The sequence below is a fragment of the Netta rufina genome (genome assembly GCF_964035555.1).
Source record: "Netta rufina genome assembly, chromosome: 5".
Taxonomy (NCBI): domain Eukaryota; kingdom Metazoa; phylum Chordata; class Aves; order Anseriformes; family Anatidae; genus Netta; species Netta rufina.
The window spans coordinates 31,990,327-32,134,157 of NC_140128.1; the positions used below are offsets into that span (position 1 = coordinate 31,990,327).

General features: G+C 46.1%; 3 protein-coding genes across 10 annotated transcripts; all 3 read right to left on the bottom strand.

The window, feature by feature from the left end:
• Positions 1-1,392: 1,392 nt before the first annotated feature.
• MGA (MAX dimerization protein MGA) lies at positions 1,393-65,645 on the bottom strand. Of its 8 annotated transcripts, none has more exons than XM_084288528.1 (26): positions 65,486-65,645; positions 54,293-55,434; positions 47,870-48,800; positions 47,440-47,527; positions 47,202-47,297; positions 43,451-43,579; positions 42,365-42,463; positions 40,797-41,440; positions 39,940-40,297; positions 38,505-38,728; positions 37,530-37,670; positions 36,995-37,127; positions 33,923-34,443; positions 32,142-32,439; positions 29,791-30,423; positions 28,870-29,181; positions 25,746-27,418; positions 16,104-16,228; positions 14,634-14,685; positions 12,810-12,995; positions 10,839-10,950; positions 9,418-9,651; positions 8,215-8,391; positions 7,633-7,785; positions 6,063-6,578; positions 1,393-1,516 (listed from the first exon to the last, which is right to left on the bottom strand). In XM_084288528.1, exons 2-26 carry the CDS (start codon positions 55,354-55,356, stop codon positions 1,422-1,424), a joined length of 8,994 nt encoding a protein of 2,997 aa, XP_084144654.1. In that variant the 5' UTR covers positions 55,357-55,434; positions 65,486-65,645; the 3' UTR covers positions 1,393-1,421. The 8 variants fall into 8 exon arrangements, with proteins under 8 accessions (XP_084144654.1, XP_084144652.1, XP_084144651.1 ...); XM_084288526.1 differs by lacking the exon at positions 1,393-1,516 and adding an exon at positions 1,954-5,900; XM_084288525.1 differs by lacking the exon at positions 1,393-1,516 and adding an exon at positions 1,954-5,954.
• A 7,306-nt stretch (positions 65,646-72,951) lies between these two features.
• Positions 72,952-112,672, bottom strand: TYRO3 (TYRO3 protein tyrosine kinase). Its single transcript, XM_084287097.1, has 19 exons — positions 112,402-112,672; positions 109,394-109,577; positions 107,118-107,218; positions 102,764-102,934; positions 99,634-99,720; positions 95,393-95,508; positions 92,741-92,918; positions 92,116-92,258; positions 90,703-90,847; positions 86,626-86,755; positions 86,382-86,482; positions 85,413-85,508; positions 83,044-83,124; positions 81,228-81,320; positions 80,698-80,819; positions 80,284-80,393; positions 78,740-78,899; positions 77,890-78,026; positions 72,952-75,391 (listed from the first exon to the last, which is right to left on the bottom strand). The coding sequence occupies exons 1-19, from the start codon at positions 112,490-112,492 to the stop codon at positions 75,016-75,018; spliced, it is 2,622 nt and encodes an 873-aa protein (XP_084143223.1). The 5' UTR covers positions 112,493-112,672; the 3' UTR covers positions 72,952-75,015.
• Positions 112,673-118,371: 5,699 nt separating this feature from the next.
• Positions 118,372-135,805, bottom strand: LOC311209545 (transmembrane protein 151B-like; the record flags this gene model as incomplete). The annotated part of the gene is made up of 2 exons (XM_084286948.1): positions 118,372-119,802; positions 135,716-135,805. The coding sequence occupies 2 exons, from the start codon at positions 135,803-135,805 to the stop codon at positions 118,372-118,374; spliced, it is 1,521 nt and encodes a 506-aa protein (XP_084143074.1).
• Positions 135,806-143,831: the final 8,026 nt, after the last annotated feature.

Sequence of the window (143,831 nt, forward strand, 5' to 3'; positions counted from 1 at the left end):
CTCACGGAGCTATTCCAGAAGCCAGTGAGCTTTCATCACCCATCTCATCCTCCCATCTAGCTTTCATTGTAGACTGGATCTGGAACAATTTAAAGGCAAACTCTGGCCCTTCTTTATTAAAATAAGAGGTGTTTTTCTGTGTGTGGATTTTTTATTTTTAACATTTCTTCCAGCAACAGCCATACACAACAGGACCCCAGATTCCACTCCCCACCCCTGCTTGCTTCTCCTGAGCACCTTCACCACCACACAAGATATTTCAAGGTCCTTCAGCACCTCAGGGCTGCAAAGTTATTTATACCTTTGCAACGCTCAGGAGCCTCAACTGACTGGAGCCCGGTGCTAATGCAAGCCTGGCAGACCCACACCACCCAGACCTTGCCCCAAACCTTTGTGCCCACGAAGAGCTATGCACTGGGGCTGCATGTGCTGCGGTTTGCAGCCAGCAAGGATTTTGCCAGAGAGGAGTTGCTCAGGAAAATCAGATGAGCCAGGCAAGTTTCTTCATACAGCTGCTGCCTAAGGAGTTAATCGAAACGGAAAACCACTAAATATGGTGCACAGCTCGTGTTTGTGTTGCATCTTTTTTTAGCTGCTCTTTAATTGCCTGGTTTCAGCCCACAAGGCACAGCGAGCTGCACTGCTTGCAAGGGGCACCCCTCCGTGTTGGATGGGGGAACTACACGGGCCCGAGGCTAGTGGAAAGGCAGGAGCCCTGCAGTGCTGCACCCTCAGCCCCACCACCCTGGAAGTCAAAAACCACCTATAAAAGCCTGACAGGAACATCTCCCTTCTCCTCCTCCCTGGAGCTGGCCCCAGCAGGGTGACACAGTTGAGGAGCCCTCAATACACTGCAATGCAAAGGAACCAAGCATCCGTCATCACGGGACTCTCTCGGTAAGTTCTTTCCATTGCAAACATGATGGGATAATCCTTTCTGTTCCAAAAAATAGCCCTACCCCCTCCTAAAATAAAGAGCCACAGAAAGATCTTGGTGAGGATATGTGTATATACATAAATATATAACCAGTATCCATATATATATATATATATATATATATACACACACACACTATATAAATGTACATAGTATATATATGCACTATTTATATAGTGTATATATATAGTGCATAAATATACTATATTTTTTATTAATTTTCCCATGAGATCTGTTCATCTTTAAAAATAAATATAAAAGATCTGCGTCACCTTTTCCCCAGTCCATCACGTACCCTTACTTGCTTGCTTCATTGTATTTTGTATTTTCTCAGGGCTGTAAGTCAAACTTGCTCATTTGTAGGTGTTAAATATATATATATATTTATTTATTTAAAAAGCATGTATCAGTGTGTCATCTCCCATTTAACAGAATATGGAAGTTAAGCGATAGCAGCGATAGGTGCTGATTTGTAGCAGGCATTTCATCTATTTCTTCTAAAAGATCTCCTCTGACACTTCACTTGGGGACAGATCTTCGGGCTCGCTCCCATGAGGACAGCTGTGTTGTACAACATCTCTAAAGGAAACAGATACAAAAGATTAATCTGTATTTGGGGTTAGGGAGGGAACATGGAGGGTGATTTTATGGAGACAATCTTTGAGATATTTTTCTTTTATGCCATGACCATATGTTAACCCCATTGACTCCATAAGCAGGCTTCCTGCTTCCTGCTTTTCTCCTGCATTTTGGTGAAAAGTCCCTTCGTTAACTTTCCTGCATTTCGTTAAGTCAAAATCCTTCTTTACAACCACCAGCATGTCCTGCGCACTGCTGAAGGCTGAATCAAAAGACTCATCTCTTCTGAGCTGATTACTTGAACCAAGAGAAACCAGTGCTTGTGTTACCAAAATTCTGCCTCAGAGCGTACATTTGTCATGTGCTCAGGTACAGCGCTACATGCCACAAACAGCACCACCACAGAACTTCTCCTCCCTCTCCCTCCCTGTAAAAAACTTTCAAAGCCAGTTTCTAGTTCAGCTTGATTGGTTTATTTTAGTTTTACACTTTGTCCCTCACATACAGTTATTTAAGAGTCTTGTACTGTTAGATTTCTACAAAAATATCCATTTTTCAAAAGCAGAAAAGAGGGAAAGATATATTTTAATATATAAAAGGAAAAAAGCTAAATCTGACATTTCATTATATTCTTAAAAACATTCCAGTCTATTTACAGATGTGTAAAAAACCAAAGAAAATCTCCAGGTCTCTTGGTCTAGAGTGAGAATGTGCGCCTTGCAGGGGTTTCCTTCTCCTTATTCTCATATCTTTTCATTACATGTCACATTCTTGCATTATTGCCTCAAAGACAGCATACGTCATTGTTAAAAGGTTTATTTCAAACCAACAGGAACATGAGGGAAGAGTTAAAAAAAGAAAAAAGACGGGGAAGTCATCATTTAAATTCTTAGCAAAATATTAAGCTGCAGCCAAGAGATGGTGGAACAAGGAGAAGCAGAAGCTGAGAGCATTTCGAACATGCTTTGTTGCCTGGTAGAAGCCACCATCTAACCTTCTGGGAACTGCACCAGGTGCACCTTTTGCAGCCAAATTTGGGGTCTTAGTTCATTCAGTAATCACATTCAGGAACCAAAAACTTTTTACTGTCATCTTTTCACAATTCATTTTTATTGCAGTAAAAAGTCCTTACTCCCCCCTGCCAAGCAGTAAAAACATCCAAGCATTTTCCATTACACTGATAATGGACAAAACATCCGCAATAGTAGAGCAGGTATCTTAGATAACATTTGAACAGCTTTCATGCTCCAGCTTTCTGTCTTACAGAAGTGTGCAAAGCACACGCCTTTTAAAAAGTATTCAGACACTGATTAGCATGATCCTGTAATTAAAATTAGCCACTTGGGACCATTAAAGGATGAGGTGCAGAAAGGGAAGTCAGTGATTAGGGATTTGAAAGGAATCACAGCACAATTTTAGTTGCTGTTTCACACACAAGGGGCATAAAAACTCTTGGCAAAGCAAACTGCCATAGGTAAATTAAAAAAAAGCAACTGCAGCCTATTAGAAATGCTCAGAACCCAATTCCCAGGCAAATAAATTTAAGTCTAATATAGTGCTACTGAACTAATATAGTTACTCCAGACTTCCACTGATTTAAAATGAGTTAAAATCCTTTAATGATAAGCAAAATATGCATACATACATCTTCACATGCTAATTCCCTTTTCTAAGGCATTCAGTGACAACGGTAAGACCCTGCACGACTCTCAGGCTGACCTATATTCTCTCTTCCAAAGAATGAATATAGGGCTTGTATCAAATATTTAAATAGCAAATATGCAAACGGCATTAAGTTATACGTAACTGCTTTAAAACACACCAGTTAGAGTGGCAAGGTGAAGACACCTTTTACACGTAGACTCTGGAGTAACTTCCTGCATACTTAACTATAGGGGCTTCTCTCCTCTGCAGCATAATTAAAAAAAAAAATCATTAAAAAGACAAGGCAACACCCACAGAATACATATCCCTGGTGGACCTAACCTCAACACGGCTCCAGAAGTTGCAGCTCACTGAATAGGGCGTATGGTTGCACGGCGTGTACAGCAAACACTGCTACCTAACTGTGGAAGAACATCACTCAGCACCTGCACAACCTCAGTGCTGGACAGATGAAATTCCTGCATTAGTGCAGCACCAAAGATCGGGAACCCCAGCTGCAGCTGCTGGGACAGTAAGACAGGATTACATTCCTAAACATAAAGCAAAACGCACCGTCTACCTCCCGCTTTCTGTATCTGTTTCATGGCCATGGTTTTTACCCTTTAGGAGCAGTGAAGAAGCCCCTCAAGCGCACCGTAATTCCTATTTACAAACTCGATAGGAAAAGATTGTGTATACACTCATTAACAAATCATCTCTCTTAGGCTGAAAATTTCATTTGTCAAGAAAACTATGAAAACAAAAATTGTGTACAAAAATATAAATATCTTTACAGTCTGCAGGCACTTCACATCCAACAGCTGAACAGTGAAGAGCACCTACAGGTTATTGAGTAAGCAGTGGCAGAGAAGAATAAAAAATACATCTTGTGATTCAATACTGCCCTATTTCCCTGGTAATGAGCATTTTTGTTGACTTTTTTTTTTTTTTTTTTTTTTGCTATACACATCTTGTGCAAACGCAGTGAGAAACCTCTGAGTACCTTTCCTGAATTTATAAAGAAATGGAAGGTTTGGAAAGATATACACATATTTTCATATATACATTCACATATACACCTTGCTCATTTATTTTAGGCTACAACAGTCTGAAAGTGTTCTGTATTTTTATGAAACAACACTTTCTATTAACATCCTATCCACCAAATACATCTTGAGAAACAACAGGAGGAATGAGGAAGAGAACTGGGAAAACGCTCAAGCTACTTCAGCAGTGTATTTAAAGGTGTAGCAAAGGGGGTGCCCACATTTTTTTCTACTGACATTCTCCCTTACAGATGCCCTAACCATCAAAGGAGGGGTTACTTGTATAGGGCCATGAAGTGAAAGTGGGGGGGGGGCTTTTCTGTATATATTTTTTTGTTTGTTTTCTGTTTACTTGTTTTAAAGTTCACATGCTATCCTAATTGCACTGGGAAATATCGTCTCCCCCATGCAGTGAGAGTTCTAGATGTTTATGACAATATTCTGTGCATAAGCTCCTAAAAGGAGTCTCTGCCAGAGAACTATCTAGCACCAAAGAACAGAAGCTTTTCACTTCAGCCCTCTGCACAGTCTCCAGTTTCCCTTCTGCTGCTCTAGGTAACAAATTTGAGAGTAACTGCAATCTCGTTTCTGCACATTCATCATATTCTGCAAAACTTTAGAAACAGCACATGTGAAACAATCCCATTTCTGCATAGATAGTTTGCCTGGTACAAAACCAAATGAACCTTATTTTTTTCCCTCAACAACAGACAGGTGCCTCTCTACTGGGAAAAAATAAATATCTGTCAATAAGCCTAGGTTTCTCAGTCCTTTTACAAACTATTTCCACGAAGGACCCAATTTTGGAAGGATACCATGTGCCCAGCAATGGTTATAGATAGATCATCTTCCACGCTTTGTGAAGGAGAAGGAGAATACCCAGAATACAACAGTGAGGTAAAAATATGTCAACATGCTGAAAGTTTCATAGCACTTATTTCTCAATTTGGGGCCTGCCCTCGGATGAACAGAGTGCTGATGCCATACAGAAAACAAAGCGCTGCAGACAAGGGAGGTTGCCAGACTCAGACACTGGTTCAAACCAGCTCCAGATCTCCATTCCAGTCTGATAGAACACGCACACATTTATTTGCCTGCTGAGTTTGAAGGTAAGGTCCCAGTATTACTCAGCTTTGTGCCCACGGGTGCTAACGCGGGCATTACTTTGCTATCCTGTCCTTCTTGAACAGTTACTGAAGAAGTTTTTACCCCAGTGGGTGCCAGTTTTGCAACTATAGGCGCCAATAAGGGCATCACTTTAGTACTCTGCCCTTCTGTGTCCACTGGCAGACTCGCCACTTTTAAACCAAGTGGTGCCAGCTTGGGCATGGGCCTCCACAAAGTGTCAGCGTTGCTAGCTTCTGGATTCGTTTTCATTTGCAAAACCGGAGGAGTCACACTGGTGGTCTCTGCAGTTTTGCTGTTCCCACCGCTGGCTATGGACAGATTGGGAAGCTGATCCTTCATTTCAGCACCTATCACTATCTTTAGAACATCTGCTTCGGATGAAGGCTCCCCAGAGTTCTTGTCTCCATCGGCAATATCATCATCTTCCAGGTGCAGCAGGAGAGGACTTAAAGAGCCACCACCCTCTGGAACTTCGGAAAGGTCCTTAAAACTGCCTCCCAAATGGCTGAACTGGAAGGAAGAACCATCTGCAGCGGAGAGATCACTGGCTGTTCCCCGGCGAGCTTCTGCATCTCCATGGGAGAAATCTGAGTTTAGAGTGCTGGGCAGCTCCGACATACCTGAAGCATCATCATTCAATTGCTGATTGAGGAAAGCGATCTCATTGAGCAGAGAAGTGAGGGTCTCATCAGTGTCATCACTCTCCTCAATGCTGCTCAGTAACTCACCTGTATCCAGTTCTGCCTCCTCCATTGCAGAAGCTACCTTCCTCAGTTCCATTTCTATCCTCGAATCTTTGAGCTGCAGCTTACGGAATGGCAATTCTTTCATTTTTAATCTCTCTCCTCCAGGATCGCTGTCTTTCTTCCTGGCTTGGCTTCCTACAAACTCTCCAATGCAGAGCTTTTTGCCAAAGGACTCTGGGCGTTCCTTCGTACAGGACACGTTCCGGATCTGTGGAAAACCATCTTTATTTTCAAAGAAACCTTTGGCGGTACCTGTGGTACTTCTTCCATCTCCTCCACTGTCTCCAGGACACTGTTTGGCCTTTTCTTCCGAAAGGATGCTGTCACTCTTCCTACTTTCAAGAGGTGCTACTACCAAGGATTTCTCAGAAGCCTGAGTAGCTGCAGCTGTCATTGCATTAGAATTTTTGTTTCTGTTTGGGTTCAGATTCATACTTCCTTCAGCTGCCAGTGATGTTACATTAACAATCTTTGGCATCATGAATGAATCTTCACTTTCTGAAAAACCGAACAAAGCACAATCCATCAGAATCCATGCCAACTACAAGATAATTTCTAATTATATTTAACTTACTCACTTTTTACATCTTCCTCAAATAAGCCACTATTCACAATTTAAACCACTTGCACAGTTTTGGTCAAGTGAAGCCTTGAAACAATAACAGCTTAATTTTCAACTTCAAACAAACAAACAGACAAAAAAACAACTCAGCCACCACCACACTTGACCAGTCCCTTTCTTCAGCAGGCTGGCACAAATGAAAGCAACTGCAGTGCCTACAACTCTTACAGTGATTCACAAAGGAAAAAAATGGTAATTTTCTCCCTCACCGTTTTCTCAGTTTACTTCTACACTTCTATTTTGAAATAGTGTTTTTGTGCACAATACCGCAGTGGCATTTCATGGCCTACCACATGATTTACTTTTGCCTCACAGCAGTTTCTCATTTTTAACACTCAGATTTTTCCCTAGCCCCACATCTGAAGTTAACTCACCTTTTTTTGACAATTCATTATGCTGAAATGACTACAATGAAGCAGAACATGAACGGCTTTGTTCTAACACAGGGGATGACAAGCAGCAAGAGCAACACTGGCAGGAACCACTCCACACCTAGACCCAACATACAGTACTTGGTCTTGGAAAACATTTTTGATCTCAGAGGCCACCTACAACTGGCAGCAGGGGCAGCATGGTATGGGAAGAGACTGCGCCAGAGAAAGAGCCTGGATGTAACAGGCAAACATTTTTAACAGCCCCTCTACTATTCTTTTACTGCAGCTTCCCCACTGGGATGCATTAGACCATGCACACATTGCAGGCTACTCTTCCTCTTACTTTGTTGAGGGCAGGGAGGATTGGTTTTATATTCAGCCCCTCTGATCTGTTCAAAACATTGAATAGCGATTTTCTTTGAAAACCCAGACAGTGACACCTATCATTACTTCCTAATGAAAAAACAATTTAGCCTCATTTTTGCAAGGGCAACCTTCCCTATGTAAAAGCAAAAAGATCCACAAAAAAAAACAAAACAAAACACAAAGAGCCTACCTGAATGGGGCTCTGTAGCTGACACTACTGTTGAGGGCACTGGGTTTCCAGCAACAGCTGACAGTGTAATAGGAATGGTAGAGTTGGTAAGGATTCCCTTTACTTGGACAGGAACTGTTGATCCTGGCAGCTGAATCATCACAGAAGCAATACCTTATCCAAAAAAAGGGGGAGAGGGGTGGGGTGGAAACAAGATCCTTTCAGACACTCAGTCAAGCTTGGAAATAAAAGCCTTACAATTCTATGCAAGACTTGACACTGTAATACCACCTGAAAGTGGTAAAAAATAGAAATACAAAGTGGTTAGATAATTAAGAGATCTTCCCTATGTTCTTCCTCTTGCCTCGACTTTCTTCAGAGTTCCCACCTCCTTCAGTAAAAACTGAACAGATTGTACTTACCTGTTGATAAACTGGCCATTTGACTTAATCGTTTCAAGTTTCTTTTATCAATGAGGTTCTACCTCACTAGGTTTCAAAGAATGAAAAATTAAAAGAAAAACTAAAGAACAAGTTACTTTGTAAACTGTAAACATTAGTGAATAGCCCGGTATTTTCATTAGCATGTTCTCAGTGATCATACCTGGCTGTGCTGTCACGGTGGTGTTGGCAGCTCGAGGCTTTAGCTCAGCCTGCAAGAGTGTGGAAGGAACAGCTGCTACTTGCCCTGGTACCAGGGGGCTCTTCAGCGTAAGCACCTGCCCCTGTGGAGTCATCACTAGGCTTGCAGCAGTCAGTGTGAGTGAGGAGGAGGTGTCCTCTGTAAAAAAGAAACATGTAAATCAGCAATTTATTTTGGCATAGCACCCTTGATGGCAAACAACATCCCGCAATCCAGCATCAAGCACAGGTGTGCAAGATGCTCCGACTAGAAGGTTTGCGAGCCCGAGATAAGAAAGCTGCTACAGAAGCTACACAGGCTTCAGGAACCTGATCTATGCAGCTAGAACCAGTCTGTACTGCCTTTTCATGCACTATAATATAATCTTAACCTTTCAGAGTGACATCCTGATCAAATATCACAGCAGTCTTGGTGGAATTACAAGGGGACTTTGTTCAGTCAAAGAATGGAAAGAAATTCTCACACCACATCCAAATTCTGATGCCAAACTTCCCCTGGACTGGACAAAAACAAGGCTTGGGAAACCAAAACAATCAGTTGTTTATGAGAGCTGAAGACCACTTCAAGATCTATGATAACCAAAACAAATAAACATCACCAGATTGCTACAGAGTCTTACAGTGGTAATAATACGAAAGGTTGGATTTCTGCAATTCTTTTGTGCCTTCCTAGGCAAGAAAGTCTCTGTAAACATCAATTACTTCTCTGCAAATTCCCAGCACCAAAAATTTCTCAAGTGTCTGACAATTCTATCCTTTAATTTAAAAGCAAATCTTCTTCCACCTCTGTAACTAGCTAAATCTATTCCAGCAGCTGCAGTATTCTCAGGGTTGAGCTTCCGTCTTTGAGTCAGCAGTAAAGAACCACCAATTCCTACAGGATTGCAGTGAAACTCCATGAGGCTGAAGAACAACTAAACAGCAACGCATTTTTCATCATTCTGAAAGTCGTGTTCATCTGAAGACCTCAGCGGTACTAGCCTCCTATATACCGAAAGCAAATGTTTTCCATACCTCTTGGATAGACACTTTCTGGTCCTTTACTTAATTCTGCTTCAAGAAGTAAGCTGCCTGCAGAAGCAGTCTAACTGTTTTGCCCTCCCATGGGATGCTCCTGCAATGTCTGCTTTCCCTTTATATGAAAGGTACATCATTTTTAGCCCACCTGTGGCATGGCTTCCTTTTCTGGCAAGTATCAATGGCTTGCCTCTTCTATTTGTCATAGCCACTTTGCCCAGGTCTCTGGATGGAAGAGAAGATGCTTCTTGCTGTGTGGTAGCAGTTGAGGTTACAACAGATTCTGCTGGCTGAACTTGTTTCTTCTTTTTTTGTGCTTCTATGGCTTTTTGTTTGGCGTACATATATTCTAGCTTCTTTAGGACAACCTCTTCTGTCTTCCCTACATAAAAATTATCATAGAATCATAGAATATCCCGAGTTGGAAGAGACCCACAAGGATCATCACATCAGTATTAATCTATCTTCAAAGCTAAAGAGCTGAAAATCTCACATTGACACCATCCAACTACTTTACAGTAGAAAGCCCCCTCCTGTAAATAGCACACTTAAAAAAAAAAAAAAGTATTTATTCCAAGACATTTTTTTCCCTTTAGAAGCATCCATGCATTGAATAACTTAAACACAACTTTGATAAGCAAAAATCAGCTTAGAAGAGCACTTGTTCTTATTGAAAATACCCACAGCTGTGGAGAAAAATCTCACATCTTCCCTAATGCTAAGTGTTAGTAACAGACAAAACGTTACTTTCACGTTGTATGAAATTTCTTGGACTGATGAGCCCTGTTACTCCAATTACTTTTAAAGAAAACTTGCCTACAGTTTACCACTATTTAACATCACCATTTTTGTATCAAAACAAGACTTTACAAATTGTATGTTTCCTGTAGATGCTCACAATTTGTTATGACTGAAGTTGAAACAGTTGCACTGACTTGTTTCCTTCTTAGAGTTCAGGCTCTAAGATGACGGCCTATCTTTAACTAAATTTACCTTTACCTAACCTCCCAGAAAGACAAAATAAATGTCACATGGGTCTTCAAATCCCCCCATGAGCAGAAGCTCAGAATTTATCACAATTCTGTTTTGTGGACAGAGCTGCCTCCTACATCTGGACACTACTGGCCCTATTTTTCAGAAAAACACCACACACAGTTATTTGCAACGTTCATCAAAGAGTCAGAGGTTTTGAAACTGAAACATAAGAACATAACTGTACATCCTTCTGAAGCACTGAGCAGAAAAGCTGTTTAAGGAAGTGACCAATGATGTAATGAAGTTTTTTTCCTCACTAAAACGTACCCTACACACAGGAACCCAAGCCTGTGGTTTGCAGCACTGAGATCATTCTACGCTTCCTTTAGGCATACAGGAAAATAAAAGCATTTCTTATCAGCATGAGTGTATCGCTGAGTCAGAGCCTGGCAGGTCTTCATCTGGCGTCAAGAGTCTAAATTTTAAGTGAACATTAATGACTCACCCAGACCCACAGAAAATTACTCTCTCTCACCCTTCAAAGCCTTTTTATTTCATTATTCTAGCTAGTTTGTACCCAAAAAACAGTCTCACCTGAAAGCGTGGATACTTTCCGAATCAAAGTATCCTGTTTACGTGCCAGTAAATTCTTCTGTCCAGTAAGTTTATCTGCCTGATCGGTCAATCCCTGAATTTCATCAAATGCCTAAAAAAATGTCAGGGAAATAATTTATAAACCAACAAAATAATAAAATATTTTTCCTTCCAAGAAACCTTTATGAAATTTATTTTCGTTATCATGAGAAAGTAAGACTTCGAGAAAGGATGTGAAAAGCAGACCATGTAAATACAGCTTTCCCTAAACACAGGCTGAAAAGTGATAAACATCTTGGTCATCCTTCCTCCAAAGTTCTGTCGTTTTAAAGAAAAAAAGAACTTTTATGCCACAATTTTAAGGTACAGCTGATAAGCATAATTATACATCTACAACTGATGTTTTATTTCCTGTCATTTGCATCTCTACAATTAAGTATTTTATGCATGTCAGTATAATACTTAATGAAATGTTATCTTCTCCTGCATTAACCAAGATGTCTTCTGCATATTTCAAAACCGCCTGGATTTACGCAGTAAACCACTGGGGAATTAAGATGTAAACTTCCATGGATAAATTCACAAAGGATACAAGGAGAGGGCTAATCTGAACACATGCATCTGTGACACCAAGATTAAGCTTTTGAGAATACAAGTTGTTTCAGGTGTTGTTTTATTCTACAGTCCTGTAAAGGTGCCTGAAGTTCTCTGCTGAATATCACAGACTCACTCGAAGACTTCAGACCAGCTTTGACTACTGCAGGCTGCACAGCATCACAGAAGGTGAAAGGGAGATGAGAGGCTCTTCCCTGTGACAGTGACTTGAAGAGCTGAAGGAGAGAAGCTGGCAGTGTCCACCCCCAGTGTTGAGGTAATTGCTGGAGAGAGGGCAGGATGGAAGCTGGTGACTTCTCACCAGGGGGCACGAATCCAGGATACTGTGGAGCAACTGCTGAAGCTGGTCCAGCCCTCTGACTAATAGCCCCTGCTCCTAACTCCATGTGGATACACACAATGCTGCTAGGAAAAACCTGGACAGTACCAGAAGTGACCACAGAGCTCTGGGGGCAGCAGGCAAGGGTATGGGAACCCAGGTGGAGTTCTCTTCAATCCTGCCAGTAAGCAGAAAGGCTGTGAGGAGGAGAGCACTGATGGTACAAATCAGTAACTGCCTTCAGAACCGGTGCTAGCAAAAGGGTTTTGGCATCTGTGACTATGGAACCCAGCTGCTTGGAATAGACAGGATCTGCCTCACTAAGGGGCACAAATACATTTTTGCCAGCAGAATGGCTCAGCTAATAAGGAGGGTTTTAATCTGAAAACGAAGGGGTAAACAGCAAGTAACTAGCAGCCCTGTGCATCATGGACAGGGCTGCTGAACAAAGGACACAGGGGGATGTGATGGGGAGGAATCACAAAATGGGGTTTAAATGGTGTCTGCACCTCCAGCATTTGCATGTAGGTAAGGATGTTCCTACAAAGGCACCATTATGGAGAAATTCCCCAACCCCTTTCTAGGAACTCAACATGCAGCAGTGCCTCTCTTAAAGGTCTGTACACTACGGGGTAACTTCCTTCTCCAAGTGACAGAAGAGCCAACAAAGGGAGGTGCTGTGCTGGACCTCATACTCCCCAACAAGGAGCTTGTTGGGAATGTGAAGGTCAAATCAGCCTTGGCTGCCGTGACCATGAGATGGTGGTGTTCAGGATCCCGATCACAAGAGGAGTATGAAAAGCAAGTTCACAACCCTGGACTTTAGGAGAGCAGACTCTGACCTCTTTAAAGATCTGCTTGAAAGAGTCCCATAGGATAAGGCCCAGGAGGGTAGAGGAGCTCAGGAAAGCTGGTTAATATTCAAGGATCACCTCCTCCAAGCTCAAGAGCAGTCTAATAAAGAGGTAGTTGGGCAAAAAAGCCAGGATGCCTGCATGGATGAACTAGGAGCTCCTAGGCAAACTCAGAATACTTACTTGCTTGAGAATGTAGCATTTGGAGACCTTGGGAAGATTGTGCAACCCCAGAGCTCTCTTCAACTTGTCAAAGAGATCTCTCATTTCATTACGTCGCCGGCGTTCATTTGCTGTGTGTGTCTGGCGGTAATGAGCAAAGGCTTCTTCCTCTGTCTTCTGCTTTCTGCTCCAGATTTGAGGATTCTGCTGGAGAAGCAACCATATTAACCAGTTTAAAGAACAAAGGTAATCTAACAGCACACAATATTCAAACACATGCTTGATTTGCAATGTTTAAACAGACACCTGAAGATTTCATGTTGTGCTATTCAGCTATGGTCTTCATGAAAGCTTGGTGTCAGAAGCACAAGCAAGAAGCATGAAATGCTGACCCACAAGAAATGACCAACATAATCACATCAACCTTAAAAGAAAAGATCATGAGCAGCCCTTTCTATTCATGAGCTTTCAGGTTTTGCAATGCAAAGCTACTTAGTTAAGCCACAGTATTACAGCAAAATCACACATTTGAGCCCAATGTTTTTGTTTTGTAAAAAAAGTCTACTAATAAGTGAAATGATTTCATCAAATACAGGACACATATTTTTTTCCCTGGAGTTAAACTGTTTTCATTTCTATTTTGTTTCATGGGTACATATAAATAGAGGCCAACAGACATTGCAGATACAAAAGACGCCATGGATATTGATCACTACAGACATCTACCAAGAAACAGAAGTGTTGACAGACTCTGATGTCAAGTTTCTTTGTTTAAATGTCCACAAAGGTTGACAGGTAATAATTACTAATTTCTACAGGTTAGAAGATTTGTTATTTCATAATTATTCTTACAGGTTTTGTATTATTATGGTATTTATTTCATGTCAAAGTATTACTTAAAAAGTCTTAACGTGTTTTTGACATCATTCACAGGTCCAGTGATAACACTTCTGAGCCTGCTGGACTCAGGAGGGATCTCAAGGCTGACTCCTGAAGCCTGGCTCTTGACACCTACTTTGTCCTCACAGGCAGAATGAGCTCATTATGGCTCTAAGTGCATCAGCTCTTCTGTTGGGTGTCAGATTCCTTTTAAGGAAGGGTCTCATACCATAATCTCAAGAGGAGAGTACAAGGAGAAAGCAAGGCAGGCAGAGCATCCTGTAACCCATCTTCATCTCAGCCAAAAACATACGTACCGGCCCGCTCCAATGTACAAGGTGTACAACAGGCTCACACCCCACCCTCCCAGCAGGTAGCTCTGTACCTGATTTCAACTACATCACTGTTAGTTACCATGGACAGTTAGTGTAACAGGCTTCAAAGCAACCCGAAAATACAGCACAAGCCTCAGAAGGACTGCAAGGAGTTTGAGTTTGAAAGGCTTCTGCATTGTCTTTAACTTGCCTGAGAGCACATCATTTAAACTACTGTTTTCAGAAATCCTTTGCCCAGCACTGCAGTCTACATAAACCTACATACTGGCTTCTTAGGCACATAAAAGCATTTCTCACTTGTTTATTACTTCATGTGTGCTGTAGAAGTTATTTATACCAAGAACACAACACTTAAGAAAACGTAGTAGTAAGTAAGAGGTAGATGTTCCTCCTGGACATAGAGTTGAATACAAAACCCACTGATGCCAGTGGCAGTCGTTTGTTTTGTGTTTTTTTTTTAAAAAAAAAAGAGATTTGGACTGAGCCCCTTCCCCCACCTATACATACTCGTTTCTTGCATTTAATAATAAATACACAGAAGATAAATAAATTGCATTAGAGTCGCACTTGAGATGAAAGTTTATCTTTAAAATGGAGATGTGATACCAAAAGGAAAGAGGAGAGCATATACCTTCATAGGACTTTCTGATAATTTTTCATCCGAAGAATTAGGAGCATGGTATCTGGAAGAAAGGTAAAAAGTTTTTCCCAACACTACTCATCTCATGCACTCTATCCTCATTAAGTATATTCCAGCCTAGTATTGCTCATTTTTATCCCTTGAAATTAACTTTTCCTTGCAACTACATGAAAGCAGGATACTGTTGAGCTTTCTCAAGGAAGCAAACTCTAGCTTCAATGCCATCATCCTGGAAAAAAAAAAAATCAGCTGTTCTGAAAGCTATAAAATTATCCCACAGTGCAAGCAACAAACTATTTCACTACGTGTCAAACAGTAAATTCAGCCTCTGACTGTTAATTGTAGAATGCATCTCTCTTTGATTTTGGATAGTGTTCTAGCTTTTTATCATTTTAGCACGTTTAGCTAATTAAAAAAAAGACAACAAAACAAACCAACATAGATTCAGTACAGATGACAGAGCAATCCCTCCCCCACCAAGAACAACCTACCAAAATCCTCACATTTATTACTATCCTAAAACATAAAAACAGCTTCCTTGCATTATTTCTCAGCAGCTTGAAGAAAATAAAGAACAATACACATTTGAAAGAATTATTTTCACAAAACATCTAATTTTCTCACGGAAGGATCTTGACAACTTACAAAGAACAGCAAAGTAGCTCTCTAAGATAAAAGCTGAGCTGTATCTTTGGAGAAAAAAATTGAAACATCTGGGTGGGAGGTATATATTAGCACCAACCAGATTATTATTATTATTTTTTTTAAGTTTCTACCAAAAAAAGCTCTTCAAACATCAGTAACTAAGGACACAATGTTCCCCATTTTTTTTAATAGAATAGAGAAAGAGCTATGACCAACTTTACATACGTTAAGTAAACGATGCTTTTACTTTTCATTCTCTCATTATAAATGCAAGTGCAGCAGCAGCAACAACAACAACAAAAGAACAGAACCATAAAGAGCCAAGCTATCCAACCGTGGCAGACTGTATACAAATAAGAAAAGGCTTTCTTTGCTGCGGCAGTGGTCCCAAAGTCAAAGCTTTCATTTTACAGGATCAGGGATTAAGCCAATGACCACTCCTGCCTAGAAATAACAAAACTACCAGCCAGAATAAACAAAACAGAAGCTTGCAAAAATCACATTTAAGACCAATGTGACCCTGCTCGCATTCAGTTTGCAGGAAGGGAGGCAATTCACTCCAATATTTTACATTACAAGACACATATCCTTATGAACAAATTAATTAAAGGGAAAAAAAAAAAGGCTAAAACCTCAAATCTATTCTTAGTTCTGACAGCCCCATCCTCACAGACACTGGAAAGCACCAGTGCTCAGGAAGACCTGACGCAATCCGTGCTTTATCTTACCATTACATTAAACCTGTTGTTAACGGGTTCATTCAGTGTCAGGTCATCAATAAAATACAGAACTGTAGTGCTCTCCAGGGATGCTTACTTCTCTTTGGAAGGTCGGATATTAGCAGCTGTGGCCTTCAGACGGGCAATGTTAATCTTCTCTGAAAGCTCCTCCACGGTCTCAATGTCCACCTGCTCGTCATCCTCACTGTATTCACACGCATCCTGGAACAGTTTTTGTTTTGTTTTTTAAAATGAGTATCTGCTTAGCAATAGAGCTCAGGCCAAAACAGTTTCACTTCAGTCTCAAAAGAGATTATATTATAACATTAAGAATCATTACAGAAACAACCTCTCCAGCTATACTGGCCAATAAACAGTGCTAAAGCAGGTGGTTATTTAAACTGTCACCTCTAGGAATTCCTCCCACTAGCAACTGTGCAAAGCGAATTTCAGTAAAGGCAAATCTGCCATTGACGCTTTTACTATTGGTCTGATGAGAAGCTTTCACAGGGCAGAGCTTTCCTGCCTATGTTTTCAAACAAGATTTAACTCCCTTTACAATATCCTATGTACACTGGCTAACTAACATTATCTCGTCATGAGTTGAAGTAGTTACCACCTTGGCAATGGTCTCTCACACCTAAGACAGCACCAGACAGGACATCACAGAACCAGGTTTCTTTGGGTCAGACAGAAAACTGCTTACATGATAAAGACTGCCATTTCAGTTCTTTCCAAAAAGCTGACCTGTAATTATTTCAAATATTTAAGACATTTTGGAAAGTATTTTTTCCCTATGCTCTCCTGACACAGAAAACTTGCTAATCATCTGTGGAGACAGAGAACCACTGCAGTGATATGAGTTAAATATCAACCTTTTGGCCATGTGCAGTACCAGGTTATCCTCCCCCCACACAAATCAAGCCTTACCCAAGCAATTTTTAATAATTTTTTATTAAAGTTTTTTAATATCATAATGTCTACACTGCTTCACTGATTACAAAATGCAGAACTCCTTCTCCTTCCAAAGTAAGAAAATGTAATTATACCTCCATTCTGTACTCCATTTCACCCAGTTCCCTCAACTACCCCATCTTGTCCTCCTCCTATTCTTCTCTTCTGTCTTTCCTTCCTTCTCTTTGTCTTTTCTTTCTTTCTTTTGGGGAGCTGCAATCTTCTTCTCTGAACTGAATACTTACCTGAAATTGATGCAAACAGTTAATAAAAAAAAAAAAAAAAAAACACTAGAGTGCAGAACATGAAAAAAGGCAATATGCAATATTGTACCAGCAGAAGGCCTTTAGTAAATGCTTTTTGTGGTACTGATCATTATCTGCAACTCATTAGTGATACCGCACAGTAACACTGCTGTTCTAAGAAGCTCTTATTAGAAAGGAAAAAGCGTTGCACTTACTCAGCTGGCCACAGATAAGGCTAGATACAGCACTGTAACAAAAACAGTAAAAGACAAGAACAACCTAAATTACTACACAAGTATAACTAACTTGGTATTCATGATGCATCCTTCCAATTATCAGTCATGAAATTATGCCTGTGAAATCTGCAGCTATGTTAACTGAAAGGGACTCAATCTATCACCAGAAGCAACTCTTTGCTGGTCATTTCCTCTTTGACAGAGGAACAGGATCCCTAATGTCCCAGTATGTGATACAGCAAAGAACTACAAGAAAACTGCCTCCTTAGTTATTGACAACACATTAGAGTGACCACTACTGTCAATTAATGCTGCCAGAGAAAATCATCTTTTTTCCTTTTTTTTTTTAAAAAAAAAAAAAAAAATTTGAATAACACATCATCTCCCATGGCTGTGTGATAGAGGCCATAGAAAACAGCGTCAGTTTTAAAAACTAAGTTTGCCCTCCTTTACCAAAGGCTATGCTGGGGATGTAGCCTTTAGTAAAGTATATAGTGTGTGTGTATATATAAAGACTACAAATATAATGGTGTCTACAGATATGCACACATTACTGCCTGTAGAATCTTCTAGTCTTTTAAACTGAATGAAGTCACATAACATCCCCTGCCATGAAATCACTCTCAAATATTCCCAAATCTTCCATCACCTTCTACTGATGATGTCATTAGGAGTTGTACAAAGCGTTGGTAGTATAAAGCCTATGTAGAAGGAGTTATAAACTTCTAAACTACTCACTTCTGGAGAAGCTGACACCTCCTCCTGTACTGAAGAAGTATCAAGATATTACTGCTGAAAGAAAGAAAGGTGATGCTCAGTTTAGCAGCTATAGCTGTTCCAGATCTGAACAGAAAAGCATTGTTGCTTTTACATGTTGCTGTGCACACTCCCCAGTCATCAATATCTATGCTTGCAAAATACCTTACCTTTGAACCAGAGAAGCGCAAGGAGAGTGAAGGTGGGTGAGAAATGACTAGCCTTACAGAACAATCTCACACATTCTTTCAAAAATCTCTTTTCCAAAGCACTGACTGAATTTAAAGACACCATTTGTCCCTGCCTATGAAAGCACCTTTGGTACCTGGTGGGTTCAGTACTTGGAAAGAAGTTATTTTATTATTACTGCTGGGGTTTCTTGTAACCTTTTTCACAGAGCAGCTACACATCTGTACAATGCTGTGACAGTTCCTGTTATAAAGGGAGCAGCATGGAGGTAAACCAAATTCTGATCTGAATTTGGAAGCATGGTACTGGCATTGGCAGAAGCTTAAGGAATTACTGTTTCTCTCTATGCATAAAAGCCCATAAAACCCTTACTTGTTCCAGGTTTTAGGTATCCACCCACAAAACAAGACTTGTTAGTACTGGGATGAAGCAGAGCACAGAGAAAAAGAACCATCTTTACGAAGGAAGCAGTACACCACTTTGAACTTGAGAGGCCAGTCAGGAGCTGCACGTTACCACCGCTGCCTTGAGACACCGCATGCCTGGGACCTAGGGAAGCCCCACCAGACACTGCTTGTCTACATCCATTTGCAGTCTAGATCCAGAACTCATCCGTGGAAATTGTAACCAAGGTTAAAAGTCCATTGCATTTCAGCATAGGTATTTCAGCAACTTACAGACATTGGCAGTGAACAAGACACAGCTTAGTTTCATGTCTGTTGAGTGGGTCTATGTGCTTCCAGAAACTAACTTCTTCTATACAAAAATCTCACTAGGAGACTATCATTTATCCAAGCAGCCAGCAATTTTTCAGTAAGTCCTCACACTTCAATATCCAGTTTCAGTGAACAAGAACCACCATTTTAATTTTTTTTTCTTCAAAACAAGTCATTTCGTTCTTAAGGCAGACGCATCCCATTTGCCTTTAAGTCATTTCTGCAGCAAGCCAGAACTACACAGCCAGCTTCCCCACTGAAGAGCCAAGTGACTCACTTGTACAAGGTCACAGAACAGAAGAACACGAACTTGAAACTGAATATAAGGTCTATTAACTGGGAATAGGGGAGGGAAGGGCAAGCAAAGAAAAAAACACACACAAAAAAACAATTAACACGTTGGAAGATACTGAAATTACACTGTCTCCTCAGAAGTAGAGTTTCTGCGGAGCTCCAACAGGAGATGTGAACAGGCAGCATAGCTGCTTCCACAGCTTTTATTTTTATCCTCCCCAGGGCCTGATGAGAGAAGGAAAAGCTCACCATCATAAAGCCAGAGGAAAGAACTGGCTGGACAAAAATTACACAAACAAAAATGCTATTTAAATTACAGAACTACTGAACTCAGTGACATTATGTTGAAAACATTAGAAGTGTAAGAGGTTTAACTTCATTTTAACAGGCCACATTTTAAAACAACACAGTTTTATCTCATGATACATAGAGCACTTATTCTTTCTTGCTCCTTGGTCGTGCAGAAAGCTTCCCCTGTTGCTGGAAGCCTCCTGGTATCCTCTCTAGCTCTCCCATTTTATAGAGCATCACTGCTGTGATTCGACAGGCAAGAGATACAAACAGTTTCACTTAACAGGGAAGAACTCCTCTGGCTAATGTATACCTAGGCATCATTTCACTGCAGGAAGGGCATATCACAGGGTACTTCCGAAGATAGAAGAAACAGGAAATTAACTTCTGCTAGAAACACCATCCTGGTCAAGCTTTTGAGCACTGACAGGTTACACTGGGCTACCCATTATTACCCAGCTAGAGCTGTTCTCATGGTAGAACTCTCTACATGTTACCATACTAAAAAAAATGGTACCCAAAGCCTGAGGCACGGTATATTTTTTCGTAGAAGACAGGTGAAAAGACTGAGGTAAAAAGTTGAGGCAAAAAGTCACTGCCCACCCAAGAACTTCACATCTTGAAGTTTACAAATCCTGCATGTGGACAGATGTAAACCAAGAAACACTTAATTTCCCTTCTGACTTCTAACAACAAAGGGAAAATTCTTCAAGATGGCCAATCTTTCCCCTTCACCTTTTTCTGACTTCCTGATAACACAAAAACTATCACAACTGCGTAGAACCTCTGAAGTCCATTTCTTAAGATAGGCACTGAGACCTGCTATACCTACACAAATCCTACCAACCCTTCATAGGCCACCCCCCGCCCATAGCATGACTTCTTGTCACGTTTCAACTTCTGAAGTGCTTGTGGAAGCCCCACCTTTCTGATGCCGGTCCTTCCGCAGTCCTGCAGTTCGCAGACTCACGGAATGGGTTGGGTTGGAAGGGACCATGAAGACCACCCATTTCCAGCCCCCCTGCCACGGGCAGGGACACCTGGTTGCTCAAAGGCCCATCCAACCTGGCCTTGAATGCTTCCAGGGATGGGGCAACTACAACCTCTCTGTTCCTGTGCCTCACCATTCTTGTAAGTAAGGAATTTCTTTCTAATACCTGCTTTAAATCCACCCTAAGTTTAAAACTCCAATCTTGACCCCTCTTTTAAGTTCTTCTGCTTGGGTGAGCAACAAGCCCAGCAACGCATCTCTTCTAGCTGGGCTTTCTATCACCTGTACTAGGAAGCTATCCTCCACACACTCCAGTAATTACAAGACTTCTAAATGCCTTTGAGCTTACAAAATACCCTAAGGAATGAGGACACGAAAGGAACAATCCTGCACTAAAATGAAAATCCAAAGTTGCTACAGAAATGTCAGCATTTTTCCCCTCTCTGCACTTCAGTGCCTGTTTCTAAGCACTCTTCTTCATCTGTTTGTTCCTGGCAGTCTACATCCCTACTACTGGCTCCCAAAGAGCAAACTGCCTGATGGCAGAGGGTCTTCAGTGACAGAGATGAGAAAGAAGGAGGGCAGATAACAACAGATTACCCTGGGAGATGCCTCGTTTCTGGATCAGCCCTGCCCTCTGCAGTGTCTGCAGATCTCACACGTGGTCTGTATCAAAAGCTCAGAACACGTTAGAGGTTGTTAAAACTTACATCACCCACAAATACGTCACTTGAACCTTATTAAACTTACAGCGTTATAAACATTCATAATAGTTCGTCATAATTTTAACTTTCAGCTCCGAAAAAGAAGGATTGAAAACCACAGAGTTTCAACAACACTGAAAGCAAGAAACTTGCCAGACACAGCAGCTATGTTTAGACTAGCAAATTAAAGAAGGCTATAGGACTCTATTATCTGTAGCATTAAACTACAAAAACAACCCCTGACGTCGTTTTGGCTCATGCCACCAAGTACTCATGTGAACTATTCAGTTTGTGACAGCCCAGGCCAAGCAGCCATTCCCAACAGGCCCTTTGTGTGCAATTCTTATGCCTCGAAGAACAAAAGTTTAACATCACGTCCCAACCATCCACTTGAACTTGTTCTGACATCGATTAGTTTACTTACACAGATACACTAAAAAGATTTTATTCAAACCAAACCCCAGAGGATCTAGGCTTTTCTTGATGCAGTCTAAGGGAGGAAGTGCAAAAGAGCAAAGATACCATTTTAAGGACCTCTTTTTGATGAATGGAGGAGGAGTGTGCAGGAGTCTCTTAAGTACATCAAGTTAGCACCAAGTAAGAAGTTGATGCAAAGAGCATCACGTGCAATACAAGGAAGTCACCACTGCAGTGAAAACCACATGGAGTAAGGTATTTAAAATAAAATAAAACAAAACAACAACAACAAAAAAGCCAAAACCACAGTAATAACTACTATACAGGTCAGTAGCAATTATCCTGACTCAATGGAGATTTTTTTGGCTGGTTGGTTGGTTTTTTCAATGGCTATTTCCTGAGCAACTGAGACCAGTCCAGACCCCAAACCAGTGAAAGAGCTGTCACCAGTATTTCTACCAAATAAGAGTGATAGTGGCCATGCATTCACACTTCGCTTCTGTGTTGGTACCAGCCTAATGTAACAGAAAAACTTTGCTAATAATCTGTTCGTATGGACTGACTTCACCCAGTCTGACAGACAATACCAGTGCTGCCTGCCTTGTAAGCACTATGCTGATAGAAGAGTGCAAATGGTCTACAAGCAAAGCACACTCTTACCATTGCTTCAGGCACTACCTGAAGCTCTGTGATAACCTGAGGGTTCTCTCCTATTCAAAAGGCCTGGTAAACAACCTGCTTCTCTTGGGAGTTTCTAGGAAATTCCCTAAGCTTTTTCTCCCTTTCCAGCAGTGCCTCCCCAGTAAGCCTTTTTATGCAAAACAAGCTGGTATTTAATACAACTTGGAAAGAGGGGATAAGAAGCCTGAGCCAAAGAACAAGCACCTGCTACCCAACTACCCAGAGCTTCCCAACAAGCATGGGTAAACATCAGGAGGTTCGCTGCAACGATGAGAATGCTCTTGGATACCTCACCTCTTGTCAGAGGAGCACTTCAACCATTTATTTCTGAATGGCCTGAAGGTCTCCAGTTGAAGATCCTCAAGTTGATCTCCACTTTGGATAATAGTATTCTAGTGTACTTCTCCCTTGAAAGAGAAAGACCCTGGCACCTCTCTCCCAAAGGAACACTGAAGTAGTTTGAAAAGCCATCTTCTCATTAACAAGGGCTGCACTTAGGCATCTGTAGTCCTTTGTAGTGGACTGCTCCTCTGAATACAATACGGGGTCCTTGCAACCATTAGAATCAGGGTAAATGCTGCCTAACAATTGTTAGCAATTCATTGTCATGGGACTGCCTCCTCTAATTACTGTAATTTTTTGTTGAGGGAGATGTTTGCTCAGATCTGTAAAGTGCTCCTTAGAAATCTTCTCTACGCTTGCCAATCATCGAGTCATATTAATCACAAAGCTTGAGAATAACTCGTAGCGCTGAACAGCTCCAACTCTTCTGATGTCCTTCAGCCAGAGTGATCTTAGAAGCAGTGCCACAGACACAAATGAAAAAGGCTCAAAAATAATCCTCTCTCATAGTCTGTTCCTACTTTAGTTAAGTGTTTTCATACCACTAATAACAACTGCCAGGCTGTACATGCTAACAGTCTGCATCCTGATCCTATTCATATTCCACACAAACTTCTACTTCTCCATGATCATATACATTTAGTATGCTAATTCCTCCATTAATTTTGACCAGAAAAGCTCATTACTCCTTGGCTCCAACCATAATTCCCTAATTGTAAGGGCTACCATTACTTAAGGAAGGGAGTGAAAGGAAGCAGTAAGGATCACCTCAAGGTTCCAAGGGAAAAAAAACAAAGAGAACTTGCTTCGCTCCCCAGCTGACTCACCAGACAAACCTCTCAACCAAAAAATTAGAGAGTCGCTCACTAGTGATGTGTCTGCACCCCAACTATTCCAAGCAAGCAAACCATTGGGTGGTGAACTTCAGTGCTCTGCTAGTCACAGCACACGGGAGCGTTTCAGGCAGTTGGTATCTCAAGGACATAACATGAAGAGAGCAAAGATAGATACTAACACACCCACTGTTTCTTCCTCTTACATGCAATGGATCATAATAGCAATGGGCCACCCTCCTCATGAAATAACAACCAGCAGACCTTAGGAGCACAGGAAGGAGAGCAGTCAAGCAAGAAGTACTTTCCTCATTCTGTTAATCTACTGAAGAGATCTTCGTACGGAAGATCTTCAGTAAAGAACTGCTTACCTAAAATCCTCTTAAACTGAGGGCTTCCCGACTGCTTCAAGCCTTTTTGAGAAAAACATGATCTTACTAATAAGCTCCTTTTTTTCAAGTCATCTCCCAGTGAAAAAGACTAGAGACTTACATATTTAGACTGACGACTGAATTCTCTATTAGACATTTGACATGCTAACCCAACCTACAGGCAGCATACGCTAACAAACCTAGAATTCACCCAAATTCCAGATGGGTTTTAAAGTCCTCTTCAAGATCTCGTTCCTCTGCTTTGCCACTCCAGAAACAAAGGTAGCTTAGTCAAGTGTCTCTGAGCTTATAGTGAAGACATAGCCTTTACCAAACTGCATTAATCATTTCTAAAACCTACAAAGCAAATTACTTGCAAAACAAGAGCTTCTGAGAAGCTCTGATAATTAATCATCCGTTTGCAGGATAGAAGAAAAGTCTTTAAAACATCAACCCTGATAACAGGCTATTCTGTGACCAAGACCTATTATTATCTTCTGCTGGTAAACCCACAGATTCTTAAGACTACCCTGTCTGAAAAGTTTATCAGGCATCTGGCGCATACTAACTGTGGATCTCTAACCAAGACAGCAACAGCTCAGCTTTGTAATTTGCAAGAGCTTCCACAAATCACAGCCGCTTTAATTTTCCTCACCGTCATGCAGCTGCAATGTTATCATCTTGCCTGAAATTAATGAGCTGGAATATCAACTCCTTAGTCAATTTTTCTAAAAGTTAAATACAATGTATTCTCTAAAAGCCATGGGTGCTGTCTTAACTGAGTTAATCTGGACATGGTTAGAAGAGGAAGAAGGCAAATTGGGTTTCCAACCAGGAGAGAGGAATTAATAGAAAAGGACTAAAGGAATTCGCTATTTTCAAAATTCTGATGACACTAACATAATTTCTCCTATTTCAATTCATTTGCTCTTCAATTCGTCTCCAGTTTTACCCTTCTCTTTCCACTTTTATCTTATCCCAAGAAAATATTTATTATGTCCATTTGCATCACTTAGAAAATCACACCTTCAGACTGTTTTAGTAACAATGCACTGTTTCTTAAGCCACATACCAATATATCAGAAAAGTAGTCACATGCAGGATTGTTTTCTTTTAACTTCTGGGTGAAATTTGATGGAAATTCTACAAGCATTAAAGTCTAAAGACATCTTACCTATATTACCCTTTATTTTGTGACTTCTACAGCCGTTTTTTTTACTGAAGATGGAACAACAGCTTTCAACACTACCTAAATGTATTGCTAAACTTCAAGAGGAGTTTAAGGAGCAATTCAAACATTCCTTCCAAAAGCAAACACTATTAAGGGCTAAAAAAATTAGATAGAAGGAAACAGCTCTAAATAGCAGAACTACTAGACTAGCAACTACATTTTAGAATCTTATGTCATATTAGGAGGAACCAAGTTGCTTGAGTCAATACAATAGGAAGACAATATGAACAGTTCTTTAACAGCTTTTTCAATGTAACTCATGTCATCTGAGAAACAGTTTCTGAAAGGCCACTAAAATGCTACCTATATAAATATGCAAGTAAGAAGAAAGAAGAAACATTTTTGCTTGGAACCCATCTCAAGATTATTTTTTTTAAAGAAACCAAAGCCCAGAACACATCACATTGCCTCTTTGAAATCCATGAATTTAGACATGTTAGATGGACAATTAAAAAAAAATATCCCTTCATGAATAGTTAAATACTTACCACTTTTTCAACATCTATTTCCTCTTCACTTGGGAAATCAGAAGCCCCATCCAGAATCTCATCAGCAGAATCATCAGTTTTTTCATCCTCCTCATCATCTTCGTATTCTTCCTCTTCCATATAATCAGCAGGTGTATCAATAGGGGGCATTCCACCCTTTTTGTGACGCTTGGGTTCCTGTGCCCTCTGTTCTGGCGTCAGGAAGTCACCTTTATCTGATCTGTCTGCTTTGTTGTCTGCCTCACTTTTGTTTTCTAAAGCAGGTGCAATGCTGGATATTTTGCTCCAAGAACTGTTGGCATGTATTACAATGTCTTTAACCATTTTCATTTCTTCCTGAGAATCAACAACACCTTGTTCTTCGTTGTTGCTATTTTCCTGCGTGGCTGTGTTTGTTTTGCCTTCCTCAGTATTTACTGCCTTTATTTCTCCCTGCTCTTTTGCAGAACTCGTTTCAGACTTGCTTCCTTTTTTCACTCCTAAGCTTTCTGCTTCTGTAGAGCCCTTGTGCTGCTTTCTTTCCATTTCTGGCTGTACAGCATCACGCTGGCATTCTTTTTTACTGTGAGGCAGTTCAGTCCCTCTCTGTTCCTTCTTGTTCTCCAGCTGTGTATCTTGCTCTTGTTGACTCCGCGACTGCCCAGAACTTGACTTGTTGCTCTCCTTCATCTGTGCATCACCTTCCTGCTCTTTAACTGGTTTCTCTTCCTGTTCAGCAGGCATTTGTGCCTTACCATGGTTCTTCAGCTGCGCAGTCTCCTGGTTACTGAGACCCTGTGGATGTGCACTATCCAGAGGACCAACTACAGACCGATCTGATGATCCACAGATGGTTTCAGAGTTAGTTGAAGTAGTCTCCACTACAGTTTCAGAATGGACAGAACTATCTTTCTCATCAGTGACTACTTCATTTTCCTCGTCGTTTGGCTTTTCACTGATGTACGAATGGTCAGATGATATGACATCTGTGGAAACATCATGCTGAAGAGAAGATTCATCACAAGAGCTCTCAAGAGCCGTTGCATCCTTTTCCACTGTCTCTAACACGGTGGAATTTTTACCAGGTGTGACTGTGCCAGACACTGGCTCTTCAACATTATTTGGCTGGCTTACTGGCACCTCATTTTCTTCTTGTTTGCTATCTGACACTGTGACCTCAGACTCTGTAACTTCAACTTCCTCTGAGCGCAAAGGCTTCCCCGTCTCCTTCTGCTGAGCAGCACCTGAGTCATCTTTCTGGCTTATTTTCTTGGAATCCTTCTTCATCTGAAGAGATGCAAAATGGTGAAGAATGGAGTTTGGCACAGTCTTCTGTCCTGGGAGCTGAAGTAAAGCAAAGCTACCGGACTGTAAAGGGATGAGATTAGCAGTTGAAGCTGGCAGAACACCTGAGCTGCACGTTATTTTTGACTCCGAGGCTGTTTGATTTGTCACGTTGCTGGCAGCAGGAGGAGAGATCCTCAGAGTCAGAGTGCCTGCTTGTGACACAAAACTTGTTACTGAAGGAAGAACAGAGGATGCTTGAGTGACTAGATTAGACGTAGGGGATAACTTAGGTCCTGCAGTTTGTGAAGCTGGATTTGTGGCAGGAGAAGTGGAAGACACAGAGGAAGGAGATAGAGGTGACTCAGGCAGCTTAGCAGGTGCAGGCAACCGAATTCCTACAACGGATCCTGTGAAGAAAAGAAAAGAAAGTATCAACATATACTTCCCCACATCATTTTTTTCTTTCAGTTTTAGCATTTGATGCTGTACCAGAAGTAGCCAGCTTTCTCAAGGATGACAATGTAATGAGGTGTTTTAACATTTTCTCAGTACTGAATAAAAAAATATAAACTGTTGAATTTTTATGCAGAACACGCCAATAAAATACATGAGGTGGCTACTTTAGAATTAACAGACTTACTATTAAGTTTTCTCTTTTTTTTTTTTTTTTTTTTAATGAAAAAAGCACTGCATTTAGTTGAGGCTCTGTTTATTTCATTCTTTCCCATTTACTGGAAAAAAGGGAAACCATGGATTTTTCTTAAATAAGCACAGAGAATACTGCTTAATTATGTTTTTCGCTCCTAGAAAGAGACTTCTACAGAGGAAAAACTATGACAAGATTATGTGATTATACCCCTATATTTTTTCACCTTAATGAACTCCTTGGTGCATTTTATTAGATTCCCAACTGGGAATTCCATTTAAAACACAGCGGAAAAATATGACCACTGGCAGCTAGCCTCTGGTAACATCAAAAACCCCAGATCAGAAAGGATCTTCAATGCACTTTTTGGCTGGTTCTTCTTCACAACTCATGCTCAGACCTCAGCTAAGGCACAGGATTATCTTCACTCTTCCCTCCAGTTTTGTCATCTACTGCTCTTGCTCTCACATCTCTATTTCCCACACCATTTTGCCTCCTTCTCCCCCATATGCTTCTTCATAAAGGAGAACAGAGAAAGAAATCTACTATGAAGTGTATACAAAGAATCCCGTATTTATAAATGTTTTATTTGCAAAATGTATGTACAACAGTACCCTCAACAAACATCCTACCTATTCTCTGCTGGACACCTGCAATTTCTAACTCTCCCAACCCTGCCTTCAACCATGCCCTGAGAAAAATTTGAAAATCAGTTTCCTCTCGCACTCTAGAGAGGAAAAAGGCCAGTGATTTTATACTGTTACTGTAACACTTGATCTGGGTATTTATTGTGAACGCGCTAAAAAATGCAAAACCAAACAAAAAAAGGCAGCACATCTAAAAAGACATTAAATAACACCTTGTTCTCTTTAAAAGTATCTCCAGCAAGTGTGATTTTTCAATTATCGCATCCACAGAATTTCCTTTAAGTGATGACAGCTACTGTGTGTGCATCTCCTTTGCCACGTGTGGAACTTGCTCCCACACAACTCCCAAATGCTGGCAACTTAGCTGTGAAGCGTGCTTTCTGCGTCTTAGACACACGGTATTTTTGTTGCATTACATCTGAATAAATACACTTAATGTTTTTACTCACACAGAACCAAATCAGACTCTATTGGTTTTCGCAGGAGTAATGAGTATCACAGAGATGATATTACACGGTATTTCTGGGTAACACCACTCAGTTGAGAAAGAAAACAGACTTTTTACCTGGATTGCGGAACATCACTGGCTGCACACTGGGCTGGGCACTGGGCTGGGTACCTGGAGCTCGAAACTGATGCAGGGGGACAAGCTGAATTATCTGTCCGTTAGGATGTCTGAACAAGTTCACTCCACCAGGGCTCCTGAGAGGCTGAAGGATCATCCTCTGCCTCTGAGGAACCTGCACATTGTTTAATGGTCGCAGAGTAGGAGACGTCTGATGCACTGGAATCAACAGCAATCGAGGTCCTACACGTTTCTCTGTTCCAGGAGAGATCTTTGGGGGCGTCTTATTTAGAGCTTGTGGAGTAGCATCTTCTGAATGTTTTGAAAAGTTACATAAAATTGGGTTAAGAAAACATCTTACAAATCAGACATTATCTGCAAAAAAGCAAGCACAGATGTTTTGGAAGCAACTGGATCTTTGAACACGTGAAGGCACATTATACCAGTATCTTTGTATGTCTATCCACAGAACACACTCTGAACTGAACAAACCAGGCCAGAACATACTTTGTCATGCAGTTCTGTCCACCTTTCTCAACCATGAATCAGAAGACCTCCATGTAAAGATGAGAAGGTAATTCCGTACCTACTTCTTCGATTCTACACCAACAGTGACACTGTAGCAGTCATAGCGGGAAGTGCACTACACATTTCTACAGGACAAGAAATGATGCTAGGCTTCCAGCTCATTTCATAGCAGTCACTGACTACACAGCTGCATTTTTTCCTTCTCTACTGGCTTAGGCTGGAATAAAACAAGCAAGTTAAGAGATTACATTTCTCATCCTATTTTGGAAATAAGGGTGAGGCAAGTGAATCTATATTTAACGTAGGTTTTACAGTTGCAGACTGTTCCAACTATGAGCCAGGCAGGAAAAAAGCAAACATTTGCAGGAATAGGCCAAAGCACCTGAGCCTTACCTCTTTTTGGAGCCAGTGAAGGAGTTGGCTTAACTCCTGATAATATAATGGGAACAGGGCTGATGGAGGAAGTTGGCGTGGTCACCACCGATGTAGCTACTGCAGTTGTTAGCACAACTGTAGAAGTGGATGTTGTGACGACGGGACAAGTAATTGTTGGCGTTGTTACTACAGTAGCGAGTGTCACTGTTGGTACCGGTGCAGCAATGGCAGTTGCTTTTATTATATTCACAGTGGCAGTAGGAGTGGCAGGGGAGGAAGTAGTACAAGTGTTGATTCCAGGTGTTGCAGAAGCACCTGTAACTGTAATTGCAGGAGGAGAGGAGGCAGGTTCACTAGCTCTTGTCTGGCTAGGAGCAGTCACAGTAGATGCTGCCACACTGGTGCTTTCTACAGTTACAGGGGAAGTGGTGATGGCTGTAGTGACCCCGGGAGAGACAGTGCACTGAGCTGGAGACGGCCGTGAGGGAACCACAGGAGCAACAACCATTATTGGTGTCGGCTTGATATTGAACTTCTGTGACGGCCCTGATGGAGGCTGGCACGTGCTCACTGCAGGAATCTTCTGCTGCAGAGCTCCAACTTTGTTCATCACGAACTTTGTGAACACACCACCAGGTGAGGGTCGAGGAGCTGCAAATAAAAACTTGCAGGTCAAAATTTTAATAACTCCCTCTTTGCCTTTCATGAGGTGCTACAATTGTCATTTCAGCATGAATTTGGGTCTCCATTCTCCTTAAGAGTAAAATGTAATTAATTTGAAACCCTTATGGGAGTCCTGAATATGCTTTACATATTAGAAATATATTTGCTTTATTTTACTTCTACAGCATGCTGTTACATTTCCTCCTGGCCAGAACGAGGTCCTGAGGTATTACATTCTCATAAAACTAGGAACAAACAAATTGCTAGGCAAAATCATGAGCTCAAACTACTTTCTAAATGTCAAATTCCTCCCCTAACAGTTTTTATGATCTTCCTGTTCTCACCGCTTCTTGATTTTCATCCCCCTTCAACTGTATCCATGCATTACACAGCCACAGAGGAAGGGGGAAGAGAGAAGGTTTGCCACTTCCCCTTCTCATCGCAGTGACATTTGTGCGGCTGACGACTGGATGGGACAAATTCAACCAACTGGAAGTAACCACTATTGGGAAGCTCCTTCCCCACATCCCTTGCTCTCCAGGGATCAGAATACTGCATCTCCATCACACTCCAGCTGCCTACAGATGAGGAGTAGAAGCTGGATATACAGTACAACAACGCAGAAATTATCAGGCAAGCCCAACTTAAGTATTGTAGTTATTTCTGTGTAAAGATAGCATCTTTAGCTCAGGCTGTGCCAGAACATTTAAATCACACATGCAATGATCGCTTCACCCATCAATGAAATGCAGCCACCTTTCCAACACTGCATAAATACCTAACACAAGTTTTTTTTACAGGAAAAGTAAAACAACACAACCATTTACAGTGCAAGGAACATCTAGGCAGAAATAGAGTAATTCATCAAAATGAACATTTTGCCAGGACACAGGTAACATCCTTTTCTCTTGTGAAGCTTCTTCAGATCTTTAATGAAGATGTGGGAATGGGCGGATGGGCACTAGATCTTCACTTACTTTATTTTTTTTTAAACTCATGCTACACACAGTATTTAAGAGCAACTTCCTCTCCTGCCACGCTGGGTAACCATTTCAGTACCAACTCAGACACAAGTACCAGATGCTTCTTCTGATATTCCTTTTTTTTTTTTTTAAACTCAAAGTGCTGACTAAGTCCAACCCTGTTTAGCTTGTGAAATCCAATGAGATTACAGGTCAGTGTGGTTATCGGCTGCACACCTGTTCTTTTGCTAATCCAGATTTGGACCTTCTTGTCTTTCACTGTGCTGCTTCACGCATCTTTGCTGGTCACATGAATTCCAATTGTAAGTGTGACATCAAAAAAACAAACAGCGAAGAACCACAGATTAGAGTGATCCTTTTACTTTAACCTTCATTTTAAGTTCAACCAATGTTTGATGAAAGCAATTAAAAATCACAGTATGGAAACTCTCAAAACAAAAATCCAAGTTTAGCACTGTGTATCTGCATCCACTCTTCCTTGTCTCTTGAAAATACGCTCTAGTAGTATTAGTAAAATCACTGAGAGTCAACATTTGTGGTCTTATTCTGAAGTCAAAACAAAACTTTCTGCTTTAAAGAGGTTATTTATTGCAGAGGCAGTTTAGGTGGCAACTCAGCCAAAGGCAGCAGGCACTGTTGCAAAGAAATCAACAGCAACGCTGTACACTCGCTTTTTATTTCAGCTTCACGCAATTCAAAATACAGTAATAAGTTCCAACCTACCTATCTGTCTCTGTGCTGGGACATGAGCTTTCAGAGTCGTCACAGTGGGGGTTGAAGTAGTGCTGGTGGAAGATGTAGTTTTGGGAGGTGATGCTGTGGGCACCTGGACTGATGGTGTCCCAGGAGCAGCTGCTTTAGCATTGGATGCTACCTTGGAGATCACAGTACTGAGGGTTGAGATATCAAGTACTGTGGGTCGCAGCCTGCCTGTGATATAAGCAGCTAGCTGATTGGCAGGATGTAATGCCCCCATCTGTCCCAAAAGCAGTTTGGCCTGAGGATACCTTTTATCATTAACCTGAAAAAAGTGGAAAAGGGAAATTTTGTGAAAAGAATGCTAATGCACTGCCTCTGGAGAGGCGTTTCAATCCAGGGGACTTCCGAGTGTCCTTTTCAAAAAAAAAAAAAACATTGCAATTCAAAATGGGAACTCCTGAATACCTCGCTGCCCAGGGGAACTTCAAGCAACTCTGTTATTATCTCTGTACTGCAGGTTATTAGATGCTACTTGGACTCTCATAGAACCACAGAGTCCAAAGGAACATGAGAAATCACTGAAACTAAGTACAGTGAAGCTAGCACATCGTTTTCTTGTCCTTTACTTATGCTAAAGTCCTGAGTAAAAATGTTTTTCCAAATTCAAGGACAATTTTAGATAGAATTCTCCCACCTAATCAATACCTAGCTTTACAGAAGAATACTTATGTCATATACACTGGGACAAAACTCTAAAGTTTGCAAAAGTTTTGTCAGCTTTTTTTTTTCTCATCTGTACTGTCACTTGATACTGAAATTAAGGTATTCACAGTTGACTAACTTCATATCAGAGTTGTAGTTGTAACTGACTGCACAGGAAAGAAGAACCTATTTTTTCCTGGATGGCAGGCTGCAAGCCCAGTTGTCAATGGGAAGTTTCACACTGATTTGGTTGGCAGTGTTGCATTTTAGTTTCAGGTTGTTTGCTAATACCCTCTAAAAGCCAAAGGTATTTATTTAACACACTGTAATGAAAAAGGTCCTTACTCTTTTTACTGATCAACTAACAAAAAACAAAACAAACAAAACAGGAAATCTCTCCCTAAGCTTCTCTTTATTCTCATTTTCTGATTCATATGCCTCCAGTGAAAGTGGTGTTACCATAACCACAGAACATCTCTGAAAAAGAAAGGCATCCTAGCCCTACAGCTCCTACCACCAATTCGTAACAGCAAGCTGGCAGCATCAAACTGCAGAGAAATGACTCACTTTCAATTTAGGATTATGAAATCTCTTGATGACCAACATATCCTCGAAGATGAGGCAGGTTATTAGGGAAGATTAACAGTAACTGTAGCAAAAAGCAACTTACTGTTTACAGTTTCCTTTTAAAAAGTTTTGTCCCAGTGTACAAACTTCCTCTGAAAATATTATTTCTGTGGCTTCTAACAGCCACTCGTTTGGAAGAATTATCTGCCAATGCACCTGCAGGGAGTTTTCCAAAGCTCCAAGAAGATCTTGAGAAAAATTCTGTACTTGGGTCACCCAGACCCAAATGGCCAAAAGGCCTCCCTAAATCACCAAAGCTCAGACTCGCAATCAGATTTCTTGTTACTGTGCTAATCTTGAAAGGGACAAAGTTACGGAAAGGCAGAAACGCCACTGGATATGAAGAAACCTTGTTTGGGCAGGCAAAAGACTATGTAGACAAATTAAGGAGTGTTTTTTCTCTCTCCCCTTTAAGGGGTTCTAGGACACTGGAGGAAACTGAATCTAATCTCCACAGTAAAGGCAGAGGGACCCACCTGAATCAAGCCTGAGGGGCTCATATTATCTTTGCGTTTGTAGACAACCAGCCTTCCTGCAGGAGAAACCCCTGCATAAAAAGGCAAGCCTTTGCCCCCATGCAACTTCTCCCGTAGCTCGTCCACTGTGTCTGCCCGCAAGAACTTTAGATTTTCTGTTTTTTTGCTTGACGGCACTCCACTATCGGGAGTCTCCAAGACAGGTGTCTCAGGCTTTTCATCTGTGTCCTGGTAGGATGGCACTGAAATTTTCACTCTGGAGGAGTACACAGGAGGGTTGTTTTCATCCTGGGCCTTGTATTCCGAAGCCAATTCAATAATGAAGCTACCCACTTTGAGGCACTGCGGCATGTTACTGTTGATATGCTGTGATAAGATGGTCAAGATCTTATTGCAATCTTCCTCCCAGTTGCAGTCAGAGATAATCTCGATAAGTTTGGTTGGTCCACCAGGAGTGGTGTGATGAACATAGGAGGCGGAGGAAGAGTCCCCCTCACTATGGGAAGACCACCAGCTTTTCTCTGAGAAAGAATTGAAATAGGTTTCTGCAATACTATGGCATTTTAATCACCTGGATATTCAAACAGTTTTATTCTGCCCACCTCCACCCTTGTCTCAGCTGCAGGGCAACAAAAAAAAAAATGCTCAAAGCATCTCTTTCCAGATGAGAGCTTCAAAACAAGCAAAAAATGCAAAACTAAAACTATTTCTCACAGTTCATTCCCTGCAGCCACACTAGGTTGTATCCCATTGCATCTCACAAGCTAAACAAAGCTGGGTTGTTTCAACATATGGATGTAACATCTCCAAGCAACACCAACATGCAGCACAAAGCATTGCTGGTTATTCAAGAGATGGCACATTTCCGTTGGAGTAAGAAAAGGACGAGTGTCCCATAAGGGCATTAGGGGCAAACAAGCTGTGAGCAGAACTGTCTTTTGTGGAAGATGTGTAACCGAAGCATGACCTTTGGCTGTCATTAGAGATCCAATATTACTTTTTCAAAACTGTAAGGATGTTGAGCCCTGTGTCCTGGACTTTTTCATTTTGACCTACCAATTCATCAGCATTTTCAACTAGTTGCATTATTTTTCCATTCCCATCCTTAAACACAGAGTGCTGTTGCATACATTAAACAGTGAAAAAAAAACAAATCAGCTCAAAAAGGCAGCTATATTTCATTAGTGGATGACACAACGCCTGGAGTACATGCCTCATTTTAAGATTCGAAATGTGATTTGGGCTACTTCAGACCGAAAGAGGACACAGATGTCTAACCTACTTCTTTATGAACTACAAACTAAATTCAGTATAAAGAATCACAGAATCATTAAGGTTGGAAAAGCCCTCCAAGATCACCTGGTCCAACCATCCCTACCACCAATGTCACCTACTAACCCATGTCCCCAAGCACCACATCCAGCCTGTCCTTGAACACCCCTAGGGACGGTGACTCCACCACTTCCCTGGGCAACCCATTCCAGTGCCTGATTGCTCTTTCTGAGAAGAAACGTCTCCTCATTTCCAACCTGAACCCCCTAAACCTCCCCTGGCACTACTTGAGGCCATTCCTTCTAGTCCTATCATTAATTATCTGTGAGAAGAGGCCGATCCCCAGCTCCCCACACCTTCCTTTCAGATAGCTGTACAGAGCAATGAGCTCTCCCCTGAGCCTCCTCTTCTCCAGACTAAACAACCCCAGTTCCTTCAGCTGCTCCTCACAGGACTCGTGTTCCAGGCCCTTCACCAGCTTCCTAGCCCTTCACTGGAAACAGTCCAAGGCCTCGATGTCCTTCTTTTAGTGAGATGCCCAAAGCTGAGCACCGCACTCGAGGTGTGGCCTCACCAGAGCAGAGTACAGGTGGACGATCACCTCCCTAGCCCTGCTGGCTGCACTATTCCTGATACAAGCCAGGATGCTGTTGGCCTTCTTGGCTGCCTAGGCACCACTGCCAGCTCCTGTTCAGGTGAGCATCAGCCAGCACCCCCAGATCCTTTTCCTCTGCACAGCTTTTGAGCCATTCTCCCCCAGCCCTGTAGCGCTGCATGGCATTGTTGTGGCCAAAGCGCAGGACCCAGCACTCGGCCATGTTGAACCTCATGCCACTGGCCTCTGCCCATCGACCCGTCCTGTCCAGGTCCCTCTGCAGGGCTTCCCCACCCTCCGGCAGATTGACACTTCCCCCCAGCTTGGTGTCGTCTGCAAACTTACTGAGGGTGCACTCAGTTCCTTCACCCAAATCATCAATAAAGATATTAAAGAAGGTGGGCCCCAACACCGACCCCTGCAGAACACCACTGGTGACCAGACACCAGCTGGATTTTGCTCCATTCACCACCACTCTCGGGGCCTGGCTGTTCAGCCAGTTTTTAACCCAGCACAGAGTGTGCCTGTCCCAGCCACGGGCTGCCAGCTTCTCCAGGAGAATACTGGGGGAAACCGTGTCAAAGGCTTTGCTGATGTCCAAGTAGACTACATCAACAGCTTTATATAGATCACATTTAATGTACTGCAAAAATTCAATGCAAGCTTTCCGCTTGAGCTAAAAAGAATTCAACACCCAGCAACTCCAGATAAAAGTAGACACTTCCTTGTCCCATACATTTCTAGGTGGAGAACACAAAGGTCCCAGCCTCACAACACCACTTAGATATTTATTAATCTTTCAGCAACTACAAAGTAATGTAGGTGGAGGGGGGACGGGAAACAACACCCAACACCCTGCACCCTGTGGTCTCCATTCCTTCATAAGCCTCCGATTACCATTCTCGACGACAAGTCTGCTATGTAATACTCTCTTACACTGCTAAACAAGCTACTGCAATAGTGGTCATCTTAACCTCACAACAACAGCGAGTAGTGGATATTTAGCCTGCTGTATCTCCCACGTGACACACATACAACTGCTTAAGAAAACAGGAAACTACAAGCACAATGTAAGATTTTTATTGGCGACTGCTGCAGTAACTCCCCTGGGCAAATCAACTTCTGTTTCATCAATAACTAAGTTTTACTTTTTTAAAGCAAGGAACTACCAAGAGGCTGAATTATACTCAAGACTCAGCTCTTACCTCCACATTTATCTGGTTCTTTGTTTATCTCACAGGCTTCTTTCTTACAAGATTCTTTCTTAACAGATTCTTTCTTAGGTAATTCTTTCTTTGAAGACTCTTTCTTAGAAGACTGAAGTCCTTGTTCATATATCTGTGGAAGAAAAGCAATGTAAGAAAAATTCTCATCTTGTGTATCCTCTTCCACAATAAAATCACATCACAACATAAACCAGTCCATCTACTATCACCCAGAACCACAGAGCATACTTTACCTTTGACAGTAACACAACTTTCATCTTAGAATGGCTCTTTGAACAACGAGCATTTAAGCCTCACATGACAATGTGAATGCAATAATGTCAATTTGACAGACAAGACAATTTCTATCATGGTAACAAGACAAGTTTACCAGCACTGCATGGTGATTTAGATTCCACAGCTCTATCACAGTTAAATAAAAGCCAGGTCTTCATGTCATATAGGAATTCCTGAGGAAAAATTCTTCACATTTCCCCAATCTCTGCCTGTTAAATGATACACTGTGACTTTTTACCTTTATAAAAGAACTCTGTGATTCCTTTTGGTCTTTTTGTTGCCTTTTTTCATCTTTCCCATGTTCATATACTCGGACCCTTGCACAAGTCATCATACTTTCAAAATACAAGTAGACAGGATCCTTGTCCTCCTCTCGAATCTACCCAAAAAAAAAGAAAGGAAACCTCTCCATTCTGGATGCAGAAGACTTCAATAGCAAATGTCAAAAGAAAGTTCTAGCATTTAAAGCGGATTCTTCTTCCTTAGTATCATAGACCAGACTACATCATGCTCCCAAATTATATACTCTTTTATATGGGGGAAGAAAAACAGTAAAAACAAAACAACATTTAGATACTTTTCTAAACAGGGGAGATTGTCTTAACTATTACACTTTGCTTAACTAATATACATTAAATAGCAACTCTGATATATTTGTTTTTTAAACATAACTAGACTCAACCCTACTTCTATTCTTCCTCTACTGCTATTGTTGCCTTTGTTACATAAAGGTGAGGGGAGAGGCAAAAACAAACTCCTACGACACAATGAAGCTTGTGGCAAGAACAAATAAACCTCTAGAACTTCACTGAACCCTTTGTGTCTGTATCACAATTTCTTTCCCTCAATTAATTAATTAGATAACTACATTATGCAGCTAGTCACTTATACAAACATTACAGGACAAGCAATCATTTTCCCAGAATAGCATATATTGCTGCATTTAAAAAAAAATAAATGAGGTTATTAGCAAATCACAATCACCTTTTGCTACCTGTATATTGCCACACTCAATTCCCAACAGAAGATTGCTATAATTTAAGACTTAAACACGGTCAATTCATCCTAACTTATCAACACACCTACCAGCAGCAGATCTTAAGCTTCCATCTTAATTTTATCTAAAATGTACAGAAGTTTTTGGCAGCGTTTGTTTAAATTTTCAGTGTAAAAATAGAAATAAAAATCCAACAAATCTCTTTTCCCTTCTTACCACTGGGTTGGGTTTAGGAGTATATACTCTTCCTGTTTTCACTCCACTGGAAGATCTGTGTTTGGTAGAAATCAAGACTTCTGGGCTGGGCAGTACTGCAGGTTTAACTGGTTCAATAACAGATGGTGTTGGGATGTAAATTGGTTCTGGATCTATTTCGCCTTCTACTTTCACCCACAATGGACAACTCCTGATTGGCTTTTCTGGCTCTGAGTCACAGATAGCTAGAAAAACAAACAAACAAAAAATTAAGTCAAAAATAATCCAACAGGACAGTAACAGAAATTTTAGTATGAATCTAAGGCCTAACCATGTACCAATCACTAATTCATAATGTCAAAAAAACAGAGAATCACAGAATGGTTTGGGTTTGAAGGGACCTGAAAGATCACCCAGTTCCAACCCCCCTGCCCTGTGCAGAGACACCTCCCACCAGACCACGCTGCACAAAGCCCCATCCAGCCTGGCCTTGAACACTTCCAGGGATGGAGCATTCACAGCTTCCCTGGGCAACCTGTTCCACTGCCTCACCAGCCTCTGAGTAAAGAGCTTCTTCCTTATACCCAATTTAAATCTACCTTCTCAGTTTAAAGCTGTCATCCCTTGTGCTATCACTACTGGTGTATTTTCCTGTCTCAAATTCTAGTCAAAAGTGACAGGGATTTGTCCACAAATAAGAGGAAATGAAAATTAGAATTATTCTAGAGTAACCACTGTTTCTCAGGAGGACTGTGATAGCAGATAAGGAAAAACACTAAAAAATAGGTGATCCTTGTTGACAGGAAATGCTTAAAAAAGACAAACATCCAAAAAACATACCTTATAACACAGCTCTACAAAATAGTTTATTTACTCCAGTGCTAAAATAACTACTAGAAAGAAACTGAAAACGTACTTTGTCAGTTTCTAACATTTTTCTGAGCAAACCTAAGGCTAGATCTAAAACTAATATGAATTATTATATTTCCACAAGTCAGTGAAATTTGCTGCTGTGTACAGGAATCGAAAATATGGCACTATAGATGCTCATTTGGTAAGAGGGAGAGAAAGAGCACTAAGACAGTGAAGATTATCAACAGCTGTAGTATCAGCTACCTCATACCCTTAGTCTTTGAAGATGTTTGAAGAGTTGAACAAGAGTTTAAATTATCAAAAAAAAAAAGCTAGCTATAGATACAAGATAAACATTATCTTGTTTATCTTGTATAGCTACAAGATAAACACCTCAGTAGTGCCAAAAAGAGTGTAATAATAAAGGGAAAAGGTATGATTTCCTGCTAGTCAGTTATACCAAAACAGGTGTTGCAGAGGTCTCAGAGCTTGCTCCCATTTCTGTGTTTAGTAATGGGACTACTACCATGACCTAAATAAATTCCATGACAAGACAGATAATTTCAGCAAAGCAAAGAAATTGCTTTTGTCCAGCAACACTCACTGTATTCCACTTTTTTTCTCTTCTTCTTATCTTTCTGCTTCACCTCATCTTCGTCTCCTTCGCCCTCTTCTGCTGCATCTTCATCCTCTTGCTGTTCTTCTTGTGTTCCATAAAACACAAGACTTCCACGCACAGCCTTTTTCAGGATCTTCTTATGTTTTGATCCTCCCTTCACCAACAACACTTTTCTCTTCAAGCAAGTGCAACCAAACATACAGTCTGGCCTGCGGCAATGGGTAGGCTGACGTTTTTCCAGTGCTAGACTGGCACATATACAGCCCAGTCGGCAGAAATCGTTATTGCAAGGAGGTGCTCGTCGTCTTATTATTTTATGGATGGGTTTGTTTTTGAGAGAAGCCTAAAAAAGTTTTAGACAGTAAGTATACACTTGAAATTTTAGTAAGATGAAGTCAAGCATATGCAAAATTGCTATTTGAAGTTCATTCCGAGTAAGGCCTACAACTATATGATTTATCTATGAAAATTTGTCAGCTATATGGAAAAAACAGAATGGGGGGGAGTTGAGTTAGTCCTATTGAAAAAAAGTGACTAACAGTAAGAAAGTGCAGTTACTGAATAGCAGTTGCATTAACCAGATTTTTTTACGGGGAAATTTTGAGGTAATTAACAACTACTGATTCATTTCAATATGCTATTAGTACATTTAGTATTTTCACATATGTTAAGGCAACAATTTTCAGCTTTCAATGAAAAGGTCACAAGACAAAGGAACATCATGCTTTATCCCGCTTCTTACCAGCTTCGGTCTTATTTTCTGCATCTATAGGCAGCTTCATTAAGTGCAGAGCACTGGAAAAGCAACAGTACAGAAAGGAATGAAACTGCTAAGGATCTACCTGAGCTGTAAGCAGGGTTGCCAGAGAAATGTCTGCTCGTTCTTCTGTAATGTAGGTCCGTGGTTTGCCATCCCAGAGAGCACAGTCCTCTAAGTCCATTAATTTCACTTGAGATTTAGACAAACCTGGCGGACGAGCTCCTTGTTGTTGTTGTGGTGCTTGGCGAATACTTATCTGTTTTGGCAGTATATTTTCATCCAGAGCCGGCACCAGGAAACTATCTCCTTGGTTAGACGAAGTGTTATTTGAGAGAGACTTAGCACTCGTTTTCCCTGATGCTGAAAAGTTCTGTTTCTGCTTGGCAGAAAAAGGTGAAGGCAGTATGGGCTTGTAGGATGACTTTCCTCTGTTTGATGTCTGTCTGTTTTGAGTCTTTGACTTCCTGGAGGTAGATGACATAGAAACAGGCTTGAACGTGTAAGATGTGGATGGAATTATGGTGGATTGCTTCTTTAAAACACTGTCTAGTGTTCGCACATAGCTGGTGCTCTTGGTGGGAAGCTGATACACCACAGGAGAAGTGGGAGTGCTAGAAGAGAATCCCATACTTGTTTCCATCAGCTTCCCTTCGTTTTCCAGGTACTCATCCAGCTTGTCACTACAGAACGCTGAGCGATTCTTCAAGGAACCTTCTGAACTGCCACCTAAATGAACCAAGACCACATTAACTACCTCATAGGAAAGCACACTGACAGATAGGAAAGCACATAGAGCAATTAAACGATATAGAACAAGTAAATACCTGTTAAAAATGTATACAGTTCCTTTAAGAGTACAACACACAAAAACCAAATATAACTCACTCTAAAACACAGCCAACTGCGTGAACAACTGTTTTTGTAGAGATTTTGTACGTGCATTTGTTCACAGAAAGAGTCAGTCTTCAACACGCAGTGCTTCTATACAACTTACTCTGTTTGTCCTAAACATCTAGCCTAGCTACTAACACCAGAATCAATATGGAATACCCCAATACAACGTAGCATAAAAGCGCAGAGAGTACAACACAGGTATTTTATCTGAATTCCCAGTAGGAACTGGTAAATTGTCAAATACCCACTTCTCCCTAAGACAGGGCGAAGTAATTCTTTCTGTAAGACATATTTACTCTAACTGAAGTTAAAAAACCACCAATACAAATGAAGATTACTTTACGCCATCAAGGTCCCCAAGGCAGTAGAGTTCTGAAATTACCATACTTCCCCAAACAAAACCAAAACTGATGATCAAAAGCAAAACTATTACAGCTTTGATCTTCACTCAAACCTCTGTAAAACAGAATATGGTTTTGTTTAGTGGGGTTTTGTTTGCCTTTTTTTTTTTTTTTATTAAATCATACTCAGTAAGTTTCAATTTTCCCTTCATAAGCATCCATTTTTGACTACTCACAGAAGTAGTAGCAATAAATTCTTCATTCACAGCAGTTTCAAAAATACAAAAATAAATCTCTCATTAAGATACACATGATACTCGAATTGAAATATCTATCCAAGTTCAAGAAAGGGGCCACACATTGTAAATATACGCACTGATCTCACTGATTAATTTTTTCCTTTTTATATTTCTACCTTCATTTCTAGAAGCACCATGAAGTTTCCCTCGCCAGCCTTTGATCTTTGTGAAATCATTTGTCTTTCCTGTTCTGGAAACGAAAGGAAATCCAGTATCTGGAAAAGAAGAAAACTAGCCTCAGTGTGTAAATCAAGACTGATTGTAGTAAGTGTCTTAATAAACTATTCCTTTATATTATTCCAAATAAATTATTCATTTTCAGGGATAGATAAACAATAATAAATCAAGAAGGCAGAATAATGCTTTTGTTTGTTTTTACAAAGTAATTAACAAAGGCAAGCTTCCTGTACAGATCTGTCATAACAATACATTTTTCTATCTTATACAAAAGATATCCTCCCTGGTATTTTCAATTTTATTCCCCTTCCCTTACCCATGGTATAAGCAGTTGCTTTCAAAATGCAAATAGACAAATTAGCTATTTACCAGGCTTAGAACAGGACATGTAAGTTTCGAGCTCATGGGGAAAGATTTGAGTCTCTCTCCCCCCAATACAGAAATGACTTATAGGAGCTGCAGAAACTTCATTCAATACTTGCTGTTATGTCTGATTAAGCACAGTATCAGTTAGTGGTAGACACAGAGAATAATCACAAAGGTAAACACTGACAGCTGTCAAATTATCCATCAGCTCTGGGTGTTAAATTGTCACCTAGAAATACTACCAGGGTTCATTGTGGGCGTATATTGTTAGTCTAGAAATAATTGCACTTGACACTGAGCTGAGAATAGAGTCTGCCTCTTTTGCAGTGAAAGCAGTTCTGAGATACAAGGTCTGCCCCTCACCGGCTCCAAAAACAGTACAGGGAGAAAGGATAGTACAGTACAGTAATCAGAAAGAGACACAGGAATTAACCATCCCTGCACTTTGTCCAACAAACAAGTTTATTGTTAAGAACAGTTATCTACCAACAGTATTAGACTCAAAGTTGCATTATAATGAGAAATGTGTGGATACTAAGATTTTATTTTTTTTAAAGCGCAATTTCACAACACTTTTGTAACAAATAACTATCATTAAATATGAAACTAGATGTTCTTTAAAGGATTTTGGTTATGGGTTTTCTTAGCATTCTACCCACCTGGAGAATTGGGGTTTGTTCCTGGATAGCTCCACAAATTGTAATTTGAGTAGGAAAGAGGAAGTTGCACACCCAGGTATTTCAAGTCAATGCTCATTGTTGGGTCCACAGAATTCAACTTCAGTCCCACTGCAGGAGGCAATTATTAGTGTCAATGCAACAAGATATTGGGGGGGGAGAAGTGAAGATATTTATTAAAATGACATATTAAGTTATATATTGGTTTCTAGCATTCACCCATGTTTTAAGAGATACAGAAAGACCATTGGTGACTCTAGCTGTTACTTATCATGGATTTGCAGCAGGTGTGAATCAAAGAGCATTTTACAGGGATGGAAATCAAGAAAAAAAAATGAATGACTTGATATTTTTTTGATTGCTACTGAAGTTTCTGCGGAAATTTAGCAACCAGAATAACAACGTTCTATTCATTTCCAAAATAAACGTGTTTTTGTTGTTTTTGGTTTTTTTTTGTTTGCCTTTAGAAAGTTAGCACCATTTACAGCCTTGAAGGCTAGAATTACTCCCTGAACGAAACCAGTTCACTATTCGAGCTATTTTTGTGCAAAAGTACATGCCACACACCACTCACAGTTCAGTTTCAACCAGCAATGAGAGGCGAGAGTAAACCACATTTTACTTTTGAATAAATGGGTGGGGCGTGAGATGACGATATAAAAACAAAGTCATATTCAGTATTCAACTCTCTCAGGACCTCAGTAGCCCTTTTTTTTTTTTTTTTTCTCCCCCACACTATCCTTACATCCTTACAGATAAGCTTGAAATTAGGTATCCTGTCTTCTCAGCACTTTGCAATAAATCACCTTTCTTACTGGGGGGGAGGAAGCACAGGGAAAATGAAACTAAACAGTCTTGTTGATTAGCACCACAAACACCTAATTGCCTGTTGAAATCTTCCTTCATCGACTCCCCCAGAATGATTAAATTGAAAGACTTGACTTAGCCACAACAGTTATCTTTATGAATCGGTAAGGATACAGGAACACTGGACACCGAGAGGAAGAGGGAACTAGCTAGTAAAATTTGACTTAGCACCTTTTTCAAAAAATTATTACATGGTGAATTCAAGAAGTGACTGCTGTCAATCAAATTCAGCTCAGTCTGGAGTAAAGAATATTTATTTAGATTTTTAGCTAGAGAAACCTACGGAGGTTGCTTCTGTTGCCAACAAGTCTAAAATTATTGTGCTAAATATGCACTTTTTGAAATAAAAAAATGTATGACTTGACAGCGCTTAAGACACGCAGAGTGTATCTGCTGAAACCTTGTGTTGGTAGCGCACATTTATGCTCATAAGTGGCAACACAGTCACCTGATTATTGGCAGCCTGCAAACAATCAACATGGAACAAGTCTCAGATGTGGCAGTTAAAAATGAACATCTTTATCAAAGACAGTCGAGTGAGATGCACAAATCTACATAGCAAAAGAGAGCAGCAAGTCAATCTAGCGTTTTGTATAAAAACATGTCAACTGCCAAATGTCAAGATGGCATCTATTTCTATTCAGAGTGAATTTAAAATAAAAAGGCAAGAGTACACAGTTTATGTTTCTTGACATTTCATTTGAATTATTCTGTCACCTTCAGCAAGAGGCCTAGGTTTGTTTAACACTTGAACAAAAATAAAAGCATTACCCATACACAAAATGGGATTATTTCTGTTTAGGGTCATCAAATAAAAAAAAAAAAAACAAAAAACACACAAAAAGCAGAGAATGACTCCAACATGAAGCACATCATGGAGTGAACACTGACAGCCTGAAGAGAATAAATGCTAACAGTAAGTGTATGTCTGTATGGACAGCACCGAACATGACAGGTGAACTATCATTTTTATCATTTTCAAGTCATCCCCAGAGTACTGCTAAGTTTCAGCTGCTGTAGTCAAATAGTAGCAAATTAAGAACCTCCTCCTTAATAATTGTCTCCTCTCTTCATCAGTGGCAGCTGCTAACTCTGAAACATGATGCCAGACAACAGTGCCTTTGATTTTCAGGAACGTGCTAGGGGTTTCAAATTAGCTCAGAGAGAAGAGGCAACCCATCATGCTGAAGTGGCAGTACTCCAGCAGAGGCTTTCTTCCTAACGTGCTACAGTTGCCTTCCCATCTTTCAGAAGCATCTCCTCCTGCAATCCCAACGCCTGGCAAGATCTTTAGGACCACCTCTTCCAACACATGCTGCAATCCATCCTGTATCTTAATCCTAGTCCCCATGGGAAGTACTGATGGTTTCCTAGCAAACCTGGAGTACTTCTCTTTTCTCTATCTGATGACTACGTCCATCAGTTTCATTTTCAGCAAATAGAAAAAAAAAGTGACAGGGCAAGGGGCAGTGGCTTTGAACTAAGAGAAAGGAGATTTAGATTGGACGTTAGGAAGAAGTTCTTCACTGAGGGTGGTGAGGCACTGACTCAGATTGCCCAGAGAAGCTGTGGATGCCCCATCCCTGGAAGCGTTCAAGGCCAGGCTGGATATGGTTTTGAGCAACCTGATCTAGTGAGAGGTGTCCCGGCCCATGGCAGGGGGTTGGAACTGGGTGATCTTTAAGGTCCCTTCCAACCTAAACTATTCTGTGACTCTGTGATCTTGTTTCATTCACACTACATCCAGGGCAGACCTCTATGAGCTCTCTACTGCTCTTCTTGATGGCTTTGTAAAGGTAGAAGAAGGGAACATCAGCTCAACACTAACAAGAAGCAAAGGCACCCCCCTGCAAACAGTTGCAAAAATTGACGCATTTGATGTCACCACACACGTGCATGAACCATTTGAGACAATCCATAGTTCTTCAGAGTAGAAACTCTGTCAGAACCCAAAATAAATAGCATCAGAGTCAAGATCAGTATTTGGAGTCACAATTCCTACAGCATTACAATTATACATGAGAAATTCAGGACCTGATCCTCCAGAGCACGAGGTACATGCTGCTTCAATTTGGATCCGTTTCTTCACCAGCTGCTCTGATGCCTATGCCAAAGCCATCAGTCTCAGGACTGGCATCACCAAAGACTTTCAACATCATCAGTAGAGAGAATAAGTTCTGTTGTGTACATCCCTGACTTTCTCCTGTCTGACCTCAGGACAAAACAGCATAAGAGAGCCTGCAAGCTGCAAGTACCTTGTTTGGCCCTTCTATGTGACTAGTGGACCTGGATCTACAGCAACTCAAAAAAGCAGACTACAACAGCAGAAAAGTTGTCTTCGTTAAGTGTTTCTGGATTTCTAGCTCCATCTGCTCCCTACAAGGGCAAACTCCTTACAGAACAGGCATGGCCTGAAGTCTGAAGGCTCACCATCTTCTACAAGAGGCATATAATGCCATGAAGCCTCTTGCAGTATGTGTATGAGATTAAAACATCTTTTGCTTCCTCCATCTCTTCTGGTTACCAACATAAATGTGTGAAAACAAAAATATCTTTACTGGCTGGTTGAAACCACTTTTAAAGCCTCTAAGAAAAAATTCGGTCAGATATTTTAGATTTTCTGTCATTGCCACAAGCAGCAAGAGGGCAACTGACTGCAGTTTCAGACAGTTTTCCTTTTATATTCTCCTACTTGTACATACACCCACCTACATTGCTGAACAACCAGTGTTTGTAAAAAATAACCAACACCAGATGTGAATGATATTAGACATACATGGTATTATATCCAGTAGGAAACTATCAACTCTGTATGACTGAGTGTAATACACAACCAGCTGCAACAGCATCCACACTGCACACCTACCTTCCTGAAGACTAGGATGTATTACTTGCTTATGCCTTAAGGTTTTCAGCTCTTCCATCAATTCCTTTTCCAGTACTTGTATTCTTGCTTGGCAATCTGCTCAAAAAGTAAAATGAGACAATGTGTAAAAAGCATTTAATGTGCAAAAAAAAATGACTTAAATGTTTACATTTCCAGTGTGCCCTCACAAGCTCCCTTACTGTGATGAACATTCACTTGCAAAGAAAAAAAAAAGTACCTGGATCATTTGTAGTCAGCAAGGGAGCCTGAAGGTTCTGTGACTCTTCTCCTCCAGCTCTATCAACAGTGTGAATGTCAAGAGCTTCCTACACACATAAAGAGCCTTGAATAAGATGCCTCAAAAACACTGACTTAGATGCCAACTAAGCCACATGAAGTATCATTGTAATATTCCAAATTCAAGACTGTTAGACAAATAAGTATGCATTATTTTATACAGAACCCTAGATCCCAGTATTTCTCCAGAAATCATTAAGTAAGACAATGTCATAATTAGCTTAGGGACAAGATAATAGCTCTGGAAGGAGGCCATAACTCTCACAACTCATTTTAAAAGAGAACATACCTTCTGCTTCTAAGTACAAAGAGATTGAAAATGATACATTTTTAAAGAGTTTTGAATTTTACTCAAACCAGTTTGGTCTTACCTTTGATGCAAAGGACACAAAGAGGACGCCATCGACATCTTCAAGGTCTGGCTTAACATCCGGAAGGATGCTCCCAGGCCCCAGAGGGCTGTTCTTGCTCGTTATTACAGGTTTCCCTAGACCTTTAGGAGGCCGACCAGCTTTGGAGATTTTCAGTTTCCGCGGCCTTCCTCTTTTAGTTGTACCTGATGACATGGCGTTTTGATTGCTACCAGCGCCTTTCATGGACACAGGATTCTTCAGTATTCCAGGCTTTTTTCTTCCACAGATCTCTTTATCTGAAAAGTGACAGCTTACAGAGCCCCTGAGATTAAAATTAGGTGATTTAGATAGAACCCATTGGGCCTCTTTGATTGACGAGTATTTCTGCGACAGTTTACTCCCAGGAGATATTTTTTTCATAGCTATCTCCTCAGTTACAGGGGCTGCATCTGTGCAGGAATCTTTGTGATTTTCAAAACAAACAGGCAAAGAATCCAGTATTGCACTCAAAGGGGATTTATCCTTCTTGCAAGAGGACAGCATGGTCTGCGGCAGCTCAGAGATCTTCACTGTGCTCTTTGTGACTGCACACGGTTCCAAATAGACTACGGGCATCTTCCCACTATCCAATTTTAACATTTTTGCTTTGGCAACACCTGAAGGACTGGTTAGCATGCGCTTCCTAGACCTGAATTCTCCATCATTCCCATCTGTTTCACTGCGCCTCCTCAGGCGTTTTTGTAGGATGGGATCATCATCATCAGTGTTGGAATACTCATCAGTTTCTTCATCTGTGTCTTCCTGTTTCACAGTTATTCCTTGTGTGCAAATACTTGTCTCGTAGTCATAATCATCGACCGGCTCCTCTTTAATGACTACATTGAAGTGTCCATTTGGGTCCACTGGGGATGCTACTCGGGAACTGCTTTTGTAGCTGCTAGTAATGGGACTGTGCAGGGGGAAAGGGGAAAAAAAGTAAACACAGACCTGTATCAAATCTCCTCCTCCACCAAAATTCTACCATTTCCCATAACCCTCTCTTTATGTATCAAAAAAAACTTCCAAAATACTCCCAGGCATGAGTCTGCTAAAGAAGCTGTCATTTACAAGCTTTCCTTTTAAGCAGTAAGCATTCAAACAAACAAAAAACAACATAAGGCATCACTGAAAACAATACAACTTCTTATCTGAAGGCAGCAGCATGATTTCCTTCCCCAGGAATATCAGGATTAACGTTCACATTTTTCCTATTTAAGGCTCAATATGAACTCATGCTAAGTTATGATGTTTTAAATGCTTAGAAGTGGACTTAGTTTGCTGCATATCTAATTGCCACCTTAGGAAAGCCACTGTACTTGAAAAAAAAGAAGCCAAGTGAGTGTTTAATGCACTTCAATTTACACGATTTAACTGAAATTTTAGTTAATTTATCCTGAAACCTCATGCAGAAAACTCCCAAATGAAACGATTTTTTGAAAACATCTGCAGAATGTTAACCAGGTATTGAACCATGCTCCATCTTCCACACTCCATCTGAGTACTGACCGAACCAGAATTTGACACAGCATGCGCTGGACACTGCAGTCACACTCCCAAGTGCTGGGTTGCTTTGAGTGACAGCCCTATCAGTCAGAAAACTACAGTCAGCAGTTTCGTTAAGAGCATCAAAAGCTGGCTCCTCAGCATCATAAGAGAAAGCTAAGATATGAAACCAGAAATTCAAACCCAGTACGAACCTCAGAAAGTAACAGTCAGAGCACTAAACATTCCTAAAGATGTCAGATGGCATTCCAACATTCTTTCTGTGTATTACACAGCATTATGTATTAAAATTATGTTAAATTATTAAAATTGCATTAACATCATGTAGTTACTCAAGTATTATTTATGTATCAATATTTGTGTTAATGTTGACAATTTCAATAATTTAACAGTTTTAGTAATATATTATATACATTATATAAAGGGAATGTTGTGGGTTTTTTTAATAGAGTTTATACAGATTTATACATGTCCTTCCCTCCCTATGCAATGACTACCCTCAGTCGAATCCCAGACTGGGATAGAGGAAGGGGAAGAGGAGGAAGAGGCTGCTTCCGCCTCCATAGACTGAGGACATACAGGAGAAAAGCTAGGACACATAAGAGTCACAACATGGAGCTGCGAGTCTCCAGCTCAGAAAGACAGGCTGTGGTGTATGTAAAACAGGGAGCAGACAGTCAGGATGCAGCTTGATATGTTTACATATAACATTCCTAGGAACAAGACAGAACCTATCTAGAAAATCTGCCACAATTCAGAAGGTCAATGAGTAATCAGAATTAAGCTGGAAGCAAAAACCTGCCTTGAAAGGGAATGGCATGCTACAGGAGAGTTGCATACCACTCCTGTTTTGTTTACCATCTTATCTGGTCATCAAGTTCTCTATAAAGTGTTTCTAGCTTTCATTTCATTAAGGATGTCAAATATAAGATTAGTAAGACTTTCTTCTTCAAGGACTTTACCATGAGAGAAACTGCAAGATGATACGTTTAGAGGTTCTGGACAACTCCAATTTCTGTCACAGCAAATACAGAGGTTTGTTCAGCACAGCAAACCCACTGTCAAAGTGAATGGAATTAAGGAATCTCATTAATCTGCTATTCTACCTGAACATTCTCTAAAATAAAAAGACAAAAAACCTAATGAGCTTGCTGGCCAAGAATAAATTTCTCATCTGAGTTTCACTGTTTCCAATTAGAAGCCCAGTAAAGCCTGGACTTCTCCAGACATTCTTCTTTATCCCTTGCAAGATGCATTACTTTCTAGGCAAGATGCATACCTTTCTATGAGGGATCTGGACAGTACCCAAAACAAAGAAGCCCTGCTGTAAAAAAGAAATGTGTAGGCACAAATGCTATTTTAGTCTGCATATTGCAGACTGTGAGCCAAATGAAGACAAGAGTGAGCTATCATCCATGTGTGTACGTATGAGAAGATCAAACACTTGCCCGAATGCTCACCAGCACTTGTTTAGATTTGAAATTCAGAAGTTTCTTCTTAGTGGTAATTTGTTTTGGCTCTTCACCTGTGATGTGCACTATTTCCAACACGAGCAGCCACAGAAATACCCTTACATAGGCTCTTCCTACATGCTGTGGGAAAATGAGCCACACCAGTTTGTCCTCTCAAAATCCCCTGTTTAATCAGAGATCAGGTAGAAATGCTGAGATGATGTCTGAACTACCTTTTTCTTTGCCTGATGTGGGAAAATGCTCATATTTAAGCATATTTATACCCCCAAATAATATATTATTTGGTACCTCACAACTAAACAGTTAAAGCAGGGAAATAGTTGTCTTGCATTTTGCTAAATTCATCTATTTAGCTGCTCTCTTACTGGAAGTACTGACATAGATGGGTTTTTCCAAGTGGATACTTTTAAAGCACACCACAGAATACATATCTGGATTATCTGGAATTAATCCAGCAACTGTAGCAATCTGTGATTGAGCTTTGATGGGTGATCACTACAGCATTCTTCCAAAGGAAGTCAACGAGGAAAGAAAATTGAACTGTCAAACTAAACACAAGACACCTAAACTAGACAAACAAGTCTACAGGAACATTAAAAAAATAATAATCTGTATTTTTAAACCAAGAATTTCAAAAGATCTTGGAACAAGAAGGGTGAACCAGCCTGCAAGATTTGTGAACTGGTGAATTTTGCCTGGGGTTCCCTCTATAACCCCAGCATCCAAGAGGCTGCAGGCATAAACATTCATTTACAAGTGCCCACAATTCAAATTAAACATTTCTTTTCCTTACAGTGCACCTGATGAAACTGAACACACTACCACAACACAGAAGAAAATACACCAGCTAGTATAATGAGAAGAATCCTTTATTTGCAAAGTGCATTACCAACTCCAAATTATAATTATCCTCAGGTACATGCACCATCCTACACAGCTCCATTCGCAGCAAGACAAAGCCTCTGGTCAGCAAGCCTGCACACTAGGGGAACTATCACCCCCCACGGCACTAGGAACCCCACTTCCTTGGGGAGAGTTGTCTGAGAGGCTGCAGCTCCCAACTTCTAACTCTTCAACACACATGAATCAGCCCAAATCACTACCCTGCATAAAGGCAAGATAGCACCCATCAACTTATGGGTAAGAGCTTGCCTACAAAAAAAAGCACAATTATATTTGTTGTTTGATAAAGAAAAATGCCTCTTCTCAACCCCTTCCTTGAAAGGTTGTTGTATTTATGAACAGATCTCAGCTGCGTTGCATGAGAACAGCATGAAGAGGTCTGAAGGTACCAAGGAGAACCAGTGCCCCAAAAAACTCCAGCACAGAAACAGAGTTCTGCCAGTTCTGAGGTGAGATCTTTTCTTCTGTTTTCAAGTACAGAACCTGGCTTTTTCACACAGATTACAAAGCTTAAAACAAAAGGCTGGACAAAGCTTGAGGTCTGTTTTAGGAATGTGGTAACATTTATTCATCAAATGATAAATACTTCCTAGCCCAGGGCAGAGAAAAACCCTGTACAGGCTCCCTCTGTGAAGCTTTTAGCAAACTTTAGAAGTAAATTGGAGTAGATAGGTGAATTTAGAGGTAAACAGGAGTTGGACTCAGTGATCCATATGGGTCCCTTCCAACTCGGGATAGTCTATGATTCTAAATTTGTCTTAGATGAGAAACTAGAGAACGCTACTAATACACTCTGAACCAGAAGAAACGGAGCCTTCCAACTTGTGTCACCAGTTCTTCAAAAAAAGGTCCTTGAGTCCTTAAAATTATTTTATGAAGTAAGTAAAAATCGATATTAAGATAAAATTTTACTAACTTTTCAGTCATTAGTTTCAGAGATTTGCTGGTTTACTTAAAATACGTGAAGTTATCTGAACACTGTTCCATGCTGTATTTTTTAGAATTAAAGATTGCCCATCCTGTCTGAAATCAGTTTACTTTCAGTCTTCAAGATGTGTTTCTCTAAAATTTCCACTTTTTGAGAATCTAAGCATTCTTCTCTAATACAATGGCATTGGGAGGTCCTGCAGAAGAAAGGTTGGGACACCAGACCCCAAAGCAATTCCCATGGTTGTAAGAATAATTACAACGAGAAAGGCTCAAAGAATGGAGAATGTCTTTGTGATTCGGTTTTGCAGTTACTCAAGAGTCAAGAACAAGCTTTCCGCAAGAAAAAAACAATCCAGCAAACCTCTGTTCTCTCTAAAACACACTAAATGTAGTACAGCCTTTGAAACAAACTATAATTATGTCATAAGTACCACATTTTTCTTCCAAGAACTGACCTCTAATTACACCATCACCCTAATAGCCTAATTACATTGATAAAGTAGTTACCTGCAGTTAAATCATTTCTTGGCATACTGATCTACATAAAGATGCTTTTGTTACTCAATCTTCGGCAGATTAAGTCAGAGACGGACCTGAAGTGGCAGGAGAGAAACAGGCTTTTTTCTTTAAACTGTTTCTTCAGGTTTGAAGTACTTCTAACATCTCTTGACAAAAATTAATTACTCAATAAATCTGCTGTTCCATTACTTACGTTTTGAAAAGTAAGGTAAAGTGTAATAAAATTATAGGCTTGGCCAGACTTGCTTGCCAAACCTAAACGCTTGTTGTTTAGCAGAAACCCAAAGGTTCAATGCTACAGAGAGGTTCTCGGTGTACGCTGGACTGCTTTACTGCTATTTGTGAGAAGTTACAACGGCTCCAAAAGTCAAACCTGGATGAGCATGTAGCACTGAATTATCAAACAGCAATTTAAGGTCTGAGCAGTGGAACAGTCATTCAGAAATACTTTCCTAGGTGCAGATTCTCTCATTTCCCAGCACACATGAAGTAACTGACTATCCAAAGACAGGCTAACCTCATTCTTCCTCAGGGCTCGAAGAATTCACACAAGCAGTTATTGACAAAACAGTGGCATGCTGCCAGTTACAACTGCCTTGCGGAAATCCCTACACACACACACCCTAAATACCCTTACACCCCACACACCCTCACCCATCCTCTAATGGAAAGAACTGAAGAAACAGACAGCATGGTTGTAAACAACCCTAAAAAGAAAGGCAACGTTTTGACGGCTGGAATGCACTGTGTTTAAAACTTTAAAACATGATATTTACTCTACTAAAATACTATGAAGGTTAAGAGAAACCCTTCAGTATTTCTTTACAAAGGGAGTTAAAGCAACACAGGAAAAAATGCCAAACTCTTGTACTCCTCATTACTCTGCATTAGGAAATCCAGACTGATAGATGACCGTTTAAGGCAAAGAGCAGCTTTTACTAACATTAAGTGTTCCATCATTTCAGGTCAAGCAAACTTTAGCTGCAAAGATCTGTCTAATGACCATCCCATTACCTGATGTTTTACCGAGTTCCCCCGCTCCACTAGTACTTGTAAAAACAGAATGTTAACTCACCTTTCAGAGGCTTCCTGTTTTAGCTTTGGCATATCACCCGAAGCCAGGTCAGTGTCCAGGAAACCCATGAAGTCCCTTTCTGCATTAAAGGATTCTTTTTCCATATCAATGTCCGATGGGTTCTGACCAATGAATGAAGAATCTAAACTCCTCTGATGCAAACCTAAGGCATCAACTTCAGCAGGGCGACCACGAAGGCTGGCAGAGCTAAAAACATTACTTCCTTCCAGTTCTAAGTTACTGTTTTGTTTCACATCGCGCTGAGGCCGACTATTCAACCCATCATCTCTGAATCCTTTAGCAAAAGGATTGTAATCTATTTTCAGCTGGGTAATCTGGATGTTCTGGTAGGCCGTAACTGCAAAGAACTCAGTCTGCGGGAAGGTAAACGTGTGGACATCAGGGCCGTTGAGCTGAATGACTTCTGTGGCTTTGTCTGCAGGCACCAAGTGAAGTCGTGGCAGGTAGCGGTGCATCGAGTGCAGGATTATGTGACCCTCCTGGTCCAGGGTGTTGTTGGTGAGTTTCAGTTTGTAGAAGGACACTGGCTGGTGCATCCAGTAGCGGCCGGTGGAAGGTGACTGCGGGTGAATGAACACTCGCCCGAGGACGTGGGGTTCTGCCTTCCCGCTGGGCTCCCACCAGCGGCCGTTCCACTTGTACCGGTAATTGTCCACGGGGGAGATGTCCATGACCAGGATGTATTTCTGGCCGGCGTCCAGGCCTGTAATCCAGTACCGGCAGTACGGGAACATGCGCCTCCCCTGCTTCGTCAGAATCATCTCGGTGTTGCGATGGTAGAACTCGTTCCACATGCTGTTGTTATCCAGGGTGACAGTGATGCCCCCCGAGACGCAGTCAGCGGGGAGGCAGGTCTTCATTTTGGATTTGACTGGAGCTGACACGCTGCTGGCAAGAGCACAGGCATCGCGGTTGGCCACTAGGATTCCTTGGTCAGCTTTCCCGTTCCCCTGCTGTTGTTTCAGGATGACAAAGAAAGCAGGTGCTGTACCGAACACTGCCCCGCCATCCCGGTTACCCAGCACGATCTGCTGTTTCTCCATGATGAGCAGTTTTATAAGCTCTCAAATCAAAGTCAACTTCTGTGCAGTTCTGATAATCGTCTACATGTGGTCACCTTTCTGTAGAGAAAAAAAAAAAAAACAAAGCCAGTTGAAGTTATTGAAATACATTCTCTCTTCTAAAAAGGTGTAAAAGTCTCATGAGAGATCCTGTCTATGACTTTTAAGTTTTTAATGTGGAGAACTGTTAATCACTACTCTAAAATCAAGCACAATTAGGACATATCAAGTCAAGTCTGCTTGTGCATATGCACTTCAGGCCTCAGAGATGCGGGGTACAACATCCTTAAAGTGCATTTTCATGTAATGCTTTGCCACAACAGGGCTCTTTGCTTTGGTCAGTGCATCAAAGCGTTTTTTGTTCTGATACTGGCTCAACTTTTTAGGTTTGCTTAAGAAACAACATTTAGCAAACGTGCAGAAGTTTTCAGGAGAGCAAACAGCACATTTCTGACACAAAGGCAGAAGTCATTTGCTCTTGCCAGAAATAAAGAGGTCCCAGTGCTCCTCTGGGAAAGGGAGAAGAAAAAACATTGTTTTCCTCAAATTTCTTTATTGAGAAAGATAAAGTTTGTGCGGTCAGGATTTCTTCGGGATCCCTTCCCTCCCCATAAACTTGAGATCTTCTAAAAGCTTGTTCAAGACAGAAACAAAGAATGGAAGGGCCAAAACAGTTCAAATGACTAAGCTCGGGGAAAAAATAGGCCAGCTAACCTCCCAAAAGGCCATGCAGCTAAGATAAAATAGAAGAATGAAAAGCACTGGGCAACCTTAGCTACCTCTGTTTCCTAAATTATGAAAATATTTGAAGTAAAGTAAGAAAACATTGGTACTGATATGATTACCCTAATCACTGCTTAGGAAACTAAACAGTTTCCTCTACCAGCATATACATAATTCCAGTGTTTTGCGTCTAACCCACACGGGAGTGTTTTATCAATATGCTAAGACAATAAAAAACATATACTGCTTAAGCAGGTTGGCACATTTAAAGTAGTTCCAGTGCCTCACAAGACTGCCATTCCCCCACGCAGATATTTGTATTTTAAACATGATTACATACGGAACGCCACAGCAAAAAGAACAGCCCATTTTTGTATCAAATGCATAGCTGGGGGGAACCAGAAACCTGAGACAGGAGTGAATCACCAGCACCAGGAGTTAGCTGGTTGAAAGCAATCAGATTTCTGCTCAGATAATTAACTCAGGCTCACAAGTTTTAAGTGAATTAGGTCTTCAGTAAGACACGTGTGTTTTGTTAGGACCGCAGTACTGTAGGAGGAAGCACGCTGTCCAAGCCAGCAGCCACATGTATACGGGAAATGATCTCAAAACTCAGGAGATGGGCAATTTATACCCCGTGATGAACAGACTCGACACCTAGGAAATACAAGAGACCTGCTTCTACTCTTTCAACTCGATGTTTTAAAATTTCATGTAAAAGTTAAATTAGGAGGGGCAAAAAAGGCTTCTCCACAGGTTTGACCTGTGAAGTTACAAGACATGGCTTTCAGTTTTACTTTGAGGGGGAAATATTTACACACACACACACACACAATACTACTGAAAGGAACACAAAATTAATTAGCTGTGCAAAACAGGCGTCATAACTTTTGTTTTACTAATGCTGCCTTGCTTTTTCAATAGAGCATTTCCGCAGTCCCCAAAAAGGCTTCCCTACAAAAGCTCTAAACTATATAAAAAAAAAAAAAAAATAGAGAAATAAATGTCTATTAATATGACAGGTCTGGGGAGGGGAGAGAAAGCACTCACATTCTAAGCTGTATGTGATTTCCCACCGACCTACCATCTCTCTCTTCACACACAGCACGTTTGTATGTATACTGAACGTAGGATCACAAAGTGAGTTCACATTAATGCTCTGCACCGTACAGCAAAACTGTAGTAGCTTATTGAGGATATACGCTGTGTGATTTTAAATCTGGTTTAAGATGTACGGAAAGCCTTTAACTATAACCTCACTTCAGGAAGAACTTAAACATGCCAGAAATAAATTCAAGAGGTCTCAACAGCCATGCATTCAGCCAGAATTCAACACGTACAAAGAGCTACTGAGCCAGTTTTTGCTTTCCAATATTTAAAGTTCCTACATGGCACTAGAAGTTATTCCTCCCATAAGCAGCACTCACAGTTATCTAGCACGTCTGAGATGCTTGTGGTTGCAGCGTGATTAGAAGCAGTTACAGTAGCCAGGAGCTACGCTCCTTCAGCATTACCATCATCTATCACAAGAACAACTTCACACGTTTTATTACACTTGGTCAGACACAGTAGCCACTTCTATTGTAATGCGGCTTCAGTACGCCTTCTATTAGGGTGCAGAGTTTCTGCTCCGGGTCAGCGTGCGCACTTGCGAAGCCTCAAGCTCTGATCAGCATCGGCTGTTTCTCAGCCATCCCCAGACCTCAAGCTGGAGGAGAGGCAGCTCCCTAGGGAGCGAACCGGGCAAAAGCAGCGCAGGAACACAGCCGGACCCCTTCTGCCAGCCGGGCCGGCCCGGGGCGCCGCCGCGCTGCCGACGGGAGGCGGGCGCGGGCTCCAGTGGCAGCGGGCGCCGCCGTTCAACCGCGCGGCAGCGGCGCCTCCCGCCCGAGCGAGCGGCCGAGGCGGCGGGAGCCTAGCGCCCCCCCCCCCCGCGGCCGGAAGGCTCGGCCGGGGGCGGGCGGCGGGGCGGGGGCACGTGCGGGGCCCGCGGGGCCGCCCCTCGGCGGGGCAGCGCCCGGCGCCAAGGGCGGTGCGGGCAGGGCAAGCGGCGGCGGCGGCGCGGGGCGGCTCCGAGGCGGGGCCTCGCGGGGCGGCGGCGGCGGCGGGCCCGGCCGGGCGGCGCCTCGTGGCGGCGGCGGCGCCTGGTGTTAATTTTCGCAGCTGGGGCGGGAGGCGCGCGGAGGCGGCGCGGGCAGGGAGCGGGGAGGGAGGGGAGGGAGGGGAGGAGGGGGCCGCGCGGCCGCTGCCCGTAGTTACCGTGCGGCGCGGCGGGGAGCGGCGGGGCGGGGGGAGCGCGGCGCTTCCCTGCTCCTCACGCGGACCGTGTGGCCGCCAGCTGGGGACAACGTGCGTGCGCACCGCTCTGACGTCACCGCGCCGCCCCGCGCGCACGCGCGCCGCCCGCCGGGCTCCCCCCCGCCCCCCCCCCTCCCGCCTGCCCGTCACGTGCCCGCGCCGACAGCGCCGGGCTCGGCTCGCGGGGCCGCGCCGCCCCGCGCCGCGTGCGCGCGCGGAACCTTCTGGAAGCGGCGCGGGAGCGGCCCCGCCCCGCCCGCCGCCGCCTTCGAAGCCCCGCGGGGCTCCCGGCCCCGCCCCGCTCCCCACGGCCCCGCCTCGGGCCGCCCCCGGCGCTGCCCCACGACGGCCGGGCGGCGGCGCAGGCGGGCCCCCGACGGGGCCCTCCCTCGGCAGCCCCCGGCCGCAGCCCCCCCGCCGCAGCCGGGGGAGGGCCCCCGGGGGCTCGCAGCACGGCAACCACATTGCGCAGGCACCGGGGAAACGTGCAGCAAGGCGCCACGCGGGCGTGTGGGAGGCAGAGCCCGGCAGCTCCTTCCCGGTAGCCTGAAGGATGTCGAGCGAGGAACCAAAGGAAGGCTCCGTGCAGAGAAACCGACTGAAAGCACACCCCGGGCAGCACGGACAACGCAGGGCTGGGCTGGTACCCGCAGGAGAGGCAGAGGGAGGCGTTCAGCTGGGTGCGGACACGGACGGGTCACACCCAAACGCTGCCAACCGCAGATCTGGGAGCGAGGAGAGAAGAAAGGCTCAGAGGAAGGCGCAGGCAAACGCCAACCCTCGCGAGGAGGTTGTGTTCTTTCCGCTAAGGTCATGCTCAGCCCTGCTCTGAAGCAGCCTCACACGATGGTTCTCAATGAGAAGCTCCTCAAGTGCCTCAGCACGAGAAAAAGCCAAGGCTAACAGTCAAGTGCTTCTGTACGTCATGCAGCAAGTGGGAAGCCAGGGGAAGAAAGGAATCAGGAAAGCATTTCAGCTCAGTTGTACATCGAAAGCATTTATTGTAATTCAACTTGTAAACACTTCATTTAACTGCCTGGGTTAGGAATCCCCCAAGTACAATATCTGAATCCCAGATGCTGTCCACAATCCTCTCTCATGCTTTCTCCTTCCTTTCTATGTTCTCCCTTCTATCCCATTTTCTCTAAAAACACCATTTTCAAATCTCACATTTCATACTTCTGGACATTTCTCTCCTTTTGTCCTCCCTCCTCTGCCCTGGTCTCCCCATCTCCACACACCCTTCCTGTACAGACACTCGTACAACCCCCAGGAGACTCCACAGACGTTAAGGACCAACAGCACAGGCTTCCCCTGCACCGATCTTCTCGGTAGCCTCACAGGCGGGATGCACAGAGGCGCACTGTTAGAGGCAGGGCTCGGTGGTTTTACCACCAAGTTATCTGCACCTGGTTTATAACCTCATCACTGTAAGCCTCCCTGTTAAGCATGCCAAAAAAATGCTTGCTGGTTACAAAACTTGGAGCGCTTCCAGCATTCCCTACACTGCAAGGCTACAGAGGAAGTTGTGATCGTGCACTTTCCACCGCCAGAGAAAGTGGAAGGCACAAACTGCATCTTCTGGGCAAGACCCAAGCATGCCCAGGTGGGGAGCTGAAGGAACGGCTGCCGTGGTACTGCTGCACAGACCTTACTCCAAAAGAGAAGTTACTTTTGCTCAGTGATCCTGACAAAGACGTGTATTCCTTTTATTAGGTATAGCGGTCATCACATTTTGGGGCCACAGGATACACTGACACACAATTTTATGTTAAGCAACACATTTCTGAATGGTGATAGGAAGGAAGTCTGTGCCCCCGCCCACCTTTAGCAAGAGGCCATTTACAACAACCACTCACCCAGAGCAGCTGCACTACGCCGAGAGGCAGATGGGGCTACAGACACACCGCACGTGTTCCCGTGATAAGAGAAGCAACACCAGGGACTGTTGATGCTGCCAGGGATTTTGCTACCAGTGTACCTAACTCGTACAGTAAGCCTTGCCTGGAACAGAAGGAGAGCCCTGTGTTTATCGACAGAGCAGATTCACCAGTACAGGTCAGAGAAGTTCCACCAGCTCAAGTAGCCCCATTCTGAGCAGTTTACAGCTGACAAGAAACCAGAGCACTGCAATAAAGAACTGTCCCTTTTGATCAGTAGCAACAGCAGTTTTAAGCCTTGCTTGTGCTAGACACCAACTGGTAGCAGAGAAAGGAACCGGCCTGCACGAACTCCACACTGGCCTCCACAATCAGTGGAGTCACTGGATAGTAACCAATAACATAACGGTCATATCAGAAACTCTGAAGTTCACCACCCAGGAGTGCTCTCCCTGCTTCACAGAGCCTCAAAAGCATAAACTACAAACTTTTCAGGCTGCATTTCCCAACACTATTTCCCAAAACACGGTATTTTGAGCGTGTGTCATGCAAACCACATGCCTTCTTTCAGTAATGCCTGCAAGCACAGAGCACCAATTCCCAGCCTCGCCACTACAAATAACACAGCCATTGTAACTTTCAGCAACCAGCAGGCCACAGACTGCTAGCTGGAGCTGCACTGAAAACCAAAAAAAAAACAAAACAAAACAAAACAAAAAAAGATTCCATAGCAGACCACCAGCTGGAGGGTCACAAGGCCCAGGCTTTGCTAGGTGGGTATGGGGAGAGCAAGGCAGCAGGCAGACACATAGGCAGAACTTCAACGGTTGCAAACACAAAAGAGGTGCTGATGGGCTGCTGGTGTTTTTTTGCTAGCAGTCATCTCTTCCGTCTGAATACGGAGAACCCTACTGCACAAGTCGAGATACACCAGACTTGTGTCAGACGGCGTACTTTCAGATATGGTATATGAAAGGCACTACTACTGGAGCAGAACGGGGGCTTTCAGCTCTCACATTCACTAGCTAAAAGTGACAGCAGCTGAAACTACACTCGCTAGATGGAAAGGACAGCTACCAAAACAACCGTGCCAATACCCAGCACAAGTGAGTCAGCAGAATCTTAGTCTTCAAGTCTGCCAGTAACAAAGACCAGGCGGTCCTGAAACCCATACCAAGTCCCAAGTTGTGGCCACAAAAAACACTTATAAAGACCTGGAAATCCAGTGATGTTATAAATAGCAAGAAGTGTTGTGCAATGTGTACACTAGTGGGGATAAAATACAAAAATACACTTTCTTTAGCCAATGCTTTGCCACTTGGGAGAATGATTAACGCAGTAGCACGCCGCAAGAAAGTCTGTTAATTCTCAAACTCCATGTTGGATTAAACTGCTCCTCTCAACGTATACAGTCCCATTTCTGTACCATTACTTGTCCCACTGCTCTCCAACTGCTTCTCCAGAAGAGTTTTGGCCTGCCAGAGCTCAGCGTTTGCTGTACACAGATGTCACATCATATATAATGGCTCTCAACCCCTGTGCTTAGGCAACAAAATCCTACCCCAAAACTACTTAACAAAAAGAAATGGTTTACACCACTTAGTTGTGACAGAGAAGTAGTTGAAGCTCTTCCTTTAGCTACAGTGAGGAAGTATAATTTGATGTCAAGAAGATTACAGGTGTAAGTCGTGGTAGAACCTAGCTGTGGCCTAAGATTAAAAAAAAAAAAAAAAAAAAAGTTTATTTTAAGAAATGAATTGTTGCTGGGGAAAATAGTAAGAAAAAAGAAAATATAGTAAGAAAACTGTTTTTCCAGATTGTGGTTTCCTTGTTGATGCAAACATACTGAAACGCATGCCCTACCTGCACAGACAACTCACATCCCCAACGTGCAGGAATGACACAGCTTGCGATACGTCAGATTTCAGCTCAGAACATGACTTTGTAGTAAAACCCAACTCACTTCGCACCACCCAGAGCCCTGACTATTCCCAGCTGACTAGCTGGTAGCTCAGGAAGTGCTTCACAGACTGACAGCTGCACCCCTGCAAAAGCTGCTGTTTCTATTCTGCGGGCAAACACTTGGGGGAGGGAGGAAATACCTGCACTGGCCTCTCCTATAGAAAAACTGCCAAGCGTGTCACAGCTTTCAGCCCCCCTTTACGTCAGTGTTTTGTTTGACACCATTAATCCCACAACGCAGTGTGCGATATCCAGGTCTCTAAGGAGCTACTGAGCGTTGGGGATACACAGAGATCCTCCCAAATACCAAACACTACAAAATGGAAACACAACCCCTTTATACTAGTTATAAACCACTGGGGAGAAGAAAGGGAGGGACATCAGTGTTTACTGTAAATAACCAGTGTTTTACCTGTGTAGGTATTTACAATGTGCTATTATTTCAGTGTTTAAAATAAAGCCTTTTAGTTACTCCCCCTATTCTTCATAACATCATTAATAATGCTGAGTTTTTTTAATATCCTATTATTCCAACTATGGAAAGCTACAAGATAAAACAAGAAATCAAGCTTGTATGTTATCTCCCACGCAACGCTGGCCATAATCAACACCACCAATCTGATCAATTTCAGTCCCTTCACAGCCATCACAAAACTTTTACCGCATGTACAAATCTTCAGTTGAGGATCTTCTCCACATCATAGAAAAAAAAATGAGAGCCAAAAATAAGAACATTCAGCAGAGCAAGTCAGGAAATTAAGGAAGACTTCACCTCAGCTCAGGGCTATGCTACTTGTTCAGCTCTTGCTTTGTAGAGATGCTTATTACTACCGAGTTGCCAGTGGCTCTAGTGCATCAAATTGTAACCATCAAGGAAACCCTATTCCCCTGTTAAGTTACAATAAAAGGAAAGTAACTGCATTTAAAGCACCACACTGTTGGTGATGGGTTCCAAGTTTCATATCCATCTTCGTTTCTGACTTATGCTGCGGTCAGGCCAACCACACAACACTAACATTAGCAAAAAGCACTGCACGAGTCAGCAAAACAGCACAACTCCATCATCCCAAGTATCTGCGTAACCGTACTTAGGTCACGATCTTGTTGTTTTCCAAATTGGCTTTTCCTGAAGATAGAGACTGTAGCAATGAACATAAACATTTTCATTGTAGATATATTTTATCTGGCTTCCACATTCCATCTTCTTTCTTCTTTACTGTTTATATCCCTTACTGCCTTTCTATTTGGGCCTTCATTTGTTTTTTGTTAAACAGACTCTCTCCTCTGGCTACTTTCTTCTCATGACAAGCCTTCATCGTTCTTCTCACTTCATTCTTCCTTATCCAGATCAGAAAAAGATCAGAAAAAGACACATCAAGGATTTACCATAGGCACTAGAACAGCCAGAATCCATCAGAAAAGGAAAGAATATTCCATCTTATTGTGAAGACAGAATCTTTGCCATCATAATTTGATGCTGGATTCTAAAGTCACACAGTACTTAAAAACAAAACAACCAAACAAAAATCCCACCACATCCTTAATTATTGAAGAACAAGACCTCAAGAAGAAAGTCTTGCTGGTATTGCAGCTAATGGGACTGTTGCCTACTTGCATATTACGTCTCCATTTTTTTTTTGTAGATCCTCTGCTGCCTATGCAACGGCAAATGGACAAATGGCTGTTCTCAAGTGAAAGCTCTTCCTCACTCCTCTAAAGCAAAGATCTATTTCCACCGTGTCTGTAAGCATCTTGGACTTCCAAAAAAAAATATTTCTTTTATTTTTTTTCCTGGTAGAAAACCAAGCAAGTTTATTAACACGTGGGACTAACATTGGCTTCATCCAGTTGCATGTTAACCTGCCATGACAGACACAGCAGCATGTGCACCAACACTAGGTGAGTGTAATAGCTGGTGCTGCCTGACAGAATAGGTAAGTGAAATAATTCTGCCATCTCTGCCAGGAGTAAGAACTATGCTATTTTCCCACAAACACATACATAGGCACAAAAATGCTCGCTCACAGCAAGACTTTCAGGAAGAATCAATTCCCCATTCTGGTTCTCAATAGACTCACAGACAAAACAACCAGTGCCTGAGGGCACCAAAAGGGTGCTGCAGCAGCGTGCTGAGCGGCTGCGTTGGGCAGAGCGCCCTGGATCGCTATTTCCCCTAGCAGCCTGCCTTCTTCTTCACGAGACCTTCAGCGTTCAGTCTGTAGCGTCTTCAAATCTTCAGGGAGATTTGCCAAGCAAGAGAGAAGACGACCGGCGAGCTCAGCAGCAGCCACGCACCAACAGCGTCACAGCGTGAACGCACGAGCTCTGACAGCTCAAGGAACGAGGCGAACAGCCCAAACCGCGCTACTGCAAGCCTCCTGGAAGCCGCTCCGCCTGCCGGGCTGAAGCGACAACCGCAAACCCTCACGCCTCCCAGCCACAAGCGCCGCTCCCCGCTTCCCTTTTCACCCGGGGACTCCCCGCGGCGCCAGCCCGGGGCTGGCTGGCGGCGAACTCGCCCCGCACGAAGCCGCGGCGGGGCCGGGCAGCGCCCGGCGGCGGGGGCCGCCCGCAGAGGGAGCGGCGGGGCGGGAGGGGACAGGCGGAGAGGGGCGGGGGCGCTGCCCAACGGCCGCCTCACGCGACGTGCCGGGGCGCACGCGCGGCGCCGCGGGCCAACGGCCGCCCGCGAGCCGTTACGCCCCGCCTCGGCCCCCCCACAGCCCCTCAGCGGGGCCCGCTCGGCAGGGGGCGGGCGCGGCCCGCGGGGCCGGGGCGAGGCCGGGTGACGGCAGGCGCCGGGCACGGTGGAAGGAGAAGGGGATGGGGGGGGGGGGGCAAGGCCCCGGGAGGCGGCAGCTGCTGGCGGCCGGGCCGCACCGGACCCTTCCCGGGCGGCGGCGGGGGGAAGGAGGCAGCGGGCAGCCCCGCCGCCCCTCAGGGCCGGCACCCCCTCCCTCAGGACACCCGGTTCCTCAGGACACCCCCGCCCCCGGGACACCCCTCCCGCGGTGCAGGCGGCCCGTGCCGCGACCCCCGAGGGGCTGTGTGTGTGCGGAGCGCTCGCCGCCCTCCCGCCGCCTCTCCCCGGCCCGCTCGCCTCAAACGCGGCCCGGGCAGCGCGCACGTGTGATTGGGCGGCCGCGCTCACGTGACGCGCACGCCTCACGCCGCCTCCTCCTCGAGCGCCGCTCTCGGACCCGGGGACGCGGTGCTGGGGGGCACGGTCCGGCCCGGCCGCCTCCTACCTGCCTCCCGCCGCCGGCTCCGGGGGCGCCGCGCACCGCCCCGGCCCACGCGGCCCGCTCGCGGCTCCTGCGGCCTTCGCGTGCCACGCGCAGCCTCCCGCCGTCCTCATTGGCTGCGCCGGCCCATCACGTGGGCCGCTCCCGTTTTTGCCTCCCCCCCCCCCCCAGCACCTCAACCTCCTCCTCCCGCCTGCCCTCGGCCGGGGCCGCCCCCGCGGGTGCAGGGCGCCGGCTGCGGCGCCGCGCGGCCGTTACCGGGGCTCGGAGGGGGGGGGGGACGGAGCGGGAGGGGGGAGGAGCGCAGCGCGGCGGCGGCCGCGGTCAAGCTGCCTCGCGACGCCCGCCGGCAGCGCGCCGCTGATTGGCCGGCGCCGCCCGCCGACGCACTTCCGCCCTGCTGCCGCCGCCGCCGCCCTGGCCGCCCCTCCCCCGCCGTGGCGCGAGGGAAGCGCGCGCGGCCGGGCGGCGGCGGGCAGGGGGCACAAAATGGCGGCCGGGGCCGCCCTCAGGGAGCCCGCGCCGCGCCCCCTCACGCCCCGCGCGGCCGCGCCACGGAGCCGGCGGCCCGCGCCCTGGGGAGCCGAGGGGCTTGTGGAAGCCGAGGGCGTGTGCGCCCCGAAAAGCGGGCGGAAACGGGCGCTGCCTCCCCTAGTTTTAAATAAAATTAATTAGGGATAACGCGGGCTGTGAGGGGCGAGGGGTTGCCAGAGCCGTTACCGGGGGTGTGCCTGTCCAGCCCCAGCCCCCGCAAACAAACCTTCTCCCATTAATGACGCCCGTTTGTAATTAGTCGTAACACGGAAATAATTACGCATAAACAACAGTTAATTGCTTCTCACAACCACCACCACCCTCACGCCTGGAGCGCGCCGGTTACAGGCTTGGATCAATCACGCAGCCTGCGAAACGCCAGGATGCGCCTTCCTGCGCTCCCAGTGAGTCAGGGCCACCTGAACCACACAACGTGTGGATGTTTAATGAAATCAGCCTCACGCACGCGGCAGCCAGATAAAGATTGCTGAGATAATTGTGAAGCTGCCACTTGCTAAGCCTTCCCGTGTTGATTTTGCATCCCAAATAAGGGCTTCCTTGTCAGGAGGTGTGGGAGGGGTGCGCTGCTGGTGGCTGCTTCCCCAGGGTGCCGCCATGGTGCTTGAACTGGGCAAACCTTTTGAGAAGAGGATGGGTCGTCTCAGAGCCACTGCTGTTTCACATCATCATCACGATTTAAGCCTGCACGTGCTGGATGTCGCCAGAGCTGCAAACTGTGTCATGATGTGTAAATGGGCAGCAAAAATAAATACATATTTTATTTCCAAAGCTTGATGCCATTGATCAACCGCTAGGGGTAAAAAGATAAGGTTGGGCAGAAGGGCTGAGCAGATTTTCTTAAAAACAGTCCCCCAAGGAATAATGTGGGGCGATGTGGAAGGCCTGCCCCTCGCTGTTTTAGTTTCATGGCCCCAGGAAAAGCCAGCAGCTACTCACTGGGGCTCCCAGCCTGCTTCCCCAGCAGCCTCTCTTCTCTCCCCTCTGTGAGCTTCGCTCCTGTTGGTGCCCATCTTAGGTAGAAACCTCCCAGGAAAATGTCTGTGGGAACCCCTCTCAAGCTGGCCTTTTCCTTGGGGCCAGTTCCTGAGGGGCAGAAGCTGGGATCTGCCTCAGGATCAGTGCTCCCCGGGGGGGCAGCAAGCCAGAGCCCCAGCTGCTGTAGCCACTGGAGGTTTGGCATCTCCAGCTGCGACAAGTCTTGCCCAGTATTGTTTCATCCTTTTCCCATTTTGAAGGGACCACGACCTAAGAAACCCTTCCCTGCCCGGACAGGGTAGAAAACAGTTCCCGGGAGCAGATACTGTCCCTTTGTTAGGATAACGGGTGGTTCTGAGAGCAAGGGGTTAAACCTTCCTCCCACCAGCAAAACTGCAAAGGGGGGTGATGTTTGCTTGCAAGGCAGCTCCCTGAGGGCAGATCGTTATCTCAATAGAATAAATCTCAGACCTTTTAATAAATGTGGGGAGGACAACAAACCTTTCCTAAAATACCCTTTAGAGAACATTTCACAGCTCAAGGCTGGCTCAGCAGCTCTGTTTTTGCGAGGGGCCCGGCCCTGGCTGATCCCCCCTTGCCTGCTGCTCACCTCCCAAAGCGCAGACACATGCACAGAGGATGCAGCAGGATCCGAATGGGGCCTCCGTGCTGCTGCTGGCTTCCAGCCCGAGGGAGCTAGGAGCTGCCCCCGGGCCGGCTGAAAGCACCAGCCACAAAGCACCTTACCCATGTCCGTGAGCCTCTGTGCAAAAGCAGTCGGCTCGGCTCGTTGGAGTGCTCTTGGCTGGCTGTTGTTCAGTGAGTGCCCCAACTGCCGGCTGCTTCCCAGAATTATTTCCTTTCACGTTAGAAGTGCTGCTTATTACTCAGATAGGTGAAGCCTGTAGTTCTCACGCTGCAGCATCCTCATTTGCAGCAGCCCTGATCGACATTAAGAGTGTAAACGGTGCTAAAAGACAAACTGTGTCCGTGCCCTGCAGCCTCCCCATCCTGCCAGCACCAGTGCAGGGAGGCAGGCAGAAGGAAGGCTGGGACCAGGGCTCTGCCCCTCATCCGAACCAGGGCCACCTTAAGGCATCCACTCAAAGGCACCGTTTGCACACTATGCATTGCACTGAGATGCGCCCCGAGAAGCTGCAGAAATGGCAGAGACAATGCAACTAGCCAAAAGCAAAGTCATATGTAAAACGCTTTCTCCATGGATGCTACTGATAAGCAGCACAACCACATCACAAAACTGCAGAAATATCCCAGGGAACAGCACAGAAATGAGCCCGGCATGGGCTGGGGGCTGGCAGCTGCCAGAGTCTTCCTCACTGCTCTCCCAGTCTCACTGTGGGCCTTGCAGGGGCAACCCCAACTGCACACCCAGAAATCTCTTCAGATTTTGCACGCCAAATGTCAATACAAGGCAAAAGGGCTAGTCTGGGGACAAATTCTGACTTCACTTTCTTCCCATAGATTTACAAAACCAATCTAACTGAGCAGAAGTTCATGACATCCTTCCTGTAAACAGAATTTCGAGGGGGGGGGTGGAAAACACAATGTTTTCTGCAGGTTCATCCACACTGAGGCAGATATGTTGTGCCCTGCCACAACATGTGGTGAAAGCGAGCCAGTGCCCTGCTTCCAGCTGGGGGAGAGGCTCTGGGGACAGCCAGCTGTCGGGGAACCAGGGCTGAATGTCACCCTGCAAACACGTGGAAAGAAAGCAGAAAGCCCTGTCCTCTTGAGGATTTCACCTCGTTTCACTAACAGTGTGCTGAGGACATCTGTGCCTGTATTTGCAAAGCTCATGCTCAGTGATGTGCTATCGCCTGCACCCTTTGTAAGATATTTACAGAAAAAAAAATAAAGAAATCCACTATTTTTCCTAATAAAATTTTAGAGCCTTCCTGGAACGAAGGCAAGCACAGATTTTCTACAGGCACAGCCTTCTGATGCCAATAAAAAATCATCTAGAAACGGGCAGGCTGCAAAGCACGACTTTGAGCTCATGCCAGCCTTGCGAAGGCATCATCCCGTGGACTTCTGCAAGCAGCCGCCCATTGCCCCGCCACGGTACCGGTACCAGGGCTCAGCAGGGCTCAGCAGCTGCATGAGCACAAGGAGGGGAAAAAAACATCTTCACCCAGGGGTGTGGGGGCACGGCGTGAAGGCAGGCCGGGTGCAGGCTGCGCACTTGCCTCAGCTGTGTCACTGCCGTGCCAGGGAGCCGGCCTTTGTAAGTTCTGCTCTGCTGATACAGCGGCTGCCAAACGCAGGAGCATAAATCCCCAAATAAAGCCCCCGTGGGCCAGCCCTTGTCTGTGCTCCCAGCACTGCAGCTACAGCTTTGCAGGACTCAGCAGGCTGGGAACATTTTTCTGAGCGTATTAAGAAAGAAAACAGAGAAGTAATATCAAGCTAGGCTATTTTCTGCTATAAATAGGGCCAGCTCTTCTCATTTGGATTTTTGCCTGATTATGCCTGCAGGAAAAGTTGGCCCGCTGGCCGGGCAGCAGCCCTGGGCAGTGCAAGCAGTGACCCGGAGAGCCCCCATCAATAGGTTTAAAACACAGAAAGCCCATCGAGAGGTAGAAAGCAGAGAAAACCCTTCAAGCAGCCAGCCAGGTCGCTGCCCTGGGTCCCGCTTGGTGCATCAGCCTCGGTGAGATGGCGCTGGCGCAGTTGGGCGCGTTGGCAGCCGGGCTGGCGTCACTCAGGGGTGCGGAGTCACCGGCTGCTTGCTCTGCCGGAGATTTCCACCCCCGCAGCGGCGCTGCTGGAGACGTGTGCCCGTGCTTCAGCCTCCTGCCTGCAGCCTCTGCTGTCTTTCTTTCGCCTTACCGTCAGCAGCGCCGGGATCCCACGTTGCAGCACAGGGAGGGGGGAATGAGCAAATACAGGGCAGATGGGGCTTGGGCTACCCTAGCTGAGCGCTCAGTGTAAGTGCTTGTCCAAGCCTCGATGCCAGGATTTGATACTGCTCCTGTGAGCAGCTAAGCACCCGCATCAGATCCTGCTCTGTCTTGGGGTGCAATTGGGGTGCACGGTGTAGCCCCTGCATCTTCCCTTGCCTGCACACCCTGCAGCCCGGGTACCAGGTACCAAAAGGCTGTTACAGCTCGGTCCCTTCTCTTGCACCCAGCCACATGCCTGCAAAATGCTTCTGCTCCTACTCATACGTATCTTTGTGCAGGAGGAGGAATGATGCAGACAGCTAACACCGGGAAACGCATTAATTAGGCCTGGTGTTAGTGGCAGCATGCTAGCTTACGCCGTTCAGCAATTGGAACCTCGGCGGGCTTTGTGGCTTGGTTTAGTGCGATTTAATAAGGGGAAGTAGGGAGCAGCAGCAGCGAGTGACCAAGGGCTCCCTGCTGCAGCCGGCAGTGTGCAGGCACAGCAGCTGCAGCCGCGGCACGCACCGGCTGCGCAGAAGCGAGGAGGTGGCAGCAGCGCGCTCCCACGCAGCTTGGTTAATGAGAGGGCAGCTCCTGGGATCGCTGTCTCGCAGATTAACCCGCGAGGCAGCGAGCTCCCAGATTCGCCACGCTAATTGCCGTGGGCACGGCGCCGCTCTCGCCTGCCCCGCGGTTTCTCTCCACTCCCACTCTGTCACCTCTACTGACGCGTGTTCTCCAGCAGGTCGGGCAGTGTCTTGTATTCCCAACTCGATCTTTCCTGCATGCAAACCCTCCTTCCTCTTCACAAATTCCTGTCACTGCACACAGCAGGCAGCTGAGAGTCAGCTCCTATAAAGACTTTTCTGGAAGCTCCTCCAGTCCCATTAAATCCTTACCGAACTCACCACATGACAGAAACATAAAATCCCGGAATGGCTGGGGTTGGAAGGGACCTTAAAGAGCATCTGCTTCCAACCCCCTGCCACGGGCAGAGATGCCGCTTCCTGAGGTCTGACCTATCTTCCAGATCCATTTTAAGCCACCAAAAAGAAACTGGAGGAAACTGGACCTACCCGCTGGCGGCTGCCCTTGGGGCTGGGGCAGCCCTGGACAAGGAGCTACTGCTGCTGAAGTACCCAGCCCTGCATTTTGGTGCTGTCGTCAGCACAGCCAAGGGATTTTATGCTTCCCCAGCCTGCCCACATGTAGGAACGCATTGGCTCAGCATGCCTCGAGCCGGAGGATCCTCAGAGCAGTTATTAACCGAGGGCTCCATCGTCTCGGTTTTGTCACGAGACCGTCACACGGTGACAGGCGGCTGATTCATGCCGACGCCGAGCTCCTTGCTGTGACAGAGCCCATGCGATCAAACCCACGTCCGTCGGTATTTCTGCTCCTGGGCCGAGCGATCGATTCCGGTTTCCCCTGGTAACAAGGCTTCCTGATCACAGCCCGCACGTGTTGGCCCTAAAAGCTTCTGAATCCATTGCTTCATTGCAGCCAAAACGACAGCAAAGTAGAAGTCTGGAGACGATGCAGTCCTTACAAGCTTTCTGAGGGCAGGCTGTAGACACATCAGTGCCTTCCTGTCAGGCAGAAACTCGGTGATTTTGCTGGCCACCGGGCTCCTCGGGGGGCAAAGCCATGGTGAGCGCCGCAGCTGGGGAGAGCTTCTCTGGCTCTGCTCCAGGTGTCCCAACAGAGCACAAGGGGTGTTAACAAGTCCCTATAAAACTGGGACTCTGTACATGGGCCCCCCACAGAATTGCCTCGACAGAAGTTAATGGTTAAAAAGGGGGGGGGGGGGGGGGGGGGCATTTGGAAACGCTGCCAGCCAAGCATTAGAGAATGAATTCTGCCAGCAAAATGCAACATATATCAGGAAAAAAGATGCACATGAAAGTATTATTTCTTGCTGTGCTCAGACAGACTCAAACTTTTACCCAAAATTAACTGCATTTGACTCCAGCAGGTGTTTGGACTGGGTAAATCCCAGTAAAGCAAGGCTCCTGCCCAAACACAGGCCAAGAAGGAAGGTGATAGGCACGAGAACAGCCACGCATCTGGCCTCACGCACAACCTACCAAGCATGACAGCCAAACAAGGGTGGTTGTGGGGGAATTGCTTGGGTGTGTAAGGAAAACAGCCTGCCAGAAGGGTGCCTGCACCAGTGCTCCTGGTACAGAGCAGCGCTGCAACCTGTACCAGCACCCAAAGCCAGCCCCCCCCAATTGGGACCCAGCTGGGAAAACCGGGGAAATGCCTTCCCTGCTCCAGCAGCTCACAAACTGAGAGCCCCAGCCCTGCTGTCCAGCTCCCTCTGTAGCTGCCTTCACAGCTCACCCGACCTCTGCCCATCTTCCAATTTCCTTCCCTCACTGCCTCTTCCTCTGCTGTCATTTCTCCCACCCACGGCCCAGCTGCGTTTGTACCTGCTCTGACCAGGCTTGCGTGCAAAAGGATTAAATCATCCTTTGAACCAGATCCAAGGGACAGCACTGGGCACTGGAACCTTAAAATATTAACCCCAGCATCCACTTTGCACTTCGGAAGTCGTTTCTCCTGCATTGCAGATGGGGGGTGAGCACTCCCGCCGTTCACCATCGCTCGTCCTCTCGGAGCGAGCCGGCAGGCAGAGGGCGTGCAGCTGATGGAGAACAAACGCACGAGGCGAGCCTGCTCTTCTCCGTGAGCTGGAAACCCAGAGGCTCTTCTATCTTGTGTTGGGAACATTTGACTCAGCAGCCCAATTTCACCCGCTGCCTCCAAGCCTCTCCTCCCCGGGGAGCGCTGCCAGCAGGCAGCTGGGTGCAGGCAGGTTTAAGGGGGAAGGAACCGGAGCAGAGGCTGCACGTAGGGGTAGGATGCAGCAAGCTCCTTGCCTCCAAGGAGCAGATTAATCATGGCTTGGGAAGGGAGAAAGGCTTTTAGCTGAGGCTTGCTGAGCCCATTTTACCTGTGACCCCACCCAGCAAGGGAGAAGACCCCTTCAGAGCATCCTCAGCCCCTGCCACAGAGAAGAGGCCGTGACGCGGACACAGTACGTATTTTATTATTAAAAAAATGCATAAAAACTAATGACATGCTTCCCAAAGTTAGAATCTATATGTACATCTGCGCTTCCCAGGCAGCTGCAGGGAGCATAGCCTTCTGCCCTCTGCCACCGTGTGCACTGCACACGTCTGTTACCCTTTGTTAGGTGTTATCTTCTCACCTGCATTTACGAAGAGAAACCCCCGTAGTGCCTGGGCTGTAAGGTTGTGCAGTTCCTATCTGTGACCGAGGAACTGTACGGAGCTTCTGGAGACAGCTGTAGGCTGTATTGTGGTAGGAAACCTCACAGAAAGGACCCATGCCCAAGCCCCAGACTGGAATTTCCCTCCGTTACAAAGGGCTCTCTACAAGGGATCAAACTAGACCCAAACTTTGTAGCGAGCCCCTAAGCTTGCAATAACTGAGAACTTGGCATTGAACAACGGGGTGTCCCGATACTGAGCCTTGCAGTCTAACTCGACTCATTGGTCCCACCTTGGCCAACTTGGCAAGTGATGACAGCGGTGGTATTTGTTTCCAAGGAAGAGCAATGAGGAATCCTAAGTCTTGTGGTTCTGCCGAGTTTTCAGCGCATTGGAAATAAAAGAAATCAAGATCTAGCAAATATTTAGGATAATTAGAGTAAGATGTAACTGCACTTCCTTGCTGGGAACCACTGCACAAAGCAAATGCTGATTTTACATTAAAATATTAAATTATTAAAAACCACAGAAGCGCTTGCAGTTACAGTGAGTCAGACATGCTGATTGAAAAACAAAACAAAATCCAAAGAGCAAAACCATTAATTTTGCCCTGTCTGGAAGGCTGCAGTGATACAGGTCTATGATCTGATGTGGCTTTTACAGCGTGCCAAAAGACCTCCTAAACAGAATGGCCAGTGGTTCTCAAGTTTTTTTGTGATGACAACTCCCTCTCTTTAGAATGAGATCTCCCTGTTCTTCCCCCCAACACACACGTACACCTTCCCTGAATTGATTTCACACCTTCACCACAGCAGCTACAGCACTGGGTTATTGGAAAAAGTCACTGAATGGTTAAAGAGAAAGATTAAAGAAAACCCATTCTAAATCAAATACTGAATCCTGCTCCTGGTGAAAGTGATGCAAGGCTGCCACTCTGCAGCTAAACAGTCTCCTTCCTCTCCTGGAGGACAGAGCTTAGCATTAATTGGCACTGCTTCCCCTTACTGCTAGCAAGTCCTCTCTACAGTTTCCTCTCAATCCCTTTGAAGGTAGATCCTTCTCTCACCCACGCCAGCTGCTCTCCCTCCTTCCCCTTTGAATGGCAGCTGCAAGTCTGGTCAGACCTGAGCTGATGCCAAACAGAACAAAAAATACAAAAGAGGTGTGTGGGGTGAAGACGGATGCTAGATTTTCTTTTTTTTCTTTTCTTCATAATTTCACCACTCATTGAAACATCTGAATCTCCTAAGAGCCCTGGGCTGAAGGAGCAGCAAGTGTTACCGCATGAAGTGTACCAGATGTTCAAACTTAATGCTGGGTGAAAGGAGATCTGCAGATTGAGAACCACTGAGGTAGGCAACACGTCTAGGCAGCACTGCTGGGTGAACACCAGGGGAATTGTCCCTGGTGTCCTGAATGACAACGTAAATACCCACTAGTGTTTTCAGAGGTACCAGTCCCAAGTCATGCAGCCAGTACCGAAGACAACATCTACACGAGAGCGAGCGCTGACTGAACACAGAGGGTGCATTCAGCTCTGCTCCAGCTGTCAGTGAGAAGGACCAGAGCACAGACTGACCGCCCACCTCGGCTTTGACCTTCTTTCAGCGGGAGGTGATCAACCCCCCACCCTACCGCCCCCCCTCCCCAAATCCAAGGGGGTGTCAGGGTTGTGGTCCGTCCAAGCTGTCCACACCTGCAGCCCACACAGCTGGTGAAAGCTGCCACAGCTGCCCACGAGCTCCGGCCGGCGTTGTTCAAAGCCATTCCAGATCCGGCATCGGAGCCCCAAGCGACGCGGCACCGTGGCTGCACACATCCCGTCCCAGGGAAGCAGAGTGTCACTGCTATGTACAGACTAACAACTTTTCTCTCCTTCTGTCTCCAGCTCATACAGAAGGCTTTTGTCCTCCCCTTCCTGCCCATCTGGATGCCTTGCAGCCTCGGCATCATCTCCAAGGCACAAGGGGCTCATGATGTAGCGATAGTCACTCGTGACAGCAGCAGCTGCCCCAGCCACGGTCTCATCACCGTCCGTGTTTGCAAAGGAGGCGTGCAGGGCAGGGTCACTGCCGGACGCCTCTTTGTCCTTCCCAATGTTGACATAAAGAGGGTCCTGACTGGCAGAGAGCGTGGACATCCTCCCCCGAATCATTTCCAGCTGGTACCGGAGCATTGCGAAGCTCGGGCGTAGCTTGGGCTCGGGATGCCAACATCTGCACATGAGATCGTAGCTGCAATAGAGGAAGAGAAGAGCACTGAGACCCCACACAGCCACCCCAAAACATCCCAGCAGGGGCTCTGCACAGCGCAGCTCTGCCCAGCCATCAAGTGAGGGGAACGCCTGCAGAGGAGGTGAGTGGAGCCAGCTCCTCACCTGCTGCTGGAGGGCTCCGTCCCACCTCTACAACACTGGAGCTTGTGCAGTCCTGCACTGCTCCGGCATGTGCCTTGGAGAGGTACCACTACCTCAAGACATCCAAATTCCCTAACCTACAACATGGGTGAACACGTTCTGACCTCCTCCAGGCAGTGGCTTTGCTGAGCGGAGAAAATAGAGAATAGCAAGAATTTTAGCTTCAGTGTGTGTTTATTTGCACAGAATTTGCATAACTTTTGTTGTTAAATTAGACTGGGTACGTCCTCAGGGTATTAAATACATTTAGAGCGAGGCATTTATTTCTGCAGTCACAATTAAAAAGCACTGAGAGTTTTCCAAAACTCATTGGCTTTGGCTTCGCACAGGTGATGGCACATGGGCAGGTATTATGGATCTAAACTTGTTCCTTCCTATTTTCAAAAGCATTTTAATCAAAATAATTATTTAGAGAGTAATAAAAGGCCTGCCAAGGGATGCTGAACTTCAGCACCTGTTTGGTGCTGTTACTGGCTGCAGGCCCTGTCTTGCCACGCAGATGGTGTTTATCCTGCGGCCAAACGCCAGCCAAAAGCAGCAGTTGCCTGAGTGCTGGTGCGAGGAGATGGCACCAGGGGACGGGGGGTGATGGGCTCTGCCCCTCGGCTCACACCAGCCTGGCTGCAACATGGCCAGAGCCATCATCCCCCTCCTCCTCCTCACACATTGCCCCCCAAAGCAGCAGCTGTGCTCCTGTTTGCTGTCACCAGTTCTGCAGGGAGCGGGGACAAAGCACAGCGCTGGCACTGGAGAACACTGCAGACAAACAAGCCTCAGTTAAGCTTGTAAGCCGAAAAGATCTGATATGGCCCTCACTGGGAAATTAAACAATTCATGATAGCTTTTACTATGTCCCTCACTTGCCATTGGCTTTATGAGCCTCTTTTGGATCTCACACTAGGTTTGCAGAAAGCTTCAATGCCTCAGTTGCCTGAATCCTGAATTATGTCCCTCTCAAGTGGCCAAAACAACTCTAAATGCTGAGCATAAAACAGAACCTTCCTATTCTGCAACACCAAATTAAAATACATGCTTTTACCCTGCCAGGTAGACACCAGGAATTCATTCGAAAGAAAGGTAAGGAACTACTGGCTGTAGTGGATCAACCCCAAAGCCCATTTGCCTCAGGATGCTGCCGCTGACAGCAGCTGCCGCTGACAGAAGCCCAGAAAAAGCACATAAGCCAAGGATGAGCATATAATAAGGTGTTTCTGGCATATTTCCTTGGGTCTCAATCACTTGTAGTTCAAAGGCCTCTCAAAATGGAGGTTACTTTTTCAGTAGTTTTTGATGAATTGTTCTTCAGTGCCAGGCAGCTCACTGAATCTCTTCCCTACATTTGGCATCTTTAACATCCTATGGCCGTAAGCTCCACAACTGGGAACCACCGCTACTCACAGCAGTCAAGATGCAGACATAATGAATTTAAGCAGCGGCATAAGAATGTTTTCATTTAAGCTTGGGAACAGTTAAAATGAGCTGCTGAAAAGACAAAAGTGCACAGCTTCAGTAAGGAGTACAGATTATTCATTTACTTGGAAAAAAAAAAAAAAAGTCTGGGGAGAGGAAACTATGTGGAATATTGCACCATCACAGCATGAGGGACGGGGACTTCTTGCTGACCCTTTCACACACTGGGTATGGCTTGAAAAGGCCACTAAAGCCAGCGTTTGTAGATATGCCACAGGACTAAAGCAGGAGCATGGACTGCAACGTGCAGTTCTGTGCTCCCCAGCAGGCTACTTGACTCCTTCCTGCAAGTCTGGAATTGCCTGAAACCGATATCCACAAGGCTGTCCTGGTTTTGTTTTAGCCTGCAATTTAAGGTGGGACACTGAACTACAGAACCTTAAATCCTGTCTCCTGTGCCTTTCTCATCCTGATTTCTGTGCGAGTAGTAGATCCAAGTTTGAAAACTGGAGACCTAGCTTTGAAAAGCACCTGCAGTCCACTGCCTTTGCAATCTAGTTTCCTTGTAAACTTGCTAGACTGTTCTTCAAAGATGCTGGCCTGAGAAGGCAGGGAACAGTGAGCTTTGGAAATGCAGTTACGGTTTCTACAAAGCCAAGAGCTTCTAGCATTGATACTGTTCAAGCTCTTGAGCCAAAGTAGCTGCTTGTGGAGCTACCACGGGTTCCAGGGAGCTCTGCCAGCAGAGCAAATTTGATAGCTAACCCAGAGACTTTCTAGTGAATGCCTCTGTGTGCTGGTAAGTGGATGGATTCAGGTCACAGTCTCAGCCAGCTGCCCCCGTTTCCATCCCATAAGCCAAACCTCTCAAGGAAGCACAAGTCAGCAGGGAGAGGAAGTACTCACACATCTTCCAGGCACTCCGGCGGCTGCTTCAGCCTGTTCCCGCTGATGAGGTAGTTGTAGATTTCTGCGTTCTCAATGCCAGCATAAGGGGTTTGCCCTCGGGTCACAATCTCCCACATGGTCACCCCGAACGCCCACTGAAAGGGAACACCACAGAGAACTGGTGAGCTCCCCATTTGCGCGACATGGACAAATGAGAAGGCAAGTCCACAGGCCTGAAGGAGAAAACTAAGGCAAAACCCAGTCACAAGGCAGCAAGGAATACGGGAGAAGGTATCAGAAAAGAAAAACAGAACAAGCAAACAAGGGAAAAGGAAGCAAAAATCTCAGAGGAATGAGAGAAGTTATGTGGAAGAATGTCTAAGCACTGATGTATTCCTGCTACAAAGTTCCATCAGTGCTTTCTGTGGGATGGAGTATCATTGCTACACATGTACATGACTGTATGGGTTACGTGCAATTGAGATTAGGTCACCTTCAAATTTTAATGCAGAAAAGTAAGAGAAAAGAGTGAGTAAGAGACTGTCCATAGAGAAGAAAATGAGGAGGATAAGGGAAAATGTGAAGGAGACGATGGGGATAACAACTGAAGAATGAAGAAGGACCAAAGGACAACAGGAAAAGGAGAAAAGAGTTCACTTCTTCTTCTTCTTGACATGAGTCACTCATGTATTTTTAGTCCCAAGCTCTGAGAATACCCAAGGCAGAGGTGGCACTGTCCCTCCAACACAAGCTACCAAACAAAATCCCTTTTCCCACCACTAGGGAGTTTTCCCATCCTCCACGAACACAGGATTCCTCCACTTCTGCAGAAATACAAGCAGCCCCCAAACACACCAGAGCAACTCACCACATCACTGTGTGTTGTGTACAGATTATCCGCCAGACTTTCCAGAGCAAGCCACTTCACTGGCAGCTTGGAAGCACAGCCCTGACGGTAGTAGTCTCCACTGTAGATTTTCTTAGAAAGCCCGAAGTCTGCAACACTCACATTCATGTTCTCATCCAACCTACGGGAAAGTGTTAATGACTAAGAAAAGCATTTAATGGCTACCTCAGGCAAGAAAAGAGGTACGTCCAAGATTTCCTGGCCAGGAAACTGAGGTATGTAGTCATCAAGTATTACCCAGAAGGATAATGACTTCATCTATTTGATGACCAATGTGAAATAGTTGAGTGGTCTCACATCAGTTCCTTGAGACTAACAGGGTGATAATTAGGAACAAGGAAGTAAGCAAACAGCCACGCTCAGATGATCCACTCTGTCATCCAGAGTGAACTCGGATACTTTCTGCAGGCTCAAAGATCAACAAACGACACTGGCATTGCTCACTGCTGTCAGTGAGACCTGTACCCTGTGTAAGTGATCAAAAAAACACAGTGCTTGCCTAGATTGCACATTACAACTGCTTGAACTACATCTGCAAGCCATTCTGATCAGGCCAGGCTAATTTTCTGAATTGATCCGTAACCTGCTTAAACCTAGGCACTTTAGAAGGTAGTACCAGTGAAGCCCATAAAGATATTATGCTTCCCGGTTTCATAACAGACTCTCCTGCTTTCCCCAAGATGTGATGAAATAGGCATTCAGCTTCCTCTGAAGGAAGTCTGCTATTTTTTTTTATTGTTCTTTAAAAACAGGAAAACAGCATGGGTTTCTCAGAAGTGTTGGAGCAGACTAACTCCTCATTTTTCATTACAACCATCAGGCTCCTATCTGTACATCTGGACGTTTAGATGCCTTTAGAAATCAGTGTCTTCTTGTTGATTTTATTGGTTGTGGTGGTTTTGTTCAGAGGCAGAGTTCTGTCTGCCAGAATGGGTTGTTCCTTACTCCATTCTCAGGGAAGAAGCAGAGACAAAAGGACAAAAACCAGACTTTCCTTCCCTTCAAAGCAGGCAAGGCAGTTTGGGGACGTGAACAGCAATGTGGGATCATGCAGTGTGTTCACCATGCAATTATTTTTAAAGGCATTCTCCACATTAGCCATTCTTCACATGCTTTCCAGGAAATTCTACATTTCTTATATTGTGAAAATCAAGTCCTCCAAATAGATGCAAAGAATAGATATTTCAGGCTATACTTAAAGTTCCTTTCTCCTAACACAGCCAAACCCTTTTTCTCCCGTTGGTTACATCAAAGGCGGAACAAATAGCCCATGCTGACACACAGCTATTAGAATGACTAATTACAAGCACATATTGTAATCAACGCAGTGAAAATATATGCTCAAACCAATGATGGGATGGGTCCTTATAAATAGGGACAAGCTGGAAGTTGAAGGTTAAGAATTGCCCCCCACAGCATTCCTGGAGACGATCCCTCCCCACTTCTGTTGTGCATCCCTCTATTATCCCTTCTGGTCATTCTCTAAAAGCTCATGGTTCACTTACATGCAGTTCCGAGCTGCAAGGTCTCTGTGTATGAAATTTTTTGAGCTCAAGTACTCCATCCCGCTGGCAATGTCAATCATGAACTTGAGGAGTGTCTGAACAGGCAAGTTCTGAAAGAAATAATAGTTTGAGGTCTGTTCCTGGACACTTTCAATGACTTATGGCAAGACTGCAAGATTTACTGCTAGCTTACTAAGCCAGAACACGTGGATACAGGGAGGGAATGGAAAGCACAAGTTGGTCCTCAATGTGCATGGGATTAAATACTTCAACATCTTATCCCAAACACAGCTTTCTCTGGTATCAGAATCTGATCATCTATCAACACCTTTGGGAGACCAAGCCCAAACTGATCTGCACGTTCTCTGAACATCCACACCCTCCCTAAAGGAATTTTAAATAAAAAAGACTTACAAAAGGGTTTTCCCCAATCCGTGACATCAGCAGAAAAGCGTGAAGGTCTCCATGCTTCATGAAGGGCAGGATCACCATGGGAATTGGGAGACGGCCCTTGGGACGGCTCCGTAGACTGACTCCTGGAGAACACACACAAAGAAAAGAGGTTTTAGCAAACAGATCAGGACCATCTTACAGGCTGCTGGGCTTTTCTCTTACAAATCTGAAGGAAAAAGACGTGCATTTTTGGTGGATAGGTTCTAAGCTCGTTTGCATGCTCCTGTAGTATTTGCAAGAATGGGAGGAATGGCTTAAATGAGATTCTTACTGCAGGTGTACAAGGGCTGCACATTTGTTTTGAGCACTTACACCCACTCCAACCTCTTCTAGGCCTGGGCAGGAGCACATGCTCGCTCCCTACAGCGCCACAGGGGTGGCTGCACTACCACTGCTGTTGGACAGCAGCACAGGTGGGCACGTGAGGCTGAGTGGGATGGTGCAGGAGCGGGAAGTGCTCCATGACACCACAAGCAGCACTGCTGGCTTACCGATCAGTTTGGTGACATGCGGGTGGTCGAACTCCTTCATGCACGCAGCCTCTCGCAGGAACTCCTCGATGTCAGTCGAGGTAAAGATGTCCGCTAGAAAAAAAAAAATCACTGAGTTTTTTCCTCAGTGGGTGGCTCCAAGGGACGTTGCAGATAATGATTATCAGAAGCTTTTCGTAGAGGATGTTTCGCACATCCTCTCAGACCTACAGCTAGATGAGCCAGTTTACAACAAAAGCAGAGCCTAACACTTTCTCCTGGGACAGAATGCAGTAAGCATACATCAGGGACATCTGGTAAATTGCTTCTTGGCACAGGAAAGACCTGCCAATTAGCAGCTCTTTTCTCAGCAACAACTTTCCTTGGAAGCCACAGAAATCACGTGTGGATTAAAGATGTTAAGAATACATTAGCTAAAGGGACCTAAATTAGTGTCAGGGAGAGGAGATGGCACACAGAATTAAAGAAGACACTAAGACAGAGGAGATGGCCTGGAGCCCCGAGCTACAGTGGCAGAAATCAACTCATCTTTGATGAGGATGGCATGAAATATCCACACTTTCGCATCTCTTAGCACAAGTGAGTCTTCTAATGTGCTGGAGCTCAGATTTCTTAAATAGCCACAGTAGTGGAGAGCTCAGACTAAATTCAACAATGACATACATCAGCATAAATTTGAAGTAAAATATTTCTCACTTATTACCCGAGATTTATGGAATTGCATCAATATAATCAAGAATTAGTCCAGCAGTCTACCTCCCCCACTGGTGCTGCTGAATTTAGCGGGAGCCCTCCAGCACTGCTGGCAAGATCAGACTCAGACCTACACAGGAATATTCACATTATTTGCTGTAGGCAAGCATTTTAATATGATTCAGAAGACAGAAGTGGATTTCCTTTCTACGGCCAACGGAGAAAGAAAGGTGCCTCTGGAAGGTGATACAGAGTTCAAGTTAGATGGCTGAACACAGACAGTTTGACTATTCACAAAACTGCTTGCAAACTGATTTATTTTACTGTTGAAACTGGAGAAAATGATATAACTCACACTAACTGGTATCAGCACACTTAGTACAGACTGGCATTCTGTGGCAGCCAATTTTAACTTCAAAGGTAAGCAAGCGTGACTCTGCTTTCAGCCAGTCACAGTTAATTTTTGCCTTACAGGCACGAGGGCTAAAATAACATAGGTTAACATATATATAGGAATGCACACACACTGTTTCACTTATACCTGCTAATTGCTTTTGCTGTCACACATTTCTACCTGATGAACGTTAGCTGACCTTGTTATGTATACTCCTCAAACAAGGGATTGGAAGGCAGTTAGACTATTCTGTCACCTACTCCTGACGGAGGTGAGTTAGTTTGCCCCTACATTCAGTCCCAACACTCTTCTGTTTATTCTAGGACACATGCTTGGAGAAATGTGTTTTTCACTGCTGGATTGTTACTGCAAAGCAGACCTGCCTGAGCTGTCTGTGCCGCATGATGTAGTACTGTGTCGAATCAAGCAACTGAACAAGATCCTGTGCACACAAAAGCTGTAGCTATGACTTGCTTTTGGTTGCAATCACTGTTTGTTAGATGCTGTACAATCAACTAAGGTGGCAGAGGTCCTTCCTGGAAGAGTTACTACAAAGAGACTGAAATGAAAGCAGTGGGAGAAAACACTCGTAGAGGGGTTGAGTGGGAAGCTCAGAGAGGAGGAAGGAAGAACGTCAGGAGACATTTGCTGGAGAACAGGACAGACAGCATTTAATCTTTTTAAGCTCTCTTTCTCTTAAGGACTTCAGGTAGCCCTACTGCCACTTACCTTTTAGCATCTTCACTGCTACTTTCTGGAAAGAGCCATCATCTAGCTTCAGTAGTGCCTCTCGAACTGACCCAAATTCCCCTGTGAAATGACCAGAGCAGGCAGTGAGGGAACAGCTTCTACTGAAGAACGTATGATTCACAGCAGGTTCACACCAGGGGTCGCTGACAAAGGAGCTGAGCAAGCACAAGAAATGCAGCTACCAGCTTCATTTTTTCCATTCTGCAGCTCCACTCGGCAGTTTTCAGCATGTGCGTGCCTAGAAGTAGCACTAACAGCAGACAGAGGCCACTGTGCTGGCAGTCCAGAAAGCAAAGGAATGCAACAGGCAAAGAAAGCAATCCTCTACCAGGCAGACAACGCAGAGTCAGAGCATAAACTGGGATCCCAGGCAGGCATTTCTGGGGAAGACACATCATGAGAAATGCAGCTACGCAAAACTCTGGTCAGGGAAAGGACTGTTAGCTGGAGAGACGAGTGGATGAGCTGGCTGAGGAAGCTCAGTGCTGACCATTTTTGGAGGTGACAGCTGTCAGAGCTTACAGTCCAGTAATGGTGCCAGGACTCAGTCAGTTGAGACACAATCAGGCCTTATCTCTCAAAATTCAGGGAACAATTTGCATGAATCATTGCTGGCCAGACAAAACATACAATACCTACTTGTGTGTACATGGTATGTTAATTCATACGAGGAAGAGTTCAGCCTTGTGTGTTCTCAAAGGGAGGTTACAGGAAATGCAACTAGTTAAATCCCTTAAAGATTATTTTACCCTGAAATAGCTTTATACCATAGCATAACAGCCTCTTTGCATTAATTCTGGCTCTAGATTTGCTCTCCATAATTTGGTAACTAATTACCCCATCCAAGATGTGTTACTGATGAGAAGAAGGCAAGAATGGCACCATGCCACATACCCCAAAAGCATCATCTTTCCACTATCTTTTCAACAGTGTCCTTGACTACTGTCTGGCATGTGTTATTTCACAATAATCACAAGCAGTGGATCAGACCACAAAGAGGACAAAAGGTAAGGATCACAGCAATTTTATATTGCTCCTGTATTTTGGAACTGTTTCTCAGCTGCAGAGTCAGCAGAGCCCAAAATAACACAGCCATGCCCTCTTCTAACACACACACTGAGCATGAGTTTGGGGGAATGGGGCTGACAATACTGAGCAGATCCTGCCAGCTGGTATCCTTCCACCAAGGGCCCCAATACAGCCAATTCCCACTTTGTTACCTGTTACGAGGGCAGCCCAGGAGGGTTAAAGCAGGATCCCAGAAACTGGTTAAGAGCTGACACTGTTAGCATTGTTCAGCCCTCTGACCTTCTGCAGGAAGGTCATCTTCCTGCTCTGAAAGAGCCTTCAGAAACAGATTTGTTCTGGGAGGGATGGAGCGGAAGAAAGCTCCCAGTGGGCCAGGGTTAAAGCGAATTCAATAAAACTAGTCTTATAAAGAAAAAGGAAGCCAAACACTCCAGCTCCCTTTTGCTTATGACCCCTGAGTTATGATACTCTCTTAGTTATTCACTTTATCATTACACACTTTCACTTATTCCTAAGAGATTGCCCTTGGCTTGAAAAAGTAGGATGATTCAACAACTAGTACACTAACTAGCCTGCAATTTTGGAAATCTAAACTCAAAACCATCTTTTTACAGAGTTCCTGGGCCAGTCTATTAGCTAAAGATAGGTGAGAAGCACCCACTTTAACTCTGCCCATACCTCTTGACCTAAAAATTTCAGAGGAATGGCAAGAGCACCTGTATGGGAGATCCAGCTGGAAACCTACAATAAGAGTTCCCATGAACCTAACTGAGGACAAATGCCAGCAAAATTCAGAACCTGATCCAAATGTGCCTCCAAATTCCCAAACCAAAATCTGGAGCCAAACCACCTGACATGCTGAGAACACATGAAATTGAATCAATGTATTTGTGAGGCATTGTGGTGCCTGTGGTACATCATCTGTCTCTGTATTGTCTTAGTATATTTGAATGTATGCTGGTATGGAAGGAATTTTATATCATCCCGTTGTAAGGAGAAAGTAGAGAAGCTTAAGTGAACATTCCTTTGTTTAAACCTCTGAAAGAAATTCACACCCCAGTGAATCAACAGCACTTTGGAAAGCTGAACATTTTGTGACTCTGTAGAGCCGTATTATAGGTATGGCTTAGCTAATATTCCCTCAGTCACTCAAAACTTTTGAAATCTTTTACCCCAGTGGAACAAAGTGTCATTTAAATTGCCAGCTACATACAGAAGAACAGAAAACCAGTTGCTTGTAATTGCTTCTCTGTGCTCAGCAGTTAAGGCAACACACGTGGACTTTTACTGTAAATTCTTATTCAGGTTTTGGTTCTTACCCTTGCCTAACATCCTTCCCAGGGTGAACTGCTGTTCCTGGATTAGGACATCTTTGAGTTTTGTCTTCAGCTCATCACTGATCCCCACACTCTCCACTAAAAGAAAACAAAAGAAGGGTCAAATCATGGGTACTTAAATGTTCTGTCACAACATCAAGAGTCACCTGTTCTAATCTCATCTCCAATCTGATTGGAACTATTGTAAATAGCTGAGAGTACAGAATGCAATCAGAAGGGACACTGGATGGACACCAGCTCATCCAACTTCATTTAAATTGATGGAGCTGCACCTATTTTCAATAGTCTGACTGGCACACAGACTATTTTAAGAACAGTACCAGTCTCACAATACCTGGCTGAATGGGTAACAAGGTCCAACACTATGTTCACTAGACTAATGAAAAGATCTCTAAATCTTTGGGAGCAAAGTCAAAGACAGCTGGAGCATCATCCTAACCCAGCTGTTCAGAGCTGATACAGAGAGCTGTGCCCAGGCTGAATCAGAAGGCAGAAATGGATCATCTGAACTCTGGCCATTCCTGGGCTGTTTGAGAAGTTACCAGTTCCTGGCCTCCCAGGACTGATCAGTTGGTTCATGCTTATAGAAAACTGAGCTAAAGCATACTGCTAATATTGTTAAGCCATACTCATTTCACTGTTACATTATATTACAGTTAAAAGAGTCCCTGTAGTGTAAAACTGGGGCAGAAGAGTAATGCATTTGAGTGTAAGGCATTAAGTTTCAGTCATCGTGAATTTAAGTGGCAACTATATGATGCTATGTAACTGGTATGGTAACAGCAACTCTGGCCTTTCACTTTTGCTATCATCCACAGACTGCCTAAGCATCGTTGTATATTATTTCCCATATTCTTGATCCAAGAACATCAGGTTCAGGGAAAACACAGAGCACAGTATATGCATGAATGCAACTTCTCACACAGAATCAATTCAGGTCATGTTACTTACACGTTGCTTCAATGAGCTCTGGGCCCTCCCTGTTGAAAGACCTGGCAGCTCTGAAATGGACTGCTGGATCCCCTCGGCCAACCACACTGCCAAAGGCATGGCTAGAAGGCAGAAAAGGGTGTGATAGACAGTATGCATGATTGTACTCAAACCACAAATGTTTTTGCAAAATAATCAGTCTGAAAACCACACTGGAGGAAAAAGCAAAGATGTCTCTAAGCAGCACAAGGAGAACTTTCCTTACCCAAACCGTGTTTCCTTCCTTCTTTTCCGAAGCAGAATAAGAGCCAGGGCAACAGCTGTGACCAGCGCTGTGAGAATGCCCAATGCCACAGGAACCCAAGATGTCCCATAAGGAGGTTGTCTCTGGCCACCTAGATGATGCAGAAAACACCAGTCAGCAAACAGAAGAATGTCAATGGTAAACAGACCATATCAGGATATATAATCTTTGTTTTTAAATGGAAAAATCATCTTGCTGAGGTTGATATACACAGGGTAACATCGTGCACTGGAATGTGGCATAAACAACTACTCTAGCTGTTTGACGCAGCAAAGGCAGTGCAAACACATCCAGTTATCAGACCCCATTCTTAGCTTGAAGCACTTAAAAAGTAAGAGGCAATGCTCCAGATTATACTACTTTATACGACATCATGATCTGGGGCACTTTAAATTGGAGTCTCATGTTAAAACCCTTACTTAGTAAGAGGATTTTGCATACAAGTTTCACTTTGTCCTGTTGGTGGCAGCCAGCAGAGGCTTGACCAGGCTACATAGTACTGCCCGAAAGCCATCCAGATAACATTTTGAAAGACAATAGCTCCTTGTGGCTATCTGGTTAAGGCCATCTACATTTCCCCTCCCACAAAGAGAAGCACCTTGTGGGACTTGGTACTGGCTGTAATCTCCCAGTGTCGTTTTTTGGTTTTAACTTCTCAATGTCTCTCTGCCAAAGAGAAGTAGAATAATAATAAAAAAAAGTTCCCTACAAGTCAAGAAAGAAGTTACCCAGCATGCAGGTTACAATTCTGGTCCAGCATTTGCTTTCAGATTATGCATATTTTGCCTACAAACTCTCCTCCACAGAAGACATGGACATGCTGCCAATCTGAGTAAGCTACCAGTGAAGGAAGATTCTGCACCAGTATGGTTATGAAGAGAAGAATATTATCTATGCTTGGCAAACAGCAGATAAATTAATCCAATTCCCTGAGAGATTTCTTCTCCAAATACAATTGCTGAAGATTAAATGCCAATTTGAATAGGTTTATTAAAATCTCGGATAGCCGTCGTATCTTCTAATTGTTTAAGAACAAATAAGTACAGGTAACAGATCCCTAAGCACTTTTCATCTTGCTCCCTTGCACATCTTCAACAGTTGACTGTGGTTTACCAGAAGCCAACGAAGAGTCATCTAAAATGGTGTAAATAATCCTATTATGTTATATGCCATGAGAGTGTACGTAAATCTGTCCTTAAAAGAGATGGTAGGGTAATGGGCTGAGATTGGGATGAATCTCTGCACAGATGTATGTGAAAAGGCGTGAGACATTCTTACAGGCAGAGCCCTGGCAAGCAAAGGGCTTCTGCAGCTCGTTTGCTAGTTTCATTGTCAAGCCTTATCACCCAAGTTTTCAAGGAAACACTGTTAGCCTAATAAACATGCAGGGCTTAAGGAAACAGAGCTCTAGAGAATTCTCCTCTTACAAAACATTATCGGAGCTTTAGCACCCATTCATCAGCATCTTATCTTTTTCAGAGACTCTCATGTTCTCTTCCCACCCAAAAGGTTTTATGGACTCTGAGTTTTATGATGCCCCTTTTTTGCTGCTCCTTTTGACCTGGCCTTCAAAGCTGCTAATGAGGAGGGAGAGGGATCAGAAACCCAACTGCAACTAAAATACAATGCAAGGCAACTCCAACCCTCTCCACAATTCCCAAGCCAATCACTCAGACTGTTTCTGCCACACAATCAGGGGAGGAACAGGTAACAACACTGAGGTAAAAGGTCCTCTCTGACAGCTAACAATAAGGTTTCCTTGCACCCACAGTGAGACAAGTCTCTCTCTGTTTGTCTACTCTGCCTGGTCTGGCCTGGTAGAGAGCAGGACTTAGGTCACTTTAAGGGGGGTTTCTCCAGAAGGAAGACAGCTGAAAACAAAACACAAAGTGACTCCTTGTTTCTGAACTGCCAGGAGTCAGGAGCCTATCCTACAGTTTACAGCAAACATGTCAGAAAGAGATGAGAGTTGAAATTCACTGTTTCTCCTGCTCTGCCCCACAGATCTTGGCTTCCCACTCTTGCCACTGAGCTAAGGAGGATGGCTGCAGCCCAAGAGAAGATCAAGCTGCCTCTCCTCCCCCGGCTCTGCCGCTCTCAAAGCTCCTGCTCTCCCCTCTTCCGAGCAGCATATGCCTTACAACTGCACAAGGCAGACAGAAGATGCTAGTGCCAGATGAGCTTAAATGAGTGTTTAGGAGCCCTTTGATGATAAGAACGCTTTTTATTTCTGTAGTAGGTCTTTTATTGCAAAGGTGTACAAAAAAAAACAATCCAGGAGACCTCTCCTGCTTATCATCATGAAGATTACAGAGAGAAAAAATGCTATTAGACCACCCTATTCCTTGCCGCAATGAAACAGGTTTCTACAGAGGATGCTTCTGAACATATTAAAACAACCTTTGTTAATAGTGCACAAGATCTCTGCATAGGCAGGGTGGAGCTCCTACTAGCTCGCTGTGATGACAAATACGCCTTAAAGTTTATACAAGCTTAGTCATCCCTACTGCCGCACTGGGAGCTGGTCAGAAACCACCCCTGGCATTTCTCACAGAAAGCAACCAGTGCCAGGCTTGCTATTTTAGGAAAGGAAGCAACTTATATTTTCTACCAGGCCTGAAACAAAACTGCAGTCTTTCTGCAGCTCTGCCGTTTAAACGGCCTGTCAGCTTTTCCACAGTGAACCTTTATTTCCAGGCTGTTATGCTTGTGAACAAATTATGTGTTTTCAGACAGCACTTGGCCAAAACATGCACCACTCCTGACGCTACTTTTTTTTTTTTTTTTTTTGAAGTGGTTTGGTAAATAAAAACAAGCAAACATTTTGTGCTTTCAGGATTATCCCATTCCAGCCTCATGTAAAATGCAAATCCTGTACATTCCCTGGGGTTTCTTGCCGGTGCTGGCTACTTTCTGGAGGGATTTTCTAGTCCTTTCAGGTACTTTTCTCTATATTTGGCTGCCACAGAAGACAACAGCAGAAGAAACATGATGGAGCAGATGCCTAACCTCTAGTAGAGCCAGCCCTGGACCTCTGCACCCATTCATTCTTCTTTGAATAATTCAATAATCCAATTCCACAGTGAGTGTGTTCACACACACCCTTGAGTACTGCCTTCATCATGAGAACCGGGCTGCCAAGGGGCCTTTGAATAACCTGCACATTAAAGCCAGTATCAAGTGGGGCTGCAGTTCTCCTCCCCTAGCTACTCTGCCCCGCTCCCTCAGCTCTTGCCTGCCTAGGAGCCCCACTCCAGTTCCCCCTGCCATTCCTCTGCCCAGAGGGATCCATGTCCATATGATTGCCCAAAAGATACATGGGTTGGGAAGAAAGCAGCAGCACGTGGGTCAGCACCAGAGATTACAGACCGATGTCTTAGCCCGCACCAGGAGCTGGAAACAGAACACAACGTGTCTCCCCTGCACACTGTCCTGCCCTTCTCCATAGCCTGACTCCTATTTCTCACTCACTGCGAAATGCAAGTGACAAGCAAATCAGCAGTGATGTATGAGCCAACCTGCCCTTTACCACTAGGAATGCACTCTGCACTTGCATCTTGCATGCTCTTTGTTCCCAACACACCCTTTGCACAGGGCCCAGGCCATCCAGCGTGGCTGCTGTACCATTACCTCCCTCTTTTATCAGTAGCTCAGTCTTTCCATGGTAAGCACCACGCGGGTTTAACATAAACACATTCAGTAAAGTCGCCACAAAAAAGCTATGCAGCCATAGTTTAATTCAGGCTCAACTTAAACAAGTCTGGAATGGCCTCAAATTAAACCAAAGAGATTTGCACTTTTGCTATTATGACTCCCCGTGCCCTGCCTTTAAAAGAGACAGAGCAGCAGCCAGAAGCCGTTTTGCTTATTCCTGCTCCTTAAATGTTATTTAATTCCATTCTGCTTGATAAAATGTGCTGTGGTACAAAGTCACGAGGCTCAGCCAGCCATTAGTACCAAAAGGACAGGTGTCAGAGAGGTCACAGCAGTCCCAGTCACTTCTCTCCTCCCACGCAAAGGGGTGCAGAGGACACTCACCCATGACCTCCTGGGCTTCGAGCAGGAAGAAGTCACTCCATGGCCCGCAGCCGGCAGAGTTCAGCACGCACACCCTGATGATCAGGTCTTTGAGAGGGTTCCATGTTGTGAGGTTCGCTTTTGTGTCCTGCACAATCATCTCCCCCTTGAGAGTAAACAGTAACGAGCTGTAAGCTGCCTGAAAAGGGAGCTAAAACATCTAAAATGTCACCTTCAAAACAAATCACTGCTGTGCAGCACCAACGCATAAGGGTTGGGAGCTGTGATTCCTCTGTTCCAGCCTCAGTTTTGCCCCTAACTTAGGGTATCATCTTGGGTTTCTCTTCTCAAAAAATGCTAACAGCTTCTCAGGGTGTAAGAAAGACAGCAGGTTTAATGATTCTGTTCTTTGAGATCTTTCTATGAAAGTTGCCATAGAAATGTTATTTTCTCCTGTTAAAAGACAAAATTCTTTCATCTGTTTTAGACACAAAGATGCACTATCACGCTGCAAAGCATCTGACAATTTTAATTCAGAGGAGTCTTGTCTGGTTTGCCTTGTTAACCAAATTCCAAATTGCAACTAAATTTTATGGCCAGTTTTCACTTAGGAAGACAAGGCCAACATATTTGCAGCAATTTTGGGGATCTTCTTACAGATCATTTGCAGTAAAGACACAAAGACTTGGCTGCCACTGCTTACACAATGTAAATTAAATAGGGATTCACAATATTACTACTTAGAAAGTCAGTGACACTGACCTAGCATGAAATGGATCATAAAAAAGGAAATAAGTCTCTTTTCCCTCTAGCTCTCTGTTATTACAGGCTTACTCATCATTAATGATGCTGGTGAAATGCATATTAAGAAACAAGAAACCGTAAGAAATGCTGTGAACTTCAAAGGCAGATACCTGGGAAAGGTCAACGCTGAGAATCAAATGAAAGGCCTTCTACCCTGACAGGGTCCTTTCAACTCTCTACACCTTGTAAATGAAACTGCAACCTTCTTTTTGTAATTTACAGTACAACTCATCCACTTGTTAAGTACACCTCTGCTGCTAGGATTTGAAAAATCAAGTCCAGTCACAGGAGAGAGATCCTGCACTGTCTGAGCTGCTTTTGGGACAGAACTAGAAAGAGGCAGAGATGAACCAAATCCCCTCACAGTTGTTCTTGTTCTACAAGGAGCATCAGGGAAGTGATCTGTGTACATACAAGCATTCAAGCAAAGGAATTTTGCACTAACAGGTCTCAAATATTGAGGTGTTACTATTGCTACAAATCAGAATAGATCTGTTTATAGAAAAGCAATGACAGCAAACTATTCTCCTGGTCTGGATAAGGGATGAGGCACCCTAGTGTCCAGAAAATGCAATCTGACCATTCTCCAACTCTGTGCCCAATGGCTCAGCTCCCCTCTGGATCTGTTACCTGAGTGATGTTATCCTGAATCCACTCCAGCCTGTATCCCAAGACATTTTCTTTTAGCACATCTGGAGCCACACCTTCCCACTCCAAAACCAAGCCAGGATCTCTTTGGATAACATGGATATTTTGTGGGGTGCTGCTTGGAGCTGAAGGCAGAGGAGAGAATACAGTCACTGTGCAGGAAATTCAGGCACTATCCACACTGAAAAAAATCTCTGACAAGACAGCTTCACCCTCTTTCCTGAGATCAGTCAGAAGAGAGCACGTGAGGAGTGAAACCATTTCTGTAAGCCACCAAGCAGTATGGTGGCTTCAAGTGGAGAAGATAAGGTTAGTCACTGTCTCTTGTTTTTCTCTGAAACCCCAAGGACCTCAGGGAGCCAGTGGGACACATTCCCAGAATGCAGGTGCCCTGTGGCTGAATCAACTTGTTTCTCACATATCACAGCTGTTAAACACATTTGACTATGTATTACTATTTTATGTTAAGAGGCCCTTAGAGCAGAGAAGAAATCTGACGGCATAACCTCCCTTGCATTTTGGAATTAGCAAGGACTTTGGTCAAGTTTATCCTCTTCTCCTTTTCAGTTTGAGAACTATCTTCAGAACGTGGCTGCTATTTGCTTACCAAGCTCCAGGGTCTGGAAGTAAACCCTGTCTGTGAAAGGAGAGCTGCCCATCTCATTGCTGCACTGCACGCGAACGCTGTAGTTGGTGGAGTGCTTCAGACCTTGCACACCATAGGCAAAGGGAGGCACGGGGGCAACTTCAGTGGAAACCTCCTGGCCATCTGGTGACTCAGCTACCTGTGCCAAGCATGAAACAGAGCAGTCTGTTACCATAAGCATATGAAAAACAGTTCCATAGGGATACAGATATGATATCAGCAACATTCAAAATACTGGAAAGGGAGCTGTCAAATAAGAATCATGAGCCATGCCTTTATTTGGTTAAGTAACATCACTCCTAGCTGTAGCAACAGTGTTTTTCCACCAGCAATTCCACATTTTAATTCATTTCCTATGTTAAATAATAATCAACCACAGAATTTTATTTCCTTTAGAGAAAACTAAAAGCGCTTGTTGCTTTGGGTGCCAGCAGCTTGCTTCTGAGCTGTCTAAGTTTGGGCAATGAAAACTGTTAATCAACTTCCCTGTTGCCTTGTGTCACTTCTTCCTTGAGTCCTTTTTCAGAAATTTGTAGATTTTCATTCTTGTCATTGATTAGAGACATGGCAGACACTGCTGGCTTGGTTCAACTGAACTGTTTCAAATCAAACAATGAGTTTTATCACTCCTGAAGCCCCTCTCTTCCCCACTCCCCCAGGTTCAGAACTTCTAAGCAACATGGGTGTTAATTTAAATCTGGTATCAGTATGCTTTTAATGCACAGACAGGTTCAATGCTCCCACTTGCTTTTGTACTGACAATAGCAGAAATCTCTGCACAGCTCCTGGGCTCAGCCTGTCTCCTCAAGTGCATACAAAACAGCAAGCTAGGAGTAAAAGCAAGATACACTGATGAAAGCAAAACACTCATGGGGACTTTTCATTCTCTAAGATTATAGCAGTTTTTCCTCCCTGCCCTTCCACTTATTCCTAAACACACTTTTGGCCCACTGCTTTATTTGGTTGATAAAAAGAATGGTTCTCACGTTTCCTTAATAGAAAAGCATATTGTTGTCATTATCAGTGTCCTCCAAAGCACGGGAAAAACAATCAGACCTTTGTGCAAAACCCTGTCGAGCTGATGATGTGTTTCTGTTCTCTAGTCGGAAGAGCAGGGGGTCTTGCATCTGCCCCCTTTATTCCCTGGAGCACGGCTTGTGTTAACAGTGTGCGAGTACGTCAGTTTCCTGCCCCATCCCTCCAGAAGCAATCTGCCTGTCTGAACAGGGTGCTCTCAGGGCACCCGCTGCAATGTCAGAGTGCCAGAAAACCAGGGCCAAGTCTTGCCCGCCCGCCCCCTCCCCTCCCCACAAGGTTCCCAGCAGAAGGACAATCGCTCCCTCACTGGGAGCCAGGAGCGTGTGCATTTTCACATGGAAATGTGGGTCAGTGGCTCTCACAGAATCAGAGCCATGGGAGAGGGAGGGAAGATGAACTGTGGCATTTCTGCCCCCGAAGACCCTTAGAGGGATGGCAGCTCTCTGTCAGCAGAGAACGACCGCCAAGTTAACCTGCTCCCAGATCCAGATGCAGCGACTTTGTCCTCAGAAGAACAGGAAAAGTCTGCAAGGCTGAGCGGAGGGTGGGAGACTGCTGAGTGGACAGAAACCAAGCCGCTCTGATTCAGCCTCTTTTCCATATGTCCTTGTCCCCTCACACCCCTGCCAAAAGTGCGAGGAGGAACTCAAAACCCGGGGTGATTAGCACTGCTGAAGCTGATGAGCATGCAAACCAGAGGGAATAGGCTGTTCCAATTGGAGCTAGCTCAGTATTGTAAAAGAGAGGAAGAAAGCCATTTTCAGCTGTGAACAAGAACAGAAGCAGCAACAAAAACCAGAGACAGGGGCCAGCTATATTCAAGCATTCTTTCTGCCAGGGAGTTAAATCAGAAGGATGGTTTCTTTTACTTAACATCAGAGCACGAAATCTCTGGTTTCCTCTCCACCTCCCCAAATGAAAGAGGACTGACTGTAAGGAAATTAGCCAGACTGCTTCCAGCATACCTTGCGTTTGTAAATCCTTCCTCCTCTACATAGTTGGCAACACCCCACAGAAATTCCTTTCCAGCTCATATTACTGCTGCAGTCAGGTGGGGAAAGCAAAGGGGCCCACCCTTTATATTGACAGATAAACCATGGGGAACGTGCCTAGCTGTGTTTGCACACTTGCTCAAGAAACCACCGCTTCTCTCGCCCACTCGGTTACTGTTTGATCAGATTTTACAGTTACGTGCATAACTAACTTTGCCCAAAGTTAGGCTCGTACCATTGTTTCCATGAAGCTAACAGGTGTGGTCCCATTTTAAAAAGGTCTTGAGCACTCAGCACCAGCTGGAGATCTCTGATAACAGCACCCTTCACCCTTGATTTCCTTGGCAGAAGTGGTCTTTGACACCAGGCTAATCAAGAATAAGAGGTAGTGCTTAATAGTACTCTAAAACATGCCTAGCTTTGTCTAAAAAAAGCCCAGCCTGTCACCTGCCTCCCCCATCTGCCTCTTTTCCTGTACTATCCCATGCCCTGCAAGCTCCTCGGGGAGGTGGCTCCGAGGAGTCCCACTCTTCACGCAGGGCAGGGGACAAAACTCAGAGGGGACGGTGCAGAGAGGCCGTACCTGAAGAGTGCAAGAGTGGAGAGGAGCGCGGCCATCAAACCCCGGCACCCAGACCACGCTGGCGTTGCTGCTGGTGACTTGGCTCACAGTCACATTGAGAGGCGGGAGAGGCATGGCTGTGAAGGAAACAAAGGCACTTTTCAGCATACACAGAACTGAGCAGGTATTCACATGGAAATGCGCAGAGGCTTGAGGCTAGAAATTATGCAATGAAATTGCTGGCAGAAACGGTACAATATCACATCTTTAGAGCATCGCTGAGTGTTGTGAATTAATCTATTATCTTAGCGTTGAACAGGCTATTCTCATCCATTCTTTAATAGTCCAGCACCCTTGCTCGATGCACAGAAGCAGCGGTTGACCTCTTTGATGGCAGCACCAGTGGGTGATGCTCACACCTGCACTATGCGGCCCTCTCCCCTGCCCCCTCCATTGCAAAGCATGACCCAGCCCTGATTACACAACTGCCTGTGGACTTGCATTGTGAACCAAATCAGGCCTTGAAAATCCCTCCCCCAAGCTCTCAGTCCGGCCCCAAACCAGCTCTTCCAGCAGCAGCAGAAGGGTGTGTTGCTGCATGACCCCAATACCCTGCAGTCGGGGTTGCAGCAACCTGCTCGGTGCCGTGACAGTGCCGCCTCCAGGTGCCTGCCACTGAGCCTCCTGCTGCGCCCAGGGACAGGGCCTGGATGGAAAACCATGCTCCTCCAGCCTCGGAGTTAATACACTCAACGGCACTCTGTTTGACAGAGAGGCACTTCGAGGCAAAGGGAGCGCCTATCATGTGGCTGGCACCACACTACCAATTAATGGCTGAGCCAGGAACGAAATCAGGGTTCTCAGACAGGCATTTAATCAGATGTTTGTGCTCCCTACCATCACACAGCAGCACCAGAGCACGGCTCTTCTGCTCGCTCTGGCCAGACACCTCCATCAGTGCAGGGGCCTCTAGGATTTCCTTGCGTCAACAAAAGCTCATCAGCTCCCTTTTATAATGCTCAATACTTCCATTTGCCTTCTCTTTTTCTCCCAGTGTAATTTCACGCAGTTACTTCATATTCTTCCTGATATATTCCTCATCATCTCTTTTTCACTCCTGAGTCTGTTTTAATTTAAGCATCTCACTCCTGAAAAACTACCAGTTTCATAGACACCAACCTCTCCTCCGACCTTTTGAGCCTCTCTTAAAATCACAGCTGCTGTACTGAGAAATTCTTTTCTATTGCTCCTCAACAAATTGTACCTTCAGGAGCCCTCTTTCAAAAACCCAAGGGGACTCAGGACAAGGTTCTACATAAAGATCAAATTTTCCACCTCTCCTGGGTTATATTCAGTGAAAAGAAGAAGTGGAAAAGTAATTGCAAACCAGGACTCCTCCAGCTGCAGCTCCTACTCTGCCAGAGAGCTCCTACATCTCTCACCATGCTGAGAACAGCCTCAGCATCTCCTCCACATGGGGCCACCTCACAGGAGAAATGCTTAGACCCAAGCCCATTCCCAGGCTCTCCAAAGAGCCTTGAGGAGAGGATGGGGCAGGCAATAGTTGATACCACAGATTAACCCTATAAAGCCTTTGCAGACCAGTAACTAGTTACTAGGATCCAAGGGCAGGGGGCTGCCACCCAGGCAAGAACAGTGCACACATGGGTGTGCATGCACACGTGGGGTGGCAGAGCATGGGGCTGGGACACAAGATGGGCAATGAATTCTTTGCGAGTTACCTTAGATTCTTCCATGTCTTGGTTTCTCTCCCTTTTGATCTTGGACATTCAGGTTCATAAGCTCTTTGAGGAGAAAAGAAGGCTGTTTTTTGCTTGCTTGGATATCACCCAAACATTGCCCTGAAGTCTTTATTTAGCTAACGTTCCCATAACTTTTGGTTTCAGCGATGTTATTTTCAACACTGGATTGTTTACCCAAAGGAGGCATGGGCTGTAACACCAGCAAGAATAATCAGCTGCTCAGATATCCAAGCAGTGATGGAAACAGGCACGGAAGAGACCAGCACCTTCCCCTATTTCTGCAATAGGCAGGAGGGATGGATGCACTTCCCCATCACAAGCCACTCTGTTTTTTTTGGAAAAAAAAACAGAGTGGCTGTGGTTTCTGCTGTGCTGTGAAACACAGGATGTAACCCACAAAGTCTCAGCTGCACACACGAAGGAGAGGAGAGCAAAGCCAGTCTGAAAACAGCAGCTTAAGTGTTAAGATAACGTGAGTTAACTTCCTCTGTGTTTGCAGAGTGCCTGGAACAATGGGGCTTTGTACACCGCTGGGGACTGTGGGCTACAATAACAGTAATTTTCTGCTTGGAGTACACCCAGCACATTGTGGGCACTACAGAGAATAGATAATGAACAACAACAGCAGCAAAGAAGAAGAAATGCTAACAGTTTGTAAATGCCCTAGCAAAAACATTTGCCTCTGAAAACACAGAAGAAACAAATTGTTTAATAAATTGTAGAAAGACTTTAGTCTCCTCATTAGCAGATGGATCTGTGCAAGAGAGGAAGGCCCTGACCACGCACGTACAGACAACTGCTCCCAGGAGTCATTTCATTCAATTCCACGTCTATAGGATCAAGGACTAAATGAACATTATCACCGTCTGCTCCTGTTCCTGCTGATGCTCTTACTGGGAAGCTTTGCCTGAGCTTTGACAGAGGTTGTACTGGACCTTAAAGGCTTTTTTTTTTTTTTTTTTTTCTATTTAAAAGAGCCTCATCGCTTCCCTAAGCTCATAACTAATTTTTAAAACATTATCTTTGAGGTATTACAGTTCGAACCAATAGGACTACTGCTCTGGACTCGACATTTAAAAGCTGTTTTCATATCTACAGAAGATGTCACATACTGGTGAAACGTCTGCCAAATCACTTAAATTCACTTTCCTCAGCTCAAAAGCGTGTGCGCACACAGAGGCGTATGCTGGTGGTATGTCCTTCACAGACAGGTTGTGTGGATTCATTACCTGACAGATTGCCCCTGAAGCATTTGGAGGACTTTTGGCAAAATGTAATTGCTGGGAAATATGAGAACTGTGAGGCCTTTATCCTGTCATCTTATTAATGATTAAAAATGTGTTAACATCAAAAAAGAAGAAAAAAAAGCTTGTTCATGCCAAACATTATCTCAAATTATGGCTTTATGCAATTTTTAAAGCTTAATAGCTTTGCGAACTAAACTCTATCCCAGGATAAAAATATCCATACAAGATATATTCCACAATAACTAATTCACCTGCGTAGACAAGCCTTTAAGGCAACAACTCCAAATGTTTTTAAATTAAGTTGTAAATCTTACTAGTCCAGCACACTGCATTCTTGGCATAGCAGTAACCACAACATTTGTCCTGAAGAAAAACACACTGTAGGAATGGTAGATCTACAGCTGGGTTTTAAGCTATACCTTATACTAGCTAATACAATTCTGAATTTGATATAGACATAAATGTTTGCTCTTATTCAGGCTGAGCAATAAGCTACTGCTTGCAACAAATTATTTTTGTGACACGTCTCTTTCCTGGAACTGATAATTATATCATTTAATGCGCATTAAAGCACGACTAAAAATTCAAATGCAGAAGCATCCCAACATGTAGAGGAGGGGAAGAGCTGACTGCTCCGATTACCCCCCTGTTTCAGTCGCCTGGATGCACAGAAGAAATGTGGCAGCAGCTTAGGGACTCCAAACAGCAGCTGCCCATGCAAGTGCTAGGGATTGTTTTGAACAAGTTTCAAAAGGGGAAAGAACAAAAAAATAAAATCCATAAAGAACAGTGTAGATGAATAGGTTTTACTAGCCACTGGTGATTGCCTTCCTTTCCTTTTTTCAGCATCTAATGTGACGCCAACAGAAGCGAGCAGAAATAATGGGCTCTTTAGCTCTAACAAGACCCATCCATCTCCAAGCAGGAAAGATTTCCCCAGCTTTGGTTTAGATGATATCCAGCTACATCTCTCACGAACAATTTGAGTGCTCCAACTCTCTACATTTCAAGGAGAAACTGCTATTTGACATCATGTTTCCATTCCTGTATCAGATGCGTTTTATTTCCAGCAGCCTGGGATACAGCCCCGCACAGCAAGCAGGAGTTGCCAGAAGAGCACAAAGCATTATTTCAGCTGCTGGCAGCTCCAGCCAGTGCTGCTTGCTGGCAGCTTCGAGACAGCCCCTTGCATTAGGGAGCCCTTCCTTCCCTCCCCACAGAGCAAACCCATCTCCCGTGCCCATTCTCTCACCTTTAATTTGAACAGTGGCTGTCCGAGATGAAGACAATCCCTTTACGTTGTGAGCTTCGCAGGAGAACACTGTGCTTTGATTAATACCTGGAGGTTGGCCAAGAAAAGGAAAGGAAACACAAACAGCTATATAATCCAGCTCCAACCGTCGGCAGAATTTCAATTGCGTGACATCCAGCTCATGCTGCACAGGCAGTTGGAGGGCTGAGCTGGGTGCCAATCAAAGGCACGTGGATTTCAATGTAATTAATGTGCCAACCACATTTTTAATGGAGAGTGTGTGGCAATGTAGAAGAGCTTCCCTTGGAGCTTGAGAAAGCACTGAAAAAGAAGGATGAACCTGGCAGAACAGCAGATCACAGCACTCAGTTCGGAGATGTCCCTTTCTCGCATGCTGGCACGCTTCCTTGGAGCAAGGATGGTGGAGAACCACAGGTTTGTACAACCCATCAGCACCCTGCAGCTCAGCTTGCCACCTGAGCACCTCTGTAACCTGAAGCACAGCCACCTGCTAACTGGGCTGGGAGCCCAAGCAAGCAGACTTCCAACCAAATGCTGCAGACTTGGAGCTAATGCCCACCTGTCCCTCACCTTCCATCCAACTTTTGGAGACAAGCAAAGGAGATGAAAGCAAACTGCTACTGCAGCTACGCTGAGGCACTCTCCAGGGTGACTCAATACAAGGGACAGCTATGCACCCTCACTTTCACAAGCATCTGTCCCTCTGAAGGGCCTGAATATGGCATCATACTGATGCCCTGCTGCTCCAAGGTGCACATTGGCATTGTTAATCAATCGTGACTTGGACACCTTTGCAAAGCTGCCTGGAGAGGTGTAGCCAGCATCTGTTTTCACTCTGCTGCCTTATAGGGCTCTATCTGATAAAAGTTAAGGGTTGGCCCACTATGAGCATGCAGTCTAGGAGGCAAAAGGTCTCTCAGAACTGCACGAAGCAGCTTGCACAGTGTCCACCTTTGCCTTTCAATTCATCTTCCAAGAGCCTGCAATTGACTGCACTGCAAAGAAGGTGTACTGAAGGAGAGGAGGGACTGCCATAAAAAGGAAGAGTAAAATGTTTTGGCTCCATCCACTCACCCCAGTGAACCAGAGGAAAACTCTGACAGCAGGCAGCAGAGCAGAGGAGTGCCTGACACATGAGACGCTCCCAGAAGATAGAAGCAAACACAGTCCTGTCCTGAGGAAAATGTGAAGTACACCACAAACCAAGACCCCCTTGCTGTCCAGCACTATTGTCAGCACTGCTTTCCAAGCACAATAGCCCTTTTACCAAACTGACTGCTTGCTGAACAAAGGTTTGCTTTCTGGCTACTACTTTACCATTTTCTTCAGGATTTGATACTTTCTTTAGCTAGGAATGCCTGACCAACCATATTTTTTGACACGCCTTGGCAATCTGACCATGCAGCTCATGTTCTCCTACATGTTCTCTATTGCGAGACCCACCCAAGGAATATCCCAAAGAGCACTACGGAGTTAAATTTCTAAGTTATCCAGAAATGAGTTTCCATGCTAGAAAACTATTAATTTTGTGTTCTTCCCCCTGATTAAATAAAATGAAATGCCAGCACCTGAGTGCATTAAAGCTGAACACTCTCCTGCAAGACAGGGTTGAGCATCTCGGCTCCCTCAGCACCTGCTGAAGCCATGTACAAGAGAGGCACAGGTCCTCTTGTCACTAACAAACAGCTGCACACAACCCAGCTTAATTCTCAGAACAATATTATCCCTAATCAACAAGGGCTCCTGTCTATCTGGAGTGGAAGAGAAAAGGACAAACAAAGGTGCTGGTGAGGAAAATACATAATACCAGTCTATTTGTAGAGTCGCTAGGAGCAGCTGCCCTTCTTCAGGCCCCCACATCACTGCTCTACAATGACGAAAGTTTTGCGAGGCACCGTGGGATGAGTTCAGGGGAGGAGGGGAGGGAAGGGAGACTTTTTCTTGTTATCGTCTTTCCCCTCTCCATTATGCATCTTTTCAGTTTTCATTTCAACTGGCAGATTCTATCATAAGGGAGCAGTTTTCATTTCCAACTTTGAACAGCACCCAGTGGCTACGTAAGAGAGGGAGCAGACGATAAAACCATCGCAAATCACAAACCAAGTTTTGATTTACATACAAATTAGGTTTAAAGGGAAGGCTTAATAGAATTGGATAGCTTGAAGAATGGCCAGAGATTTACAGAAAGAAACTCCCCCTGGGTGTAACTGTATTAACACTGAGGAAGAGGCCCCAGAGATGAATTTGAGTCGTAAAACCTAGCTAGTTCAAGTTTGACTCACAGCTGCTGAGAATAATAGCAGCAAAGAGAAGAAATATCACAAAGCTGTTGGAGAAGTAACTAGAATTGTTACCTTTACAAGGTAACAACAGGAATAGCTACAGTCAATTCTCAGTAGGTGTATGTCATCCTTCCCTGAAAGCAGGCTGAGGAGAAGCCCAAACCCCTACTGCCTCCTGAGGTCTCCAGCTGATGGCTGGGGGGAAGGCAGTCTTACCATCACATGCTAGCACCCACTCTGGGACAAACCTCAGTCTCTGAGAATATCAATCAGCCCACTTTAGCACCAATACAAGTGGCCTAAAAGCATCAAACAATTACAAGAGGTGGTCAGGTTTTAGTGGTAAGAGCATCCAGCAAGCCTACAAGACCAGAGCAGGGGAAGAGAGCAGAAAGCAGTGTGGGATGTGGCTGTGCATGGGAGGAGGAGGTGGCATCTGTTACATGCAAATGCTTTTAGGTTTCTAAGCCAAAAGTCACCAAGAGAGTCATTTGCTGAAGCCATAAACACTCCCCATGAGGTGGAATAACAAAAGAGGGACCCAATGCATCACCTGTCCAGTAGCATCTTTGCCACGGTGCCAGCCCCACCCAAGCTCTGCGAAGCCTGCGTGCCTCAAGCCAGCGAAAAAACACACTGGGCTACAAGCACCCCTTGAGATGATCTGCCTTCATGTGTGATCATGGTCTCTCAGCTTTCAAGGTGCAGTCAAAGATTGTTCCCACACTATGTGGCTACCCAGTGTCACTAGGCACATACAGAAAAAAGCTCTCGCTCTCCACACTTCTGATGCTCAAAGTGATCCCCTGCATTGGCAGTAGCCTTACCTGACACATTTAGGATGGAGGGGGAGATGTCTGGAAGCCCCACTCTAGAGTCTCCCATCCACCAGACAATTGTCACTGGTTCAGGGGGACCAACAGCAGCACAGGCCATATGAAATGGGGCATTAGGGGACACGGATACATCCTCAGGTTCCACAGTAAAGTAGGGTACACCTAGAAAAGCAACAGACAAGTGATAATAACTTGAGAGGCTCCTCCTGTCTCTGTTTGTTACCACTAATACCAGTGCCCAACACTGGACACCCATCTGTCCTGCCCCTATACCTAATCTGACTCTGTCCAAGCCATTCACAAAATAAACTAGATTACCTCGGGATGTGAATGGCCACACGCTCTCACTACAAGTCAGTGAGAAAAGAGTGCTTTCTTCCTAAAATGCCTTTGAAAAGACTATTTCACTGAGTGTCCTTCAAAAACTCCCCTATAAAGTAGCCTAAAACAGTAGAATCTGCCCAACGTTTCAGCTGAGAAATTGGGGTTTAAAGAGGAAGCAGTCAATATCTGTAGCCGTGTCTGCCACCACTTTTAAAGGACACCTAACCCGGCTGCAGGTACTTCTTGCCATGCATTAAAAACTGAACTTTGTAAACACGCTGAACTAGCTGCTGTGACAAACCCATGAATGAGGAAAGAATTCCCCTGGTGAGAGGCAGGGATCACTTACACTCTCTCTGCACAATCTAATTGACTGGAGCAGCCGCCCAGCATGCTCGGCACCGAGAGAACCAGGCTGCCCTGAAATTAGGGGTAATTTGTTACAGAGCTAATGCGGACACAGCTCTCTCAATAAGTATTTGTCTGCTGCAGTGGCAAAATTCCTGTTTGGTGCAACAGGCCTTGGATCAGACCCACAGGGAGCTGCAGTGCTGCTACCTCAGGTCTACTCTCAACCGGTAAGAGTTAATGGAGCTCAGCACATCAAAACGTGTGGTTCCTCTTACAGGCAATGCCAAGCCTCTGGTGGTTTCAGTGCTCCCACCTAGTTGCACAAAGTTTCAGCAGCCATCAGTATCAGTGCTGATCGTGCAGACCATGCAGACCGGTTGACACCCACTTCTGGTAACTGCTGGAGGAACCAAGGCCTGGAGAAGTGTTGGGCTCCTTTTAAACTCAAGCACAGCTGCCAATGACTGTCTACGCCAAAACAAGAAATAAGATAACCTCAGCTGGAGAAAATGTTTGGGAAACTGCTGATCTACCACCTCACAGAAAGAGGAACCAGCGATACTGGGCATTCACATGCTTCAGTCACACTGCCCTTGGCCGCAGAGATGACAGGCCCGAGTGGCTCCAGCTGGCATGGCACATGCTGAGCACCCCCAAAAGCAGGCTGGTGCCGAAACATGGATTTAGGAGCCTAAAGCTTGACATTCCCCCTGCACTCTGACTGGAAACGGCATCCTCAGTCTTTTACTGAGGGGCTCGTCACTTGTTTGTATTTTTTAGGTGGCAGTTTCTCTGTGCCCTCCTCTCTTCCTTGCCTCTTGTCCCTTTAGAGTGGCAGGTAAATGAAAAAAAGCTAACATAGGTCTAGAAACAGGTCACCCAGGAATGACAGTGCCTATCTGTACAAAGGCTAACGCTCGGGACAGGTATATCCATCATGATTCACCACTGGTTTCTGCTTACATGCTTTGCTTTATTTTTTTATTGCAGTCCTACTTAAACAGTAAAAGTGAACAAACTTTCCAAATACCAGCTGTGACACCTCCACCTGCTTTGACCTCCTTTTCTAAGGAAGGCCCAAAGGGAAAATACCAGCGTCTCTTCTACCCGTGAGCTGGATCCCTGCCTGTTGTCCCTTTGCCATGGTACCCGAGGTAACCTTTCAGGAGGATCCTGCCCAGCTTGGCAGGTTTTCTCACTTTGGGAGCAACTAACCAGATCAGACAAGACCACAATTAAAAACTCTTGTAGTTCAGGGTGTGCAGCTGATTCATCCAGCTGAGGAACTTGTCAGGATGTTACCTGGACACCTTTCAGTCTGTGGCACATTTACCCTCCTAGTTCTTGGTGCAAGAGGCAAGTGCCAGCACCCACACCTCACAGATGTACCACGGAAGCAGTGAGCTGCCAACCGCCAGGAAAGCAGTGGCAAAATAGGGAAATGAGCCTGTGTATTCCCTGTTCCAAGCCCTGTTCCATATCCTTCCCACAAGGACAGCCTTTTTCTACAGCTCAGTTTTCAGACGACGTTAAGGAGACACGTCCATGTGGGTTGGGCTGGTGTGCTGACTCTGTAGCCACAAGAAGGGCCAGCCCCACAGCCAGGGGTGTAATTTCAGAGGGAAAGTTCTGTAAGAGAGATAATCCTTATTTTCAGATGGTCACACTCCACAGCATGCCTCTTGGATTACATCTCCAGGCACTGAACACACTATCATGTTCTTGGTAAGGCCAGAATCTAGTTTCTAAAACAGAAAGAGTTTCAAAGTCTATTTTTTTGGGGGGTAAATTCTGAAGAGTTCTTCATAATATCAAACATTTTAGTGGTATCACAGGCACAGTTCAAATACCATCGATACAACTTCTGCTTGTTAAGACTACCTAACTGGATCTCCAGCCACAGACACTCGATAGCAAAGAAATCCATTCTAGCTCTCTGAGTTCGATACCAATAGTCTACGCTTGCATTGTACGGCATACTTGAAGGGTGTCAACACCTCCCAGGGGCTGCAGGAGACGAAGGTAAACATCCCCTCTCAGCCAAAGAGAACAATTGCTACAAAAACAACAAATAACTTCTAGACAAAGCTGGTGTGCCCAGGGAAGAAATACATACAGAAATAACAGTGCCAGTGGGACTGATAGGCTTTTGTAGTCCCTAGTTTTCTTACACTAACTGCTGATAGCTTTTTTTTAATCCACCCCTTATCACTACTTGTTAATTTTTATTTTTTCCCCACTGAATCCCATCTCATGTGACTACACACTCAGTTCAGGTTTAACTAGCTTCTGTCATACTTGCTTTTCTCTTAAAAATGACCGGTTACATTTTTAACTTATGGTTCTTCTGTTGTAAGCTTTGGCCTTCATTCTCAAAACTCCCCCTTACCTAGCTGCAGCTGTTTTTTGTGACTTTGTTATTTTTTTGCCTGCACTACCCAGAAGGGCTCCTTTGTTTTTCAGATTGCTTAGCACACTGAGCTACCCAATCACTACCAATGCACCCAACACGCAAATGCAGCCACCTCTGGAGTGGGCCATGGTATTGGAATAGAAATAGAAACCTGCACAAAAGAAAATTTTAAGCTGTAAACAGTGGTCTCCAGATGAAACTGCACCTGAAATTTTAGGTGGATGAAACCCTGGAACTCATGGAAGACAGAAGGTAAGCATTCCTCCTTCCACGAGGACTGCTACAAATATTTCCATGGCTCTGGATGAGTGACACCTGTGCTATAAAAATGTCACCCAAATCATACCACCTCCTGAGACACACAACCCGTGTCCCCTCTTAAAGAGTACTAATTCAGCTCGGGCCCAAAATATTACCAATTGCATCCAAAAATCCAGCTCTTGCTGCAAATACACTGTCCCTCTCAACTGCCTCACTCAATATTATACTATGTAAGTACTACCAGCTTCTGAGGATCTAAAATGATCATGGGTCAAGGGAAATGAAACTAGAGACAATGAGAAGCCATCAATCCACTCTGCCTTGGGTAACTTTTGGACAACCACCTACAATTTCCTCTTTATCAGACAAGACTAAGCAAAACAGTGCAACATGAACAGTCCTGGCTGTGAGGCACCGATGTATAACACTTCTCCTGAAACTCTCAAAATCATGCTAAAGCCGTACTTTGCCCAATACATAGAAACAGCTGTAGCCCTACCTTGAGAAGAGGGTTGGACCAGATGATCCCTTTCAACCTAAACCATCCTGTAATTTTATGAATACCAAAGCAACAGTGGATTGAGGGGCTGGAAGGAAATGTGTGTGCATGAAGGGGTTGCCCAGAGAAGCTGTGGATGCCCCATCCCTGTTGGTGTTCTAGGCCAGGTTGGATGGGGCCTTGGCCAACCTGGTCTAGTGGGTGGCATCCCTGCCTATGGCAAGGGGACTGAAAGTAGATGATCTTTGAGGTCCCCTCTAACCCAAGCCATTCTATGAAATAAGCTTTCACTTGCTTCCCAGTGTGCCAAAATAAAACCAGAAGGCTAACAGACGGACAGCTCCTTTCCTTGAAGCCACTCCCCTATCATTTCTTATCTGCCCTATAGTGATCTCACTGCAGTTATCAGGTTCAGAGCTAAGAGGCCTGTCACTTCCACCTACGGTATATTCGTGGGTCAACGCTGAAAGGAAACCAGCACTACTACTACTCCTTACCTTCCACTATGAGCCACACTTGCTGTGATTCTTCCTTCTTCCCCCCGTTCTCAACCTGGCACCAGTACTTCCCAGAATCTGTCCGCTCGACGGATTTCAAGCTGAAAAAAGTCAAAAGCCACATCGATATTTTACGTGGATTAAGCATGTTTTTGCCCCAAAGGACCCTCCAGTGTTTGACAAACCAGATGCATGGATAACACCCACTGAAATGCTGCCAGCCCTAGAGAGGAAGACAAAGCCAGCCAGCACAAAGCACGCAGCAAAACAGTGGAGAAAGGAGCCTCCTCTCTAGGGTGGATGGAAAGAATCCTCAGCAGAGCAAACAGCCTTCCTCCAAAATGTGCTCGTAGGAAACCTGTAATTTGTGTCCTTTGAGAGTAGGAAGGGGTTGCTCATCTCCTTGACTCTGAGTTGTGACTCTAGCTGGTCTTCAAGAGTGGCAGCTTAGCCTACGGCGCCTGAGCTAGTGGGAAACTCCAAATCACATGCTTCCAATGAGCCCGAATGTTTTCCTCTGGTTAGGTGATAGGACAGCCTCATATGGGAATAAATGGGTCAGAAGACTTCCCCTCTCATTTTGACTATGCTTAGTGTATTCTTACCCTAAGAGCATTTTGCACCGCAAAACTACTTGGGCCTTTCGCTTGGTGATTTCAAAGGGGTTATGCTGGCTTCCAGCACAGGGCCTCACACCACAAACCATTCTCCATTCTCCCTTGCTCAGCAACAACTCTCCTTCTGAGAAGGTGCATCCAAGCAAGGGAAAGCAGTCGCAGGGACTGAGTGGTTCAGCAGATAAATTCTCTTCCTCATTCCACCACTCTAAGGTCTCAGCTACCAAAGGCACCAGTGTGACTCTGAGTGCCCACCAATGTACAAGTGCTAACTGCCCCCCTGGTATGCACAGCCATGCGTTGGCTGTCATGCAAGATCCTCAGCAGGTTTGATGATGGCTTTTCTAAGGCTAGCAGTCCATCTTGGGGAAGGGGAGGAATTTCTCAGATGGAAGACTGAACAGGGAGACCATTTGCTGAAATGCACAAAATGGTCCCGCTACAGCCTGATTTTCAGAGCTGTACCTTCAACAGGAATCAGCTGTCCTGCCCATCCAGCCGCATGTTCAGAAACACAGCGATCGCAGCAGAGAGTCACACAGCGGGTGGTAGAAATGATCACTTTAGTAGGAGAAAGGAAAAAGAGAAATACGGACACATCTAGATTTAACACCCTAACTTAGCCCTGGGGCTGCAGGAAGTTCTCAGCGGAGAAAAATAAGACGTGAGAAGAGATCAGATTGACAGTGGCAAAGCAGAACAGGGAGAAGTAAATGGTATAGATTTAAGACAAACTGTTTCCACAACATAACGTTATGCAACAGTTTTGCTAGGCACCGATTTTTTTCCTACCAGAACATTTATTACAGACAAGTTCTACGACAGAGACTTCTAGTTGCTAGAATAGGAGACTCCATGCAATGGCAAGCCAAGAGACCTAAGAGGAGATGAAGCCTGAGCTCACAGAAGAGTGATTCTCAGCCAGCCAATGGTTTTGAGCCCTCACAGCGATGGCACGCTTGCTTGTACAAGCTCTCTTTATACGTAGATAAAGAGCCAGAGGAGAACCTTGGGTCTTGTTTAACCTGGTACTTCCAGAACTCACCGACATCCACCTTCTGCTGCAGGAAGGGCAGAGAGCTGCTCTGCAGAAGGGAGTTTTTAAGCCCCTGAGCAGGGCAGACTTGATATAACTTGGCATAAACGTATAGGGAAAGTTTCTGCAAAATAATTCGGGGATGGATTAAGGTGCCAAATGCTCCTTCACAAAGAAGGGAAGGGGACAGAGTCCTGGGAGTCTCATTTCAATTAGCAAGCCTCATCCCTCAGGCAGACTGACAGCTCAAGAGAGAAAAAGAGCAGAAAGAGTACGAGAGAGAAAACCTACACATCAGACCTTAGTCTTCCTGCTGCGCAGCAGAGCAAGATGAACAAACAAGGCAAGAGCATATCCTTTCACCTTGCAGTCGCATCTCAAGCATCACAAGTGTTAGCAAAGCACCTGTCACCAGGGTAGTCAGAAAACCAATACGGCTCTAGTGCACCATCTCAGCCCTCAGTGGCTTCAGTTCTGCTCTCAGTTATGGCTTTGCCACACACTGAACTGCAGACCTGAGGACCCTGCCACAAAGAGGTCACCGCAGTTACATAGCTATAGCTGACAGCAGAAAATTGTGCAATAGATTCCATGATATTCTTCCTTCTCCGCATCTGTTGTACCTGAGGAAGCCGATCCAGTGCTCTTCATCTACTGGAATGTACACCTGGTCTACGCTTTGCACCACTGCTCCGTCCTTGATCCACAACATCTCGGGATCTTCCATTCCCTCGAGGCTGCAATTTAGTTTGACGGGTTGACCCTGGGACACCTTTAATTTGATTGGAGATCCTGTAAATTTCATACCTAAAAGAAAAATACTACTCCGCCCCACCCCCGGAAGAAGGGGGGTTGGAGTACAGCAAATTACTCCAAGTCGGTGGTCTGGAATTACACACCCTACCGGCATGGCATGTGCTGCAGAGGGGTCTGTGGACCTCGCCTCTGCCCACCTGTGCCTGCTAAGCAATAATCACAGGCAAGCTCTGAAATCGCAATAGCTGCAGAGTGGTGGCGGCTCAGTCTGCGCGGGGGGGCTTTTCTCAACTCCGTGCTCGCTTGTGGAGCAGCAGGGTGAGCTTCTGCAGAGCAGTGCCCGGGCAGAGCCCACCACAAAGGCTGGGAGATTCACCGTGCCCGTGATCTGGCCGTGCCGACCACGCTCTAAACATGGTACCACACCTCCCTCTCGCATTTCAGCTACGGTGCTCCCGCACCACTAAGAAATCATCACGCTTGCTCCATTGTATGCATTTGTAAAGAGCTGGGACACGAGAAAGAATCAATTATGCCACGTTATTCAGCGCACACCGTTCCTCTGCGTTACAGAAAGCTTCCCTGCAATTTACAGAACCTGTGAAAGCAAAGCCTGTTCTACAGCACCTCGCCGAGGAGCAGAGATTTCTGTCGCGTGACGTGGGCGTGCGCTCCAGCGAGCCTCCCTGGGTCCAGCTGAAGGACCACGCCGCGCTCAGAGCCACGGAGCCGCGACTCCAAAGCAGCAGGACCCCGAAGCAGCAGGACCAGCACCCGGGGAGCTGCTCAGGTCCACACTGCCACAGATGCGATCGGAATCCGGCCCGGAGCATTGCTGTACGTGTGGGTGGATGGGGAGTGTTTCCCTCAAGCAGAAGTGAATCTATGGAATGTGTTACCATGAGAAAACACGGAAGCCAGCTGTACAAGCGCATTTTAGAAAGACAGCAAATAAAGGAGGAACCGGAGGATCAAAGGAGACCGTGGGAAAGCAGGAACGTGGAATATAAATGTAAAGCTAGTTTTGTTAGGGAGAGTGGCCATTTCCTATGCCGTGGCACAGGACTGACAGACCAGAACAGGTTTTGCCCAGCTTAATATTATGCCCTAGCAGCAGCTTCCGCATATTTTAGGGAAAAACACACAACAAAACAAAACAAAAACCCCAATTCCATCACTCCACTGCTCTGGTGCAGCCATGTATCACCACTGTGCATTCCAGCTTCGCCCCGGTCACTGGCCGGTCAGCTTCTCACAGGACGCCTCACTACCCTACACAACATCACGTGTGAAAGCCAGAGCACCAAGTAAGCAGCCCTGTTGCTCTCGCACTCTGTTACAGCCTGAGCAGTGACCAGACACGGAGACGCCCGGTGTGCCGCTTCCCCCTCACCAACACGCCACCCTCCTGTGGGGACAGCAGCTCCCCCCGCCACCAGCACCCCGGGAGCATCCCCGAACCAGCAGAAAGACTTCGTGCCTGTTTCTAATGAGATCCCCCAGCCTGCTCCCAGCTGGTGTCCAGCGATCGGTATTTCTGCCTTTCTGCCTGCTGCTGTTAATTCAGCGCATTGACAAAAGGCACAGCAAAACTGGTAAGGCGATCGTTTTAGGTTAGTTGCTGCAGCTGGTTTGCTGGGCTAAGGATTTAATCACCTTGGGTGAGGATGATCTAATCTTGCATTACTTAACTCATCTGTAACACAAATTACACGTCCCAGTGTGTGCCAGAAAGCATCCTCCCTTCCACCACTCACAATATTGGAACAAAACATGAAAGCTTCACAGCAGCTCTCTCAGTATTACAGAAAACTAATGCAGCCAGGTTGCTAAAGGCACACGTAAATTGACAGACACTCTCATTACAGGTGCCTTAATGGAAAGGCAAACTACTTGGCTTTCCTCAGACTGCTCTGCCGAAGAGTTAACCACAAATTAAACAATGAAGTGTCATTAGAGACCTTTTATGGTTTCAGTTCCCATACAAATTAATGCTGGAGGAAATTAATATACAGCAGGAGTGTTCAGCCTAAGTTGTAATTCTCCACATTGCCTAATATAAGCCTTCTGTCAAGATCAACTGAAGGGAAGAAACACAAACCAGGGTTTTTTTTTTTAAATAAATTCACAAGTTTTTGACAAAACTCAGCTTTAGCTGTGGCATCCCTTCCTGTAGGTATCTGGAAGAAGCGCACAGGAGGTCAGCACCGATTTTAACGTCCACCTTTCCCCCTTGGGCTCTCCCACTCACGATTTCCCACCCGATAACGCTCTCGCCAGCCCAAGCGGCTTCCCCTAAGCCTCCCCGGAGCAGCCACAGGAGCCGAGCCGTGAGCTGGCCGCTCGGAGACGCGATTCTATCGCGCTCCTTATCAGGCAGCACCGACAGCGGCAGGGCGCACCGCCTGTCGCGACAGGCAGCGGGTCGGCGCGTCTCGCCTCCTCGCTCCTGCCACCTCGGGAGGTTGGGAGCGCGACCCCGCGAAGTTATCTGGGGAGCGGGGACAGAGGGGGCTGCGGGAAGCCTTGCTGCCCCTCCTGCTCCCGGCCTGGCCGCCCGCTGCAGCCGGCGGGAGGCTGCCCGGCCTCCGCAGCCCTCCCGGGGGGCTCCAACTTGGGCAGCGCGGCTCGGAGGGCGCGGGGCTGGGGAAGGCACCGTGCCCGGCTCGCCCCCGGGCTGAGCGGATCGCTGCTGCCGTGCACGGGCAGGGCACCGAGCCTGGCCGCTGCCCCGCTCCCGGGGCTCCCCGAGGTGCAGCTCCCCGAGGTGCAGCTCCCGGCTGTGCCCGGCACCGCAGCGGGGCCGCCGAGCCCCGCGGCCACCTGTAGCCCAACCCCGAGCCCCTTCGTCCCCGGAGGGCCGCCAGCGCCTCACCTGCCGCGGCGGCGGCGCCGTCCCGGAGCGCCGCAGCCCAGAGTCCCAGCAAGAGGAGGCGCGGCAGAGCCATGCCCCGCTTCAGCTCCATCGCTCCCGCACCACCATCGTCCCCCGGCTCCTCGGCTCCGCCGGGCTGCCCCGGGAGGCTGCGGGGAATCTCCAACTTCTTTCCGGCGGCGAGCAGCGCAGCGGAGCGGAGCGGCTGCGGGCTCCGGTCCCGGTGCCGGTGCCGGGCGGTCTCCCCCTGCCGGCGCGCAGCCGCTCGGCGGCTCCTGGGCCGGGCCCGTCCCTCCGCCGCCGCCGCCTCCTCGGCCAGGAAATGGCGGTGCCGGGCGGCCGCGGCGCGCTGGGCTCCCCCTCTGACATCACCTCATGAATATGCAGCAGCGGCCCCCGGAGCACAAAGTCGCCGCCCCGCCGCCGCCCCCGGCCCCGGGCGGGCAGAGCCTCGAGGGGGGCTGCGGGCAGGGGGGGCCCCGAGCCCGAGCACCGAGCCCCAACACCGAGCCCCGGGTGCCTCAGGGCGGGGGGACGCGGGAGGTCGCTGATCTCCCCCCCCCCGGCTCCTCAGGAGCCCTCACGGACCCGCCTGCCCTCGAGGGGAGCAGGGCTTGGGGCCGGCACCCACAGCCAGGGCTCTGAGGGGATCCCCAGACCCCCGAGGCACCCACACAGCACCCCTCGGCCTCCCCTGCCCCCGGGTCTCGCCAGCCAGCACCCCACAGGGTGCACGGCCACCCCAACCCCGTCCCTCCAGCGGGATCCACGTCCCCTTGTCCTCCTTTCTGCTGGAGCAAGAGCAGGGAGAGGTCTGAGGAAGGAGATCTCCGCTCTTACAAAGTTACTGACATGGTGTGGGAAAAGTCACTGGCAATTAAAATATATATATATATCTGGCACTGTCTTTTTGTAGGAATTATGGTGAGGATCTCGGTTGAAAGACACCATAAGGAGCAATGTCGCTACAACACAGTTTTCAGCTCCGCAGCAGCAACCAGCGTACGACACTTACCTAGCGGCTCCCGCAATACTCTGCAAACCTAGATAAATAGAGGAGTGCGAGGAAATAGCGTTATTCCCACTAGGCGAATAGAGAAACTGAGGCACAACAAGGTCGCGTATTTCCCTCCCGAGTCATAGGCTCTGATCTTTTTGTTTTTTTTCCCCAAAGCCATTTGCCTTTCTGATAGGAATTCCTAGGATATTGGAGCAGGGCCAAGGGGATTTCATGACTGGAATTAAAATGTCACTCCCTCCCAAGTTCCTCGCTCTGCAAGGAGGAGACACTGACAAATCAGCCCCCGGAGAGCATGCGGCAAGCCTGGGTGCTCTTGGGGATGGGAGGCAGTGACATCCCCTTCATCGAGACCGTGACGGCTCTGGGGCTCAGAGGTGCTGTGCAGGTGGTTGCCAAAAGCTTCACGCGCAGTCGCTGTCGCTGCTCTCTCCCCCGTGTATCCGTATATACCCATCTGTCGAAGTGCACTGCGTGGTTCGGCGCTTACTCATATGGAGAGCGCCTTCTAGAAAGTAGCTCCTTCTTCAGCTTTTAGTTGCCTCGTGAGAAAAACAGTGGCCAGCCATTACAACAACGCTGCTTTTCTACGGCTTTATGCTCCCAAGGGTTTCAGGCAGCTTTACAATTAGAGGCTTACGGCACTACATTGGCCCTGTGGGCACAGGGAATGTGCTGGGTTGCAACCAGGAGCAAGGAGGCAACAGCAACGGTGGAGACTTGGCCAAGACCATCTGGGGAGGCAGTGGCAGAGGGAGGCTGGCCTCCACGCCTAGATCTCAATGGGCACAGTGTGCTTTGCCCAAATGTCATGTGTGACCCTTCCAAAGGCTGAAGGGGAAGGGGATGGAGAAGGGAAAGGGAGCTTTTATCTGCCAAGGGGAGCATGAGATGGGAACTTCTTGCAGCATGATACAGGCCAGGCACTGAGCTGGTGTAAGACAGCAAAGCTTTGCTGGAATCAGAGGAACAATGGGAATTTTCACTAGCAGGGGATCTGGCTTCAGCTCGTCTGAGAAGGGCTTTATGTCAACAGCGAGAGGCAGGAAGAGCCATATGAAAATTGGACCAAGATCCTGCGTGCACTGCCAGTTGGAGTGCAAACTGCTGTGGGAAAACTTACAGAGGAGTGCTATATTGCCATGCAGAAATCAAAGGAACTGGCGATTCTGAAATGCTTTCAGGAACTGAAGAAAAATAAAGTCTCCTGGCCGTTCGTGTCGCTGAATTAAGTGGCATGGCTTTGTTCTGCAAGCTGTGACACCAGTGACAGTGCCGCTGTGAACAGGCAAAGGACAAACGCAGTGGCTCACAAATAATTTGGTGCTTTCTTCTTTTTCTTACTTCTGCTGCTGTGACAGTGTGTTGCCACCTCTCACCAGACTTGCTGGGCAGTGTGGGCATGCTTGAGAATATGCCTAAGAGCTACACAGTAACCAGGAGGTGAAATCCCCATACTAAGAGGCTTCTGAAGACACGGGAGAAAGAAAAAGGCAGAAAGGGAAAGAGGGAGGCAAGGAGGCAGGGTGGGATTTGCTGGATTTCCTCACCTTCCTCTGCTTTTCAGCCATTTCTAGTTATTGAAACCCACTGGGACAAGGATGAGTTGGCCCATCCCTCTCACTTCAGAGTAAGACAGTGCTCCAAAACACCCATACCTAAAAGGTCAGCAAAAGTGGCTTGCTTGTGCCACTGCTCCATTGCCAAAACAGTCTGCAATTAGACACAAAATCCTCTTGTTTTGTGCAAGGTGTTTCCACAGAGCTGCCAGGTTTGAGGACCTGTCCTCTTTGTCCTCTGCCTCAGGATTTAAAGGGCAGCAGCATTCCCTCCATCGTTAGGGGACTGATCCATCACGTCAGGAAGCTGCAGCACTGGCAAGAGTGGCAATGACATGAGGTCCGAGGGTTGGCAGGAGCAGCCCTGCCCTGCTGGGTAGGAGTCCCAGGATGACTGCTCAGGTGCTTCCTGAGCGGGACATCTATTGAAATCAGCATATTCAAGCCTAGGTCACTATGGGAGCTGCTCCCAGCTTTCCAGTCATCATCACCAGTGGCTACAGCAAGTAAAAGGAGGGAGCTCCAGCAGGGAAGGGGGGACTTTTGCAGCTCAGGGAATACTTCTCAAATAAATTCCCCAAGGTTGGGCCAGATCACAAGGAGCAAGGAAGTAGAAACCCTCTGGGCTTTTCAAACACTGACAAGAACACAGCTTGAGAGCTGCTGGATCTTTTTTTTTTTTTTTTTTTTTTTCCTTTTGAGGACACTGCAAAGGTTAAACTTGGCATAAACTGTCTTCATTCTCTGCCCTACCCATCATAATAATGGGATTGCTAGAGCTTGTTCATGTCGGATAATAACACTGTTTAACGTGGCCACTTCTGAGGACCCAAATATAACACTCAGTCCCGAAATACATATGGGACCCAGCTGGCTATGCCAAGACCTTGGACATGGCATTTAAAGTTGCAGGTGGCTGCAGCAGCTACTTGAGAAGACTGAAATGCACCCTGACTCTGCCCGGGGCTAGCTTGCCATAACTGAGTTCTGCTGCTTGTTTGAGATTTATCTGAGCTGCATCCGAACTCTGTTCTCTTTTAATTTATATTATTCTACCATCTCTTCATTTCTCCTTTCTTGTCTCCCTCCCTAACACCTCCTTCAGTCAGTAGCAGTGTTGAAATATTCCAGCCTCTGTGTTTCTTGAAGCAAGCTTCAGCCTCCTCCAGCTCTCAAACCTTCCATATGTGCTGGTTTAAACTTTCCGTCTGAGTGAAGACAAGGGGAGGGAACCATATGAAAGACTTGCATTTACTCCATCCTCAGAATAAAAGTAAATCAGAGATGAGTCTGAGCCTGGAGTTTGGGTCTGATCCTTTCCTCCTTCCTAGACTCTTGGCTGGGGGACTGGGACTTGGTCATTATGGGGTGGATCTAAGTCTGGATTTTTATTTTATTTTTTTTAATTTTCTTTTTCTTTCCTAAATTTGACTTTTATCCAGTTAAGGATTTTGGTCCCAGTCCAACAATAATCATTACCCTGAGCCCAAACCTGATTCTTCCATGTGTCTGGGTTGGTTATTCTTTTTTAGAGGTGATAAACTAACACATCGTATGTGTTATCTATCTTTTGCAATAAATGCCAAGCTGTCAGAATGAAAATGTCACATAAATCATACATAAAGTATTTACATTAAAAAAGATTGACTCATAGAAATTTAAACCTTTCTGATGGTGCCATCCTTCACAGCAGGTTGGCCAGGTATTGCCAACGTGAAAGCAATGTTTCTATCTCCGGAGTTGAAATAAAACACAGTGCATCAAAACGGAGTCATCAAACCAAAACAAAATATATTTAACATGGTGCAACAGTCAATGCCATAAGAAATCACCATAGAAGTATGCAGTTATATATACTCTACACATACCGATATGACTTTACAAATCTCGTATTACACATAGATACACACAGAACTGACTCGGGAGGAAGCATTTGTTGCCAGCCCCTTGGTTCCTTACCTACTTGCCATAGGGAGTTACAACGCTTTTTTTTTCACAGTTACTGTATTGCGATTGTATTGCGTTCCCCTGCGAGTCATGGTTGATGCCCATCTCTGCCATCCACGCGATGAAATGGTACAGAGCTTGCTCAGCGCATGGCTTGTCCCTTGTGGGACAGAGGTTTGGCAGCCTGAGGGGTCCCTGATGGGTCCTGGGCACAGCCAGGAGCTCCTGGGTCAGTCCCTGGCTCTTTGGAGGTCTCAGTTGGCTCTGCCAGGACTGGTCACCTCCTGGCTGTGACCCTGCTGGGCTGATCTAACAGCTTACTGAAGGCTCTGCACCTGCTCATGGGGAAGCTGTGCAGGAAGAGCCTCTGAACTAGCAGTGGGTGGGTTGTGGTGGGTTAGCACCACCTTTACCTTTCCCTCCCTGGCCCCTCTCCCCTTTGCCAGCCCTTGCAGCTCTGAGCAAGTGGTAGGAATGAAATAACCACAAACCTGACCTACAGTCCTAAAAATAGTGGCACTAACAGGGCACTGATCTACATTACGGCTCTCGACGACTGCTAACACTGGTGGAGCTGAATGAGGTTAACTACAGCTGGAAATGCAGCAGCATCTCTGCCACAGACCAGGCAGGGCAAGGTTAGCAAAGGGCATGCTTTTTGCTTTATTCATGTGTCTCACTAATCTGTGGTGAAAGTCTTCAGCACTTCTCAGGGGCATATCTTGTGGCTGTGTCAGTGGTCAGTGAAATTTGTGCTGCAAATACCTAATTTGGGGGCAATGGAAGCCAATTATAGGCTGAAAGATACCTGGCAAAACCCCAGAAAGACCCAGTGAAAAAATTGGAAAGCAGAAATGAGAAAACCGAAACAGGAAGATAAGGGTAGAGAGAGAAAAGAAAGTGACTGGTGAAAATAAATTTTTGAAAAGCTTTGCTTGGGGTTTGCTGCAGGTAACTCAGAGCCTGCAGATCTGAATTCTCCTCCTGACTTGACATTGACTGGCCGCAGGCGTTTCAGTGCCTCGCTTGGCCTTGCTGTCTCTGAGTTTCTTACCTTGCAGGGCATCCAAGAGGGCAAATGCACTGCAAAACACGGGCTTTATGAATCCTCCCGTGGAAACAGCTGTCAAAGACTGTGATTGGAAAGTAAAAGAAAGAGCGGGATGGGAGAAGAGGCAGAGACCCAAGGAACAAAGAAATAATGAGGAGTAAAAGAGCGAAAGGAAGAGGGGATAAATGAACAGGGAGACCAATGGGAGAGGAAAATAAGCTTTGGAAATGAGGTTGGCCACTTGTCAGGGTGACCATATCCTCGTCCAATGGCAGGTTTTGAACTGAAATCCGCAGCTCGTCCTGCAGACTGACGTTTGCAGGCTTGTGGCATCTCTGCAACCACAGCAGTTAATCTGTCCCAGGGCAGAGGAGCTGAGAAACCACAGGGGCCCATCACAGAGACGTTTCCAGACAGGAGGAGCGTCTGACGTAGAAGGGCCGTCCGTCGTGCCCCTCTGGCCTGTGCACGATCAAGACGGGGAAGAAGCGGGCATCGTGGTAGGTTGGGGGGTTTTCGTTGACAGCCAGCTGGCTGGAGTAGGAGCAGCACTGCTCGTCGTGGCAGCCCCGGTCAGCGATGCTGCTGCTGCGGCTCCTCCAGAGGCCTGTCCTATGGGAGCCGTGGACGCGGCAGAGGGAGAAGCGGCTGGTGTTGAGGGACAGGCGGGAGTTGCCGCTGCAGCTGTGGAAAGCGTGGCGCGAGAAGATGGAGGAGGTGCTGGAGGTGCGGTTGCAGCGCTCGCAGCCGTGGGCTGCCTCACTGTACCGACACACGGTGTAGCTGTTGTAGGCCGGGGAGTCAGCCAGGTCCATCAGCATGGCCTCCGAGTAGCTGGGGATCAGCTGCCGGTTGGTGCAGATGTGCCACTCCAGCTCCGTGCTGTCCTGCGTGGCATCTCGGGGCATGCGGTACCTGTAGAGGGGCTCCTCCACTGCAGTGGGTGCCGTGTACTCCAGGCCCAGCAGCTTCTCCACGTGGTAGTGGACGTACGCAGTCCGATACTCTATGAGTACCCTGAGCGGCCACGAGATCATCAGGATGGCAGCCACCCAGAAAGCGTAGTGGGACACATACCACGGGAGGTGATCCGGGTCCCCGTAGGCCATCATAAGCTCTTTAAAGTCCACATTTTTGAGCTGCATGCCTTCCCTCACCTCCATGTAGTCATCCAGACCCTCGATCTCTGTGAAGAAGTGAGCTCTCTGGGTCAGGTAAGAGTTCTCAGACTCAATGTTGGCAAAGCTGAAGCATTTGGTGAACCTCAGCTTGGTGGCTGTGTAGCTCTCCAGGCCCAGGAGCTCCTTGGAGATGTCCTTGTACCCACAGTGAGAGTAATCAAACTCAGCTTCAGCCACATGGGTGTTGACCCTCTCGTGATAGACTTGCGTGGTGGTGTAGGCATCGCCGTTGCGGTACCGGGTCACCTGCCGGGTTCGCCGCACAAAGTGGTAGCTGATGGCCTTCCACCAGATGCACGGAGTGGCTTGCTGCATGCGGTTGATGCATTCGTAGACGCTGTCCACATCCGCCTTGTACTGCAGCTCTCTCTTGACGTGGCAGTGCCAGCACTCCACCAGGTAAACCACATAGAGCATGGAGAGGAAGGCCAGTGGGATGTAGACATAGCCGTCTGAACAGGGGCTGTCATGGTAGATCATGGACTTGCCCTTGAAGGAGCTATCGAAGCTGAGCTTGGTGACCCGGGCCAGCTGACACCAGGCCACCGCTCCCAGGCAGCCATACATGAGGATGGAGAGGAGGAGGCATTTCCAGTGGGACTCTCTGCACATGCAGGCACTCAGGGACTGCTTCACGGGGCGTTGCTTCAAATCACACCACCGGGGATGGGGGGAGAAAGACAAAGAGAGGAACCTGTCAGTCACACTGCTTTACATAGCACACACATGGTGCCTTTTGCTTTCCAGACTGTGTCTGGGTTCACTCTCAACTGCCTGAGGACTGCGACACCACCCTACTTCACAGAAACAGGTATATAAACCGCTTTTCCAGAAACACCGGGGCCTCCGTGGGGGCAAGACAGGCCCCCATGCCCTTCTCACTGCAAGGAGCCAGCACCCGCCCTCATCTACACACCCTCCTCTGAGGCCAAGAAAGCTTCACAGCTGATAACCGGTTGAAAGCACAGGGCTGTGGGCTTGCCCCTGTGATTTGGGGGTCTCCTGCACCACACTGCCGGGAGGGCAGGGAGAAGTGTCCTTGGTGGAGCCACAGCCCCCTGGGTTGCACGGCACAGGGGACCAGCGCCTGGCGGAGCCGGAGCTGCTGCCTGAGTCAGAGCTGACTCAGCCCCAGCCCTGAAACCTACCGAGTGATCGACACCATTCTCTTGGAGGTGAGCCATCAGGAAAATTACCAGATTCGAGCACATTTATTTGAAAAAAAAATGTCAGAATTACAGCACAGTGCAGGATAGCTGCAGGCTGGTTAGAAGATGAGCTCCTACCTAAAACACCTGAGTGGTTTAAGTGTTAGAGCTAAGGGTGTATGAGTGAACATCTAAAATGCAGCAGCACATCCCTGTCTTTCAAGTCACAAAAGTCAGGCTGGAAGTGGAGGGGGAGTTTGCATTCTTGTGCTCCCGCTGTGCTTGCTGAGGCGATGTGATTGCAGTCCTTACCCCAGCGATGTTGCAGCGAATCAGCTGCATTGTCATGCTATGTTGGGCTATAATAAAAAAGACCAAATCCAGCCAAGCAGCTAGCAGAAACAGAGTTGTCTTTCTGCAAAGAGCAGCAGCAGCAGCATGGGTTACACTCCTGGCTGGCAGCTGCTGGTCTGAAGAAAGTACATGACATGTGGAGGGCTGAATGCATCTCTCTCGTCACCACCATCCTTCACTTCCCCCTAACTCTGAGAAAACGACAGTGAGAAAGCAGTTACACGCTGATATTCGTGCATCATCATGCCCTCTGCTGAGCCTGATTTTATGCAAAAATAGAAGCATGCTGCTACTCCTTCTCTCAAGGGGCCACCGTGCATCAAACTACTGCATAGACACCAGCAGATGCTAGGTTTGAGAAATGTCTTTTCTTTTTCTCCAGAGATAAAGTTCTCACCCAATATAGCTTGCTCAGACCCAGAGCAGTTAGGATTCAGTAAGTAAGCTTGAACCAGCGAAGAGTTTAAGAACCAGCATCTTATGACTCAGGAAATAATAGCGCGGCACCACTAGAAAGAATTGACTGTTTTCTCAATGAGATGGAAGCATTGGCACCTAACCTTGCAGGGCTATCAGATCAGGTTTAATACTATTTAATACTGCCTTTTTTTTTTTTTTTTTTTTTTTCTTTCCTGTGAGAGAGCCACTTCTAAGTAACTGTAGAGGTTTTTATGATTCGCTTTGAGCACTGCCAAATAGACTACACAGGGTTAGGTCTTTGATTTTGTAGCATCTAATCTGATGCTGTGTAAGTGCAGAGTAATTTTATTTATTTTAGGGAGCTACACCATTCATCTTCAGCAACTAAGGGCAGAATTTGGCCCACGATTCTTCCTGATGCATCCAGAAGAAACCTACAAAGAATTTCTATTCTGATCCCAAGCCTTCTGTATATATTTGTGACAGAAGGAAGAATAATTATTTTGGACTGTGTTCTCTTTACTAAGGCCATTGACTGAAACAGTGGCCAGAATGGGTGCAGAGGAGCTAAACAGGGCATGGTACATAACACCTTTTCTGCAGGTAGGGCAGAGAAAAGACCTTAGTATGAGAAAGAATAAGGCTGTTTTTTTTCCTAGCCTTTGGCAGGAAGCCTTGTGGAAAGCAAGGAAGTGGCTTCAGGCAGACCCAAATCAGCTGAATACTGTCTATGGGAGTTTGGGGGATGAATTCCTGAGTCTACATGCAGTCATTAAGAGTTTCATCTCTTGAAACTCTTGTCAAATACCCACTGCTCTGTCCCAGTGCCATTACTGCTCTGCCATAGCCTTCTGCCCAGCTGCATGCTGGCTGTCCTGGCTCTTGGGGACTCTGCCAGGAATCTCTGTCTTTTGTTCTTTCTCTTGACTTTACATGGAACTAGAGTTTTTGAGCGCTGTCATAATGCAAAAATATGGACTACAATGAAGAACTGCAAACCTCCAGCCTTTTTTCCCCTGAAGGTTTACTGAGGTGAAGAAAACTCTGCGAGTGAAACTCTCTACTCCAATCTCTGGGATGGAGCAGAAGGAGACAGTGGGGCAGGGTTCTGTCATGGGAATTGAAGTCTGCACTCAGCAAGTTGTTTCCATAGGTACATCTCACACGAACAGCATCTGGTTAATACTCTGCAGAAACGCTGAGGACCCAGCTAAGGATGTCTAGCAGCCAGTTGTAATGTAAGGTGTGTGCTTCAGTACTCCAGGAACCCCAATCCTTTCCAGAACCCACTGGAAGCACTCTCAGCCTGGCCATGCAAGGGCTGTCCCATGTCAGTTAAGGCACTCTTTGCCAAAGGCACTGCAATCCCCACCTTTCATTTATCTCCATTCCCTTTGCCTAATAAACTTCTCTGCTCTCTGAAGCTCTATATTCCAACTTGCAGCCCACAGGTTGGCTCCTACCCAAGGACTGATTCAACCAGCCCTGCTGGTTAGGGTTATCAGTGGCCATAATGGAGCCTGAGAGCTGGCAAATGCCTCTTAACATGCCTAGCCCCATGAAATGCCACCCCAGCTTTGGGGAAAGGGGTGGTTGCGATCTCACCAGTCCCAAAGCAGCACAGGCCTGAGCTGGAAGCAGCTCCAAGGCTTGCAGGTCCAGGTCTCTGGATGTGTCCTGTGGAGATACCTCAAAATTGGCCTTCAGACCCCTGCACTGAGAGGGCTGGGTCTGCCCGAGCTGGAGTACCTACACTGTTGTCACTTCAGCTTGTAAGAAATTCAGCTTTTCTCCTTCCTGCATTAGTGAGGACATGCAGCCATAATGCCCACTGGCAGATCTCTTGGATGCACACACACCTATCAGCCCAGCTCCACAGGGCCTTTGTGCTCAAAACCCATTGGGAAAACCATGATTCTTTTCTTCTGACCCACCGCCTCATACCCTCCTTTGCTGCCAACCAGACCTGACTCTTTGCAGTCCTCAGGTATAAAAGGATCTCTCCTGCAGGGTCTGCCCCTTCGGCTGTCCCTCTCATTTCATGTCCTACCTATGTTCATCTGGCCTATATCTCCTTATTTCTCCTTATAATATTAGAAACACTCTTAGTGTGTTTGTAAGAAAGACAGGAAATATAATAAATAGTTACAACAAAAGCATCAGACATTCAAAAGTCAAATAAGGAAATATATCTTTCCATCTATCTTTGCATAACAAATTCATTAACATGTTAAACCAGTGGCTCCCAGACTTTATTAATTAACATACCACCTTCTTGCAAGCATGGTGTTTGTGGTACTACATGGAATCTTCTCCTTGCCATGTGCAATGTTTCAGATCAAAATGGGGTAAGCTTGTGTTTTGGGATGACTACAATAAATGCTTAAGAAAACTAATAATTTCCATGATAACTTGGGCCAGTCAGCAACCGAGGGCTGCATTCTCTGGGGAATGCTGTGGCTTCTGTGTCGTTTTGATGTGGAGCAAAACCATAACCCATGGAAAATGTTAACAGAGAAATGTAATTGAAGAAAGTGAGGTCAGCGAGCCCTTCAGAAAGCCAAGGCCAAGTAGCAACTGTCCCAGAACAGGCGAAAGCTCAGTCACCAGGCACCTTCCCTGCAAACTAGGGCCCACAGATTTGGGTCACTAACCCAAAACAAGAGGTAGCCCTGCCCCAAGCTGCCCTTCCCCACTCTACCTTTACATTGGGGCTTTTTGGCTCATTCTTTCCAAAAAAAAAGTTCAGGCAGAGAGATGTATCTGCATCCCACACAAAATGGAGAGGCGGGTCCGTGTTCTCCCATGGTCTGTTTGTTGTCTGGTGGCGTGGAGTCTTCCAAGACACTAAATGATAGATGTTATTTAATTTGTTGCCACAGTTGCTGGAAAATAGTCTGGAAAGCCCTAGCTGCTGAAGGAAAACTGGAAATTCAACTGACACCTACAGCAGACAGGAGTTTCCAGGCTAGCAGCATTTCGATTATTTCTCCTTCAAGAAACTTTGTGCAGAACTTAGTTTGCAAATGATAAAGCACCCAGGCAGTGGCTGAAAGGGCAATTGCCTTCAAAGACACCCTCGGATGGTGGATGCTGGAGATCAAACGCTGGTATGCAGGGACCGGCACACCCACCCTGCTCCTGCCCCAGCTCTGCAGCAGCCAGCTCGGCTTCTGGCTGCAGCAACAATAATTAAAATCATTTAAAAGTAGTTCGTGCTGTAACAGCGTGCAAATTTGGGCTGTTAATCCTGCCTAGTGTAAAGGGCTGGGGAGAGAGGAGAGGGGGAGCGTGTGGCCCAGCACTTGGCAGCTGGAGCAGAGTGTGGCCAGGGGCTGGAGGGGTGGGTGACCAGGATTTTGGCTCTCTCACCCATCTCTGGACTGTTTGTGAGACCAGCATGAAGATGCAGGCAGCTGGGTTGTAACTGGTAGCCATCCTACGTGAGCTTGCAAGCAACAGCACCGACGTGGCCAAGAAGGCAAAAAATTACACACACAGCCCAACACACACACAGACACACACCAAGCCCTGATTTCTCCTTAAAAGGCACATTTGAACTTTAAGATTTATGCTAGAAAACAAAATATTTCTGGATGATTTGTGTCCCTGGGTCCCTTCCTTGTGATGGGTGCATAACCAGGAATGAGTTTCCTGGGGTGCAGGTCATGGAGGGCTGGATGCCCCTGCTCCCACAAGCAAGCGTCTCCCCATTAGCATGCGGAGGAAGGGATGCGCAAAGAAGCCCAGACTGATTCCACCAGCACAGGATTTTGGGTGCCTACCTTGAACCTCAAGTGCCTCAGTTTTATCAGTGAAGGCTCACTGCCTTTGCTGACTTCTGGACACCAGCTTATCTGATGGCCAGATTCACTCACTGACCACATGGCTGTCCTAGGTGATGGCTGGGATGGTTACAATACAGTAAAGAGCCAGATGGTTCTTTAGTCATCACAGGTAGTCATAGGGATTTCTTCTATCGACTTTGCAAGTCTATTCTGGGTCAGAAAAGTTCAGCTCCTCTTATGATCCAAGCTATCTTTACACCTTAAGACCAGGAGACACCATACCTTCTCTCTTTAGCTCTTATACCTCACGGGCAGTGCAATTTCACTCTACAGTCCTATGTACATTCCAGTAACTGGTGGCTGGTGAAAGCTCATCTTCCATAAAGACACACTGCATTAATTTATAGACAAAAGCAAATGAAGGGCCTGCAATCCCTTCTGCAATTTGTTCTGATGTTGAAATTTCACTGCCATTGTAATTTTGTCTCACTTTAGTCCCCACTGATGGCAGTGGGGATGCCCATTCTCCATGTGATGAAAGACTTCTTTCATACTGCTTCCTTCTCTCTCCGAAGGTGCTTCTCCATGCTAATTTTGACACCTCTAAGCCTTCTTTTGACATATTAAATGGGTCAAGGTCTCAATGTCCTTCACTGCACAGCTTTTATTCCTGCCCTTTGGTGCTCCACTCTCTCTCTGGCACCTTGAAATCCTTCTTAATGTGTACCCTGCAAGTGGATACAGGACTTCAGCATTCATTTCACTGACTTCATGCCAAAACATAAAAGGACCTCCCATTCCCACACATTTTCCCTTTTTAATATCACCAAAAATTGCATTAGTAGATTTTGGACCAGCACCACCCTGGGTATGTAAATTCAAACACTGACTGCTCCTAGGTGTTTTTTGAGTCATGGTTTTGAAGATAGCTAAAGATTTGGCTGCACTCTCCACCCTGAAATGAGTAACTTCAGATTTGGCTTTGGATTGAATAACCAAATTATTAAATGAAGCAGATCCCTCTGTAGGACAGTGCTCATCTCATCATAACAGAACAGCCTGGTAATGTTTGTGCCAACTGTAAATGTTACCAGCAGTGATTTTATGCTTAAATCCAATGGATAGTGTCAAATCTGGTCATTATTCCTCCAGAACTCTGCCAATCTAATGGCTAAATACCCCATTTACATATACAAGTCTTCATAAAGCCAAGTGTCAGTCATTAGCACAAGGCTGTGGGTGTTGTGTGCACACCGAGGTGCTCCTCACACTTCCAGTGCTGACTGCCGGGGGTAATCCCGCAAGCAGCTCTAGATGCAATGCTAAGACAAACCCTCCAGAGCTTCGGTGGAGCATGTCATTACCTAGCTTGCTGTTGTCACATGCTATTAATCAGTAGTTGCATTTTACTCCAAAAGCAGGTGTATGGCAGTGTGGGCTTGAAGCATTACTTCTTTTTCTGTGCTGCTTATGGCATGCAAATGGTTACGGTGACAATTATAAACCTCTTGTTTTGTCCACTTCCAATCCGGGCTGCTAGAATAAATTTGAACTGAAGGCTACCAAGCTGACCCTGATGGACGTGGAGAAATGGCCTGTGAAGTTCAAAGGAAGCTGTTTACACTGCTTTGGAGTTAGTCCTTAAAAAAAACACCCTGTATATTATTTTGCCATATGTTTACTATTTCTCTGTAGCTCTGTAACAACAAAATGGCTTTTTCTTCTTCTGCCAGACTCAGTACTTCAGTCTCTTTGAAAACTCCATCATGAGCTGGATAGGCAGAAAATATGCTGCAACAGCAGGAATTTATTCTAGTGTTTGTTTTGTGGACAGTTTGGGGTCCAACTTTGACTGCCTGTGTCTGGTTTGCAGTCAGATATCTGGGTTCCCCAATTTCAAAAGCATTTAAATTCTCCTTCGGGGAAATCATGCCAAAAGCGTTTCCTGTCCCTTGAAACCTTATGTGTGAACGTGTTTGCCCTTGGTGGCTGACCTCAAGAGCTGCAATTTTGCTGAAGCAAAATGCTATCATGTCTGAAATGAAAGAATGAGAGAAAACAGAGGGTGGTGAAGACGTGGCCTGAATGGAAATAGAGAAATGAGAAGGAAACACAGGAGGAGGGAGGCGAAGAGGTGGAAGAGAGAACAGGGTGGCCTAGACGTTCTCTAAATGCAAATGTCACTGGGGCAGGGGCTGTGGTGGGTGAGGATGGGGACCTGCCAGCCTGGGCTGGGCTGGGAGGGAGTCGGGCCCTGGGAGCAGAGGCATGAGGCAGCACCCGGCGTCTTGGTGCATTCCTGCTCTCCTCCAGCACCGTGGGGTGACCTGAGCACCATCTTCAACAGCAAAGTGACCCCACAGCTTGGGGCTGCTCATGTGAGCAGAGTCAATCTTGTCTTTTGTTTTTGTTTTAGTTTTGCAAGCGTAGTCTTCCTGTCCACAGGGGAAAAAGAGAAACACTGACATAGGACTGCAAGAAGAGAAATAGATGTTGAGGAGAAAGAACTGAAAATGGGGGATAAATTAATGCCAGCCACAATTTCATTTGCCTCTGTGGATTTATACTTGTGACAAATACATCCCAATGAGATAGATGAAAGGGGAAGAACAATCAATAACCACAAGTCACACACTTTGGCAGGTGGCGACCTGCCTGGATGAAAGCAGATCTTTGTCTCTGACTATGAGGCTTCTTCCATCCTGATCAGGAGAGGGCAGTGGAAAATGTTTCAACTCCTGATGGACGTGGCAGGATGTAATGCAGAGAGGACCAGCAAGTCCTTGCCAGGCGAGCTTTCAATTGTGCTGTTGACCGTAACTGAGGTGAGCTCTGACTCCAGGACCAGCCTCCGGTTTGCTGAGAAAGGCCTTGCATGTGTCCGGTGAGACAGGGACGATTCAATGAGGGCAAGGAAATCTCTACCCCACTTCCCCAATTAGCCACCACTGACCTGGGTGCAGATGTCAGCCTCCAAGTCCTGAGGAGATCCTGGTGAAAGGATCAAGGAGAGTGGGGTGACCAGGGAGAAGACAACGACAGGAGAAGAGTCAGAGTACAACCTCTTCTTGCCTCTCAGGGCCAAGTGAACTCCTAGGTGAGATGCTCATTAGTACAGAAAGAAAGGAGCCTGCAGGGCTGTGCTAAACCAGATGTTGGTGTACGACTGTTAGAAGTACTCCTCCACCATGTGACCCAATCTGGGCACCACATGGGGCATCGATAATAAGGCCTGGTGAGGGAAAAGGGAGATATTACAACAGTCATCTCATAAATTCCCTCCTGGGGAGCCTGAAATAAAATCCCTCCTCCTATCCATCTTGAACTACAAGAAGCCCATTACCCCCAGCTCACGCTGAGCCAATAGAAAGTGCTCTCAGCATGGCTGCCAGCACGGAGGGAAAGGGAAATATCAGGAATAGAAGGCAACGGAAAAAGCCATTTAGCATCAAAGAGAATTTCCCTTCGGTCCTTGAACACGCCGTATGGTTCTGCACGAACGTTTCGAACGCACCATTTGCTCCTCTGCCATGGAGCTCCTGCCGGAGTGAAAACCTCACGCAGGCAGGGGCTGTGCTGCCAGCACCGAGCAGAGAAGCTCTGTGACTTGGTTTAACAGGAGCACCCTGCGCGCATGCCACATGTTGGTTGTGTCACCAATGCGGAGGCATTCGCTTCAGCAGCTGTACTCCTGCGGTGAATGGGGATGGCTGGGCTTCTGGTTGGTCAAAGCCCCGCAGAGATTTAATCTCCTCCTTCCCTCACCGGAGGGCAGAAAGGTGCACAAAACGGAGGCACTCAATTCTCTCCCTGGCAGAGGCTATCACAGGACAAGACAAACCACGGAAAGGCACACATCTTGCTGATCCACCTGAATATCAGCAACAGGACCCCCCTGAGGTACTGTAGAAAGGCAGCCTGCTACTTCACACCATTCACCTTCATGAATTCAAGCATTAAAAAGTCACTGTCTGAAGAAGAGGAAAGCAGAGGTCAGGACAGAAGGAGCTTCCAGTCCTCTAAAACATCAGATCCAGAGGTAGCTTTTGCAGGATACTTTTAAGTTCTTCAAGCATAAACAAAGGAAATCCTGGAAAAGAAAGGCATTTGGATCCCAGCCAGTATCCATGCAGCACATTGCATCGGGATGAGAAAGCTGCCCACTAAAATGTAAGGGGAGGAAGGTGAGGGGCGTGAAGCATTCGGCCCCAGCCGGCTCACAAGCTGCTGCAAGGAGAGCCACACAGGTACATTTTTGGCGCAAAGGAATCCTAGCAACAAAGCGGTCACCATTTGCAAACAGAAGTCAGGGCTGTTTCAGTGACAGCTTCCTACAAGCTCGCGAAATACTACACTAACAAAATTATCCCTTTCCCCCCCAAATTACTGACATTGCTGCCACTGGCTTTTGACTCAGCAGTGCCACAAAGTCATATTCCCTACGCCTCCCCCTTGGATATCGACCATTCCTGGCAGGCACAGAAAGCCTGGCTCCACCAGGCAGCCTCTGGTGAGACGGGGACAGCGGGAAGGGCAGAGATCCACGTGGTTGACATCTTCCAGCTGGATCCAGCAGGAAGCCAGGCGTACCGTCTTGCTAGCTCCTCACAGGCTGTCGGCAGCCTTGTTGTCTAACGCCCCGGTTTAGACAGCCTTTGCAAATGAGAAAAATAGTTTGTTATTATTAATGCCATTTAATCTTCGCTTACTCTAAAGGAACACCCTGAGATTTGAATGGGGGATAGAAGCTGGTTACCTAAGTGGTAACCAGAAAAACCAGAACAAAGTGGCTCAGTGAGTTGGTGTCTCAGTCTCCATCCTCCTTATTTCCCATGTGGGACCTCCCATGGGCCAGCCATGTCTCAGCAGAAGACCTCCTGGCACCACGGCGTTGGGCTCAGGCTGTGGCTGTGACTGGTCCCTTGTGCTGCTGAGCTGAGCCTCCCCCGCAATAACATCTACCACTGCTCTGCCAGACTCAGAGAGTGCCTTTCCCCATCCCTGCACCTTTCTGAACACAGCTGGGACCTCGGTGCTGTGAGATTTTATAATGGTGCTCTTGTTAAGACGAGGTAGCATCCCAGCAGCTTATGCTTCCCAGTGAGAAAAGAGGATTCATGATGAATATCACTCCTTTCTCTCTCTTGCTACTCTTTTTTCTTTCAGAGAAACATTCTGTCATAACCTGTGACAGCATGTGAAAATTTCACTGCAGATTCATTTAAAACACCTAATGGTTAAGAGAGCTCCTGGGAGCCAGGACACCTGGGGTTTATTTCCCGACCTGAGCATGGCGTGGCTTCATCACACCTTTCTGCACCTCCTGAAGGCATTGAAAAAACAGCATTTGTAGAGTGCTTTCACATGAGCATCGCAGCAGCACTCTCCTGGAGGATGTGTAAGCTGTCCCACCCTGCTGCTCCATGTTCCTGCTGCTGAGAGCCACGGGCTTTGCCTCTTGCCTTGGCTGCAGAAGGACGGGCCCCTGCTGAGACCCATGGCTGCTCCAGCTCCATGGCACACCTTGGGCCTGCAGACAGACTGCCACTCACACCTTTTCACCACATGCCCTCATTGCCTTCTTCCTCCACCAGGTGCTTGCACTTCTAGCTGGTCTCCTCACCTCCAGGCAGTCCCAAGGGGTTGTTTTCCACTTTTTGGGTCCCCCATGCTGGCTGGACCCTACTGATGGATGCTACCACCCAGCCTCTGTGGTGCTCCATGCAGGAGCTCCATGCTCGGGGGGCTGAGGCTGCTGGGGCAGAGCCAAGGTAGCTGTTCCAGGGCCGGGATGTGCAGGGAAAGAGCAGAAAGCATAAACTGTTAAGCAGTCAGGCCCAGGAACTTCTCTTCCTTAATTTTGTGTCTTGGGATGAGATGTGCTGTAGGCAGGGCGGCCGCAGCTTGTGTAGGGTCCAGCATGGGCAGCATCCCAGGGATTGTAACCCGCCTAGAGACAGCACTGCCCCTTGGGTTTTGGCTAGTTGGCAGCACTGCTACGAGAACCGTGACCTCGGCGAAGTTTCACGGTGCACTAGTTTTAACTTTGTAGTTCTTAAGCTCAGAGGAGACGGATGAATGATTATAGTCTGAAAGCGAACCCTTCAGTGAACTATATTTTTCATGATTAGAACTTTAAAACTAATTAACTACTTAACCACGCTTTTCTGGAAACTGGAGCTCCTGCTATAAGTGAGAAATCAAACAGAGCCTTATCTGCAGTGTCACAACAGTGTCACCGTAACAACTGCAGGGACTTACGGCGCTGATAGCTCGGCAGCGGCTGGGTTTGGTGTTAACTCACTGCTGTGTGTCAGAACACACCGAGAACAAAGCCCCACCAAATATGGACCATTTGGGGACATTTCACTCTTCTAAATCTCTGTTCCTCTAGTGTCCCTGGTCACCAGCAAAGCTGTGAGCTATTTTGTTTCAAGGTGTAGGAAAAAAAGGGGAGGAAGCCCCATGCTGTTCCTAGGGAGAAGACACCTTCTACTTCATCGCTGCCGTGGCTTCCACTGAGTGAAAAGGAGCCTTGGTGACCACTCTTCCCTTTTTGGGGGAGATTATCTTCTGAGGTCTCTGAAGTGAGAAAGGGAGAACAGGGAGTGTATTTAGGGCTTCAAAGCAGTGTGCAGACCCCCTGCCTTCCACTGGTACCAGCCGGCTGGCTGTCCTCCTGAGGGCACAGCATTAGCTACCAGCCCTGGACGGCACCTGGTCACCTGGTTTCTCCTCTCCCACAAGGCAACATCTGTGCACTTAGCAGCTGTTTGCCAAAGCTGTCCTCATAACCCTCCAGTGACGGAGCTCCACAAGCTCCCCAGTCACCCCAGTCCACTCCCCCGAAACAATTCTCTTGCTGGAAGGAAGCAGGAACACCAGTCAGGAGGAGCAACGCAGTTCAGCCTCAGCCACGGCTGTGATGAAGCTCTCTCTGTTGCAGAGGACGGAGGACCTTGGCCCTGGAAGCCCCCCCAGCTGGAGCCCAGGCTGCTACTCAGAGCTCAGACACATCCATCTGCTGTTTCCTATCTATTTTTTTAAACTCTTGTCAGCTTCTGGTTCAAAGTACAGAGAAGAGAGACAACTTCAGGGCACCAAGAACAGGCACGTGAGCAGAAGATAAAGTGGGGCACAGAAAAGAACAAAAGCAGAGTAAGATGTGATGCCTCAGCATGGATTTTCTTTTGACAGGATCTGCAATGCAAATATTTCCTGGAACTGCAGGATCATGAAAAATAAGCTTTCCTGTTTTTCCATTGCCACTATTGATGGAATTGTTCCTTTGTCTTTATGAGAGAGATGACTTGAATCAAGAAATGAGGTGCTCTCCTTGATTTGTGTTTGCTGAATGACTGGGCAGGAGGGGTGGAAAGGGGCTAGCACGGTTTGACCCACATTCAAGAGGGGCAATACTGTGCACCATACAAATATTACCTCTTTGGTCAATTATACTCGCCTGGGACGGTGACAGCCTTCCACTGGGCCAACCAGTAGCTATTATTCAGGGTGCTACTGGAGTAGGTCTTCTGCAAGAGGTTTGGAAGAGCCGAGAGGAAGAAAAGTGCTTCCCTAGGTCCCACATTTCATGCTTGGTACCTTCTGAGCTTCTGCTTAAAAGATGGCAGAGACCAACATTAACCTCCTTCACAGGCCCTCTGCCCGCTCTCCTTTCCAGCCCTGGTTCCTGATTCTGTTTCTGATGAGCAGAGAAGCCTCAGCGAGGACAGTGAGCCTCTGCGGGAGCAGGGGCAGCCACAGAGGCAGTGGGAACCCAACAGCCACAAGGGGGTCTGCAAGGGAGAAGGCTTCAGCAGTGCAAGGGGGGGCTCCTGATGAGGAAGGTGCAGCTACAGCAGGGCTGATAAACCTGTGAGGGCCGCCTGCCTGGTCCCTCCACCACCTTCCATCCATGTGGGTACGACTCTGCTCATAGATGGGCACAATGTAAAGCTACCAAGTCTAAGTTATTTGTGGCCACAAGCAGTGCTTTTGAAACCAACTCCTGATGGGCCTTGCATTGGCAGCAAGAGGCAGATGAGACAGCGTTGAGTGGTCTCCGTCTTCTGCAACATTTCTAAGTACATCATCACGCTGGTGACCATGGGTTTCAGGAATGTTTACCCATGAAGTTTTCCCTCTTTTATTTAGACGGACTAACTGATTGTGCTATGTCAAGCCCAATTAGAGTCCTCAGATATGTGAGACAAGACAAAACCAGTCATGGGCAACTGCTGTTTGACTCTGCCAATACAGACAAGACAAATACGTATTTCAAAATGTCAAGTGGCTGCTGCTTTCAGCTTCCTTCAGTGATTAGTTGGCTTTGGTAGCAAATAAATGATGTTTGTACTCACCAGCTTCACTTTCCTGAAAAAAAAAAAATCAGCTAAGTTTTAAAAAAATATTTCAGACCATTTCCTAATTGAGGTGTAAGTTGGCAAAAATGCAGAAAAGTCACTATCAGCTCTTCAGCGTAGGTGTAGGCTGTCACAGTAACAAGCAAGACAAGAAAAGTAGCCAGCCCACAGCCTAACCAGGGCAGGACAGAGCAGTGGGGAGGAAAGTGAAGGAAAATATGTCCAGAGAATAAATCGACAGCAATAACTGCTGATTTTTTTTTTTTGGAAAACCATGTCCCTTCCATTCCCTCACCTCAAAGACCCTCATTCTTTTTCACAAGTGTTGATGGGGTGGTAAAATCCTACACCACCACCAAAAGCATGACTGGTACAGATCATCCAGCTCTAGCAATCGATATCTCAACAGAAAAACAACAACAACAACAACAAAAACAGCCACCAAACCACAAAACAGCAGAATAGTGGCAGGTAATCCAAGGGCTTGCTCTGACATTCAGCACTGCCAGCAGAAAACCCAGGTGGCCCTGGGAAGGATGGGGCCAGGGCTGCAGCCAGGGACCGAGCAGCCGCTCTCCTTTCCTCCGCAGCTGCATCCTCGCTTGTCCTGTTTTCATGAATAAAATCTCAGACTTGAGGCGCGTTCTCTGCCACTCACTCAGGATTTTATCTCACATTGATTTATTCCCCAATAAAGACAATTTTAAGTCACTGTTAAGATTTAAGTCCATGTATTTGATCCAAGTAAAATCCATAAATGACAAGACTAATATAGAAGACCATGAAATGCCTATTTAATTCAGGGCAATTCAATGCAACTGCAGGTCCCAGCACCAAAAAAAACCAACACTATTTACATGGAGATGGAGGAAGCAAGAGGAAAAGACCAATGATGTAGGACTGCAGGGTTAAGACATCACTGTTACAGGCATTTGAAATATAGACTCAAACGTGCAAATGTTTGTATTGGAACAGAAGAAAAACTGAGAAGAGGATGACTGAAGCAAGATATAATGTGCTTAGCAGAGAGATCAAGTGCTCTCATGTCTAGAAACGGCTTAGATATTTTTATGGTGGACTTAATATATTGGAAAGCCTTCTGTAGCTTGTGGCCATTGACCAAATAAATCAAAAAATCCCTTCCAGCATTAACCATCTATTGATCTTCTGCAGGGCTGTAATTACATTGGGGAGCTCTACCGCTCGAACAGCGGCTGTATCCTGGGCCCAGCCACAGCTCGTAGCGGTGAACTGTATCGCAGGTGTTTAAAAAGCAATTGGACAGGACAAAACCCTAATTTTCACCCACGGAGGATAGTTTTTTCAGCCTCAGCTGAGAAGTCAATTTTCTATTATAGGGACTTTAAAAAGTGTTGCTTGGTTTTAACCCAAGCGTCTGGCAGCTCCACGTAAGCTTTGCTGAGATTACGACCATAGGACCACGAGACCGTTGACGAGTAATGTAAACATGAAGAGAAGCTGTAAGCAGACAAATTACACACAGAAATGTTCTGGGGTTGCCTTCGCTCCTGTTTGCAGTGTTCTCTGCCTGCTTGGAGGCTGCTCCATGCATCCCCAGGAGCATCTATGCTTGCTGGTAACTATTTTGAAGAAAGTTCAGCCACTTCCACGACTTGCACACGGATTACGCAATGCAAGTGGCAGACCTGTCAAAACAGTCGGGAGCCAAGGCTACATTACGGCTAGAAGGAAACCTCAGGCATTCCTAACACCGGACCGCTCGCTGTCCCAAATGTACAGGACTGTAAGCATATTGTCATCGGCTGCCACACAGCCCTGCAGCTCTGTCTGGCCGGTGCCTTGTGGCTCAGTGTTTTTTGTGTCACCGCTCAGACACATCAGTCATTCCCTGCCGGTGATCTGCAAGGCCACAGCGAGGGCTTCGCAGCTGATGTGAAGAAGCACATTAAGCTGTTATTTCCTACGGTGTTTTCTACTGCAGATCAGCCAAGAAGAGTGCCTAGGCCCCGAGACAAAATGGGAGGGATGTCCTCAGTCCTGTGGCCCAAGCGTTTGAAACCCTCCAAGCCCCAAACTGCAAACCCAGCCTGCAAGTTATCCCAGCGCCCGAGAGCTGCAACCCCACGACCACCTCCACCCCCTGGGCAGCAGCAGGCACCCCTGGCCCCCCAGGTGCCGGGCGGGACAAACTTCCCCTGGACAGGCCCCGTTTCTCCCCCTGCATCCTTCCCTCTGCAGCCTCCTCCCGGCTGCGGGGACCCCGCCCGCACCGCCGGCGCCCCGGGCACTGCAGGGCGCGGCGGGCACCGCTCCCCGCACCGCTCCCGCACCGCTCCGCACCCCGCACGGCGGCTGCAGGTAGAGCCAGGCTGCGGGGCTGCCCCCCCTCTCTGCGGGCACCCCCCCGGGGCTCCCTCCTTCGCTCCCCGGCCCCCTCCCCTGCCTTTTTTCCCCCGGAACCCCCCTCGGGTGGGTGTCCCCCTCCCCATCCCCGGCCGCTCACCTCCTCCCGCTCGGCGGCGGCCGCCCCCGGGGCGGGGGTGCTGCCCGGCCCGCTCTCAGCAGCCGCCTCGGCATCCCCCTCCGAGGACATCCTTGGCCATCACCGGCGGGCGGCGGGGGCTGCGGACCCCCGAGACGGCGGAGAGCCCCCTCGGGCCGCCCCCCTGCCGGGAACGGGGCCGGGAACGGGGCCGCTGCGAGCCGCCCCCCGCTCCCAGAGCCGCCCCGCCGGGTCCGCCCGGCTCCTTCCAGCATCCCAGGCAGGCGGGCAGCGAGGGAGGGAGGGAGGGAGGCGGCGGAGGGGAGGAGAGAAAGGCGAGGCGGAGGGGGGTGCCCCAGCCTCTCCCGGCCCCCCCAAGGTGGGAGCCTCTGGGGGAGGCTGGGAGCCATGGGGGGGTCCTTCCCTCCCTGCCCTCCCCTCCCTCCCCTTCCCATCCCATCTCATCCCCTCTGGTCCCCTCCCCGCCCCGCCCGGGGGCTCCCCCCGCCTCCCCCTGGGGGCGAGCATCCCTCCTTCCCTCCCCGGGTGCCTCTCCCCGCTTCTCCCCAAGCTCACACCGCGGCCGGGGCAGGAAGGGGGGCGCGGAGCAGCCGGGGCAAACTTCCCCGCTCCTCTCCCCGGCCGCACCGGCACCCAGCCCTGGGGCTGCCCCGGCCCGGCAGGAGGGGGCTGCACGGCCCTGCTGCCCCCCAGTTCCCCTCCCCGAGGAAATGGAAGCACCCCGCTTCTCCTGTCCCTTCCTCTTTAGGGTTTCACCCACCCCCAGCTCAGGTCTCCCCCCCAGAGCTGCAGCCTGCCATGACCTCCCCACACCGCCAATATTTCTCCCTCCCGCTCGCATCCTGTGCATCCCATCATTATCTGCTCTCCTGCTGCCCAGGACTGGTGTGCTGCACCATCTTACCCCGGCATGTTTGCTTCATGTTTCATTACACTCTTTTGCCTTGTGAGGCTCATCTCACTTGATCTGTTTCTCTCTCAGTGCCCTACAGCAGTATATATCTTAAATGCTCCGTAAAATCTTGCAAACGGGCAAGTGAGCAGACTTGAGGCATCAGCCCTAGCTTTAATATTCGCACCTCAACTCCTGCTCCAACATGCTTGCTGCTTTTCAGGCGTGCTGCTCTGTACAGCTCCACTCCAGCGTAAGGCACTCGGGCTGCGTACCAGGCTGGTTAGGAGGGCTGCAGAGCAGGGAACGGCGCTTGGTGTGTGGATGTACAGGGAGAAAAGCCCCAAAGCTGGGGTTTTCCAGAAGTGTTGCACCTGCTACATCTGGATTTCAGGGCATGGATTGCATTGGGCAAATCTTGGCTGATCCAAGAGGGGGGAAACCCACCTAGCTTTGGAGGAGAAGGGCATCCATGAGAGACAACGGACAAGTTCCCTTTGGCTCCTGTGGCTTTGGACCAACAGCAATGCACACACTGCTGCTGCAACTACAGCCGCAGGTGCCTTTTTCTCCCCAGAGCTCATCTCCTCCTGCCAGGAGGGGCATTTGCTTGGCTGCACCCAGTACATATGCACAGAGTAGTCTGGCTTTTGCTCCTGCCAGCCCTGCAGAGGAGCTGCCAGAAGCACTCAGTGGCAGACAGTACAATGCAGGTTCTCTAAACCACATGAAAACGCACATTTAAAATACCTTGTTTCCTTTCTGCAGGTGGCACAACGGGGAAGGATCTCTAGGGGACAGGTTGGGCAGCAGACGGGCAGGGAGCAGATCACATCTGGGACGCAGGAAGGAGCAGCAGAGAATGCATAAGGAGTGCCTGTGCTGTACCCGCCAGGACCTATAGGGGAAGAGAGAAATTTAAAATCCATTTTGCTTGGTCAGCTCGTGCGTGGTTGTCTGGACGGTTTCAGTGACCTTACATACACTGTAAAAACGGTGGTGGTAGCGGTGCCGGGACAGGATGGGGCTGTGGTTAGAGGGGAAATGTGCCCAGCCAGAGAATTGTCCACAGAGAAACCCAAACTGAGCATTACGCTTGTGCCAAATTCTCCTTGTGGGGGCTGTTGAACAGCAGCAGTCAAAGGCATCAGTGGCAACAAAGGGAGGTGGAAAAAATGGGCTTTGGTGTGCTGCGAGGCAGTGGAGAAGATGCCTCCCCATATGGTAAGGCAAAAGGGGAGGGCAGTTTTCTGAAGTCGGGGACCCCGTTTTTACAGACAGCAGGGAGAGAGAGGCTGTGCGTCAGGGAGGTGTCAGCCAGGCCAGCCGAGCAGCCAAGGAGTAGGAGAATCAAATTTAAGAGCTGAGTCACACAAGGACAGAAAACAAAGACCTGGCAGAGCTCAGGTTTGTCTGTCATCCTATGCCGAATAGTCACCTCTGTTTAATAAATACATCTAATACCCACCGGGCTTTGGGGCAGCCTGAACAGCTTCATGAAGGTTTTTAATTTATTTTCATTTCCACAGACACTCAGCTTTTGATGTTGAATAACCTGTGAGCTATTTAATCTAAACCAATCCTGACCGGTGCTTGGGTTACAGCTACAAGCAGTGCCAGGGACTGGATAATCAGCCCTTCCACCTTTAAGGGAAGAAGATGTCTCTTGGGGTTAGGTAGCCCCCAGTTGAACTCAAGCTTTTGATCCGAAAGGCACAGGCTTGTACATCTTCCTACCTGACATGCTGTCAGCATCCAGGTGGCACCTGAAAAACATAGGGAAAAGCCTGCAGATGAAGCAGACCTGGAGAAGGGAAAATGAATGTTGCTGCCCCTGAGATTGAAGCTTTGGAAATGTCATATCTCACTCGGTGCCTTTATTTCCACCTCTCTAGCTCCAGATTCAGTGCATCAATCTCTGTTATCAAGGCTGCCTTCACAACCTGAAGAAACAGGGGAAAAAAAAAAGGAAAAAAAAAAAAAGAAAGAAAGAAGCTTGAATTCCAGAAAGTACTGCAAAAATCTGTGCAAAGCTCATTTTTTAATTTCAGAAATGCAGGGGATCAGTGTCACTGGTGTAAGCTGCCTGAAGGGGCTATTTTTGTTCTTTAGAAGCTTTTCCCTCTATTCTAACATAGATTAATTATGAATATTTATATATATAGTACCAAAAATGTCATAAGCAGTTTGCAGGCTGGCTTGCAAAATATGTATACCATATTGTAAAAATTAGCTGTCGTTTCTGGGCTTTGTGCCTGGTCACTCACACTTTCTAAATGGCTAACAGAGAACAGAGACAACACGGGTTGTGGTGCTGCCTCCTCTATTCAGAGCACCAAGAAACTGGTGCAGTCAGGAACTGCAGTCACTGTTGGTTTGAAATCAGCCCCCTGTCACTCAGAGCATGCCTCTTAAAACGCTGCTAATCCTTTCTCTGAGCTCGGCCAGGCCGGTGCACCGATTTAACAGGCAGAATTTTGTTCTGCTCCTTAGTGCGACACAGCATTTGGGCTAAATTTTATAAAGGTCTGAAACCTTTTTAAGGTATACATAGGAGCTTGTTGCCTGTCTTCCAGATGAGACAGCTATCAGGATCCTGAGTGTTTATGGCCATCAAAACTCACAGAGCACTTTAATGGAAGAGAAACATTAAGCCTTCTGTCCAGGGGAGATTCCTAGCAGGGAAACTGCAGTATGACAACTTCAAATTACTTATTTGCTGCTCCAAAAACCAGTGTAAATTAATATATGCTGTTAAGAAACTGCCACATGCTGTCCCAAAAGCTAAAAGTAATGGAAAGAATATTTCCAATACAGATGGTTTGTAAGTTGACTTATGCAAATAGACATATTGGAAGAGAGGAGCTACTGCTAAATATAAAATACGTCATACTGTCCTACGACTTGTGTGAGGTGCCAAAGAACTAGACAGCCTATCCCTAAGGAGCAAGCCCAGTTATTTCAACAGGCTTTTGATCAGCCCTTAATGTGTTAAAAAAACAAACAAACAAAAAACCACATAACAAAACAACAACAACAAAACCCAAACAAATCCCAACCACAGCGTTTCTAGTTAATACCAAGCTTTCTTTTTTTAATTACAAATTCAAATTTCTATTGGAGTCACGAGTGGCATTTCCTTCACTGTATCTGTTTATGAGTCTGTATAATCCAAACCACGTCTATTAGCCTTTGCAAAGTCTGTAAAGGGAGAACACCACATTGCGTCAATATTAAAGCTTAGTGCAATATTTGTGAATTAAATTGTAGATATAGAAAAAGAGAATCTGTCTGGACCATTCACAAACTGAGCTTTGATATCCTTTTAGTAAGTAAAAAGCTGAAGGGAGACATCAATAATTTATTAGCACTTGGATTACATCCTCTGGTGCTTGTAGTTTGCTGCCTTCTCGGAGAAAAAGAGGACAAAGGCAATACTGTCTCTTGGGTTGTAAAGTCTTTGCATTCTCTAATATAGTGATGTTGACAAAGGATGCCTCATTCTGACTCAAATAATATCCATGGCTGTCAGGGTGACGGTCACAGTTCCAGGAAGCACAGTGGGATGAACCAGCAGCCTGATGTCGTGTGGTGCCCTTCCAATTACCAGCATGAAATGAGCCGGGTGGCATTGGTACCATGCCCGGTATGTAGCTACCCCTGTTGTCAACTGCTGTTGTCCAGAGGAGCCTGGGCTTTAATAGCTAATGGACAAAATTTAGTGGGTTGTGGGGACACAACATGGCTGGACAGCATGGCTGTCACCCATAGAGATGTGAGGCCCAAGACAAGGGCCCTCGCTAGAGGAGCAAAGAACTCCTTTTATTCCTTGTCACCTCCTGCCCTGGTCACCTCCTGGCACTGCTCACCATCTTCTCTTAACTTCTCAGTCCATCTCTACATCCCAGGCTCTTTTCTCCTGCACTGCCTCCCTCCCATTCCCTCAGATGTCCCTGCCCTGCCTCTCACAATCTCTTTCCTGCTTGCAGTGATGCCCACTCTCAAGCTCTAGGTTTAATAATACCATTGCTGACTTGTGCAGATACGACAGAATTTGCACTGACATTTGCTTTTTCCCCTCAGAATGAAATGTTCTCCCTTCTCATCTATTCCTCTAGCTTGCGCCTTTCAAATTTGGCACCAGTTGTCTAGTTCTCTTTCCCTTATCTTGCTCCTTCTGAGGTGCTGTTTCCAACACCTGGACAACCACCATCACCCACAAGTTCTTTCCCAGCTTTTTCAGTCTTTGAGTCCTGACAAACCTTCCCTACTTGTGTCCCAATCACTGTCACCAAGAGCTGTCACACACTTTCCCCCCAGCCCTAGGCAGGACACAACAGGCCGCAGGCAGCGTGAAGGACCTACAGCTGCCTCAGAGCAACTCTAGGCCGGGATATTCACCTGTGGCTCCAAGCACCAAAACAGGGGGTGCATGGTCAGGGAAAGAGCAGATAGGTTCCTCTGGTTCTCAGCAGGAAACACCCAACTATCACATGGCTTGACCAACTTCTTTCCAAAGTTAAACCCAGAAGCCCAGATGTACGCACTGACCTCCGTGTCTCACGCCTTCTGATGCAGAACGGCCATCTGGGCAGTGACATCCCAGAGCCAAGTTGATAATTTGGCGGGTTCCCAGCATTTTCCCATGGGAAAAAAGCTGGGCAGTCGCTGCTGCTGTATGTCTCCAGAAGGCAGCCTGCCAGACCCCAGGGCTGTTGCCTACTGCCAAACAGACTTTTAAATAAATGCGTGGACCCCAGTGACAGACCAACATGAAAAGGTGCTCACATGCATCTGAGCAGTCGGTGCTCCAACACGGTGACATTGTGCAACCATGAGATCTCTGCTGTTTCTCCTGTAACTGTGTCACAGACGAAAAGGGCTTCAAAGTGTTGGCGTTGCTAGTGGCGCCGCTTGCCACTAGCAGGAGGGGGGCTCTCTGCTGTGGGCCTTCCTCTGGGAGCCATCGACTTCTTCTCTCCTCATGAAGGTAATTGTCACAAGAGATCACAATAGCTATAAATGCCCTTGAAAATAATAACAATAAATAATAATAAACAAACACAAAACACTGAAGAGAACTTGTTGTCAGGCAAAGAAAGAGCATAAGAGAGCACTCTAGAAAAATGCTTCCACATCAACCTGGTAGAGAAGTGCAGGCAGCTGGAGCCTACTTCTGATGATTTTGCTTCCCTCACCAAGTATCACCAGTGAGGGAACAGTCTTGTCCTGGTGCTAGGCATGGTTCAAAAAAGTTCAGAAGTGATTTAGTACCAGTACCACATATAAGTGTTAAATATCCCATCTGATAACCATGGTTGTTTCCTTAGAAAACCCCTCTTCCAGACACCACACTGCCTGTCTCTCCCTACCTGGACAGCTGGTGAATGCTGTGTGTTTTCCTCCCAAGAAGTAGAAATGCACACCACCAGCATGCTCCTCTGGGAACCCACAGCATTTCATGTCACCCCTGGGGAGCTGGGAAACCAGCTTGGGCCTAATAAGACTCCATGGGTGAGTCCTCACACAGACAAGGCAGAGCCAGCCACTGCAGCCCTTTACATTTTCAAAGACAAAGGCAAAAACCCAACTCTGTGTGACTGCAGTTAGTTCTGCCAGATCACTTAAATCATCAGGACAACACGATCATCACTGTTAAAAACTCTTGGCAGATCTAGCAGCATTAGCATAGTTATTGACAATTAAGTACTTCAGGCTTGGGTGTACAGGCAGTATGAACTAGCTGCTGAGCATGCATCCGCACTGAATATTGAGCTCCCCAAACTGAGAGCATGGCAAAGGCCACCTTTCCTGTTCCCAAGGTGCCAGGGCTGGATTTTGGGGAAAGTGAGCCTCCCTGGGCACTCCTTTTGGTGCACATTCTGCTGGTACAGGTGGGATCTGGATGAAGCATGCATGCATCACTCTCATCCTGCTGGGATGCAGAAGGATAAGGTTTTCTGCATGATACATCAGGAAATAATCTGAAGAAAGGAACAAATCCTAAACTGCCAACAAAACAGCCAGTTCTCCAGGAGATTTGCCACAGAGGATAATCATCTGAGCACAGCCAGTGCTTTAAACTGTCTTAAATTGTGTGAAATATGAGGCTTAGGCACTTTGACAGGCTTCTTTTAAAATCTATGACAGTAGACTTGATTGCATCCACTACATTGCTCAAATTTTGGCAGACAGATCCAGCAGCAGTAGCCATCAGAGACACTGTCCTCAGCCCAGGGAAGCTGAAGTTCAGAAATGCTGCTTCCCTTGGTGATATTAGGGGCAGAGAGCATTGCCAGGCAGGGTCAGCTCAGAGACTATTTCCATTTAAGCCTTCTGTGAACCAGTGAATGTCATTGATGATGCATTCACCATCTGTGCAAACAGTGATTTTCACCTGCAATACTCTTCAGATGCAGCGTTTGAAAGACCTGACTTGAGAAACGCATTTGCTTGACTGCCCCTTCTAATTTCCACAGCAGCCTGCCCTCTGGAGTCTCAGCTGTATGTCAGTTCACTTTTAGAAGTATTTTATTTTGATGTTGTAATGCGGTGAGGAAGTCCCAGTGTGATAGGCATACATTATACAGACTGAGCAAGAAATATCTTTATTTGCTGAAGATGTGTTTTATTTCAGGATATTTTCATCTAGTCTGATAAAAATGGCATTTCTATAGAAACAATTGATAAAACAAACAACCAAGAGGAAATCCCATGCTAACTGTCAAGAACCAACACAATGTTTGGCAGATGCACTGCTAGAGATGAGTAAATACTCTGTTGTTTTGGGCTTTTAAAACATGCAACCTCTCCCCCTCACTACATGGTTAAATCAATTTACATTGATTATGGATCTGTGCTTTTTATTGGTGAGCGAGTAGAGGTCTGATTTAAAATATTCCTGCTTTACCTAGTCCTAGGAATCCACAGCAGTCTGAAGTGTTTTTCTCACAGAATCCCAGGGTCTCACCCCAAAAGTTGGCTAGAGAGCTGCAGAAAAAGCCAAAGCTCTGCAGATGGATCTCTCAGGACATTCAGACTTATGCTCCATCTCTGTTTGCCTACCCTGTTCTCCCACCAGCGAGAAAGCTGCCATTGATTACTCACAATCTGGTTCTGCTCTTGCGCATGCACATTTCTTCAAGAACACGTGTATTTTTTTTAATACCACAGGGACTCCTGCTGTGCTTTGTGTGACACCGCTGTGTGTACTTCCCTGCCTTC

What these genes read in the sequence shown, in the direction of transcription:
- TYRO3 (XM_084287097.1), bottom strand. Translation starts at nt 112,492, where the DNA reads ATGGAGCTGAAGCGGGGCATGGCTCTGCCGCGCCTCCTCTTGCTGGGA. An exon ending in GCATGTCACCAAACTGATCG is followed by an intron (nt 80,820 to 81,227) that starts GTAAGCCAGCAG and finishes TGTGTTCTCCAG; the next exon opens with GAGTCAGTCTACGGAGCCGT. An exon ending in CCGGAGTGCCTGGAAGATGT is followed by an intron (nt 75,392 to 77,889) that starts GTGAGTACTTCC and finishes CCTCTATTGCAG; the next exon opens with CTACGATCTCATGTGCAGAT.
- MGA (XM_084288523.1), bottom strand. Translation starts at nt 55,356, where the DNA reads ATGGAGAAACAGCAGATCGTGCTGGGTAACCGGGATGGCGGGGCAGTG. An exon ending in AGAACCAGATAAATGTGGAG is followed by an intron (nt 34,444 to 36,994) that starts GTAAGAGCTGAG and finishes ATTCTTTCTCAG; the next exon opens with AGAAAAGCTGGTGGTCTTCC. An exon ending in AGCTACAGAGCCCCATTCAG is followed by an intron (nt 6,579 to 7,632) that starts GTAGGCTCTTTG and finishes TCGGTTTTTCAG; the next exon opens with AAAGTGAAGATTCATTCATG.